General features: G+C 33.4%; 3 protein-coding genes across 19 annotated transcripts; 2 read left to right on the top strand and 1 right to left on the bottom strand.

The window, feature by feature from the left end:
* Positions 1-31,598: 31,598 nt before the first annotated feature.
* LOC143224699 (double-stranded RNA-specific editase 1-like) lies at positions 31,599-42,941 on the bottom strand. Its single transcript, XM_076452910.1, has 2 exons — positions 42,639-42,941; positions 31,599-33,514 (listed from the first exon to the last, which is right to left on the bottom strand). Exons 1-2 carry the CDS (start codon positions 42,676-42,678, stop codon positions 32,673-32,675), a joined length of 882 nt encoding a protein of 293 aa, XP_076309025.1. The 5' UTR covers positions 42,679-42,941; the 3' UTR covers positions 31,599-32,672.
* Positions 42,942-45,639: 2,698 nt separating this feature from the next.
* LOC143224698 (mothers against decapentaplegic homolog 4-like) lies at positions 45,640-80,929 on the top strand. Of its 15 annotated transcripts, none has more exons than XM_076452896.1 (13): positions 45,640-45,979; positions 46,849-47,181; positions 49,935-50,109; positions 58,543-58,584; positions 60,667-60,867; positions 67,487-67,630; positions 71,710-71,800; positions 72,398-72,489; positions 73,124-73,186; positions 73,621-73,804; positions 77,002-77,170; positions 77,482-77,620; positions 79,726-80,929. In XM_076452896.1, exons 2-13 carry the CDS (start codon positions 46,945-46,947, stop codon positions 79,947-79,949), a joined length of 1,761 nt encoding a protein of 586 aa, XP_076309011.1. In that variant the 5' UTR covers positions 45,640-45,979; positions 46,849-46,944; the 3' UTR covers positions 79,950-80,929. The 15 variants fall into 15 exon arrangements, with proteins under 15 accessions (XP_076309011.1, XP_076309024.1, XP_076309019.1 ...); XM_076452909.1 differs by having other exon boundaries at positions 45,641-45,979; positions 60,691-60,867; positions 67,490-67,630; XM_076452904.1 differs by having other exon boundaries at positions 45,641-45,979; positions 60,691-60,867.
* A 27,444-nt stretch (positions 80,930-108,373) lies between these two features.
* LOC143224696 (mothers against decapentaplegic homolog 6-like) lies at positions 108,374-138,502 on the top strand. Of its 3 annotated transcripts, XM_076452891.1 has the most exons (5): positions 108,374-108,494; positions 108,663-109,133; positions 116,995-117,048; positions 117,439-117,516; positions 134,538-135,222. In XM_076452891.1, exons 2-5 carry the CDS (start codon positions 108,731-108,733, stop codon positions 135,074-135,076), a joined length of 1,074 nt encoding a protein of 357 aa, XP_076309006.1. In that variant the 5' UTR covers positions 108,374-108,494; positions 108,663-108,730; the 3' UTR covers positions 135,077-135,222. The 3 variants fall into 3 exon arrangements, with proteins under 3 accessions (XP_076309006.1, XP_076309005.1, XP_076309007.1); XM_076452890.1 differs by having other exon boundaries at positions 108,398-109,133; positions 134,538-138,502; XM_076452892.1 differs by having other exon boundaries at positions 108,398-109,137; positions 134,538-138,502.
* Positions 138,503-142,086: the final 3,584 nt, after the last annotated feature.

The following is a 142,086-nucleotide window of genomic DNA, read 5'->3' as shown; positions in this document are numbered from 1 at the left end:
TAAGTTGGAGTATTAAGTAGTGTGAATCAGTAATGAAGTTAAAGTATTAAGTAGTGTGAATCAGTAATGAAGTTGGATTATTAACTAGTGTGAATCAGTAATAAAGTTGGAGTATTACGTAGTGTGAATCAAAATGAAGTTGGGGGTATTAAGTAGTGTGAATCAGTAATGAAGTTAAAGTATTAAGTAGTGTGAATCAGTAATGAAGTTGGATTATTAACTAGTGTGAATCAGTAATAAAGTTGGAGTATTAAGTAGTGTGAATCAAAATGAAGTTGGGGGTATTAAGTAGTGTGAATCAGTAATGAAGTTAAAGTATTAAGTAGTGTGAATCAGTAATAAAGTTGGGGGTATAAATTAGTGTGAATCAGTAATGAAGTGTGAATCAGTAATGAAGTTGGAGTATTAAGTAGTGTGAATCAGTAATGAAGTTGTGGTATTAAGTAGTGTGAATCAGTAATAAAGTTGAGGTATTAAGTAGTGTGAATCAGTAATAAAGTTGGAGTATTAAGTAGTGTGAATCAGTAATGAAGTTGGGGTATTAAGTAGTGTGAATAAGTAAGAAGTTTCAGTAGATGATTAAAGGGTAATAAAGTAGTGTGAATCAGTAATAAAGTTGGGGTAGTAGTATGAATCAGTAATAAAGTTGTGGAAGTAGTGTGTAATAAAGTTGGAGTATTAAAAAAGTTGAAGTTGGGGGTATTAAGTAGTGTGAATCAGTAGTGTGAAGTTGGGGGTATTAAGTAGTGTGAATCAGTAATATTAAGTTGTGGTAATAAAGTTGGGGTATTAAGTAGTGTGAATCAGTAATAAAGTTGGGAGTATTAAGTAGTGTGAATCAGTAATGAAGTTGGGGTATTAAGTAGTGAATCAGAAATAAAGTTGGGGTATTAAGTAGTGTGAATCAGTAATAAAGTTGGAGTATTAAGTAGTGTGAATCAGTAATGTAGAGTAGGGAGTAAAGTATTAAGTAGTGTGAATCAGTAATGAAGTTGGGGTATTAAGTAGTGTGAATCAGTAATAAAGTTGGAGGTATTAAGTAGTGTGATCAGTAATAAAGTTAAAGTATTAAGTAGTGTGAATCAATGAAGTTAAAGTATTAAAGTGTGAATCAGTATGAAGTTGGATTATTTAGTTAATCAGTAATAGTTGTGAATTAGTAATAAAAGTTGGAGTATTAAGTAGTGTGAATCAGTAATGAAGTTGGAGTATTAAGTAGTGTGAATCAGTAATGAAGTTAAAGTATTAAGTAGTGTGAATCAGTAATAAAGTTGGGGGTATAAAGTAGTGTGAATCAGTAATGAAGTTGGATTATTAACTAGTGTGAATCAGTAATAAAGTTGGAGTATTAAGTAGTGTGAATCAAAATGAAGTTGGGGGTATTAAGTAGGGTAAATCAGTAATAAAGTTGTGGTATAAAGTACTATGTGAATACAACTCAGTGTTGTGTCAGTGTGTAGTTGGGAGTTACAAATCAAGTGATAGATCAGTAATAAAGTGTATTAAGTAGTGTGAATCAATAATAAAGTTGGGAGTATAAGTAGTGTGAATCAGTAATAGTTGGGGTATTAAAGTGTGAATCAGTAACGAAGTTTGTATTAAGTAGTGTGAATCAGTAATAAAGTTGGAGTATTAAGTAATGTGAATCAGTAATGAAGTTGGAGTATTAAGTAGTGTGAATCAGTAATGAAGTTAGAGGTATTAAGTAGTGTGAATCAGTAATGAAGTTGGGGTATTAAGTAGTGTGAATCAGTAATGAAGTTGGGAGTATTAAGTAGTGTGAATCAGTAATGAAGTTGGGGGTATTAAGTAGTGTGAATCAGTAATAAAGTTGGGGTATTAAGTAGTGTGAATGAGGGTATTAAGTAATAAAGTTGTATCATTAAAGTTGAATCAGGAGAGTAATTGAGGTATTAAGTAGTGTGAATCAGTAATGAAGTTGGGGGTATTAAGTAGTGTGAATCAGTAATAAAGTATTAAGTAGTGTGAATCAGTATTAAGTAGAATCAGTAATGAAAGTGTGATCAGTAATAAGTAGAATCAGTAATGTTAGGAGTATTAAGTAGTGTGAATCAGTAATGAAGTTGGGGGTATTAAGTAGTGTGAATCAGTAATGAAGTATTAAGTAGGGAAGTAATAAGTAGTGTAGTGTGAATCAGTAATGAAGTATTTGGAATCAGTATTAAGTATTAAGTAGTGTGAATCAGTAATGAAGTTGGGTATTAAGTAGTGTGAATCAGTAATAAAGTTAAAAGGTATTAAGTAGTGTGAATCAGTAATAAAGTTATGGTGAGTATTAAGTAGTGTGAATCAGTAATGAAGTTGGAGTAGTAATAGTGTGAGTCAGTAATAAAGTTCAGTAGTATGAATCAGTAATGAAGTTAGGAGTATTAAGTAGTGTGAATCAGTAATGAAGTTGGAGTATTAAGTAGTGTGAATCAGTAATGAAGTTAGGAGTATTAAGTAGTGTGAATCAGTAATAAAGTTGGAAGTATTAAGTAGTGTGAATCAGTAATGAAGTTGGAGTATTAAGTAGTGTGAATCAGTAATGAAGTTGGGAGTATTAAGTAGTGTGAATCAGTAATGAAGTTGGGGTATTAAGTAGTGTGAATCAGTAATGAAAGTTGGAGTATTAAGTAGTGTGAATCAGTAATGAAGTTGGAGTATTAAGTAGTATGAATCAGTAATGAAATGTGTATTAAGTAGTGTGAATCAGTAATAAAGTTGGGAGTATTAAGTAGTGTGAATCAGTAATATGAAGTTGGGGGTATTAAGTAGTGTGAATCAGTAATAAATTTGGAATATTAAGTAGTGTGAATCAGTAATGAAGTTGGGAGTATTAAGTAGTGTGAATCAGTAATGAAGTTGGGGGTATTAAGTAGTGTGAATCAGTAATGAAGTTGGGAGTATTAAGTAGTGTGAATCAGTAATAAAGTTAGAGGTATTAAGTAGTGTGAATCAGTAATAAAGTTGGGAGTATTAAGTAGTGTGAATCAGTAATGAAGTTGGGGGTATTAAGTAGTGTGAATCAGTAATGAAGTTGGAGTATTAAGTAGTGTGAATCAGTAATGAAGTTGGAGTATTAAGTAGTGTGAATCAGTAATGAAGTTGGGAGTATTAAGTAGTGTGAATCAGTAATGAAGTTGGAGGTATTAAGTAGTGTGAATCAGTAATGAAGTTGGGAGTATTAAGTAGTGTGAATCAGTAATGAAGTTGGAAGTATTAAGTAGTGTGAATCAGTAATGAAGTTGGGAGTATTAAGTAGTGTGAATCAGTAATAAAGTTAGAGGTATTAAGTAGTGTGAATCAGTAATGAAAGTATTAAGTAGTGTGAATCAGTAATAAGTTGGGGGTATTAAGTAGTGTGAATCAGTAATGAAGTTGGGGTATTAAGTAATGTGAATCAGTAATGAAGTTGGGGGTATTAAGTAGTGTGAATCAGTAATGAAGTTAGGAGTATTAAGTAGTGTGAATCAGTAATGAAGTTGGGAGTATTAAGTAGTGTGAATCAGTAATGAAGTTGGGGTATTAAGTAGTGTGAATCAGTAATGAAGTTGGGGTATTAAGTAGTGTGAATCAGTAATAAAGTTGGGGATATTAAGTAGTGTGAATCAGTAATGAAGTTGGGAGTATTAAGTAGTGAATGAATCAGTAATAAAGTTGCAAGTATTAAGTAGTGTGAATCAGTAATAAAGTTGGGGTATTAAGTAGTGTGAATCAGTAATGAAGTTGGGGTATTAAGTAGTGTGAATCAGTAATGAAGTTAGGGAGTATTAAGTAGTGTGAATCAGTAATAAGTTGGGGGAATCAGTGTGAATCAGTAATAAAGTTGGGAGTATTAAGTAGTGTGAATCAGTAATTATTAAGTTAGTAATGAAGTTGGAGTATAAAGTAGTGTGAATCAGTAATAAAGTTGGGTATTAAGTAGTGTGAATCAGTAATGAAGTTGGAGTATTAAGTAGTGTGAATCAGTAATGAAGTTAGGAGTATTAAGTAGTGTGAATCAGTAATGAAGTTGGGGTATTAAGTAGTGTGAATCAGTAATGAAGTTGGAGTATTAAGTAGTGTGAATCAGTAATAAAGTTGGAGTATTAAGTAGTGTGAATCAGTAATGAAGTTGGGGTATTAAGTAGTGTGAATCAGTAATAAAGTTTGGAGTATTAAGTAGTGTGAATCAGTAATAAAGTTGGGAGTATTAAGTAGTGTGAATCAGTAATGAAGTTGGAGTATTAAGTAGTGTGAATCAGTAATAAAGTTGGAGTATTAAGTAGTGTGAATCAGTAATGAAGTTGGGGTATTAAGTAGTGTGAATCAGTAATGAAGTTGATGGGTATTAAGTTGTGTGTAGTGAATAATTTGGGGTATTAAGTAGTGTGAATCAGTAATGAAGTCAGTATTTAGAGGTATTAAGTAGTAGTGTGAATCAGTAATGAAGTTGGGAGTATTAAGTAGTGTGAATCAGTAATGAAGTTGGGGTATTAAGTAGTGTGAATCAGTAATAAGTTGGGGTTGGAGTATTAAGTAGTGTGGATAATAAAGTGAAGGAGGTATTAAGTAGTGTGAATCAGTAATGAAGTTGGAGTATTAAGTAGTGTGAATCAGTAATGAAGTTGGGAGTATTAAGTAGTGTGAATCAGTAATAAAGTTGGAGTATTAAGTAGTGTGAATCAGTAATGAAGTTGGGGTATTAAGTAGTGTGAATCAGTAATGAAGTTGGGGTATTAAGTAGTGTGAATCAGTAATAAAGTTGGGGTATTAAGTAGTGTGAATCAGTAATGAAGTTGGAGTATTAAGTAGTGTGAATCAGTAATAAAGTTGGGAGTATTAAGTAGTGTGAATCAGTAATGAAAGTTTGGAGTATTAAGTAGTGTGAATCAGTAATGAAGTTGGAGTATTAAGTAGTGTGAATCAGTAATGAAAGTTGGGGTATTAAGTAGTGTGAATCAGTAATAAAGTTGGGGGTATTAAGTAGTGTGAATCAGTAATAAAGTTGGTAATGAAGTTGGTATATTAAGTAGTGTGAATCAGTAATAAAGTTGGGAGTATTAAGTAGTGTGAATCAAGTAATGAAGTTGGGAGTATTAAGTAGTGTGAATCAGTAATGAAGTTGGGGTATTAAGTAGTGTGAATCAGTAATGAAGTTGGGGTATTAAGTAGTGTGAATCAGTAATGAAGTTGGGGTATAAAGTAGTGTGAATCAGTAATAAAGTTGGGGTATTAAGAAGTGTGAATCAGTAATGAAGTTGGGAGTATTAAGTAGTGTGAATCAGTAATGAATTTGGAATGTTAAGTAGTGTGAATCAGTAATAAAGTTGGGGTATTAAGTAGTGTGAATCAGTAATGAAGTTGGGAGTATTAAGAAGTGTGAATCAGTAATGAAGTTGGGAGTATTAAGTAGTGTGAATCAGTAATGAAGTTGGGGTATTAAGTAGTGTGAATCAGTAATGTTGAATAAGTAGTGTAATAGAAGTTGGAGTATTAAGTAGTGTGAATCAGTAATGAAGTTGGGGGTATTAAGTAGTGTGAATCAGTAATGAAAGTAATAAGTAGTGTGAATCAGTAATAAAGTTATATTAAGTAGTGTGAATCAGTAATAAAGTTGGGGGTATTAAGTAGTGTGAATCAGTAATGAAGTTGGGGGTATTAAGTAGTGTGAATCAGTAATAAAGTTGGAGGTATTAAGTAGTGTGAATCAGTAATGAAGTTGGGAGTATTAAGTAGTGTGAATCAGTAATGAAGTTGGGAGTATTAAGTAGTGTGAATCAGTAATGAAGTTGAGGTATTAAGTAGTGTGAATCAGTAATAAAGTTGAGAGGTATTAAGTAATGTGAATCAGTAATAAAGTTGGGGTTATTAAAGTGTGAATCAGTAATGAAGTTGGAGTATTAAGTAGTGTGAATCAGTAATGAAGTTGGGGTATTAAGTAGTGTGAATCAGTAATGAAGTTGGGAGGTATTAAGTAGTGTGAATCAGTAATGAAGTTAGGAGTATTAAGTAGTGTGAATCAGTAATAAAGTTGGAGTATTAAGTAGTGTGAATCAGTAATGAAGTTGGGGTATTAAATATTGTGAATGAATCAGTAATAGTGAAATTAATTGGAGTATTAAGTAGTGTGAATCAGTAATAAAGTTGGGGGTATTAAGTAGTGTGAATCAGTAATAAGTTGGGAGTATTAAGTAGTGTGAATCAGTAATGAAGTTGGGGTATTAAGTAGTGTGAATCAGTAATGAAGTTGGAAGTATTAAGTAGTGTGAATCAGTAATGAAGTTAGGGTATTAAGTAGTGTGAATCAGTAATGAAGTTGGGGTATTAAGTAGTGTGAATCAGTAATGAAGTTGGAGTATTAAGTAGTGTGAATCAGTAATGAAGTTAGAGTATTAAGTAGTGTGAATCAGTAATAAAGTTGGGGTATTAAGTAGTGTGAATCAGTAATAAAGTTGGGGTATTAAGTAGTGTGAATCAGTAATGAAGTTGGAGTATTAAGTAGTGTGAATCAGTAATGAAGTTGGAAGTATTAAGTAGTGTGAATCAGTAATGAAGTTGGAGTATTAAGTAGTGTGAATCAGTAATAAAGTTGGGAGTATTAAGTAGTGTGAATCAGTAATGAAGTTGGGGTATTAAGTAGTGTGAATCAGTAATGAAGTTGGGGTATTAAGTAGTGTGAATCAGTAATGAAGTTGGGGTATTAAGTAGTGTGAATCAGTAATGAAGTTAAAAGTATTAAGTAGTGTGAATCAGTAATAAAGTTGGGGTATTAAGTAGTGTGAATCAGTAATGAAGTTGGGGTATTAAGTAGTGTGAATCAGTAATGAAGTTGGAGTATTAAGTAGTGTGAATCAGTAATGAAGTTGGGGTATTAAGTAGTGTGAATCAGTAATGAAGTTGGAGTATTAAGTAGTGTGAATCAGTAATGAAGTCAGTAATGAAGGTATTAAGTAGTGTGAATCAGTAATGAAGTTAAAGGGTATTAAGTAGTGTGAATCAGTAATAAGTTGGGAGTATTAAGTAGTGTGAATCAGTAATAAAGTTGGGTATTAATGTGAATCAGTAAAGAAGTTGGGAGTATTAAGTAGTGTGAATCAGTAATGAAGTTAGAGGTATTAAGTAGTGTGAATCAGTAATAAAGTTAGGGGGTATTAAGTAAGTGAATCAGTAATGAAGTTGGGGTATTAAGTATGTGAATCAGTAATAAATTTGAGGGTATTAAGTAGTGTGAATCAGTAATAAAGTTTAGGTTGTATCATAATAGAAGTGAGTAATAAAGTGTGAATCAGTAATGAAGTTGGGTATTATTAAGTAGTGTGAATCAGTAATGAAGTTGGGAGTATTAAGTAGTGTGAATCAGTAATGAAGTAAGGAGTATTAAGAAGTGTGTGAATCAGTAATGAAGTTGGGGTATTAAGTAGTGTGAATCAGTAATAAAGTTGGGGTATTAAGTAGTGTGAATCAGTAATAAAGTTGGAGTATTAAGTAGTGTGAATCAGTAATAAAGTTGGGAGTATTAAGTAGTGTGAATCAGTAATAAAGTTAGAGAGTATTAAGTAGTGTGAATCAATGTAAGTAGTGTGAAAGTTGGGAGTATTAAGTAGTGTGAATCAGTAATGAAGTTGGAAGTATTAAGTAGTGTGAATCAGTAATAAAGTTGGGGTATTAAGTAGTGTGAATCAGTAATGAAGTTGGAGTATTAAGTAGTGTGAATCAGTAATGAAGTTGGAGTATTAAGTAGTGTGAATCAGTAATGAAGTTGGAGTATTAAGTAGTGTGAATCAGTAATGAAGTTGGGGTATTAAGTAGTGTGAATCAGTAATGAAGTTGGGGTATTAAGTAGTGTGAATCAGTAATGAAGTTGGGGTATTAAGTAGTGTGAATCAGTAATGAAGTTGGAGTATTAAGTAGTGTGAATCAGTAATGAAGTTGGGGTATTAAGTAGTGTGAATCAGTAATGTGAGTATAAGTAGTGTGAATCAGTAATAAAGTTGGAGTATTAAGTAGTGTGAATCAGTAATGAAGTTGGAGTATTAAGTAGTGTGAATCAATAATGAAGTTGGGAGTATTAAGTAGTGAGAATCAGTAATAATGTTGGAGTATTAAGTAGTGTGAATCAGTAATGATGCTGGAGTATTAAGTAGTGTGAATCATTAATGAAGTTGGGAGTATTAAGTAGTGTGAATCAGTAATAAAGTTGGATTATTAACTAGTGTGTATTAAGTAGTGTGAATCAGTAATGAAGTTGGGAGTGTATTAAGTAGTGTGAATCAGTAATGAAGTTGGGAGTATTAAGTAGTGTGAATCAGTAATGAAGTTGGAGTATTAAGTAGTGTGAATCAGTAATGAAGTTGGGAGTATTAAGTAGTGTGAATCAGTAATGAAGTTGGGGTATTAAGTAGTGTGAATCAGTAATGAAGTTGGGGTATTAAGTAGTGTGAATCAGTAATAAAGTTGGGAGTATTAAGTAGTGTGAATCAGTAATAAAGTTGGGGAGTATTAAGTAGTGTGAATCAGTAATGAAGTTGGGGTATTAAGTAGTGTGAATCAGTAATGAAGTTGAGGAATATTAAGTAGTGTGAATCAGTAATGAAGTTAAGGAAGTTAGTATTAAGTAGTGTGAATCAGTAATGAAGTTAGAGTATTAAGTAGTGTGAATCAATAATAAAGTTAGGAGTATTAAGTAGTGTGAATCAGTAATGAAGTTGGAGTATTAAGTAGTGTGAATCAGTAATAAAGTTGGGGTATTAAGTAGTGTGAATCAGTAATGAAGTTTAGGGGTATTAAGTAGTGTGAATCAGTAATAAAGTTGGGGAGTATTAAGTAGTGTGAATCAGTAATAAGTTAAGTAGGTATTAAGTAGTGTGAATCAGTGAAAGTAATAAGTTGGGAGTATTAAGTAGTGTGAATCATAAATGAAGTTCAGTATTAAGTAGTATGAATCAGTAATAAAGTTGTGAATCAGTAGTGTGAATCAGTAATAAAGTTGAGGGTATTAAGTAGTGTGAATCAGTAATGAAGTTGGGGTATTAAGTAGTGTGAATCAGTAATGAAGTTGGAGTATTAAGTAGTGTGAATCAGTAATGAAGTTGGGGTATTAAGTAGTGTGAATCAGTAATAAAGTTGGGAGTATTAAGTAGTGTGAATCAGTAATGAAAGTTGGAGTATTAAGTAGTGTGAATCAGTAATGAAGTTGGGGGTATTAAGTAGTGTGAATCAGTAATGAAGTTGGGGGTATTAAGTAGTGTGAATCAGTAATGAAGTTAGGGTATTAAGTAGTGTGAATCAGTAATGAAGTTAGGAGTATTAAGTAGTGTGAATCAGTAATGAAGTTGGAGGTATTAAGTAGTGTGAATCAGTAATGAAGATAAACTGGAGTATAAGTAGTGTGAATCAGTAATGAAGTTGGGGTATTAAGTAGTGTGAATCAGTAATGAAGTTGGGGTATTAAGTAGTGTGAATCAGTAATGAAGTTGGGGGTATTAAGTAGTGTGAATCAGTAATGAAGTTGGGGTATTAAGTAGTGTGAATCAGTAATAAAGTTGGAGTATTAAGTAGTGTGAATCAGTAATGAAAGTTGGGGTATTAAGTAGTGTGAATCAGTAATGAAGTTGGAGTATTAAGTAGTGTGAATCAGTAATGAAGTTGGAGTATTAAGTAGTGTGAATCAGTAATGAAGTTTGGGGTATTAAGTAGTGTGAATCAGTAATGAAGTTGGGGTATTAAGTAGTGTGAATCAGTAATGAAGTTAGGAGTATTAAGTAGTGTGAATCAGTAATAAAGTTGGGAGTATTAAGTAGTGTGAATCAGTAATGAAGTTGGGAGTATTAAGTAGTGTGAATCAGTAATAAGTTGGGAGTATTAAGTAGTGTGAATCAGTAATGAAGTTGGGGTATTAAGTAGTGTGAATCAGTAATGAAGTTGGTATTAAGTATTAAGTAGTGTGAATCAGTGTAATAAGTTGGAGTATTAAGTAGTGTGAATGAATAATGAAGTTTGGAGTATTAAGTAGTGTGAATCAGTAATGAAGTTGGGAGTATTAAGTAATGTGAATCAGTAATGAATTTGGAGAATTAAGTATTGTGAATCAGTAAATGAGTAGTGTGAATAAGTTGGGAGTATTAAGTAGTGTGAATCAGTAATGAAGTTGGAGTATTAAGTAGTGTGAATCAGTAATGAAGTTGGGGGTATTAAGTAGTGTGAATCAGTAATGAAGTTGGGAGTATTAAGTAGTGTGAATCAGTAATGAAGTTGGGGAGTATTAAGTAGTGTGAATCAGTAATAAAGTTGGTGGTATTAAGTAGTGTGAATCAGTAATAAAGTTGGGAGTATTAAGTAGTGTGAATCAGTAATAAAGTTGGGGTATTAAGTAGTGTGAATCAGTAATGAAGTTGGAGTATTAAGTAGTGTGAATCAGTAATAAATTGGGAGTATTAAGTAGTGTGAATCAGTAATGAAAGTTGGGGTATTAAGTAGTGTGAATCAGTAATGAAGTTAAAGTATTAAGTAGTGTGAATCAGTAATAAAGTTGAAGTATTAAGTAGTGAATCAGTAATGAAGTTGGGAGTATTAATAGTGTGAATCAGTAATAAAGTTGGAGTATTAAGTAGGTGAGTATTAAGTAGTGTGAATCAATAATAAAGTTGGGGTATTAAGTAGTGTGAATCAGTAATAAAGTGAGGAAATATTAGTAAGTAGTGTGAATCAGTAATGAAGTTAGGGAGTATTAAGTAGTGTGAATCAGTAAGTAATAAGTAGTAGGGGTATTAAAGTAGTGTGAATCAATGTAATGAAGTTGAGGGTAGTAGTGTGAATCAGTAATAAAGTTAGGAGTATTAAGTAGTGTGAATCAGTAATAAAAGTTAGGGGGTATTAAGTAGTGTGAATCAGTAATAAAGTTGGGGTATTAAGTAGTGTGAATCAGTAATGAAGTTGGAGGTATTAAGTGTTAAGTGTGAATCAGTAATGAAGTTGGAGGTATTAAGTAGTGTGAATCAGTAATGAAGTTGGGAGTATTAAGTAGTGTGAATCAGTAATAAAAGTTGGGAGTATTAAGTAGTGTGAATCAGTAATGAAGTTGGGAGTATTAAGTAGTGTGAATCAGTAATGAAGTTAGGAGTATTAAGTAGTGTGAATCAGTAATAAAGTTGGGGTATTAAGTAGTGTGAATCAGTAATGAAGTTGGGGGTATTAAGTAGTGTGAATCAGTAATGAAGTTAGGGGTATTAAGTAGTGTGAATCAGTAATGAAGTTGGAGTATTAAGTAGTGTGAATCAGTAATGAAGTTGGGAGTATTAAGTAGTGTGAATCAGTAATGAAGTTGGAGTATTAAGTAGTGTGAATCAGTAATGAAGTTGGAGTATTAAGTAGTGTGAATCAGTAATGAAGTTGGGTATTAAGTAGTGTGAATCAGTAATGAAGTTGGAGGTATTAAGTAGTGTGAATCAGTAATGAAGTTGGAGTATTAAGTAGTGTGAATCGGTAATAAGTATTAAGTAGTGTGAGTATAAAGTAGTAGTGTGAATCAGTAATGAAGTTGAGAGGTATTAAGTAGTGTGAATCAGTAATGAAGTTGAGGTATTAAGTAGTGTGAATCAGTAATAAAGTTGAGGTATTAAAGTGTGAATCAGTGAATGTAAAGTTAGAGGTATTAAGTAGTGTGAATCAGTAATGAAGTTAGAGGTATTAAGTAGTGTGAATCAGTAATAAAGTTGGGAGTATTAAGTAGTGTGAATCAGTAATGAAGTTGGGGGTATTAAGTAGTGTGAATCAGTAATAAAGTTGGGGTATTAAGTAGTGTGAATCAGTAATAAAGTTGGAGTATTAAGTAGTGTGAATCAGTAATGAAGTTAGAGTATTAAGTAGTGTGAATCAGTAATGAAGTTGGGAGTATTAAGTAGTGTGAATCAGTAATGAAGTTGGAGTATTAAGTAGTGTGAATCAGTAATGAAGTTGGAAGTATTAAGTAGTGTGAATCAGTAATGAAGTTGTATTAAGTAGTGTGAATCAATAATGAAGAGGTATTAAGTAGTATTAAGTAGTGTGAATAAGTCAATGAATCAGTAATAAGTTGGGGTATTAAGTAGTGTGAATCAATGTAGAGTTGGGGGTATTAAGTAGTGTGAATCAGTAATAAAGTTGGAGTATTAAGTAGTGTGAATCAGTAATGAAGTTGTGGTAGTATTAAGTAGTGTGAATCAGTAATGAAGTTGGAGAGTATTAAGTAGTGTGAATCAGTAATGAAGTTGGAGTATTAAGTAGTGTGAATCAGTAATAAAGTTTGGGGTATTAAGTAGTGTGAATCAGTAATAAAGTTAGGGGTATTAAGTAGTGTGAATCAGTAATAAGTTGTTAGAGTATTAAGTAGTGTGAATCAGTAATAAAGTTGGGGTATTAAGTAGTGTGAATCAGTAATAAGTTGATAGGGTATTAAGTAGTGTGAATCAGTAATAAAGTTGAGAGTATTAAGTAGTGTGAATCAGTAATGAAGTTGGGAGGTATTAAGTAGTGTGAATCAATAATAAAGTTGGAAGGTATTAAGTAGTGTGAATCAGTAATAAAGTTGAGGGTATTAAAGTAGTGTGAATCAGTAATGAAGTTAGGGGTATTAAGTAGTGTGAATCAGTAATGAAGTTGGAGTATTAAGTAGTGTGAATCAGTAATGAAGTTGGAAGTATTAAGTAGTGTGAATCAATAATGAAGTTGGAGTATTAAGTAGTGTGAATCAGTAATGAAGTTGGAGTATTAAGTAGTGTGAATCAGTAATGAAGTTAAGAGTATTAAGTAGTGTGAATCAGTAATAAGATTTAGGTATTAAGTAGTGTGAATCAGTAATAAAGTTGGGAGTATTAAGTAGTGTGAATCAGTAATGATGCTGGAGTATTAAGTAGTGTGAATCATTAATGAAGTTGGGGTATAAAGAACTGTGAATCCGAAATAAAGTTGGGGTACTAAAAGTATGAATCAGTAATAGAAATTGGGAGTATTAAGTAGTGTGAATCAGTAATGAAGTTGGGATTATTAAGTAGTGTGAATCAGTAATGAATTTGGGAGTATTAAGAAGTGTGAATCAGTAATGAAGTTGGAGTATTAAGTAGTGTGAATCAGTAATAAAGTTGGGGTATTAAGTAGTGTGAATCAGTAATGAAGTTGGGGTATTAAGTAGTGTGAATCAGTAATGAAGTAGGAGTATTAAGTAGTGTGAATCAGTAATGAAGTTGGGGTATTAAGTAGTGTGAATCAGTAATGAAGTTAGGGTATTAAGTAGTGTGAATCAGTAATGAAGTTAAGGTATTAAGTAGTGTGAATCAGTAATGAATTTGGGGTATTAAGTAGTGTGAATCAGTAATGAAAGTATTAAGAGTAATAAGTAGTGTGAATGAGGTATTAAGTAGTGTGAATCAGTAATAAAGTTGGGGGTATTAAGTAGTGTGAATCAGTAATGAAGTTGGAGGTATTAAGTAGTGTGAATCAGTAATAAAGTTGGGAGGGTATTAAGTAGTGAATCAATAATAAAGTTAATATTAAGTAGTAATAAAGGAGTATTAAGTAGTGTGAATCAGTAATGAAGTTGGAAGTATTAAGTAGTGTGAATCAGTAATGAAGTTAGGGGTATTAAGTAGTGTGAATCAGTAATGAGAAGAGGAGTATTAAGTAGTGTGAATCAATGTAATGAAGTTGGGGGTATTAAGTAGTGTGAATCAGTAATAAAGTTGGAGGTATTAAGTAGTGTGAATCAGTAATAAGTTGGAGTATTAAGTAGTGTGAATCAATGTAAGAAGTTGGTAGTGTAGAATCAAGTAATCAGTAATAAGAATTGAAGTAGTATTAAGTAGTGTGTATTAAGTAGTGTGAATCAGTAATAAAGTTGAAGGAATTAAATATGTTGAGTTATTAAGTAGTGTGAATCAGTAATAAAGTTAGAGAATATTAAGTAGTGTGAATCAGTAATAAGTTGAGAGTATTAAGTAGTGTGAATCAGTAATTAAGTTGGGGTATTAAGTAGTGTGAATCAGTAATGAAGTTGGAGTATTAAGTAGTGTGAATCAGTAATAAAATTTGGAATTAAGTAGTGTTCAGTAATGAAGGTATTAAGTAGTGTGAATCAGTAATGAAGTTGGAGGTATTAAGTAGTGTGAATCAGTAATGAAGTTGGGGTATTAAGTAGTGTGAATCCAGTAATGAAGTTGGAGGTATTAAGTAGTGTGAATCAGTAATGAAGTTGGAGTATTAAGTAGTGTGAATCAGTAATGAAGTTGGAGTATTAAGTAGTGTGAATCAGTAATGATGAGGTTGGAGGTATTAAGTAGTGTGAATCAGTAATAAAGTTAGGGGTATTAAGTAGTGTGAATCAGTATGAAAGTTGGGGTATTAAGTAGTGTGAATCAATAATAAAGTTAGGGGGTATTAAGTAGTGTGAATCAGTAATGAAGTTGGGGTATTAAGTAGTGTGAATCAGTAATAAAGTTGAGGGGTATTAAGTAGTGTGAATCAGTAATGAAGTTGGGAGTATTAAGTAGTGTGAATCAGAATGAAGTTTTGAATTAAGTAGTGTATTAAATAAAGTATTAAGTGTGAATCAGTAATGAAGTTAAGTATTAAGTAGTGTGAATGAGTTATGACGTTGGAGTGTTAAGTTGTGTGAATCAGTAATCAAATTGGGGTTTAAAGTAGTGTGAATCAGTAATAAAGTTGGGGTATTAAGTAGTGTGAATCAGTAATGAAGTTGGAAGTATTAAGTAGTGTGAATCAGTAATGACGTTAAGAGTATTAAGTAGTGTGAATCAGTAATGATGATGTTGGGGTATTAAGTAGTGTGAATCAGTAATGATGCTGGAGTATTAAGTAGTGTGTATCACTAATGAAGTTGGGGTATAAAGAACTGTGTATCCGAAATAAAGTTGGGGTACTAAAAATGTGAATCAGTAGTGAAGTTGGGGTGTTAAGTAGTGTGAGTCAGTAATGAAGTTGGGGTTATTAAGTGGTGTGAATCAGTAATGAATTTGGGAGTATTAAGTAGTGTGAATCAGTAATGAATTTGAGAGTATTAAGTTGTGTGAATAAGCAATGAAGTTGGGGTATTAAGAAATGTGACTCAGTAATGAAGTTGGGGTATTAAGAAGTGTGAATCAGTAATGAAGTTGGGGTGTTAAGTAGTGTGAATAAGTAATGAAGTTGGGGTGTTAAGTAGTGTGAATCAGTAATGAAGTTGGGGTATTAAGTTGTGTGAATCAGTAATGAAGTTGGGGTATTACGTAGCGTAAATCAGTAATTATGAGATTGGGGGCATTAAGTAGTGTGAATGAGTAATAAGGTTGAGGGTATCAAGTTCTGTGAATCAGTGATAAAGATAAGGGTATTAAGTAGTGTGAATCAGTAATGAAGTTGGAGTATTAAGTAGTGTGAATCAGTAATGAAGTTGGGAGTATTTAGTAGTGTCAAACAGTAATGAAGTTAGGAGTATTAAGTGTGTGAATCAGTAATGAATTTGGGAGTATTAAGTAGTGTGAATCAGTAATGACGTTGGAGTGTTAAGTAGTGTGAATCAGTAATAAAGTTGGAGTATTAAGTAGTGTGAATCAGTAATAAAGTTGGGGGTATTATGTAGTGTGAATGAATCAGTAAGAAGTTGGAGGTATTAAGTGAAGTAGTGTGAATCAGTAATGAAGTTGGAGTATCAAGTTGTGTGAATCAGTAATGAAGTTGGAGTATTAAGTAGTGTAGGTAAATAGTAATGATGTTAGGGGTATTAAGTAGTGTGAATCAGTTAATGAAGTTAGGGGTATTAAGTAATGTGAATCAATGTAATGAATTAAGAGGGTATTAAGTGGTGTGAATCAGTAGTGAAGTTGGAGTATTAAAGTAGTGTGAATCAGTAGTAGAATTTTAGGAGTATTAAGTAGTGTGAATCAGTAATGAAGTAGGGGTATTAAGTAGTGTGAATCAGTAATGAAGTGAGGGGGATTAAGTAGTTTGAATCAGTTATGAAATTGAGGTATTAAGTAATGTGAATCAGTAATGAAGTTAGGAGTATTAAGTAGTGTGAATCAGTAATGATGAGGTTGGGGGTATTGAGTAGTGTGAATCAGTAATAAAGTTGAGGGTATTACGTAGTGTGAATCAGTAATAAAGTTGAGGGTATTAAGTAGTGTGAATCAGTAATGACGTTGGGGTATTAAGTAGTGCGAATCAGTAATTAAGTTGAGGTATTATGTAGTGTGAATCAGTAATAAAGTTGAGGGTATTAAGTAGTGTGAATCAGTAATAAAGTTGAGGGTATTAAGTAGTGTGAATCAGTAATGAACTTGGGGGTATTAAGTAGTGTGAATCAGTAATGAAGTTGGAGTATTAAGTGGTGTGAATCAGTAGTGAAGTTGGAGTATTAAGTAGTGTGAATCAGTAATGAAGTTGGAGTATTAAGTAGTGTGAATCAGTAATGAAGTTGGGGGTATTAAGTAGTGTGAATCAGTAATGAAGTTGGAGCATTAAGTTGTGTGAATCAGTAATGAAGTTGGAGTATTAAGTAGTGTGAATCAGTAGTGAAGTTGGAGTATTAAGTAGTGTGAATCAGTAATGACGTTGGGGTATTAAGTAGTGTGAATCAGTAGTGAAGTTGGGAGTATTAAGTAGTGTGAATCAGTAATGAAGTTGGAGTATTAAGTAGTGTGAATCAGTAATAAAGTTTGGAGTATTAGTAGTGTGAATCAGTATGTAAAAGTTTAGGTATTAAGTAGTGTGAATCAGTTATGAAGTTGGAGTATTAAAGTAGTGTGAATCAGTAATAAGTTGGAGTATTAAGTAGTGTGAATCAGTAATGAAGTTAGGGAGTATTAAGTAGTGTGAATCAGTAATGACGTTAGGAGTATTAAGTAGTGTGAATCAGTAATGATGATGTTGGGGTATTAAGTAGTGTGAATCAGTAATGATGATGTTGGGGTATTAAGTAGTGTGAATCAGTAATAAAGTTGAGGTATTAAGTAGTGTGAATCAGTAATGATGATGTTGGGGTATAAAGTAGTGTGAATCAGTAATAAAGTTGAGGGTATTAAGTAGTGTGAATCAGTAATGAACTTGGGGTATTAAGTAGTGTGAATCAGTAATGAAGTTGGAGTATTAAGTAGTGTGAATCAGTAGTGAAGTTAGAAGTAGTATTAAGTAGTGTGAATCAATAATAAAGTTGGAGTATTAAGTAGTGTGAATCAGTAATGAACGTTAGAGGTATTAAGTAGTGTGAATCAGTAATGAAGTTAGGGGTATTAAGTAGTGTGAATCAGTAATAAAGTTGAGGGTATTAAGTAGTGTGAATCAGTAATAAAGTTAGGGGTATTAAGTAGTGTGAATCAGTAATGAAGTTGGAGTATTAAGTAGTGTGAATCAGTAATGAAGTTGGAGTATTAAGTAGTGTGAATCAGTAATTAAGTTGGAGTATTAAGTAGTGTGAATCAATGTGAAGTTGGGGTATTAAGTAGTGTGAATCAATAATGAAGTTGGGTATTAAGTAGTGTGAATCAGTAGTGAAGTTGGAGTATTAAGTAGTGTGAATCAGTAATGAAGTTGGAGTATTAAGTAGTGTGAATCAGTAATGAAGTTGGGGTATTAAGTAGTGTGAATCAGTAATGAAGTTGGAGTATTAAGTAGTGTGAATCAGTAATGAGTGAAGTTGGGAGTATTAAGTAGTGTGAATCAGTAATGAAGTTAGGAAGTATTAAGTAGTGTGAATCAATGTAATGTTGGGAGGTATTAAGTAGTGTGAATCAAGTATGAAATGATGTTAGGAGTATTAAGTAGTGTGAATCAGTAATAAAGTTGAGGGTATTAAGTAGTGTGAATCAATGTATGAAGTTAGGGGTATTAAGGAGTGTGAATCAGTAATGAAGTTGGAGTATTAAGTAGTGTGAATCAGTAGTGAAGTTGGAGTGTTAAGTAGTGTGAATCAGTAATGAAGTTGGAGTATTAAGTAGTGTGAATCAGTAATAAAGTTGGGGGTATTATGTAGTGTGAATCAGTAATGAAGTTGGGAGTATTAAGTAGTGTGAATCAGTAATGAAGTTGGAGTATTAAGTTGTGTGAATCAGTAATGAAGTTGGAGTATTAAGTAGTGTGAATTAGTAATGATGTTGGGGTATTAAGTGGTGTGAATCAGTTATGAAGTTAGGGGTATTAAGTAATGTGAATCAGTAATGAATTAAGGGGTATTAAGTGGTGTGAATCAGTAGTGAAGTTGGAGTATTAAGTAGTGTGAATCAGTAATGAAGTTGGGGTATTAAGTAGTGTGAATCAGTAATGAAGTAGGGGTATTAAGTAGTGTGAATCAGTAATGAAGTGAGGGGGATTAAGTTGTTTGAATCAGTTATGAAATTGAGGTATTAAGTAATGTGAATCAGTAATGAAGTTAGGAGTATTAAGTAGTGTGAATCAGTAATGATGAGGTTGGGGGTATTGAGTAGTGTGAATCAGTAATAAAGTTGAGGGTATTACGTAGTGTGAATCAGTAATAAAGTCGAAAGTATTAAGTAGTGTGAATCAGTAATGACGTTGGGGTATTAAGTAGTGCGAATCAGTAATTAAGTTGAGGTATTATGTAGTGTGAATCAGTAATGAACTTGGGGGTATTAAGTAGTGTGAATCAGTAATGAAGTTGGAGTATTAAGTAGTGTGAATCAGTAATGAAGTTGGAGTATTAAGTAGTGTGAATCAGTAGTGAAGTTGGGAGTATTAAGTAGTGTGAATCAGTAATGAAGTTGGAGTATTAAGTAGTGTGAATCAGTAATAAAGTTTGGGTATTGAGTAGTGTGAATCAGTTATGAAGTTGGAGTATTAAGTAGTGTGAATCAGTAATGACGTTGGGGTATTAAGTAGTGTGAATCAGTAATGAAGTTGGGGGTATTAAGTAGTGTGAATCAGTAATAAAGTTGAGGGTATTAAATAGTGTGAATCAGTAATAAAGTTAGGGGTATTAAGTAGTGTGAATCAGTAATGAAGTTGGGGTATTAAGTAGTGTGAATCAGTAATAAAGTTAGGGGTATTAAGTAGTGTGAATCAGTAATGAAGTTGAGGGTATTAAGTAGTGTGAATTAGTAATAAAGTTGAGGGTATTAAGTAGTGTGAATCAGTAATAAAGTTAGGGGTATTAAGTAGTGTGAATCAGTAATGAAGTTAGGTGTATTAAGTAGTGTGAATCAGTAATGAAGTTGAGGGTATTAAGTAGTGTGAATCAATAATGAAGTTAGGGGTATTAAGTAGTGTGAATCAGTAGTGTTGAAGTTAAGTGAACTAAATAGATATAAGGTAAATAAAATGAGAGGAAAAATGCACTTTGATAGAAACATGTCAAATATACCTGAAACTATTGTTGTATTAGGATACAAAGACCGTATTACTTCAAGCATTGTACAGTGGAGACAAGAAGTGGCATCTGTCAGATAAAACAAGATTTATCTGAAGTACTCACAATGACCTGAACACCTGAAATATGAATTACTGAAGTACTCACAACGACCTGTACACCTGAAGTATGGATTACTGAAGTACTCACAATGACCTGTACACCTGAAGTATGGATTACTGAAGTACTCACAATGACCCGTACACCTGAAGTATGGATTACTGAAGTACTCATAATGACCTGTACACCTGAAATATGAATTACTGAAGTAATCACAATGACCTGTACACCTGAAATATGGATTACCGAAGTACTCACAATGACCTGTACACCTGAAATATGGATTACTGAAGTACTCACAATGACCTGTACACCTGAAATATGGATTACTGAAGTACTCACAATGACCTGTACACCTGAAGTATGGATTACTGAAGTTTAACTAAATGAGGACTCAAAGTGTCCAGATTTATTAACCTAGAATGAGGAGGTCTAGGAAAGTATTGAGGGAGGAACAAATACACAATACTATTAAGGTACACAGTGTCTGTCAGTCAGGAAGATTTGGGGAACATTATAACCTCATATTGAGAGAATTTGGGAACTCCTGTATCAGAAGACTAGAGCTATTTCCAAAATTTTCTGCTCTTTGTTAAATGTTCACCAAATGGATACCAGAGCCACAGAAAACACTCCATGATAAACCAAAAACTATCTTTTGGCAAAACATACAAGTACTAATACAAACACTTGTATAAACATGCTCTAACTACAAATACTATCAGATGGTTCCTACAACAACAAACATCATTCCTAATCAAAGGAAAACAAAGTTTGACAATAACAAGAATGACATTTAGACAAACAGCATTTATAAGAAACACACAAATCCTATCAGACTACCAACCACAACCAAACTCATTATGTACTCTTCTCTTCCACACATTGGTAAAGAAAACTTAACCTAATGAAAGTGTAATTTGTTACAACACCCAGCATCACGCGTGCAGGACTTCTTCTGTACTAAAGATTTTCTCCCAGTTTCTTTGTTCATGACTAGTATGTACTTACACATGTGGGAGACCACAAGGCCTCCTATACTGGCAAAACCAAAAATTAATGGTTGGAGTCATGAATATATGGGAACTTGCATGAAAACATAAAAACAGATAATCACCATGTTTCCTTCAGATATTAAGAGTAAAGAAACAAGTCAGGACATTAATTTACAAAATTTAAATATCCTTTGCAAGGCCAACACTGATCTGGAATTATTGAGGATAGAATCAACCAGAATTCCTCAACCCTCAATCACATTCTTCACTTTAAACATGTTTAACACATTACCCCTCATTAATGTAGCTATATATCTTAGTTATTTACTTAAAAATGGTTCAATTCTTTAGATACCAAAGATGGCAACAGAAGAATCCTGAACTGTTTACCTATGTCCCTTTCTGTTATAAATAAACAAGACTGTTTATCTTATCTTTGACCTTTCTATTGTTAAATATCATTCTCAGTTAAAACCAATAAATCAAGTTTTGTGAACACTTCCTACTTTTATATAAGTAACTAATCTCAGCATTTCTTGGATAACAGTGATAGATTCTATAATAAGACTGGTTTTTAGTGATTGTCTAAGTAATTAAATAGTCTCATAGAAACATACAACACATAACAAATTCCTTTGAACAAAATCAGCCTGTGTTGAGAACTCTTTTTTTTTAACCTGGTAGGACAAGATTATAATTAATTGTACTTGTTATTAGACATTATTATCAGCATACTTTATTCCCTTAGGGATTCAGCATACTTTATCTATTCCCTTAGGGATTTTCAAGAATTAGAGGAATGTAAAACAGCAGCATCCCAACCATACAATGTTCTAAATCCACTGTCGATACCATAAGACCAGCTGAGACACAAAATATAGTTATGGTTAGAACACTATTTATAGAAGCCATTTGTTACAACATTTCATATATGAAATGTTTTATTTCAAATGTAACCATAAAAAAAGGTTTTGACCATTTGTACAAAGTACGTTTTCTAATTTTCACAATTTTTATTTTTACCAAAAACATGATTTATGCTGTCAATTTCAAAACCACATTTTTGGTTTTGTTTTTTACAGAGAAGTCATGTTGAGCTATCTGCCATTTTCACCAGGGTGAACCTTATCCAGGTGTTAATGTTACAAGTCTGTAAACTTCAGAACTGAACATTCCATTCATAATTATAGCCAAGTGTAAAACTAACATAATCCTACAGTTCTATGATTGAAATTCCAGTTACCATTATGCAATGTCCCAAATATTCATGATAAAAACAATTAAGTTAGCATATATTTGAATGAGTGAATATTCCTTTCAAACAAGTTAATTGGTTTTTAAACCAACCATCCTCACTAATATTCAGATGTAGATCATTTTATGAAGTCATAAGATTTACCAAAATCCCACAAATGTCAAACTTCTTGAAGAAGTGTAACATTCATTTAAGACCCAAGTTTATTACACACACACAACATAAGAAGTTTTCACATCTTGAGTTAAACACTGTTATACATGTCTGTTTTTATTTGACAGTTAAAATACATCTGATGACAAACTGAACAACACAGTAGTAGAATAAAAATACAGATCTGGTTGTAAAATGCGTTTTGAAACACCTCTGATTGTTTTGTCTTTGTCAAACATAACAAAAACCATAAGTCCTGAAGTATGTGTGTGTAATGTGAAATAACAGTTGAAAACATTGGTTAATATTTCTTGAACTCTTCTAAAATCTGACCCTTTTTAACACAGTTTACAGTTACACATTAAAATCTGACCCTTCCTTCTCAACACAGTTTACAGTTACACATTAGAATCTGACCCTTCTTTCTCAACACAGTTTAGTTACACATTAGAATCTGACCCTTCTTTCTCAACACAGTTTAGTTACACATTAAAATCTGACCCTTCTTTCTCAACACAGTTTAGTTACACATTAAAATCTGACCCTTCCTTCTCAACACAGTTTAATTACACATTAAAATTTGACCCTTCTTTCTCAACACAGTTTAGTTACACATTAAAATCTGACCCTTCTTTCTCAACACAGTTTACAGTTACACATTAAAATCTGACCCTTCCTTCTCAACACAGTTTACAGTTACACATTAAAATCTGACCCTTTTCTAAACACAGTTTAGTTACACATTAAAATCTGACCCTTTTCTAAACAGTTTAGTTACACATTAAAATCTGACCCTTCCTTCTCAACAGTTTAGTTACACATTAAAATCTGACCCTTCCTTCTCAACACAGTTTAGTTACACATTAAAATCTGACCCTTCTTTCTCAACACAGTTTAGTTACACATTAGAATCTGCCCCTTCTTTCTCAACACAGTTTAGTTACACATTAAAATCTGACACTTCTTTCTCAACACAGTTTAGTTACACATTAAAATCTGACCCTTCCTTCTCAACACAGTTTAGTTACACATTAAAATCTGACCCTTCCCTCTCAACACAGTTTAGTTACACATTAGAATCTGACCCTTCTTTCTCAACACAGTTTAGTTACACATTAAAATCTGACCCTTCCCTCTCAACACAGTTTACAGTTACACATTAGAATCTGACCCTTCTTTCTCAACACAGTTTAGTTACACATTAGAATCTGACCCTTCTTTCTCAACACAATTTAGTTACACATTAGAATCTACCCCTTCTTTCTCAACACAGTTTAGTTACACATTAAAATCTGACCCTTCTTTCTCAACACAGTTTAGTTACACATTAAAATCTGACCCTTCCTTCTCAACACAGTTTAGTTACACATTAAAATCTGACCCTTCTTTCTCAACACAGTTTACAGTTACACATTAAAATCTGACCCTTTTCTAAACACAGTTTAGTTACACATTAAAATCTGACCCTTTTCTAAACACAGTTTAGTTACACATTAAAATCTGACCCTGCCTTCTCAACACAGTTTAGTTACACATTAAAATCTGACCCTTCCCTCTCAACACAGCTTACAGTTACACATTAGAATCTGACCCTTCTTTCTCAACACAGTTTAGTTACACATTAGAATCTGCCCCTTCTTTCTCAACACAGTTTAGTTATACATTAAAATCTGACACTTCTTTCTCAACACAGTTTAGTTACACATTAAAATCTGACCCTTCCTTCTCAACACAGTTTAGTTACACATTAAAATCTGACCCTTCCCTCTCAACACAGCTTACAGTTACACATTAGAATCTGACCCTTCTTTCTCAACACAGTTTAGTTACACATTAGAATCTGCCCCTTCTTTCTCAACACAGTTTAGTTACACATTAAAATCTGACCCTTCTTTCTCAACACAGTTTAGTTACACATTAAAATCTGACCCTTCCTTCTCAACACAGTTTAGTTACACATTAAAATCTGACCCTTCCTTCTCAACAGTTTAGTTACACATTAAAATCTGACCCTTCCTTCTCAACACAGTTTAGTTACACATTAAAATCTGACCCTTCCCTCTCAACACAGCTTACAGTTACACATTAGAATCTGACCCTTCTTTCTCAACACAGTTTAGTTACACATTAGAATCTGTCCCTTCTTTCTCAACACAGTTTAGTTACACATTAAAATCTGACCCTTCTTTTTCAACACAGTTTAGTTACACATTAAAATCTGACCCTTCTTTCTCAACACAGTTTAGTTACACATTAAAATCTGACCCTTCCTTCTCAACACAGTTTCAGTTACACATTAAAATCTGAACACAGTTTAGTTACACATTAAAATCTGACCCTTCCTTCTCAACACAGTTTAGTTACACATTAAAATCTGACCCTTCCTTCTCAACACAGTTTAGTTACACATTAAAATCTGACCCTTCCCTCTCAACACACCTTACAGTTACACATTAGAATCTGACCCTTCTTTCTCAACACAGTTTAGTTACACATTAAAATCTGCCCCTTCTTTCTCAACAGTTTAGTTACACATTAAAATCTGACCCTTCCTTCTCAACAGTTTAGTTACACATTAAAATCTGACCCTTCTTTCTCAACACACTTTACAGTTACACATTAAAATCTGACCCTTCCTTCTCAACACAGTTTACAGTTACACATTAAAATGTGACCCTTCTTTCTAAACACAGTTACACATTAAAATCTGACCCTTCTTTCTAAACACAGTTTAGTTACACATTAAAATCTGACCCTTCCTTCTCAACACAGTTTACAGTTACACATTAAAATCTGACCCTTCTTTCTAAACACAGCTTACAGTTACACATTAGAATCTGACCCTTCCTTCTCAACACAGTTTAGTTACACATTAAAATCTGACCCTTCCTTCTCAACACAGTTTAGTTACACATTAGAATCTGACCCTTCCCTCTCAACACAGCTTACAGTTACACATTAGAATCTGCCCCTTCTTTCTCAACACAGTTTAGTTACACATTAAAATCTGACCCTTCTTTCTCAACACAGTTTACAGTTACACATTAAAATCTGACCCTTCCTTCTCAACACAGTTTACAGTTACACATTAAAATGTGACCCTTCTTTCTAAACACAGTTTAGTTACACATTAAAATCTGACCCTTCCCTCTCAACACAGCTTACAGTTACACATTAGAATCTGACCCTTCTTTCTCAACACAGTTTAGTTACACATTAGAATCTGCCCCTTCTTTCTCAACACAGTTTAGTTACACATCAAAATCTGACCCTTCTTTCTCAACACAGTTTACAGTTACACATTAGAATCTGACCCTTCTCTCTCAACACAGTTTAGTTACACATTAAAATCTGACCCTTCTTTCTCAACACAGTTTAGTTACACATTAAAATCTGACCCTTCTTTCTCAACACAGTTTAGTTACACATTAAAATCTGACCCTTCCTTCTCAACACAGTTTAGTTACACATTAAAATCTGACCCTTCTTTCTCAACACAGTTTAGTTACACATTAAAATCTGACCCTTCCTTCTCAACACAGTTTAGTTACACATTAAAATCTGACCCTTCTTTCTCAACACAGTTTAGTTACACATTAAAATCTGACCCTTCTCAACACAGTTTAGTTACACATTAAAATCTGACCCTTCCCAACACAGTTTAGTTACACATTAAAATCTGACCCTTCCCTCTCAACACAGCTTACAGTTACACATTAGAATCTGACCCTTCTTTCTCAACACAGTTTAGTTACACATTAGAATCTGCCCCTTGTTTCTCAACACAGTTTAGTTACACATTAAAATCTGCCCCTTCTTTCTCAACACAGTTTAGTTACACATTAAAATCTGACCCTTCTTTCTCAACACAGTTTAGTTACACATTAAAATCTGACCCTTCCTTCTCAACACAGTTGAGTTACACATTAAAATCTGACCCTTCCTTCTCAACACAGTTTACAGTTACACATTAAAATCTGACCCTTCTTTCTAAACACAGTTTAGTTACACATTAAAATCTGACCCTTCCTTCTCAACACAGTTTAGTTACACATTAAAATCTGACCCTTCCCTCTCAACACAGCTTACAGTTACACATTAGAATCTGACCCTTCCCTCTCAACACAGCTTACAGTTACACATTAGAATCTGACCCTTCTTTCTCAACACAGTTTAGTTACACATTAGAATCTGCCCCTTCTTTCTCAACACAGTTTAGTTACACATTAAAATCTGACCCTTCTTTCTCAACACAGTTTAGTTACACATTAAAATCTGACCCTTCTTTCTCAACACAGTTTAGTTACACATTAAAATCTGACCCTTCTTTCTCAACACAGTTTAGTTACACATTAAAATCTGCCCCTTCCTTCTCAACAGTTTAGTTACACATTAAAATCTGACCCTTCCCTCTCAACACAGCTTACAGTTACACATTAGAATCTGACCCTTCTTTCTCAACACAGTTTAGTTACACATTAGAATCTGCCCCTTCTTTCTCAACACAGTTTAGTTACACATCAAAATCTGACCCTTCTTTCTCAACACAGTTTACAGTTACACATTAAAATCTGACCCTTCTTTCTCAACACAGTTTAGTTACACATTAAAATCTGACCCTTCCTTCTCAACACAGTTTAGTTACACATTAAAATCTGACCCTTCCCTCTCAACACAGTTTAGTTACACATTAAAATCTGACCCTTCCCTCTCAACACAGCTTACAGTTACACATTAAAATCTGACCCTTCTTAATGAAGTTTCCAGACTTGATAGGTACCAGATGTTTCTAAATGTCTAATATATATATTCTAGTTAAACTACAAATTCAAGAGATTTATGCCTTGTTTTGCTATTTAAAGAAACATTAAAAAAATTTCTTCAGTTGAAGATGGTTTCCTAAACTCCACTGTGGAAAATTTAATCAAAGATTTGTAAAAACATTCAATCACATGATAAACATTCTTTATGCATTCAGTATGGATTTTAACATTACATATGTGATGGTTATTAATACCACTGCCTGGAAATCCACTGTACTTCTTTCAACAGGTAACTACAGTATCCACATCACTGCAGCAATATACACATGACTAACTTGACATCCTTTTGACATTAATGTCAGATATGACAAAGAAGTTGAAAACAGAATATCTGTGACGGTGTAAGAGTGAAACCAAACACTGAGATATTCAGTAAAACCTTCAATAAATATTAATTACTGAAGGTATAGAACTTTATAACATTTTAAAAGTTTATCTAAAGAAAAAATTAAAATAGAAATTCTGTAGATGGTTAAATCAAATAGATTAAGATAAATTAGTTCAATCTAATTAAACTATGGCATCACTCACAACCAGAAACCAACAATCTCAAGAGAACTTTACAAAACGTTTCTAGATGTATACTACTCCAAAATAAGTGTATTGTAAGACATGTAAACATACAATACTGTGAAACAGTTGTGTAATTAAACTGATCTTTCTCTTCTTAAATGAACTTTGTTTAGGTTTTCTTTAAGTAATGAAATCCTCCAGAGATTTTCAAATACTTCTGTTCAAATATAAACACACATTCTCAAACTTAGGAATTAGTTTTGAAATTGCAAGCTTATTGTTTAAAAAACAAACAAACTTACCCCTAAGTCTGTCATTTCCTCATTTCACACTTTATTTAATGAAGTTTCTATACTGAGTTCTTCAATGGAACAAATATAAAATAATCTAATTGGGTTAGCAGGTTACTGTATAAACTCGTAAAACTGTCTGTTCCTATACTGTGTTTTCTTTTCATAACCTAACAACCACATGAAACTTTCTACAGAAATCATGTTTAGACTAGCAAACTTTATATTACAGTACTCTATAACTTTTTTCTGAAGGTATTGTATGTCTTATGCCAGCAAAATGTTTGAGGTATACAAAATAACCATTTGTTCATTATGCATAAGATTTATATGCAACAAAGATTCCTTATTTACAGAATTTCTTATTCAAATAACTTTCACATTCCTTTTGAGTTTTGTTAAATACTGACTACAAGTAGTTACAATCTATAATTTACATTTCCCAAGTAGTGTTTGACACATCTGTATCATGTTAAATACTGACTACATGTGGTTACAATCTATAATTTACATTTCCCAAGTCATGTTTGACACATCTGTATCATGCAAGTCACAAGCTAACCTTCTTGATTTATTTAACATTTGAACAGAATGAAGTTTGAAATACATTTTGTTTTAAACATTAAATTCCTCAACCATTTATGCAAATGAAGCTTAATAAAATGAACACATGGTTGATTTAGTGTAGTCGACACTTGTAACTAATAACACAAACCACTTCATTCAGAACACAACAGTCACTTTACAACTTGTGCATTGTAAGTACGTGTAGCTTAAGAACACATTGTTCTGATACAGATACAAGTCAGATAAAAACAAAGAACAATATACAATTACCACAGCATGAGAAGGATGTCCAATGTGTAAACTGTTTTTAATGTCTTTCTGACACCAACAAAATCATGTGTATTGTTTCTACACCTTTTCATGACTTTATGAGAACAGGACTATAAATGTGGGATCTTTTCATAACTTTATGACAACAGGACTATAATGTGGGATGTTTTCATGACTTTATGACAACAGGACTATAATGTCAGATGTTTTTATGACTTTATGACAACAGGACTATAATGTGAGATGTTTTCATGACTTTATGACAACAGGACTATAATGTCAGATGTTTTTATGACTTTATGACAACAGGACTATAATGTGAGATGTTTTCATGACTTTATTAAAACAAAAGTATAATGTGGGATGTTTTCATAACTATGGCAACAGGACTATAATGTGAGATGTTTTCATGACTTTATGACAACAGGACTATAATGTGGGATGTTTCCATGATTTTATGAGAACAGAACTATAATTTGGCATGTTTTCATTACAAGGCTGTCCTAAGTAAATTTTAATGTAACATCAAGTCATAAACTGAAAAGCTATGAAGGGAGAAGAAAATAGTAAAGAAACAAACACTAAATGATGTACATAACAATAACCTGAGAGAAAGACAAATCTGCTTACAACAATACTCAAGAGATATCACAGAAAATAATAAACATTAACATTTTAATTTCTAACAACTACAAAGAGTAAAGTAGCAAACTCATACATAGCAGTTGATGAAAATCACCATAAATATAACTATCACTAGTCTTCATATTGGACAAACTAGCTATGATGTGTGTTCAGTTAGAGTCTTCCAAGAGTAAGTGGTGTCAAACCAGTTTCTTCAATTGACTCCTTTGTTTTCACTAACAGCTACTAACTCTTACTTGTAAATAACACACTTATAATATGTTTATGTTCATCTGACTACACAGATTTATATTCGCTAATAAATTATCATCCTTTGAAAGTCTAACTACCAATGTTTTCATTCTTTCCAAACCATGTATGACATCTCAGCAGGTTTGATGACTGCTAAAAAAACACAGTTCCATGTGTAGTTTAATTAACAGTGTAAATCAATGTTTATTAAATAATCAAAGGCTTCGTGAGACAGTTACAGTAGATTAGACTAAACAAATTTTATGGGAAATTTAGATGATTTATGAATAAACCACAAATCTAAGAATTCTTTCATATTTTCTGGGGACAATGTTTTTCATTTCTGAAAATATTTTCAGGATTTATTTATATCTCAAAGTTAAAAATATTCCATTCTGTGTCAAAACTTTACTGGGTTAGCGAATACAGTAATGAGATGACTCCAATTCTATGAAACACAACTATTTTTTTATGTGATAAACTATATTATTAGATGCAAGTCTATCTTTACCATCATTAGAAGAATACAGTTACTTAGCTTGAGAAAGTTAATGAAACCAACTGGTAAAGTTGACTGATGAATCTTATAAGTATTTGCTGCATTGTTTACAAGTCATTTTTCCAATTACAATTATTATCACTTCAAGGGCTAACACTAATTACTGAAAGCTGCAAAATAAAGCATCCAAATAGGTATGTTATTAAACATCACTGAAACTGATTGTACACAAAAAACCTGCCAAGATCTTAGTAGCATTGTTTGCCTCAAGTCCAGTGATGGACCACAAATGGAATGTAAAAGTAACAGAGATAAGACCATCACCAACTGGTGGTTCCATCAAATTTGGACTTTCAGCAAGGCCCAACTGATTAAAAACTAGCCTAATGCTTCTTAGGCAATGCCTTTCCTCAACAAAACTACATATTAATCTGACTTAAATAACCATATCTTTTGATCCATGTGGAATGATAAGTCTGGATCGCTTATGAGAAACCATTTGTAGAGTTAAGAACCACAGGGGTTGGGCTTCCTTGACCTTAAAAAATTGACAGACTCCTTAGATTATTTATAAAGACATTCTAGTCAGACAATCTGTCTCTAATTTCCTTTGCTGCACTCCAGGAATCAAAGTTAAACATTTCACAAACAGTACATGGAAGTTATTCTTCTAAGACCTGTTGTATTACATAATATCTATAGTGCAAATACTGGAAACAGTTAGGAAATGATCAACAGCTTCCACAAGAAGTGAACTTTATAGCCAATTCAAGGTACTGAACATTCCCAAAGTTCAGGACCAACATCTGCACATAAACTGGAGTAAAGACTGCATACACATATTGTCTTCACAAGACATGACCCAACCAGAGTTGGAGGGCTGCTCATTATGCGGTGGCCTTGAAGATTTAAACTGACCATACTGAACACTTGCCCCTTCTGTATGTGTCTCAAGACAGTGGACCACACACCTTCCATAGGTGCTCCCAATTAAAAAGGTATATAAACATTATTGTTACCATTTACTTCTTTGTTCCTCGTTATGTTTAACAACTCATACCTAACAGTAAAGATACACCATTCTCTCTCTTTGTAGTAAATACATTTAAGAATAAAATATCGTCATCTGGATGTAAGGCAGTATATGACTCTCATATAGTGTCATTGTACTTACTCATAAAAATAGCTCAGGCCTCAATGTACACTCGATTCCACGTTGACAGGTTTCGTTTAATTGTAATAGTCTTTGATTAACAGTGGTACCTGAAGGCATCACTTCACTTCTAATTATTTGGAAACTATGTTAAAATTAAGTTTTGAAATTTAAATTAACTTAATTAATTAATTAATCAAAATAATGACTGTAAACCTAATTCAATCTTTAATTTTGAAGTGTAACTTTCTTTTTGTATGTTTTAAATAGCATTTCTAACAAAAATTCATTATTTCTCTTACAGGTTTTTTGCTACTGCCACAATTCTCACTTGTAGCTTTTGTTAAACTTTCAAGTACATATTTACATTGACAATTTCCTCAGTACTTTCCTTGTTAATATTTTAAACTCAACAGTATCCCTTGTGTTTTAAGTTGTTCAACTAAATCAAAAAAATCCAATATATAAAGTTTAACACATCTCATTAGGTACTCAAACAAGAGTACTTTCACCATGCAAAAAATCTGTGACAAAGTTAACAGTTAGTAGCTGACACATGTGAGTCTGTAATTACACAGTAACTAACTACTTACTGTCTCAGTTTCTTTTTTGCCACAAAAACATGGAAAAGGTTAATAGAATAAATGTGACAGAAATGTAAATGATATCCCTCCAGTCTGGAAAAGGCCAAAAAGAATCAGTTCAGGTGATCCAAGTGTCAATTGGAGTAAAACAAGTCACAGCTAGCAATGGTATCATAAGTGATGGGTTTTGGTTTTCTTTTTTTTCACAAAATTATAAAAATCCATTTTTTTCCATTTTATTATTATTATTTTTTTAAATCCTACACATCATATGCAGTTGATATTAAACAAAATGTACTTAGGACAGTCTAATAATAACAAATGTTTCATCATCGTTTCATGTTTGTATGATAATAGGAACATGTAAACACATGAATACAAACAGGTGAACACTTCATAATGTTATTTTTATGATAACAGGACCATACAAACAGAGATGAAATCTTTACTGTTATTTTTATCATGTTTATAAGATAACACGACCATACAAACATGGGTGAAAATTTCACAATGTTATTTTTATGATAACAGGACCATACAAACATAGGTGAAAACATCAAAACTGTATTCTCTGTGATCAGCATAAAACAAATACTGTTTAGTCCAGTATCCAAAGAAATCTAAGTTTATAATGTTTGTAGATTACCCTATGGTCAAGAAGATTTTGAAGTTCAAGGATATTGTTAAAACATGCTTTAAGACTAGTAAAGTAATAACAAGTTGAAAAAATAACGTGCCAATTACATCTGAACATAGCTTGAAGAATCTGTCAACAATACTGTTTTTAAACACATTATATAGTGGAGTAACGTGCCTTTCACGATACATAATGATGACATCACGACGTTGTCAATAGATTAATACCATTCCAAAGTTAAACATTTTTTAAAATATATTGATTACATTACAGTAGTTTTTTATATTTTTGTCATCAAGAATAATACAAGAAAGTATTAAAAAATAAGTGAAACTTTGTTTTAGGTTTAGAACTAGACCCTCTCTTTTCTTCAAAATTGTTTTATATTTTTATTATAGCAGCTAATTTGAACTGCCTTTAAAACCTACTGAAATGTCTGAACAATAAATTCTATAAATCATTATTTTAATATTACTCCATTGCTGTTGACACATTGTATCTCATCTGTGGTCACTGTAAATTTGTTACAACATCCTATTCTTATCTAAAAGAAAAACATAAACTTAAATCAAATGAGCTATACATTTTCCGCTGTCAACATTCAATTTTCACGTAAATGAAAAAAAACTTAGCTCAAATGAGCTACACTTTCTCCACTGTTCACAGTTTCAAGACAAGGTAATCCATAATCAATTCCATATAGAGAACTGAGAGCTATTCTGGCTACAGTGGCTTTGGCTTGTTTTTTATTTGGTCCTGAACCTTCAAATGTTTTATTTTCTAGTGAAAGGCCCATCGTAAATCTCTTAGCTGGATTTGACGGAGTTTCTCTCACCACAGTAAACACGACCCCAGGGTGTAGCTCATGTAACAGCATCACTGGATTTTTTTTCTCAGCCTCTGAGAAAGCCTTGGAAATTTTTATTTTGACAGAATCAAGTGGTACACCTTTCTGTGGACCTATCATGGTCTCTTCCATTTTGGAGGTGCATTCAACATCAAGTTCTTCATTGTCAAACCTGCTGAAAATAATTTCATCATCAACCACATCCGTTGTAAAATCTACACATGTTACGGGTCGATTTAACACTTGCATTGCTTTAGGAGTATCTTTAAACTGAACAAATGAACCAAGAGCAGCTTGTGCAGCTGCTTGTTTGACCAACTGTTTTGATTTCCCCTTTCCAATAAACTTCTGTTTGTTTACTTCCACAGAAACCACATGGCAAAGGTTACGAGAATCTCCTTCCAAAGATTCAACAATGTATTTCAAACCAGGTTTTAGCTCATTCAGTTGCATCAGAGCATTCTTTGGCTGAGTTGGACCATGAAAAGATTTTTTACGCTTTACCTGAGGAGTTGTCCCTTCATGTTTTCTCTTCTGCACTTTCTGATCACCCACAGTTTTGTCAGTTTTGATACTGTCACCATTGGTGATCTGTTCCAAATCTCCAACAGCAGATGAAGCTCCTAGGAAAAAAAACACTTTAAAGTAATTAAGTAGATCGTATATCAGAATATAATCCACAAAAATGTGTAGTTTTAACATCAATAAATACAACAGAGAACTTTCACATACATCAATTAAACAGTCAACAGGAATGTGGTCACAATGTATTCAACTTCAGCAAGATGTTATAAAAACAGAAAAGTGAGATGTTTAAAGTTATGAAACTTCTGTGCAAATAAGTTATAAAAATTAATGACTTAACTATGAAGCTGATGAATCACAATAACACATAACACTGCACTGGTTTCAATGCCAAAAGCTTGTGTTTCTTAGTTCTACAAGTACAAGATGGATGGAACCCACCCAGCTTGTTACAATGAAAGTATCCAAGACATTAACTACATAACAATTTTTTTATAATGCGAGTGAATCTTTACAAAATTTTCCAGTTATTGTTAAGCATTAAAATACTTTGATATACAAAATATCATAGTTTTAATTGATAATTAATATATTTTAATTAAAGGTTTCTTTGTGAATTTGTTTCTTTCAATTTGTTGACTATCCATCATACAAAATAATGTTGATTTCAAGATTAAAAATACTTTTCTTTATCAGAGATTCAAGTTTCACTTACATAAGCTCAGTATACTTCTGTGCAATCAAAGTTGTTTTGGATAAAACTTTATATTTAATTACCTATCAATATTAATTCTATATAGTGTTGATCAGTTTGACTAAACTCATTACCATAAAACAAATTTAAACTACCTTTCTCTTCTTCTAGAATAGCTGAAAATTGTAAAAGCAAACAAAATCTTTATTCTGAATACCTTAAAGCTCAAAACAGTGTCCATCTATTTATATATTTTATATATATTGGCCTTTGAAAACTGTCCAACTTAAAATACCCTCAACATAATTTGTGAATCATGCAGCCAACATGACGTATTGAATAGCATAACACACAAGCTGATGGTTCAGGTACCATGACAATTTGTATTCTTTCTGCTTCATTATCTCATCTCAGAAGTATCTATTATCATCATTTTAGTTACTTTCATAATAATAAACAAGAAAAACAAATGATCAACAAATAATCTTATAATTAAGTATCAAACACTCTTTTCATTAAAACTTTATCTTCTAACGTCATACTTGGTTTTTCCAGACTGTATAATAAAAATACTGGTTCCAAAATAAGGTTTACAGTATATTTGGTATTGATTACAAAATTTCAGTTTATAATTCTCATCATCTATGTATCCAAGATGGCTGGTATTGGTATTAAAACTTTTATAAAAATAAAGTAGAGAACAACATTTGAACCTTCTTAGGTCATCTTCAGGTCAACAAAGACAGTTTGCAACTCTTTTCACATTTATTTTCTGTACTAATTTTATTGTTGAAAGATGACTCAGAAACAAAACAACAACAAATTGAATAGCACTGTCTGTCATTTCTCAGTTCAGGTCACCAAGTTACAAAATAAAATGGTATCCCTAATTTAGCAGTGAAAAGCTAGAGGGAAGGCAGCCAGCTCGCCATTACCATGAGTGCTTGGGCTATTTTATTTTTACCAATTAATATATATTACTATTAACAAATAATTATTTAAATTTCAATTATGTTTCTAAAAACATACATATTCATAAAATATTAGTTCAATAGCATTCTGAATGTAAGTCTCCAAACATGATGACATGCCCTCTAACCCCTAGCTACCTGTAATGATTAGGTTAGTCAATTCATATAACAAAGTTTTTCTAAGTGTAATTTTATACTTTTCTACAGAAAACAAATGAATGAAACACTCTACTCAAAATTTTTTTCTAAAATATATTCACTTAGAAAAAATAGAAGACAATGACTGTCCTAAAACTTAGTTTTTCTTATTTCTGAAACTATAATAAGAACATTTCAAAATGTAAAGTGAATAATTATACTCATAAGATCTGTGAAAAAAATCATAATATTAAAACGTGGGTTTCAGTAGCTGCTGTGAGTTGAACATTCATTCTGTAGCTTTGTCTAACAGCAAGCATAACAATACCACTTGAGTTACTTGGACTGACAGTAATAACTTTAAATACCAGTTCTAATTTATTATTTTACTTAGATTCTTTACTCAATCACTTACTTTACATGATACCGATTCTCATAGGTACACAATTACACCAATTAATCACCAAACCCTAGACAAAATCCCATTCAATACATTAAAACATCAATAAAACAAAACTAAACTAGAACTGAATGATTACTGGAATTTATTAATCAATAAATTATTCTCATATAACACTTAGACAGGAGAAACAAAATTATATATATTAGAAACATAGACAGGAGAAGAAAAACTGTAATAACTAAAAACACTAATATATCAAGCTAACAGCCTCTAGCTAATACAAAAATATGAGATAATATAATTGTAATATTTCAACAACTGGAATAGTTGGAATAACTAGAAACACTAATATATCAAGCTAACAGCCTCTAGCTAATACAAAAATATGAGATAATATATTGTAATATTTCAACAACTGGAATAGTTGTATAACTAGAAACACTAATATATCAAGCTAACAGCCTCTATCTAATACAAAAATATGAGATAATATATTGTAATATTTCAACAACTGGAATAGTTGGAATAACTGAAAACACTAATTATGATTAGATACTTTCACATCAGTAACTGATTTAAGTATATTGTAGAGAAACCAATTTGATGTTATCAACACATGTTGGTAAACTGTACTGATTAACCCTCACACCCTTCTCTAAACAACAGTAATCAACACATGAACAGTGTGTTCTGGGCTATGTTTTATGAAACCTATGCAAACAAAGTAAGAACATCTTACATAGAGTACTACACACCCATTACATCTTACGTGCAGTACAACACACACGTTACATCTTACGTGCAGTACAACACACACGTTACATCTTACGTGCAGTACTACACACACATTACATCTTACGTGCAGTACTACAAACACATTACATCTTACGTGCAGTACTACAAACACATTACATCTTACGTGCAGTACTACAAACACATTACATCTTACGTTGCGGTACTACAAACACATTACATCTTTCGTTGCGGTACTACAAACACATTACATCTTCGTTGCAGTACTACAAACACATTACCTCTTCGTTGCGGTACTACAAACGCGTTACATCTTTCGTTGCGGTACAACACACGCGTTACATCTTTGCGTTGCGGTACTACAAACACATTACCTCTTACGTTGCAGTACTACAAACACATTACCTCTTCGTTGCGGTACTACAAACACATTACCTCTTCGTTGCGGTACAACACACACATTACATCTTCGTTGCGTTACAACACACACATTACATCTTACGTTGCGTTACAACACACACATTACATCTTCGTTGCGTTACAACACACACATTACATCTTCGTTGCGGTACTACAAACACATTACCTCTTCGTTGCGGTACTACAAACACATTACATCTTCGTTGCGTTACAACACACACATTACATCTTCGTTGCGTTACAACACACACATTACATCTTACGTTGCATTACAACACACACATTACATCTTCGCGTTGCGGTACAACACACACATTACGTCTTCGTTGCAGTACAACACACACATTACATCTTACGTTGCGGTACTACAAACACATTACCTCTTACGTTGCAGTCATGACACACACATTACATCTTACGTTGCGGTACGCACACCCATTACATCTTACGTTGCGGTACAACACACACATTACATCTTACGTGCAGTACTACAAACACATTACCTCTTACGTGCAGTACGACACACCCATTACATCTTACGTGCAGTACGACACACCCATTACATCTTACGTGCAGTGCAACACACACATTACATCTTACGTTGCGGTGCAACAAACACATTACCTCTTACGTGCAGTACTACAAACACATTACCTCTTCGTTGCGGTACAACACACACATTACATCTTCGTTGCGGTACTACAAACACATTACCTCTCTTTGCGGTACGACACACACATTACATCTACGTGCGGTACGACACACCCATTACATCTTGCGTTGCGGTCGACACACCCATTACATCTTCGCGTTGCGGTACGACACACCCATTACATCTTACGTTGCGGTACGACACACCCATTACATCTTCGCGTTGCGGTCACGACACACCCATTACATCTTACGTTGCGGTCACGACACACCCATTACATCTTCGTTGCGGTGCGACGACACACCCATTACATCTTCGCGTTGCGGTCACGACACACCCATTACATCTTCGTTGCGGTGCGACACACACCCATTACATCTTACGTTGCGGTACGACACACCCATTACATCTTACGTTGCGGTCACGACACACCCACTACATCTTACGTTGCACACACCCGACGACACCCACTACATCTTGCGTTGCGGTCACGACACACCCATTACATCTTACGTGCAGTACGACACACCCATTACATCTTACGTGCAGTACGACACACCCATTACATCTTACGTGCAGTACGACACACCCATTACATCTTACGTGCAGTACGACACACCCATTACATCTTACGTGCAGTACTACACACACGTTACATCTTACATACAATATTACACATTACATCTTACATACAGTATTCTTCAGATTATAAGGTCAAAGTTCATGACTAACAAGTCTTTTAATGCATGTTAATTTTGTTTGCTGTTATTTCACTTGTACATTTTAAGTAAGGTATCCAATTTTCTGGCCCTGTACTTTGTACCACACTTTTGTTTACCTCTTTAATTAAAATCATCAACACAGATGACTTAAGAATTTAACAACAGAAAACTCAGATATTAATTAATAAATAACATGTTGATTTAGCTGTACAAATGCAGTAGGGTCATCAAATTTTTCAAGACCTGTAACATATTAACTGTAAAAGCAGTTTTCAATTAGGACTAAATAGTAGTGAAGGTCAGAATAGAGCTAATTATTCAAAAGTGCTTGAGTTTTTATATTTTTTAAAAATTATTTGGAGTACTGTGTTCATTATTGATCTCCTTACTTTAGAAAGGTCATTGAACTGTTGAAAAGAGTTCGAAAAAGGGCTAGCATGGCAGTACTTAAGATGGAAAGGTTGCCATAAAAGGACAGTTAAAGTTTTCCAAATTAGATCTCATTGAGGTGTTTAAAATTAAGACAATTTATATGTTTGTTCCTGCATGTGTTTTCCTCTATTTCTATATTCAGTATTTATATGTTTGTTCCTGCATACGTTTTCCTCTATTTCTATATTCACTATTTATGTTTGTTCCTGCATATGTTTTCCTCTATTTCTGTATTCACTATTTATCTGTTTGTTCCTGAGTATATTTTCCTCTATTTCTATATTCAATATTTATGTTTGTTTCTTAGTATCTTTTCCTCTATTTCTTTGTTCAACATTTATATGTTTGTTCCTCAGTATCTTTTCCTTTATTTCTTTGTTCAACATTTATATGTTTGTTTCTTAGTATCTTTTCCTCTATTTCTGAATTCAATATTTATGTTTGTTCCTCAGTATCTTTTCCTCTGTTTCTTTGTTCAACATTTATATGTTTGTTTCTTAGTATCTTTTCCTCTATTTCTGTATTCAATATTTATGTTTGTTCCTCAGTATCTTTTCCTCTATTTCTTTGTTCAACATTTATATGTTTGTTCCTGAGTATCTTTTCCTCTATTTCTGTATTCAATATTTATGTTTGTTCCTCAGTATCTTTTCCTCTATTTCTTTGTTCAACATTTATATGTTTGTTTCTTAGTATCTTTTCCTCTATTTCTGTATTCAATATTTATGTTTGTTCCTCAGTATCTTTTCCTCTATTTCTTTGTTCAACATTTATATGTTTGTTTCTTAGTATCTTTTCCTCTATTTCTGTATTCAATATTTATGTTTGTTCCTCAGTATCTTTTCCTCTATTTCTTTGTTCAACATTTATATGTTTGTTTCTTAGTATCTTTTCCTCTATTTCTGTATTCAATATTTATGTTTGTTCCTCAGTATCTTTTCCTCTATTTCTTTGTTCAACATTTATATGTTTGTTCCTGAGTATCATTTCCTCTATTTCTATATTCAGTATTTATGTTTGTTCCTCAGTATGTTTTCCTCTATTTCTACATTAACTACTACTATGTTCATTTCTAATTATGTTTTCCTCTATTTCCATGTTAGAGGCTTTTTTTTTTCATATTTAATATTTCCTTACTATATTTTTAAGTTTTACAGCTTTTCATTGTTTAGAAATATTATCTGATTCTGGACTTTGTTTCAAAAATATATTTTTGAACGTTTTTCTTTGTAATTCACCTAAGTTACACTTAAAGTATTCTGTTATAATAATGTATTTTTAAAGGATTACTTTGTGTATTAAGTTGTAATTCATTGTTAAATGGTTGTGTCATTCATGTAGCATACACCTGTTCTTAGAAATGTTATGTTGTGAGAGTAACAATAACTGGTATTAAACTTTTCTGGTCTTGAAATAGTTTTCTTAGTCCATCAAATACAACCAATCTACTTACTTCTCAGGGTGCTTGAAACATAATCCAACTATATACTATTTATTAAACACTAATGGTACAGACTCAAAGAGAAGAATCATTCCCTGCCAAAAAAGTGTCCAAGTAAAAAATTTTCAGTTGCAATGACAAATTTCCCATAATCAAAATACTAAATTATTGACACCAAACAACAAATGAAAAAGATCTACACTACTAATACATGCCAAGATTGGGCTGTTCATTTCAAGGTATCTATACTCTTGCTAGTTGTAACTCAGAGGTAAGAAGATTGACATGATAACAAAATATCCCTCCATCTTTTAACAGCAACCGATGGGCAAATTTAAAAGGGGGACATCAATGAGTGGACGCTTGGCCAATCCAAGTCAGTGATATATCAAAAGATGGCTCTCTTTATGCTATTTATTGTCCTGGATAGTTCCTATAGCATTCAGAAACATTTTGTACTTGAAAACAAACAACCAAAACCTTAAAACCATTAACAAATACCTGCTGGTCATTTAACTTGATAAAGCCATAAAACAACTTAGTTATCTTTATTTGTAAGTTGATAAACATTTATAATTGTGAATGAACTAGAACTGTGAGTAGATCATTCATTTACTTGACAAGGGTTTGTTGTAAATCATAACTAGCACACGTCTGCCAGTGTGAATATGCACAACAGGCACACGTCTGTCAGTGTGAATATGCACAACAGGCACACGTCTGTCAGTGTGAATATGCACAACAGGCACACGTCTGCCAGTGTGAATATGCACAACAGGCACACGTCTGCCAGTGTGAATATGCACAACAGGCACAAGTCTGTCAGTGTGAATATGCACAACAGGCACACGTCTGTCAGTGTGAATATGCACAACAGGCACACGTCTGCCAGTGTGAATATGCACAACAGGCACAACTCTGTCAGTGTGAATATGCACAACAGGCACACGTCTGTCAGTGTGAATATGCACAACAGGCACACGTCTGCCAGTGTGAATATGCACAACAGGCACATGTCTGTCAGTGTGAATATAGAGAATCTCTCCTTCACTTTAAATGGTAAATACTTAAGTTAGTACTTTGCATTTTTTTCTTTATGAATATACACAAGGAAGTTAAACTGAAGTATACGTTATACCTACGTTGTCACAAATTGCATGCAATGTCTCACATTACCAAGTAAAACAATCTTATTTTATATTCTCTCAATTTGACTATTGCATGGTGCAGAAGGGCTGTCTTACAGGTATGATTATTAATTGTTTTTCATTAAATATTAAAGAAATAATTCAAATTGCAATGTAAAATTATTAATTTTTAACGAGGAAACCAATGGTGTATAATGTTTTTTTGTTATTTTCAAAATTTAAAATTAAATGAAACCCCTATTAACAGCAATAGCAGATTTCTCTACAAGTGTCAAAACAGGCAAAACTGGTTTTACTTTAAAATACTACAATGAAAAGTATTTGAATATTAATGTAAACAGAAATCAACATTCTAGAGGTTGGTGTGATGTTTCAGTCATGTGGTTTTTACCTGGTAATACCATCACCATCTTGACAAAGGAACAAACAGGGAAGTGGGTACATTTGCATGTCTGTATATTACATAGATACGCATTACTGCTGAAGGCATGTGTAATTCTTATCAACATGTAGAGAAGTTGTTGGCCAAGGCATTAACAAAATACTGAGTAAAGTTATAATTCACTGGGTTTGATTCTTGTCCTTACCTGCTTGGATAAACAACCTAACATAATGGCCCAGCATGCAGTACTCAAAACATTTGCAATTAATCTGCATTAAAAAAAGAGCAAAATATGACATTTATATGACATCAAAGGAGCTGAATAAATACAATTATGGTCAACTCTGGCTCCCACAGCTGTTCTCTTGTTTTCTCTGTTCTACAGTTGATAGTTTTCAGTCACTTGACTGGCTACAAATCAGAAGGAAAGTTTGTGTCTTTTCAACTTGTCAGTGCAACAGAACACACAATAATTCTTTGCCACATCGTAGGTTTAGTACAGCAATATCATCATAAACACAGAAAGTTATTGCAAGTCTAAACAGTGGATAACGGTAAAGAATGAATCAAATATCCTATATGTCATGCTGTTTGTTTGCCACTTTGCCTCAGTTGCTATGTATACTTTGCACTGTGATAGGAAAAGTTTGCAGATGTCCGACTTCAAGAATAAACAAATGTAAAGTAGAATATAATTAAAATATGAACAAATGTTTTGAAAAGTGAAGTTAATTTGTGTTTACATTTGGAATACATCGTTTCTTTTTATTTAGAATCAAGAAAACCATTAGCTATAGCATGGATTTCAAATATTCACAGTTCATGATACCCTTTGGTCAGTATTATTACAACTAATAGTTGTACTGACAGCAGTATTACCACAATTACCTAATTATCAACTTTGTTACTTTTTCAGTTGACGTTTTAGAGAATGGAAAAATTATTATCAATAGAAGCCAATTTGATCATTATTACTTTCCAAAGATGAAAAATTGTTTGTTCTCGTGAATTAAACTTTTTATTATTATATGTAACGTACCTAGTCTAAACCTATCGCAAACCTTACCTTTCTCCTTTACATCAACTTGTTCTATTTCAATTTCCATCCTATTTTCCTTAGGCTTAGCGCTTAACTTTTAACTTAGTACAAGTTAGATTCCAAACAACAGCGTTCAACTTCAAAAATAAATAATGTTGGTATAATAGCAATTTACTTTAACGCTTCCTGTAAGTTCTACGAAAGTAAACTTAAACAGAAAATTAAAATTGTCAAAATACCACTTCTACACGTTATTATCAGATGTGTAACCGAAGACCTTACAATTACCGATCTCAACGACAAACGAAACGCTTCAAATGCCCGATCACAAAAACTATAAAAAATAAAAAAATGAATATATTAGATAATATATGTGTATGTGTGTATACAATTTACAAATATTTAAGTTTATTGCTACAAGTGTATGAAGAAAATTTAATTACAAGTGTAACAAAAACCACCACAATTAACTTGTTCGTATGACAATAAATTACTATTGAATAACTGATGTTACCATATCTGTTGTACCATATATTTTTGTTTGATTTGATTTGTTTTGAATTTCGCACAAAGCTACAAGAGAGCTACCTGCGCTAGCCGTCCCTAATTTAACATTGTAAGACTAGATGGCAGGAAGTTTGTTAGTTTTTGTCTCTGCTACTTTAGTTTCTTAAATACCGAGTTAGTGTTTCATCAAAGTACTAGAGATAAGAATAGTACTATACAAGGCCCGATATAGCAAGGTGGCTAGGGCGCTCGATTCGTACTCTGAGGGTCGAGGTTTCGAATCCCTGTAACCCCAAACATGCTAGCCTTTTCAGCCATGGGACATTATAATGTTACAGTCAATCCCACTATTCGTTGGTAAAAGAGTAGCACAAGAATTGGCGGTGGGTGGTGATGACTAGTTGCCTTCCCTCTGGTCTTACACTGCGAAGTTAGGGACTGATAGTGCAGATAACCCTCGTGTAGCTTTGCACGAAATTCTAACATTAAGTGACTTTCTAATGTCGTTATAAAGTTCGGGATATCGTTAGTTTCCGAAACCGTACTAACTAAGCTATAAAATCAAAACATATGTTGAAAGAAATACAACTAGATTTTGCATTCTTTTTCTCTTTTTTTATCGAACAATCTTAAGCAACCCAAAGACAACAAAAGTTGTTACAATAGTGTTGTCAGTAGTGAAATTGTTTTGGGAAAATACAGATTCAAATTCAAAATGAGGGATATATTAACAAAGTTATATACAAAAGTTGCTGGAAACGATATGCAAAAACAATGAAGAATAAAGAGAAAGAAGGGTCAAGAAGGAGAGACAGTAACGTAAGAGAGAAATTACATGAACAAGGCATAATATTTGCAGACGAGTTATAAGAAAAATCACTTTCATCAATAAATGTATAAGATATTTACTGAAGCATTATTATAATAAAATGGAAGGACATTACTCTCCTTCCAACACATAGCTGAAACAACTTTCTGTCTTATCTAAAATGGGAAATGTCACAACCAAAGGAAAATTTTAAAACAAAATTTAGGAACCTATTAAGAAAGAAAGGCAAGACTTTGGTTGAACGTGCAGAAGATATGGAAGGACTTGCTCAGCTATCCAATCAACATGAAACAATGGATTCGTTGATATATTGAATCAGTTTTCAAAGATGCCATAGTGGATGATAATATGTGTAAGTGTAACCGTTTAAAGGAAGCTATCCAGCTTATGACAGAACTTCAATCAGTTAAAGTTACAGATAACAACTAAATACTTTCTAGGGATAATGGGACCATTAGATTAAGTAGTGTGGAAACATCACGTCCTTTCAATAAAAGTTTAGAAGTGATATGTATGATTTGAATTAAGTACAAAGCTATACAATGGGGCTACCTGTGTTCTGCCCACCATGAGTATCGAAACTCGGTTTTTAGCGCTATGTATCCGCATACATGCCGCTCTGCCACTGGGGTGCAAGCTTAGAAGAAGTCAAAGTCTTGATTTAACAGTTGGTTACACAGGATGTCAGAATTACATCACATCACAGAAGGTGTTTCAACTGTAGCTTAAAAAACCATGTTGCCAAGAGCTATGGTTGAAAGCCTTTAAGAACTAGGAACTTCTCGCAAAAGCTGATAAAAAAGAAATAAAGTACAGCTGTAAGTGCAGTGACCATAGGCATTACATCTTAGATTGTAATGAATCAACAGTTAAGAGTAAACAAAGAAGATGATACCTGCAGAAGTTTGGAATACTAAATCTGCTTCCAAATGAGCTACGTTGCGCATTCTTTAAAGAAAATCATGTGTCAGTAGCTTCATTAAAAGTTGTTTAAGAGTGCATAAAAGATGGAATAAATCAATAGGGCCCGGCATGGCTAGGTGATTAAGGCATTCGACTCGTAATCTGAGGGTCGCGAGTTCGAATCACCGTCACACCAAACATGCTCACCCTTTCAGCCGTGGGGATATAATAATGTGACGGTAAATACCACTGTTCGTTGGTAAAAGAGTAGCCCAAGAGTTGGCGGTGGGTGGTAATGACTAACTGCCTTCCTTCTAGTCTTACACTGCAAAATTAGGGACAACTAGCGCTGATAGCTCTCGTGTGGCTTTGCGCGAAATTCAAAACAAACATAAATCAATAGATGACATAGCAAATGATAGTAATTAGTAAAATAATTAAACATTCCGGGAGGGGGACACTAACAGAGTTTTGTAAAATACCCCAACAACTGACAAAACGAACCATATTTCGTTATTTTATGTTTAATAGAATTAATTTATGGCGACATTTAGGTTTATCTTGCAGAAATAACTTACACTGTAAAAATATTTTATTGTCTTAATTTAACAAAGTTATCAAATGAATTTTGAACGATCTTCACAGTTTCAGGTCATAAACAAGAAATATGCTATACGCATTATACTGATTAATAAATAGTACACACAACATAATTCTTGATAATGATGCATTTGCGTATATTTTGATTGAAGATGGAAGTTATAGCTTCCTTGGTTTAAGGGCCCGGCATGGCCTAGCGCGTAAGGCGTGCGACTCGTAATCCGAGGATCGCGGGTTCGCGCCCGCGTCGCGCTAAACATGCTCGCCCTCCCAGCGGTGGGGGCGTTATAATGTGACGGTCAATCCCACTATTCGTTGGTAAAATAGTTGGCGGTGGGTAGTGATGACTAGCTGCCTTCCCTCTAGTCTTACACTGCTAAATTAGGGACGGCTAGCGCAGATAGCCCTCGAGTAGCTTTGTGTGAAATTCCAAAACAAATCCTTGGTTTAATTAACCAAGTATTTAAATGGTTAATAGCACATCATCGTGTAATGATATATTGTTCATATGCTAACGCTACCACTAGAGGTAACAGTATTAATAATTGTAGTTTTAACAAAATTGTAAAATATGGTTCTAAAAATTTGGAGTTTCGTCATTTCACAAAATCAAACGTACGAAAATAACGTATATTATGTCACTAGATATTATATGGGAATTTTTTATTAAATGGATTTTATAAAAGTAGTACTGATCCTAGTACAATCTTAACTCCAGTTATTTGCGTTTAATTCTTGCAATTTAACTGAGTTATAGAGGATATTTAGGCTTAGTATGTTTCTGAAACATTGAGAGCTGTACGTATATATTTCAGTAAAATTGAAACTTCAAGTTAGGCTTAATATTTACCGTACTTGACAGTGGCACTACTTATAGTACTGTTAATATTACTCCATAATCTAATATTTCAGTAATTTAAGAGACGACGGTTGTCAAATTGATGACAATATTTAGATTGTTAGAGGTGACATTGAGATCTGACAGTGATTCGGCCACTAGTATCTTCAGGTATTGTTTTTGGCTTCATTTGCAGCATTACACTACAGTTTAATCCAACAATGTAACCACAGGAATTATCACACGTGATAATTACTTGTAGCCAAAACACTAGTTCAACAATATAATCACAGTTACAGAGACATTGCATAACATGTGATATTGCTTGTACTTGTATCCAATCGCTAATCCGACGATATAATCATACTTATAGAAATTGTATGACATGTGACTATAGTTAGTGTACAAAATGACTTGAGGTTCTGTTTGTAAATATTAAATGTTGTTATGGTTAGAGTTTAAAATGACTTCAAGTTCTGCTTGAAAATATTTAATATTGAAATAGCTTCATATAATTTTATGTTAATTTTAAGATTTTTTTTATTCCCTTTTGGAAACAGGAAAAGGGAAAATTTACTTACTGAAACTATAGATTCTACTACAATTGTACATTTTAATGACATCAAATATAATGGAGTGTTTTTAGAAGAAGAATAATGACATCGAACTCTCCGACTTCTGCTGATGCCTGCCTCAGTATAGTTCACAGTTTGATGTGTCACAGACAAGGAGGAGAATCGGAAAGTTTTTCAAAAAGAGCAATTGAAAGTTTGGTGAAAAAACTGAAAGAGAAGCGTGATGAACTTGACAGTTTAATTACTGCTATCACGACAAACGGAGCCCACCCCAGCAAGTGTGTTACCATACAGAGGACACTGGATGGTAGATTACAGGTAAAGTTTTAAAGTTTAAAGCATATATTACCATACAGTGGACACTCGATGGTAGATTACAAGTAATGTTTTAATGTTGAAGGCATACAAGCACTTAGTGTAATTTGATCATAATGCCTATAGTCTTGAGTTCTATTTTTATTTTAGTACATGGGACAATCTAAATATACTAGTAGGTCCATAGTTTTTTTTAAACATGTGTGCTCCATAAATTAATTCTTAATAAGTCTGAAATGATAGAATAATAATTATTAATAGTGTTCTGTGACATTACAGACTTTTAATATGAAACTAGTATGAAATAGTTATACAGCTTTCATAACCTCACAGTTTCTTCAAGTATTTGTACAAGTTCAGTTTGTGCACTGTCCATAATGCTCCTAGCCTAGTGATGCAGCAAACTGATAACACATCTACAGATTTTTCGGGTTTTTATATTATTAGTTTGTACTCTGGCATGTTCAAACATCAATACAAAAAAAAAACCTTTGAAATCAATGTAATACTTGTAAAGGGTTCTTAGGTGTTTATACTGACTAGTTTTAAAATTCCAGTCACCTTATTACACTGTGATGAAGTTTTAATTCACGTCCACTGCTGTGCAACTCGCCATGCACACGAGAAGTCTTGGACAAATCTTTCACTTCTACGTATTAACTTATTGTAACCATCATAAGACTGTAGTCTTTCATCAGTAGGAAGACAACACATCTTCTGTCATCATAAGTTCATTCTTTTTCTGCCACTGCTTGTCTTCAGGGAAGTGGTTTATAATAATTTTATTATTCATCTTCTAGTCTTTGTTTTCTTACATTTCTTGACTCTATGAATTAACTGAACTAAATGTTTATCTTGTCAGTCATAACTTTCATTTGAGTTATCTAGAAAGTGATATCCTTTCAAGTGACTTTCAATACATTTTGTTCTCCTATTTAATGAGGTTTTATCCAGTACTCTTCAAGGTCATCCATAGCCTCGCGTATAACTGACTTATTTTCTGTCAAACAAGAATGAAACAAATTCCATCATATACATGAAATGAATCACCACAACATTAGTTTTATGGAGTAATTAGATTACACATTTAGATTTCTGTGTTTGATTTAATCTGAGGTGTGTAACGCTCCATGACTTAGTGATACAATAAATTATTTGAAGTTAATGTAAAAGGTGTACAGGATTTTCAGCTAATTTCACTAACATGCTAGCCTTTTTAGGCATGGAGACATTATAATGTGATGGTCGATCACCCCACTATTTGCTGGTAAAAGAGTAACCCAAGAGTTAGTGGTGGGTAGTGATGACTAGCTGCCTTCCCTATAGTCTTACACTACTAAATTAGGGACAGCTAGTGCAGATAGCTTTGTGTAGGTTTGCACAAAATTGAAGAACAAACAAACAGTACTATCGTTGACAAGGGTATTTTTGTTTTTATTTTAAACTAATCATTATTACAATTAGAAATAGTTAAGCAGCCAATTAGTCCATTTATTTACGTGCATTGTTTGTATAGCATAAATGTGAAAGTGATATTCAACAAAAGTTTGAGTCACCAGAAGCTACCATACTCACTACTAGCAAACTTGTCTGATATGGTGACAACTTTCTCATTTAGTGGATGAATAAAACATGCTTGTAAACATTGGAATCTAAAAAATGAGTGTAGGACTTATGTTAGAATGTAAAAAACACTAATTTCAAACAAAGACCCAAACATCGACAAGCTACCATTATTAAACCTCAAATAATTTAGGTCATGTGACTTCTTTTTTACGTATTGTGTGTATATATAGCAAAATTAAATTATTTATGTATAAATGTAGTTAAATGAATAAACAAAATCATGAGGAAGGACTGCATTATAAACAACAAATCCCAACTTGTGATTAATTATATTATAACCATAAAATATTCAAGCCATAAACTAAAACACATGACATGATTTTTTTTTTTAAAACTACACTGCAGATTTTTTAAAAATGGGATCCTTACAAGCTACAATGTGGGATTATGAAATGTACCCTAGGTTTTGAAGGTGACTGCAGTAGTAGGACCTACATTGCAGTGGGGATATATTTATCAGTCTTAACCTCCAATTCACTAGTCTCACATAAAAAATTTAGGATTTATAATAATCTGTATGTATATGTATATTCCTCTATCTAGTTAAATTTCCAGGAAAACTTTGTTACCAATCTAACCCATTTCTAAACCTTATAAGGTTGTGTACTTTACTTCAAGTTATGCGATATCATCTCGTTCAAGACCATTTCAAAGGGAATGTTTGAAAAAGAAATAAACCATTATATTTATTTTAGTATCATGTGACAATTTAATTCTTTTTCTGTCCAATCACAATTACACTTTCTCTATGACTGTTTTATTTACAACTGATTAAAGCACTTAATAAGTCATAATGATGTTTCTCCTCAGATCTGTACAAAAACTAAAGAGAACACTTGCAAATCAGCTATGGAACTATATTTATGTTCTATTGTAAAACATTATCTTCCTAGAACTGTGTATGGATATGTTTCTTCTAAAAATATGTACATAGAACTGTGTATGGCAGTGTTTAATTATTTTGTAACTATGCTGTGTGGACATGTTTCTTTAATTATTTTATTAGAACTGTGCATAGACATGTTTCTTTAATTAGGTTTGTTAGAAATGTATAGTAACATATTCTTTATGCATAAGGTGTTGATTTATAAGTATTTAAAACATACGAATGTGTTATTGCTTCTTTCCAGGTTGCTGGTAGAAAAGGGTTTCCTCATGTTATATATGCCAGAATCTGGAGATGGCCTGACCTTCATAAGAATGAATTAAAACATGTGAAATATTGTCAGTTTGCCTTTGACCTAAAGTGTGACAGTGTCTGTGTTAATCCTTATCATTATGAAAGGGTGGTTTCACCAGGAATAGGTAGGTGATAACAATGTAATAATGTTGTATCTCCTGGCTTACTCCACCAGGAATAGGTAGGTGATAACAATGTAATAAAGTTGTACCTCCTGGCTTACTTCACCAGGAATAGGTAGGTGATAACAATGTAATAAAGTTGTACCTCCTGGCTTACTTCACCAGGAATAGGTAGGTGATAACAATGTAATAAAGTTGTACCTCCTGGCTTACTCCACCAGGAATAGGTAGGTGATAACAATGTAATAAAGTTGTACCTCCTGGCTTACTCCACCAGGAATAGGTAGGTGATAACAATGTAATAAAGTTGTACCTCTTGGCTTACTTCACCAGGAATAGGTAGGTGATAACAATGTAATAAAGTTGTACCTCCTGGCTTACTCCACCAGGAATAGGTAGGTGAAAACAATGTAATAAAGTTGTACCTCCTGGCTTTCTCCACCAGGAATAGGTAGGTGATAACAATGTAATAAAGTTGTACCTCTTGGCTTACTCCACCTTCCCCTTCAGTGTGGATTCCTGTACGTGGTGAGGGGACCTCCCAGGGAAGGTTCTGTTCTTTCACTTTACCTCCTCTGGGATCTAAACATCCACCCACGTGTTTGTCGTGATTGGCTACCCATGAAGGGGAGGAGAGGATCCTGGTGGTTTGGGGTTCCAACTCTAACACACCACTTTGGCCTTGAATTCCTGTAGATGGGCAGCCTTGGGTCAATCAGCTGGTCCACTCGGGCTAGGGTCAACCAAGTACCAGTGTTAGATGTTCTCAACAGGTATAGTGGACTTTATATCTGATGCTGGTGTTTGGATATAGTGCTTAAGAAACCCTGGCATTGCTGCAGTGTCCTTGTTTGACATTGTAGTGCATCCCCTCTTAGGGCTCCATGGTTGGTGGGGTCAGTGGGCACCAAAATTTCCCTTTCTTTATTATGGATACTCCAATTAAAAATTTTAATAAAATAGTGAAAAAACAGTCTATAATAAAACGACCACATCTTGAAGATTCTGAGCAGCAATCCTCACCATCCATACCACTTGTTGTACCTGATTTTCTTGTATTGCACTCACTTTCAGACAAATTTTTAGGACAATTGTCTCCCTTTTTCATTCAGAAAGGACTAGAGGGTCTTGCTGACATACTGGTGGACACATCCACATCTCAACACAGTGAACTCCTCTTACATTGACAGGCAATTGGGGCTATACCTATTGAAGTTACACATCATGTTACTTTGAATTACACTTGTAGGGGGAACAAGAGAACACTATGTTATTAATTGATCCCCATACAAGTATAATAACATAGTGTTCTCTTTATCCCCATACAAGTGTAATAACATAGTGTTCTCTTGATCCCCATACAAGTGTAATAATATCACAAGGAGTTATTGTTGAAAGGGATTTGAAGAACATTCCTGAGTTGGAGATTCTCACTGGTTTCTCCATCCAAGGAGTTTCTGCAGTGAGGCGTATGTATCTCTACTTGCAAAGATGGAATTATGATATCGACCATTGTCCTCATTCTGACATTTACACCTCTACATCCACCTGCCACCATCAATGCAGGTTATTTTAAATACAAGGTGTGGCCATACATTCCAAACCCTCTCATGTGTTTCCAGTGTCAGCGTTTCGGTCACTCAAGGACATCATGTCGTGGTTCCTTGATGTGTGCTCGTTGCAGTGGCAAGGACCACAATGCTTATGAGTGTGAAACGGACCTTCATTGCATCAATTGCAGTGACTCTCCCCTGTCCTACTTTCATTCTTGCCCTAAATGGTTGGAAGAAAATGAGGTGCAGCATTTGAAAATGATTCATAACATTACTTACTCTGAGGCTCAAAAGTTGCTGTCCACCATTTTACCTCAGATGTATGGTGCTGCACTTCCTTCCACTACTACAGTAAGAGTGCAGATGGATCTCTCTATGCCTCCAAAAGAATTGTTCTCAAACTAAATGAAAAGTCTTTTGACCTCCATGGTTAAAAAATTTGAAGAATCAACTTCAACACACATCTCTGTTCCTAATGTACGTTACAGCAAATCCCAAAATCCACTTTCTTTGGTTCGGTACAGGCATTTTCTCGGATATATCTTCTCCCACCCCAAGATGCAAAATTATCATTTGTTCACATTCTCAGTTGCTGGAATCCTCTCCCAACAGCAAAGACCTGCCCAATTGACCCAGGGCAGGTTCCATGGAGGTCGATAGACCTTCCTCGAATAAAGACAGTAAAGAATAAAAACGTGGTCGTAAACAAAGGGGTTTTCCACCCAATTTGCCTACACATAAGTAAAAATGGCTACCTTGATATATTGAAACTGTTGAGGTTTACGTTCTAATCTAGATGACATAAAAACGCTGATTGCTTTGTACCATTCTGTATGTTTTTCCATACAGGAAACATTTCTGAAACCTGCCAATACAGTCACCTTTTGGCAGTTTTCTTTGTATAGAAATGACATGTTGTGTGATGGACGAGTGCATGGAGGGTTGGCACTATTGGTTGATCAACATGTGCCCACCCTGTTTTTTCCACTCAACACACCCTTGGAGGTCATAGCCATCTGTATTTCCTTGGGTCATACCATCACTGTTTGTTCTCTCAACCTGTCGCCTGGAGAGACATATGATCAGTTAGACCTTGATGCTCTCATTGGACAGTTGCCATCTCCCATTTTAATCCTGGGGGACTTAATTAGAAACCATCCCCTCTGGGGAAGTGCTGATATTGGTAGGAGGAGTCTGTCTGTAGAGCGTATGCTTTCTGATCACAACCTTTCCCTTTTCAATACTGAATCTTCTACTTATTTTCATGCACCTAGTTAGTCCTTTACTACTATTGATATCTAAATTTGCTCCCCTTCACTATTTTACCATTTTTCATGGAGGGTTCACAATAATCCATGAGGCAATGATCATTTTTCTATAATTTTGAGAGAGACTAGCAGTGGTCGATACCACCTGGCCCACGTCCCCTGGTGGAAGCTGGATAGTGCAAACTGGCACTCCTTCACTACTCTAGCAGAATTTGATCCTGTCATTCTCTATAAGCCATAAATAGATGACTGTGTGGCAGCAGTAACTGACTGTATTATACAAGCAGCTGCTCAGTGTATTCCTAAAACCTTGACATGTTTTCCACGATATACTCGTCTGTGGTGAAATCCTGCCTGCCACATGGCACTGAAGGCTCAAAAACAGGCTTGGGATACTTTCCATAGATATCCCACACTCTCGAATTGCATTGCTTTCAAGCAGGCTCATGCACAAGCCCAAAGGGTAAGATGTCAAAGCCAGAAGGTATCTTGGATTAAGTTCACAACCAGCATATTTTGTACCACCAGTTCCAAAGTCATATGGGACAAGATTTGAAAGGTCAGTGGGCAGTACATTTCTGTCCCCCTATCAATCTTGCTCTCTGATGGCCAGGAGTAGCTGATACCTGGAGCATCTCTTATACTCTAGGTGAAAGCTTTTGCCAGGTATCTAGCACTTCTGCTTCTTCCTCCACCTTCTTAGCAATCAAGACTTGGGTAGAGCGATCACCTCTTTCCTTTCGAGCTGATTGTTTCTATGACTATAATTGTCCCTTTACACTGGTGGAACTCAAAACTGGTTTTTCATCAGTTTGGCAGTACATCAGTTGGATCTGATGATGTACACTATGAAATTCTGTACCATCTATTTCCTGCTTCTCTTGCTATTCTTCTGATTGTTTTTAATCAGATCTGGCAGGAGAATGTTTTTCCTGATGCCAAGGGGCTAGGCTATTGTCCTACCTTTTTCTGAGCCTAGGAAGGATCCCAAGATTCCTTCAAACTACTGCCCAATTGCTTTGACAAGCTCTCTCTGTAAGATCTTAGAGAGGATGGTTAATGTTTGTCTTTTTTGGCTCCTCAAATCAAACAACCTCTTCTCGTCCACCCAGTGTGGGTTCTGGTGACAGCACTCCACTGTGGACTACCTGATTCTACTTGAAACATCAATCAGAGAAGCCTTTCTCAAACGACAACATCTTGTATCAATATTCTTTGACATTGAGAAGGCTTATGATACAACATGGAGGTATGAAATTTTGCGAGAACTCCATATCTATGGGTTATGTGGCCATTTGCCCATTTTTATTAGAAATTTTTTAATGGACAGGAGATTCCAAGTTTGTGTGGGTTTGACACTTTCCTGTTCTTTTCTACAGGAACTTGGAGTTCCTCAGGGATGTGTTGAGTGTCGCATGTTTCAGTATAAAGATTAATGCCATCATTGAATAACTCACTCTCACTATTGCAAACGAGCTATATGTTGACGACTTTCACATCTCATGTCAGTTGTCGAGCATGAGGTATATTGAGCAGCAGCTACAGACTGCCCTCAATCGTTTACTGAAGTGAACCACAGCAAACGACTTTAACTTCTCTCTCTCTTTTACTTTCTTGCCGTCATTACAACTCTCAATGACAGCACAGTTTTAAACATGTTCTGTCCCAAGGTTTGTCATAACGTTAGACAGTGTTATTGGTGATGGTGACACTGTCCACCTTGGTAATGTGTTTCTAGTGATGGTGACACTGTCCGCCTTGGTAATGTGTTACTGGTGATGGTGACACTGTCCACCTTGGTGATGTGTTACTGGTGATGGAAACACAGTTCACCTTGGTGATGTGTTACTGGTGATGGAAACACAGTTCACCTTGGTGATGTGTTACTGGTGATGGAAACACAGTTCACCTTGGTGATGTGTTACTGGTGATGGAAACACAGTTCACCTTGGTGATGTGTTACTGGTGATGGCTGGTGATGGAAACACAGTTCACCTTGGTGATGTGTTACTGGTGATGGTAACACAGTTCATCTTGGTAACGTGTTATTGGTGATGGTAACACAGTCTACCTTGGTAATGTGTTCTGGTGATGGTAACACTTTCCACATTGGTAATGTGTCACTGATGATGGTGACACTGTCCACTTTGGTAATGTGTTACTGGTGATGGTAACACAGTTCACATTGGTAATGAGTTACTGGTGATGGTAACACAGTCCACCTTGGTAATGTGTTACTGGTGATGGTGACACTGTCAACCTTGGTAATGTGTTACTGGTGATGGTGACACAGTCCACCTTGGTAATGTGTTCTGGTGATGGTAACACTTTCCACATTGGTAATGTTTTTAGTATTTTAAAGGCCTTTTATCTTTTTAATGCCACTTAAGTTTTTTAATTTATACATTAAACCTTTTTTAATGTGATTCCCTTTTAAGAATCACAGTCCATATCATTTGATTTGTAATAAGAAATTGGCCGTAACATCAAATAACTCAAAACCAGGACTGGAAAGGCCAACTTCAGATGAGTAACGCTGCTGTTAGAATTACCCATTTGAACTACCCGTTAGTCATCGTGGTGAGTTATTTTCAAAATTTTGCAACAAGTCTTTTAAAACTTTTATTATTTTACTTTTTGAAAATGGCCATAACGTCAAATAACTCGGAACCAGAAGTGGAAAGGCCAACTTCAGGTGACTGATGGTGGTTTTTGTACTTACCTGTCAGTCTTCCTGGTGAGTTATGATAATTATAGTTACGCTACATAAAGTCCTTTACATCTTGTATAACTGTAGTTTTTCTCTTTACGTTGTACACTAGATATGAACACTGGTTTGATGCTGTTTGTTTGTTTAAACTTTGTTTTGTTTTACTTTAATTTCCTTTTATGAATTTTACTAAATTTACTTTTAACTTTTTACTGGATGTTTGGCACAGTTAGCCTAACTGTTTTGTACTGTAAAACACCAAATCAACCAACCAACCTTATTGTTGATAAATCCATTTCTTTGTTAGCAACAAGTAAAAGTAAAATATATTGCAGCTAATACCATTAATTGCTGCTGATGTCCTTAATGTATCTTACATAGAAAACAAAAGTATAATTTTTTTCTACTCTCATTTGGTAAGTACTTCACATCATGTGTAATTATGGACAAAAATATAACAATTATATTCTCAAGACAGCCGGTATGAGTATTAACACGTTAATTAAAATAATGTACAGAACTATGTTTCAACCTTCTTAGGTCATCTTCAGGTTAACAAAGAGTTTGCAACTCACCTTTGCTGAGCTCACGTCTTAGGGATGAGAGTATAACGGATACGAAATTGTAGGGGGCGTAGCAGTTAGATGTTAGGTTATTAATTAGTATAGGTATAAAGGCGTTCCTTTACATTGGTTTAATTTTGGTTTTAGTTGCTGTATAAGTAGGGCTTCTTTGATTTTGCATTTATTTATATTTGTTTCCCTACTTAGTATCTGGGTGTTTTCTACAGTTATTTTTGATTTGATTTGCAATATTCAAAAACGCGTGAAGGTGTTTTTTGTGTTCTTTGAATCTAGTTTCCATTTTTTCTACTTGTTTCTCCAATATAGAAGTCGTGGCAGTTATCACATTGTATTTTATAAATAATGTTGGTGTGGTGTTTGTCAGTGTAGTTTTTACATAGTGTGGACTTCAGTTTTGTACCTGGTTTTTGAATAAATTTGGTGTTTACTGGAATGTTGTGCTTTGTTAATTTTTTTCCAAATGTTGGTTATTTTTTGCTGTTGTCAAGAACATATGGTATACAGCAGTATCAGATTTTGTAGTTTGTTGTATCTTGGAATTTATTGTTGCCTGTTGTTGGTGTAGGTGTGTTTATAATTGTTTCAACAGTTTTTTGAGGAAATCTGCTGATGTTGATGAAGTGCTGTTTTATTTTGCTGATTTCATCGTTATTTTGATGGGGTGAGCTTAGTTTTGTGGCTGTTTTCATTTGGTGTCTTAATATTTTGAGTTTTTGTTTCATATGCTGAGTTTCAGGGAATGAATAGTCCAGTATGGGTGATTCTTCTATGGATTTCTGTTTTGAATTGTATATCAGTTTTTTGTGATGTTAAGGTTGAGAAATGCTATTTGGTTAGTTTTTTCCTGTTCACGGGTGAATTTATTACTGGGGTGTATCAAGTTAATGTGGTTGAAAAACTTTGTGTGTGTTCTATAGATATGAATCCAGCAATTGTATCATCAACTTATCTATACCTGTAGAGTGGTGGGTGTAAGGCTAAAGTGATTGCTTGAGATTCGATCTGTGTTATAAAAATGTTGGCTAGAACTGGTAACACGGTATTCCCAATACTTAGGCCATTTATTTGAAGGTAGTTTTTGTCATTGAACATAAAGTTAGTATTGGATGTAGTGAATTCTAAAAGGGTTGCTAATTGGTTGCTAAGGATGTGTATCAATGAGGTGGGATCATAGATATAAAGTTCTAAAGCTATCTTGCAGGCTTCAGTGGTTGGGACTTCTGTGAAGAGGAAGATTACATCAAAACTGGCCATTAAGGCTTTATGATTTAGTTGGTCAAGAATAGATTTAAAGTGAAGAGTCTTTGAAAAAAACTGATGTTTCATATTTAGAAAATACCCATGCTATATATTTGCCGAGGTTGTAGTTAAATGATTCATAGGTTGACATTATGGGTCATAGTGGACAATTGGGTTTGTGAGGCTGGGAGGTGTCATATAGTTCTGGTGTGCACAAGTCAGTCCTGTGTAGGTAAGAATAAAGATTTTCTGAGATTGTGTTGTTGTTTTTTTCATTTGTAGTAGTATTTTGTTTAATTGGTTTTCATGTGTTTTTGTTGGATTTGTGTTTATTATTATAAATTTGTTCCTATCTGATAAGATGTTATACATTTTTTGAATGTATTCATTATAACTATAGCATTGCTTTTAACTGTTTTTAGAATTTTTACGTTGTTGTATTGTTGTAGGTTGTTTATAGAATTTATATGTTTTTGTGTGAGGTTGGTTTGTAGTTTTTGGTGAAATTATGTTGATGGTTTTGAATGAAAATTCTTTGAAATAGTTGTTTAAGATATTGTTTTGAAGTGTTTTGGGGATATAGATGTTTCCAATTCTACCTGGAAAGGTGGGTATTAACTAGGTGTTACTGCAAAGTTGAGTCCTTTGTTGAGTAGATTTATCTCTTCACTGCTTAACTGTCAGTTGGATCTGTTAATTATGAGATTTGTTATGTTGGCATCTATTTCAAGTGTTTCTCATCATCAGGAATTATTAAAAATCATGTGATACATAAACCCTGACCCCAGTAGTATAAAAACAGGTCAGTAAGTGTGAGTTAATCGTTGTTTCTTAAGAATGGTATTAAAGGTGTTGTCTGTTCACCCCTTGTTCCTGTTTCTGTAAAGGTCCTCAGTTTAGACTGCAGAATATTTTTTGTAATGGGCATACTGTAATTTTTATCCTGTTTATGTTTAAAAGTTTTGGATAAATAAATGTTAAAAAGAATAATTTCTTTTCTTTGTTGTAATTATTCAACTTACTTACTTATTGTAATTATTAGAAAGCAACTGGCTACTGCAAATGTTTTGTTTTTCATATAGATTTGTCTGGGTTGACCTTACAGCACTCAGGTGAAACATCAGGTAAGATAGTGATGTATTGATCAATATATTTTATAAGATTTAATTAATTCATGTTTGTTACAAAAACAAGAGTTTGACATAAAACTCTTGACATGTGATTTCATGTTATGATTAAAAACTGTTCTTCATCTCAAAAACCTTAAATCTTATGTTATCTCAAAACCTCCTAAATAAGTTCAAATATTTGTTTTCAGTAAGAGTTTATATTTTGTCATTTTCTATACTCTGTGTAGGGTCTATCACTTAATGAATCTTGTAACCATAAATATAAATTATGCTTTATTGTACTAGAATGACTACATATTATAACACAAATACAAATGTTCAGTGTAAGTAGTTTAAGTCTTGTAACTCTGTATATTTACATATATATTTTTTATTTTTTATTATACTGACCTTCCACTCATGGCTACCTAACATTACATAACTTGTATTGATGCTGTACATGTGGGCTTGTGTTATGTATCCAATGATATAAAACTGACCTTTAGTGTTCCCTGTCTTGGCTGTGTTTTAATGGACTAATAGTTTGTAATGTAGTCACATTTAAAATATTATAGATTATATTTATGTGAATAGATTATTATTATTTAGAAATAAATTATTAAACTTCTTTTTCTTAAAATATAGAACAATAAATTGAAATGTAAACCAAACAATTATCTCTTCTCGCTATGACTTTTGAACTTTGAACTCGGTTGCTGTTGGACACAGGTTGCTAAGCCTGATAAAGTTTCACACATGGAGGATATCAAATCAAATTTATTTTAAGTTTTATATATGTACAGTTGAATAACCAAAAAAATCATAAATAACTACACTGATATCAGAATTCTACTATAATTTATTAAACTTAGTAACTGATATGAATTTAGATTTAAAATATGAAATTTCAAGCAGACTAAAGACACAACCTGCCTTTATGACATCTCAGTTTTCAAATATTAAAATATCTGAGATAACCACAAAGGGGACATTCTAAGCTGCTGACTGATTATTCACCTCATATACTAAAGTAAGTGTATATAAAGGACTGTTTGAAAAAATTAAAAGAACTGAATAGGAACACCATGTTTTTAATTTAGTACATAAGTCATAAAAAGATGTGTTATTTTATATTCTCACTTGATAACATTAGGAATTTGTGTTCTTAATTTGTATACAACTATAGACTTAGTATTTATACATCTAATTTTATACATTGTTACATTCAACATAGTATTTGATTCACTGTAATTGATATTTAAATGTTATTTTAATACGTACTTTTAAATTAATAAATTAACTCATAAGTAACATTAATGTTTGAATTATAATCTATAATTTAAATCTATAATCTATAAAATAGTAGTTCAATAAAGTTTTGAATGCAAATCGACAGACGTGATGATGTGACCTAGGACCTGTGACCTGTTATGAAAGGATTTAACAATTATCAAATGGTATTTAATTTTACAAGCAAGTTGTTTGTATTTCTTTGTTGCTAGAAAAGAAAGTGTGCGTGGCCTTCTTGTGCATGAAGGGTTTTCTGATATTTAGGTACACATGAAGACAGTAATAATAAATGTATCTAAATGATGTAAATATTAAAATTACAAATAAGAAGTGGAATATAAGATTTATCATTCTTGTTAGGTCAGTGTTGGTGCTGATATTGTTTAATTAAACAGAAGAAAGTTTTAATCAGAAGTAAGTATTAGCTGAATATATAAGTTTAGTAATTACTAATGTGTTAGGATTAGAAAAGTATCATAGAGATATTAATCTTATTACTAATGTGTTAGGATTAGAAAAGTATGAGATCCCCAAACATCATAGAGATATTAATCTTGATGTATGACATCAGGTGTCGTACAGATAGATACTTTATATTTCCACAAGCTGATAGGTTGAGAATGTTAAATTACAAGTTTTTAAATTTAAATGTTTATTGTTTTGGTTTTATGTATAAATATATTTAATTTTAAGACTTCACTTTGCAGATAAAAGTTAATTTCCTAAAATTCTTTGTTAGTTTTAAATTTTATATTAGTCTTTGAAAGATATTGTTCTAGTGTAACAAAGTTTTGGTATGATGAAAAGAATCCTGTGTGATCCCACATCAAGGCCAACAGCCTACAGTGTCTGTGTTTGGAGGGGCAGAAAATCGGCTAGTCAAAAATGAGTATGGAAAGCTGGAAGGTGGAGTACAAACCCTTCAGCAAGTGGGACCGCAGACCGTACAACACCATCCCACCCCATCCCTTGATGCTTTTACCCGAACTGCTGTTCATCAGCCAGCGGGCAAGTATATTTATTTTTACTTTTAATCATGGATTTGTTTGTACAGTGTTCTGTCTTGTTGAGTTTTTAAAAGCCTAAAATGACATTGCATTTAATAATTGGATATTAGCTAGACTTGCAGGAAGTAGTGAAACTATTAGGTTTTTTTATACACTAGATGTCTCTTTCTGTCTGTAAGCATTCTACTGAAGTGTAGAATGTTTTTATTTACTTGAATAAAAAAAAGAAAAGTAAGATTGTTTTATGGAGTTAATCACTTACAGAAGAGATTTCACCATAGCAGGTCCCATACATCTCTACCACTGTCCCATACATCTCTTCCACCATCCCATACATCTCTACCACTGTCCCATACATCTCTTCCACCATCCCATACATCTCTACCACCGTCCCATACATCTCTTCCACCATCCCATACATCTCTACCACCGTCCCTGTCTAACATGCTAAGTTAAGATTGTTTTATGGAGTTAATAAATTTCCACTTACAGAAGAGATTTCACCATAGCAGGTCCCATACATCTCTACCACTGTCCCATACATCTCTACCACTGTCCCATACATCTCTACCACCGTCCCATACATCTCTACCACTGTCCCATACATCTCTTCCACCGTCCCTGTCTACGTAATCATGCTAAGTTAAGATTGTTTTATGAAGTTAATAAATTTCCACTTACAGAAGAGATTTCACCATAGCAGGTCCCATACATCTCTACCACTGTCCCATACATCTCTACCATCGATCCATACATCTCTACCACTGTCCCATACATCTCTACCACTGTCCCATACATCTCTTCCACCGTCCCATACATCTCTACCATCGATCCATACATCTCTACCACTGTCCCATACATCTCTTCCACCGTCCCTGTCTACGTAATCATGTTAAGTTAAGATTGTTTTATGGAGTTAATAAATTTCCACTTACAGAAGAGATTTCACCATAGCAGGTCCCATACATCTCTACCATCGTCCCATACATCTCAACCACCGTCCCATACATCTCAACCACTGTCCCATACATCTCTACCATCGTCCCATACATCTCTACCATCGTCCCATACATCTCTACCATCGCCCCATACATCTCAACCACCGTCCCATACATCTCAACCACCGTCCCATACATCTCAACCACCGTCCCATACATCTCTACCACTGTCCCATACATCTCGACCTCTGTCCCTGTCTACGTAATCATGCTAAGTTAACATTGTTTTTTTTTCTGGATGGATAGAATTAGTCAGTGACATTACCACTTAACAAACACAGTTATTTAGTAAAATGTTTTATGTTAAAATAACTCACAATTGCATCTGTTTGTATTATTTATGAGAAGAAACCCACTTGAAGTAAAAATATATCTCAGAATGGCTGGTATGGATATTAACACTTTTACTAATAAAGCTTTATTACTTTATTAGTAAAAGTGTTAATACCCATATCAGCTGTCCTGAGATACATTTGTATTTGTATGTATTTTAGTATTTTTTTACTTGATTTGAAATTGAAATCCAAAATCATATCTGTCTTTTTCAGGCGTTTGGTAACTGGTCTTACCTCAGTAACACATAAGAGTGCAGTTTTCCAATACATACATACCTCTTCTTACACTTAATGTTATCACCTGACTACCAAGGTCATTACCTGACTACCAAGGTTATTATCTGACTACCAAGGTTTCTCTCTTTGCCCATTTAAATATTGACCTGATTTTTTCTTGTTTGTTCTCCAGTCCTTCATACCCCACTCAATTGCTCTATACCCTGTTACTGTATAATAGCACCTTATTCACATATTTTAATCACTTTTCTTCAACAAAGCATCTTTAATTAATGAGTTTCTGACTATTAAAATCATTTGTAGATACTTACAACATTATCAGTGTTGTATAGTTGATTTTGATAATAAATATATTTTAAAAAATTGTTTTTTTATTTTGACTTGCAAACAAAGTTATGGCATGAATTCTTGGATTATTATTTCCATTACTGAGGCAAATCAGGTCTTTCCTATCCCACGTCTGATATCTAGTGTGACACAACAATTAGAGAGGAGCAGTCACACTCGGTTGAGATTGTTGATGGTCTTGTACATTGTGAGACAGACACATAAATTGGGTTCTGTGGTGTACTACCTTAGGGCTCTGAAGCTGAAATTTAGGACAATCCTTGAGATTCTGGAGAAAATTCGCATTGTTTTTCTGAGCCTTTTTTTTTAGTCTGTTGTCTTCACAGTCTTTCCCCCCCCCCCACTCAGTAGAACAGTGGTGAGTTTGTAGAATTGGGATTAGATTCCCTTGTGTTCATGCTGTGGTTGGCTCGACATTACTTTGCTTTAATAAAACGAAAATAAATGAAGAAAGAAAACAAAAAAGGGCCACTTAGGGATAATAATTTGCCTTTGATTTGTTTTCTTCTGTTTGTTCTTTGACAGTGTGATGTTTTGGGTCTTTTCCCAGTTGCTTTTGATCCTGCTGCTTTCTTGATGATTGAAAGGTCTGGGAGAAAATATTTAGGACTTCTATCCATCTACAGATACAGTGGTTCATGGTTTACTTTTATGACTTTCAAATAATATTTCTTCTACTTGAACGTCATAGTTCTAAGGAGGAGTGTGTAGTTAACCTGAGCAAATCATGCTCGTTTTTCAATATATATCTATAACTTGTGTTTCTAGTTGGTTGAATAATTAATAGTAGAATAAAATGTTACACAACCTGAGAAGCTACAACTGAGAGTTTAAGTGTTTATTTTTGAATTCAAAGTTTGAAAGCTTAGTTTTGATGTTATGGATATACATTGATAATAAAATAGTTTAAGTTTTGAATAACTGTAGAAAGAAATTAGCCACATTGACCTTTTGACCAACTTATATCCAAAAAGTTAATTTGTATACTTGAATCATGTCTTTTGTTGTTTTTTATAATAGCTTTTTTCTGTGTTGTTACAGTGTTAACTGAAGCATTCTTAACATTTCTTTGTATCAATGATTTTGTAGTAGTTACATTTCTACAAAGTCCATAAAACAGTATTGATTAGAACTACACATTAAAGAGAATTAAACTTGCAGTTTGAAAGCACCAGCCCTGGACATTTACATATGACACACATGACCTTCAAACTTCTGATGAAACAGTATAATCTTGAAAAAAGTAGTTAGGAAAAGGAACTAAAGCTTACCTTTGTTAACCATCACCAAATCTACTTATTAATAAGCATTTTCAAACTTTGATAAATTATGATTTTAACACTTCTATGTTCTTATGTTTTAAACAATGTTCATTTGTAACTCCATGTGTTGTGATGTATATATAGGCTTAGGAACTATTATTTCTCTTTTTGTACATGTATTTTTGTTTGCTACCAGATGATGAGATTATAACTTGATAAGAGAAGAGTACTTGTACTTGATCAAGTTGGCGAGCTTATTTTAAACATATTTACATGTGACAACCAACTGACTCGCAAGACTATAGCTATCGTTACAAGGACCCCTGTATTAACCAGTGCCAGTCACACTGAGAGTGGCATTCAGATTAATATATTAATGTGATATGATTTGGAATTATTCATAAATAAGTCCCTCGGTGTGGATTCTTGTGCGCGGTGAGGGGACCTCCCACAGAAGGTTCTGTTCTTTCAGTGTACCTCCTCTGGGATCTGCACATCCACCCACGTGTTTGCTGTGTGTGGCAACCCGTGAAGGGGAGGAGAGAATCATGGTGGTTGAGGGGTTCATCCCTAACACACCACTTTGGCCTTGAAATTTTGCAGACAGGGAGCCTTCAGGTGGCCCCCCTTGGGTCAATTGGTTGGTCCATTTGGGCTAGGGCCAACCAAGTACAATTATTGGATGTTCTCAACAGGTGTTGTGGACATTATATCTGATGCTGGTGTTTGGATATAGTGCTCACAAAACCCTGGCGTTGTTGCAGTGCCCTTATTTGACATTGTAGTGCATCTCCTAGTAGGGCTCCATGGTGGGTGGGGTAAGTGGGTACCGAAATTTTCCTTTTTTCACTATGGATACTCCAATTAAAAATCTTAATAAAATAGTGAAAAAAATAGTTTATAGAAAAGCAACCATGTCTTGAAGATTCTGAGCAGCAATCCTCACCATCTGTACCACCTATTGTATCTCATTTTCATATATTGCATTCACTTTCAGACAAATCTTTAGGGCATACGTCTCCCTTTTTCATTCAGAAGGGACTAGAGGGACGTACTGACTCTCCAAAGTCAATAAAGAAACTTCGATTTGGTGACATATTGGTGGAAACATCCACATCTCAACACAGTGAACTCCTCTTGCATTCAAAGGCAATTGGGGATGTATCTATTGAGTTACACCTCATGCTACTTTGAATTCATCATTTGTTCAGAGGGATTTGAAGAACATCCCAGTTGGAGATTCTTGCTGCTTTTTCCACCTAAAGAGTTTCTGCAGTGAGGCGTATGTATCTCTACTTGCAAAGATGGAATTATGATATCGACCATTGTCCTCATTTTCACATTTACCTTACCACGTCCTCCTGCCACCATCAAGGCAGGTTATCTTAATTGCAGAGTACGGCCATATATTCCAAACACTCTCCGATGTTTTCAGTGTCAGAATTTCAGTCACTCAAAGACGTCATGTTGTGGTTCCTTAATGTGTGTTCATTGTGGTGGCAAGGACCATGATGCGTATGAGTGTGACATGGACCCTCATTGCATCAATTGCAACGGCTCCCACCCATCCTACTTTTGTTCTTGCCCTAAATGGTTGGAAGAAACAGAGGTGCAACATTTGAAAACGATTTATAACATTACTGATTCTGAGGCTCAAAAGTTGCTGTCCACCATTTTACCTCAGATGTATGGTGCTGCAATTCCTTCCACTACTACAGTAAGAGTGCAGATGGATCTCTCTATGCCTCCAAAAGAATTGTTCTCAAACTAAATGAAAAGTCTTTTGACCTCCATGGTTAAAAAATTTGAAGAATCAACTTCAACACACATCTCTGTTCCTAACGTACATTACAGCAACTCCCAAAATCCACTTTCTTTGGTTCCGGGTACAGGCATTTTCTCGGATATATCTTCTCCCACCCCAAGATGCAAAATTATCATTTGTTCACATTCTCAGTCGCTGGAATTCTCTCCCAACAGCAAAGACCTGCCCAATTGACCCAGGGCAAGTTCCATGGAGGTCGATAGACCTTCCTCGAATAAAGACAGTAAAGAATAAAAGCGTGGTCGTAAATTTATACATTAAACCTTTTTAATGAGATTCCCTGTTAAGAATCACAGTCCATCTAGTTCGATTTGAAATTAGAAAATGGCCGTAAAATCAAATGACTCGAAACCAGGACTGGAAAGGCCAACTTCAGGTGACTAACGCTGCTGTTCGAACTACCTGTTAGTCATCCTGGAAAGGTATTATTAAAAGTTTTCTATAAGTCTTTTAAAATTTTTATTACTTTTTGAAAATGGCCATAACATCAAATAACTTGGAACCAGGACTAGAAAGGTCAACTTCAGGTGAATGATAGTGGTTTTTGTACTTACCTGTTAGTCTTTCTGGTGAGTTATGATAATTACAGTTATGCTACAGAAAGTCCTCTACAACTTGTATCACTGTAGTTTTTCTCTTACTTCTGTAGACTAGATGTTAACATTGGTTTTATGTTGTTTTTTTCAACTTTGTTTTATTTTGCCTTAATTTTCTTGCATAAATTTCCTAATTTTACTTTAATTTTAACTTTTTACTGGATGTTTGGCACAGAGAGTCTAGCTGCTTTGTGCCATAAAACACCAAATCAACCAACCAACTTATTCATATACAAGTATGAGAGACAGTTAAAAAACAGTACATAAAATGTGCACATTATGATGATAAATACAAACTGAAGGGTTAAGTGGGTCCATTATCCCCAACTACTTCTGTAGCTAGCTACCCAGAGAAGGGTCTTTTCTTTAAAAGAAATGTTAGTACACCTGCCAATACAACTTGATCATGTGTGCCAAGTGTTACTATGTTAGCTAGTGAGTGGGAATATGGACACAGCTTCAAATATGGCAACTCCGGAATAAAGAAGAGAACCAGGAACACAAAACCTCATGATTCAGGCTCTGTGGAAACTTGCTCCTTATCCCTGGCTAATCTGCCATGGGTATTTATTCAAGTCCAAAGCCATAGTGTATGGATTAGGATAAGTCCAAAGCCACAGTGTGTGGATTAGGATAAGTCCAAAGCCACAGTGTGTGGATTAGGATAACTTTTTAGTCACTCCTAATTTGCTACTACTAGCTCTGGAGATTTAGCTAAACATACATCCATACAAGCTGAATTAATGTAGGATGAAAAACAACCACTTGTCAGGTGATAGAGAATTATTATTAGTGGTTCAGCCACAGAATGACACACAAGGAGGTATTATACTTAGCTTTCTGTGTGACGTAATACTTCTGTTCATTTTAGAATATTCAGTATGTTATGTCTAGTAATTAGTTGTTACAAGTTAAAAGATGTTAACATATTTTAGGCTGTGAATCCTTAGACCAAACTGTATACCTTAAACTTTTAAGCTCTGGAGTTTGTTCAATTGAGTGTTTATTTGTTCATCCAGCAGGGGCTGTCTCCCCAAACAGTTCTATACAGCATCCTCCACCTACTTCCCAACAGCAGCTCAGTGCACCATCGACACCTGGTGGACCAGTTGGTACGCAGCCTCAGGACATTTTCTCTCAGAACCAGGAAACCCAATCAACTTGTATGTGTTAAAAAAAATAAAACTTATGATTTACAGATATGTCTGTCACTCATATATAAGATATATTTCTTGGTTTTTTACAAAATGTTTCTTCTATTTGTCATAAACATCTAAAGTTGGCAAGTATTTTTGAAGAAATAAGTAATTTCGAAATAATGAATATTCATGGTGAGCAGTGGATATTTGAACAAAGTTGTTGATAGCTCAGGAAATAAAAGTGGGAGGTTCTTAGTTTAAAAATGTGGTTTGTCACTGTTTATAGTGGATGATTTTAATTGGTGGATATTCTGAAATCCATATAATGGAAGAACTCGGAGCAGAAAAAATACCCATGTGACACACAAAACAGAAGATAGAGAATTTATCCCCAAAATTTCTTTTTAACTGAAGAAATCAGGACTTGTATAATACTAAAATTGAATTACGAACTATGTTTTGATGCTCATGGATAATAGTTGTTTAATCATATTGCTACAGGTATCTTTTACTCTATGTAACACAAGATTTTAGTGTCTTTCATTCAAAAGTTTATTAAACTACTGTTTGTTTATGTTATACCAATTCATATAGTGTAAAATCTTAGCTAATCTATATTTTAAGAGTATATAATTTTAAAGTTTTTAATTCTATAAAGCTATAATTTAAAAAATCCTGTATTTCACCTGGTGTGGCACATGACACATTTTCTTCAGGCATGTTCTCTTCTGTATTTTATCTACCATTTCTCCAGTAGCTTTGAAATTAATCTTAAATTATGAACTACAAAAACTTCCAGTGAGAAACTTAATCATTCACTTCGACAAATTTGTAACAGCTCTTTTCACATAGTTAAGAAATCAGAAAAATTGTGAGAGGTTAGGGAAATTGTCCACTTTTTGTATTTCATTAGTTTACATTCTTTGGTGTATTATTTAATGTATTATTACCATTAGTATTTAAAAAGTAGGCTTAACTTCCATCAGCAGTCAACACCAAGAAAAGACAAGATTGGGTAAGTACTTTATTTTTCTGATGTTTATTCTTTATTATAAAAATAGATAAAATGTAAAAATAGGGATCTTTTTTCAGGTTAGTTAAGGTTAAATTAGTTAAATAATAAAAATCTTTCTCAAGCCAAGCATGGGAGCAGTTCATAGTAGCTCATGGGTAATGTAATTCAATAGCTTAACATGACCTGCACATAGCTCAAGTGATCTACAACTTATAATGGCAATACAGTTGTTGAATACAGTTTAAAGGACAATAAACGTTAATTATAAATAGATGTATACTTTACAACTTGAAGTTATTTTAGAAAGAGAAAAGGATAATTTAGATTTATTACAATTTTCATTTTTGATGGTTACAAAGTCAAATTGACCAATGCTGTTTTGAGACAGAGAAAATAAGAGATAAAATAACTAGTTTTAATGAACAAAAAAGCTTGAAATGCATTTTGTAGGTGTTAGAGATTACACAATTGTAGGTGTTAGAGATTACACAAAAGTAATTTAAAATTGTTGAGGCGAATAAAAGTATTTATAATCTTTAAACAAGTACAAACAGGTCTCTCACCCACGTTGAGAGAATTAGTTAAATTTTGAATATGTTGCTTGCTTGCTTTGACATCTGCATGTTGACATAGCATTAAACACAAACTGTGAAGAGTGTGTGACAGGCATGAAATGTTTGTTACATTAAACACAAACTGTGAAGAGTGTGTGACAGGCATGAAATGTTTGTTACATTAAACACAAACTGTGAAGAGTGTGTGACAGGCATGAAATGTTTGTTACATTAAACACAAACTGTGAAGAGTGTGTGACAGGCATGAAATGTTTGTTACATTAAACACAAACTGTGAAGAGTGTGTGACAGGCATGAAATGTTTATTACATTAAACACAAACTGTGAAGAGTGTGTGACAGGCATGAAATGTTTATTACATTAAACACAAACTGTGAAGAGTGTGTGACAGGCATGAAATGTTTATTACATTAAACACAAACTGTGAAGAGTGTGTTACAGGCATGAAATGTTTATTACATTAAACACAAACTGTGAAGAGTGTGTGACAGGCATGAAATGTTTGTTACATTAAACACAAACTGTGAAGAGTGTGTGACAGGCATGAAATGTTTATTACATTAAACACAAACTGTGAAGAGTGTGTGACAGGCATGAAATGTTTGTTACATTAAACACAAACTGTGAAGAGTGTGTGACAGGCATGAAATGTTTGTTACATTAAACACAAACTGTGAAGAGTGTGTGACAGGCATGAAATGTTTATTACATTAAACACAAACTATGAAGAGTGTGTGACAGGCATGAAATGTTTATTACATTAAACACAAACTGTGAAGAGTGTGTGTTACAGGCATGAAATGTTTATTACATTAAACACAAACTGTGAAGAGTGTGTGACAGGCATGAAATGTTTATTACATTAAACACAAACTGTGAAGAGTGTGTGACAGGCATGAAATGTTTGTTACATTAAACACAAACTGTGAAGAGTGTGTGACAGGCATGAAATGTTTGTTACATTAAACACAAACTGTGAAGAGTGTGTGACAGGCATGAAATGTTTGTTACATTAAACACAAACTGTGAAGAGTGTGTGACAGGCATGAAATGTTTGTTACATTAAACACAAACTGTGAAGAGTGTGTGACAGGCATGAAATGTTTGTTACATTAAACACAAACTGTGAAGAGTGTGTGACAGGCATGAAATGTTTGTTACATTAAACACAAACTGTGAAGAGTGTGTGACAGGCATGAAATGTTTGTTACATTAAACACAAACTGTGAAGAGTGTGTGACAGGCATGAAATGTTTGTTACATTAAACACAAACTGTGAAGAGTGTGTGACAGGCATGAAATGTTTATTACATTAAACACAAACTGTGAAGAGTGTGTGACAGGCATGAAATGTTTATTACATTAAACACAAACTGTGAAGAGTGTGTGACAGGCATGAAATGTTTGTTACATTAAACACAAACTGTGAAGAGTGTGTGACAGGCATGAAATGTTTGTTACATTAAACACAAACTGTGAAGAGTGTGTGACAGGCATGAAATGTTTGTTACATTAAACACAAACTGTGAAGAGTGTGTGACAGGCATGAAATGTTTGTTACATTAAACACAAACTGTGAAGAGTGTGTGACAGGCATGAAATGTTTATTACATGAAACACAAACTGTGAAGAGTGTGTTACAGGCATGAAATGTTTATTACATTAAACACAAACAACAGGCTGAAATGTTTATTACATTAAACACAAACTGTGAAGTGTGTGTGACAGGCAGGAAATGTTTATTACATTAAACACAAACTGTGAAGTGTGTGTGACAGGCAGGAAATGTTTATTATAGAGCAGTAGAGAATAACGAGATTCACAGAATTTATCATAGAAAAACAAATATATTTGTTTTAACCAATATGAAATAAGTTAGTAATTCATGTATAATTGATGTCTTTGTGCAAACCTGTTGGAGAACAAGGGTTAAACACAGAACTCGTATCTTGGTTAATGTAGCTTACAATGTGATTGTATGGGCATGCCACAGAACTCTACCATACTGTGAAATAATGAACTGTTAGAGCTCTACGTTTTGTAGTGTATTTCTACACACAAGAGTAACTCCAGGCAAGAAGCAATCTTACTTCAGTATTTCTAACTTCATACATGATACTAATACTAAAGATCTTTGTAGTAAACCAAAATATCCTGAGAGTGGTTATATTAAACAAAAGGTGTTAGTTGTTTTGTATTATAAAGCACAAACCTGTTGAAACAGAAGTTGGTAAATAAACTGTTTTAATCGTCACATAAAAAATCCTGTAAAAAATAACGTTCACCAACTCTGGTTTGGTTTATCAAAGATCAGTAACAATATGTGTCAGTTTAGTAGCTGGTCTAGATCGGTGTACCACTCCAAATTTTTTTGTCATAGGAAACCACTGAACGAAGAAGTACAACATTTACAAAGTAATAGTTGAACATACTAACTTTTGTAACATACTATGTGTAACCATTAATAGAGAAAGAAAGACTGAATTATCCAAGATGAAATATTTTATTCACAGTGGATGTCACCACCTCAGTAGCTCCTTTGTCTCCTCATCTGCAACATGATATCTCTCAGACTCAACCACAGACTTTCACTGTTAATAGTAGGTACTCACTATGTGTAGTTTTTGTGTTGTTAGAACAGTTGATTTATTCTAGTAATTAATTTAGAGAGGGAGAGACTATAACAAGGTATTCAGGGTAAGTTTGTAGTAATTTGGTGGTGTTTTATTGTAACACGTAGTAATTAATTCTTGTACTATGCAGATTTAGTGATGTTTTACTGTGACATGTAATTAGTACTTGTGTATATCTTGTGGTGTTTTATTGTAACATGTAGTAATTCTTCTATTGTGTAGATTTAGTGGTATTTTAACATGACTGACATGTAGTAATTCTTGTATGGTATAGATTTTGTGATGTTTTAGAATGTCAAGTAGTAATTCTTGTACGGTATAGATTTTGCGATGTTTAAGAATGACGAGTAGTAATTCTTGTATGGTATCGATTTTGCGATGTTTTAGAATGATGTGTAGTAATTCTTGTATGGTATCGATTTTGCGATGTTTTTAGAATGATGCATAGTAATTCCTATACTATTTTATATATCATATAAACATATCGGTGTTTTACCATGCAATATATTAATTCTTGTATTTTTGCCATTATTACATATCTTTTGCTATGTTTTATCATCACAGGTAGTAATTCATGGAGTGGAACAGGAAACACCCTGACATACACACAAACTATGGTTCCTCCAAGTCTACCAGAAAGAACACAACATCCTGGATTTTGTAAGACTAATAAAATTTATTTATAGGTCATATTTATGAACATTTTTTTGTTTTACTAGATATATGCATGATTCAATAATAAAGTTTGTATTTCTCTGTTCACACGAAGATGAGTAACAGCTAAGGTAAATGAATGAAACTTACAGCAGCAGAGGTTTCTAACATGTACAGGATGTCCCAAAATTGAGTTACCTTTTTTGAATGTGAATTAAAGAATAACTGAAAGTCATACAAATGTACAGTATCAAACATCTTGTTAACCCAATTTAAATAGCTTTTATTCACAAGTAAGTAACTTTGATGTATTTAGTGTTAGTGGCTCTCACATGTCTTACCTGTATTCACTCCCACTCCATGTTAACTGCAATGATTCTTCGGTGACATTGTGGATAATGTTGGTTATTCTGGGATATAAATTCATGATGGAAAGAAGGAAACAGTTTTTATTTTAAAACATGGGTTCATAAGATAGTGCAGTTTCTATTTTATATATTTATTGCTTATTTTGTTAAATTTACATTTGGAATATTTCAAGTAGAAATTGTTTTATGTGTGGTTATATTAAAATAAGAATCAGTAATATGTAAATGCTGGTAACTTGATTGGCAATTGTTTTCACAATTTGTCTGTACAGGGCCTCACCAGACGCAGTTGCAGCATCACGTGACCTTACAAGGAACTCTTTCAAGTCAACCAGGTCCGTTGGCTTTGTTGTCAGTCAGAGTAGACTTTAAAAATCAAGGTTACGTTTAAACCATCAGCTACAGATAATTGTAACAAGAGGACAATATTTGTATTGTTACTGAACATTATGTAACAGTTAAGATAATAATGAAACAATGAAAATTGTTCACTTATTTGTTCAATAAAACATTAATAGATCACTGATTTTTTATTATACACTTTCATTAAGATAAGTATTGTTGCACTATATTATTCCTGAAAAAATATCTTGATGAAAAGGAAATTATTATTTAATAAATAAACTCATCTTTTTGTAAGAGGCCATAATAGAAGATTAAACTGTTATAATTAAATCTTTTTAATCATTAAATGCAACACCATTTACATTCCATTTATATTGGATTTTCTATCCTTCATCTGTTATCACATGTTTTATTTTGTCACCAGCACCTGAATACTGGTGTTCCATAGCTTACTTTGAGTTGGATCAGCAGGTTGGAGAGACCTTCAAAGTATCCTCTACATATAGCAGTGTCATCATTGATGGTTATGTGGATCCTTCTGGAGGAAATCGTTATTGTTTGGGAGCTCTTTCAAATGTACATAGAACAGAACAAAGTGAACGTGCACGGTAATAAGTGTGAAGCTGGTGTTACTACTTCCTAGAAACACTGTGTAGCTCTTTTTCAGTATCTGTTCTCAGTATGATTATGATTATGGTGTTAATACACTAGTGTAGAGTACGATCATGGTGTTATTACACTAGTGTAGAGTACGATCATGGTGTTATTACACTAGTGTAGAGTGATCCTGGCGTTGATCCACTAGTGTAGAGTACGATCATGGTGTTAATACACTAGTGTAGAGTACCATCCTGGCGTTGATCCACTAGTGTAGAGTACCATCCTGGCGTTGATCCACTAGTGTAGAGTACGATCATGGCGTTAATACACTAGTGTAGAGTACGATCCTGGCGTTGATCCACTAGTGTAGAGTACGATCCTGGCGTTGATCCACTAGTGTAGAGTACGATCATGGTGTTAATACACTAGTGTAGAGTGATCCTGGCGTTGATCCACTAGTGTAGAGATCCTGGTGTTGATCCACTAGTGTAGAGTATGATCATGGTGTTATTACACTAGTGTAGAGTATGATCATGGTGTTATTACACTAGTATAGAATACGATCATGATGTTAATACACTAGTGTAGAGTACGATCATGGTGTTAATACACTAGTGTAGAGTACGATCATGGTGTTAATACACTAGTGTAGAGTACGATCCTGGCGTTGATCCACTAGTGTAGAGTACGATCCTGGCGTTGATCCACTAGTGTAGAGTACGATCCTGGCGTTGATCCACTAGTGTAGAGTACGATCATGGTGTTGATCCACTAGTGTAGAGTACGATCATGGTGTTAATACACTAGTGTAGAGTGATCCTGGCGTTGATCCACTAGTGTAGAGTATGACCATGGTGTTATTACACTAGTATAGAATACGATCATGATGTTAATACACTAGTGTAGAGTACGATCATGGTGTTAATACACTAGTGTAGAGTACGATCATGGTGTTATTACACTAGTGTAGAGTACGATCCTGGCGTTGATCCGCTAGTGTAGAGTACGATCCTGGCGTTGATCCGCTAGTGTAGAGTACGATCCTGGCGTTGATCCACTAGTGTAGAGTACGATCATGGTGTTAATACACTAGTGTAGAGTACGATCATGGTGTTAATACACTAGTGTAGAGTACGATCATGGTGTTATTACACTAGTGTAGAGTGATCCTGGCGTTGATCCACTAGTGTAGAGTACGATCTTGGCATTTATGATATATATAGGTGTCTAATGTGTTAATGCTGGTATTTCTTAAGTATGTAGTGTGTTGTCCTATCTTATTTGCTTTTTCTTTCTTACTTATCTACCTTAGAATGTTTGTTAGAATCTCAGTATTTTTAACTTGATGTGTTTAGTTTGATTTAATCGAAGCTAGTTAATTAGATGAATGTTATTGACATACTTATACGTGTGTGTTAGGATTTTGTACAGTTATTTAAAGATAGGTGTGTTTTAATTCTTCATCACAGAATATTTAATTCACTACAATCTCAGTCACCTTATCATCAGATGATCAGTAAACATTAGAAACATTTAGTTCTCAAATTTTCATATATTTTGTTAAGTTTTAAGAATTTTCAAACAATGTTTTTCTCATGCTTTTATTTCCTCCTTACTTGTTCACTATTCATCACGTGAAGTAACTGTGGTTTGAAGATTGAAGATACTTTTATGTATCACAAACTTTTCACATGAAATATTTATAACTTCAAGATAATTATCAAAATATTTTAATAAAAAATAAATTATATTTCATCTGTTTATTTCACCGTTGTATCTATGTATGGCTTTAATAAATGTAATTGACCTCATAACCACAAAAAAAAACAAAAAAAAACACAGATTGTTTTTTTTGTTCTAGAATTACTGCAAATTGTAACACAAAAACAAAAATATGTTTAGTTTAAATACGTTAAATCTTATAATAATATACAGTTGTGTGCATACGTACACCCATGCATGTGCATCCGCACGCATGCACACTATTTTTATTATATTGACCTTTCAGCCATTGCTTGCTTACATCGCAGAAGTTACAATGAACCGGTGCACACGCACTCACGTTACCATGTCCGAGAATATAAATTTTACAGGAGGATCCATAGTATCACATAATTACTATACAAGTATCACATAATTCCACTATAATTTATCAGACTTGGTAACTGTTGTACATTACTCTAAAAATGACTTTTTCAGCTCACTGATGTACTATCTTACTGTTTGGAATCTAGCATGAAAAGCAAGTTTTCCTGCACAAATACTTTACAGTGTCTGACAAAGCCACTAGGGGGCAGTCTGAGTGTTTGGTTGGTTGTATACATATTGTTCAGTGAAATAGCTGTATATAAGAAAGTATATTAAACAAATGCAAGATATTGGTGTGGTCACATAGGTTGATTTATTAAACATTATCTCAGAAATTAAAGATAGGAGGTTTTTATCTTAGATTCTACCTTGTCAATATTTGTAAGTAGAGTCTCTAACTCATAGCAAACTAAAGGCTTCGTATTTTGACATTGTAAACATCTAATTTGAACCAGTGCTGCATTCAACATATGTGACACACAGAAATCGATGTTCAGGTCTTTTAATATTTACTTTCTAGTTAAGAAATTATATAATGTGAAAATGTGAATAATAGTGTGCAGTTTGATACTGAACGTGTTCACATGCATTCATAAAATAATACTTCAGTAAAACTGAATGTGAGTCTAGGAATGACCTTTGACCTGTAATGGTCAGGATAATTTGTTACCACCTTGACTTCATTAAATGATATAGATTTTTGTTGTCATCATGCTAATGAATGCCTGGTGTTCTGTAAGACGTGACATTGAAACTGAGATAAATTGAAATATCTCAATAACTTTCGTAATTTATATTTCAGACAGTTTCTGGTTTTCTTACATTAAAATTAACCTCAGAAAGCATAATGTCGTCTGTATTGGCTGTTGGAGAGCAAGTGCCCAAAACTTTGCATAAAATATAACTTGCATAGTTTTCATATAAATGTGTCATTTATCTGAATAATGTGCAATAAAACTTAATGTGTATCACATAAGTGTAAGTTTAAAGTTTATTAATATGAACTAAACCTGTTTTTAATGATTTACTGTTTTTTTAATGTTGTTTACCCTACCTAAACGTGTGTTTTTGAAACACTTGAGGATTAGGTTGTGAAGAATATTTATACGATTAACAGATTGCACATTGGAAGAGGGGTTCAGCTTGACCTGAGGGGTGAAGGTGATGTGTGGCTGAGGTGCTTGAGTGACCACAGTGTTTTTGTTCAAAGCTATTATCTTGACAGAGAAGCCGGACGAGCCCCAGGGGATGCTGTGCACAAAATATACCCAAGTGCCTACATTAAGGTGAGGGTGTAGGATCAGGGTGAATGTATTTTGCTAAATAGAAAGTAATAATTACAACAAGAGGTAATTTTTCACAATAATTAAGTATAGTGAATTACATAAATTAAACGTACTTTCTTTTTAATTTCTTTTGTGGTCAAATATTCATTTTTGTGGATATTTTATTTCCTTTCTGAGGTTATGTAAATACTTGTTTCTGATTTTTTAACGTCACAAATGATGGAAGAGATTTCTTGTATTTTAAAGAAATATTAAAATATGTAATTTGTGAATACAATTATTTCCTCACTAAAAAGTACAATTCTTTGTAGGTGTTTGATTTACGACAATGCCACCGACAGATGCAACAACAGGCGGCTACAGCCCAGGCAGCAGCAGCAGCACAAGCAGCAGCAGTGGCGGGGCACATCCCAGGCCCAGCAGCAGTAGGAGGTATCGCTCCTGCAATTAGTGAGTTTCTTGGAGCTGCATGTAGTTTTCCTTACCTGTCTGACAACCACACCTACAAGTACACCTTGTATGGTTATAACTAGATAATACAAATATTAGTAACTGATAAAAAACAAAGATAAAAAACTTAAGTCTCCTCTGATATTAATGTATCTCTAGTATTAACTGCAACATGAGCTTCAGAACTGAGATTTAAAACTTCCAGTGTATAGTTCTCATGTGTGTAGTTATATATTGTATTAGTACTGTGGCTCATACTGTTTACCTGTAGGTATTCCCTCTGGATAACAGTTCTTAAAGATATATGGTTAAGGAGACATGGTTATGTCTGATACTGTTGACTTTTGGGTCTTCCATGTGGTTAAGAGTTCTTAGAAAGAGATGGTTTTGTCTGATACTGTTGACTTTTGGGTCTTCCATGTGGTTAAGAGTTCTTAAAGAGTGATGGTTATATCTTATACTGCTGACTTTTGGGTCTTCCATGTGGTTAAGAGTTCTTAAGGAGACATGGTTATGTCTGATACTGTTGACTTTTGGGTCTTCCATGTGGTTAAGAGTTCTTAAAGAGTGATGGTTATGTCTGATACTGTTGACTTTTGGGTCTTCCATGTGGTTAAGAGTTCTTAAAGAGTGATGGTTATGTCTGATACTGTTGACTTTTGGATCTTCCATGTGGTCAAGAGTTCTTAAAGAGAGATGGTTATGTCTGATACTGTTGACTTTTGGGTCTTCCATGTGGTTAAGAGTTCTTAAGGAGACATGGTTATGTCTGATACTGTTGACTTTTGGGTCTTCCATGTGGTTAAGATTTCTTAAGGAGACATGGTTATATCTTATACTGCTGACTTTTGGATCTTCCATGTGGTTAAGATTTCTTAAGGAGACATGGTTATGTCTGATACTGTTAACTTTTGGGTCTTCCATGTGGTTAAGAGTTCTTAAAGAGTGATGGTTATGTCTGATACTGTTGACTTTTGGATCTTCCATGTGGTTAAGATTTCTTAAGGAGACATGGTTATGTCTGATACTGTTAACTTTTGGGTCTTCCATGTGGTTAAGAGTTCTTAAAGAGAGATGGTTATGTCTGATACTGTTGACTTTTGGGTCTTCCATGTGCTTAAGAGTTCTTAAGGAGACATGGTTATGTCTGATACTGTTGACTTTTGGGTCTTCCATGTGCTTAAGAGTTCTTAAGGAGACATGGTTATGTCTGATACTGTTGACTTTTGGATCTTCCATGTGGTTAAGAGTTCTTAAGGAGACATGGTTATATCTGATACTGTTGACTTTTGGGTCTTCCATGTGGTTAATAGTTTTTAAAGAGAGATGGTTATGTCTGATACTGTTGACTTTTGAATCTTCCATGTGGTTAACAGTTCTTAAGGAGACATGGTTATCCTTGGGTCTTTGTGACCTGATTCTGCAGTTTTTGAAGTTTAAAATATGAAACGGTGCCAGTATATCAATAACTAAATATAATAATAATTAGTTGTCTGTTTGAATTGTTCGTGCCAATAAAGGTTAAAGAAGGCAAAGTGAGAAGTGTGTTGGTTGGAACCTTTTTTAAAATAAATGTTACTGTTTCTCTGTGTTTCTTGTGATATCTGTTTAATTTTCTGATGTTTCTCTGTGTTTCTTGTGATATCTGTTTAATTTTCTGATGTTTCTCTGTGTTTCTTATGATATCTGTTTCATTTCTGATGTTTCTCTGTGTTTCTCATGATATCTGTCTAATTTTCTGATGTTTCTCTGTGTTTCTTATGATATCTGTTTAATTTTCTGATGTTTCTCTGTGTTTCTTATGATATATGTTTAATTTTCTGATGTTTCTCTGTGTTTCTTATGATATCATCTTGAAACAACTAATCGTATTGATTATCTAAAGTCTTTTAGGAACTTTGTTTGTGATGTTTCTTTAATGTCAGGAGTCGTGTTCTTCTACAATTAAAAGGAAGGAAGTTAAGATTCTTCTTATCTTTTATGAATGAGAATGAATGTTTTGTATGATTGAAACTTTGTGTTTCCCTAGTATTGTAAAGTTGTCTATATTTGTTTAATTCCATAGTTTCCAGTGGCAGGATTTATTGAATTACTTTAATTTTCAGGTCCTATGTTAGGATTATCAGCAGCTGCTAGTATAGGAGTTGACGACTTGCGTCGTCTCTGTATATTAAGATTGAGTTTTGTGAAAGGTTGGGGTCCAGATTATCCTCGTCAAAGTATCAAAGAGACACCTTGTTGGATTGAAATCCACCTCCACAGAGCCCTGCAACTTCTAGATGAGGTTCTTCACACTATGCCTATTCACGATGCTCGTCCTCATGACTGATGATGTTATAAACGATGCAGACTTTGACTTGATGCGGATTTACTTGGAGAGAATGACAGAGATGAAGTGTTGAGTTACTGATAGCATAGTGTCAATCTGTACTTATACAGTGCTCTTTTATATATTTCAATTTTTTTATTATTATAATACATAGCTTCACTGCTTTAGCACTCTGTAATATCATTATTCTGAATGTTGTACTTTCTCAATGCACAAGCACTAGGCAAAGAATGGTGAAGCTGGTTTGAATGGTGGTGACCTTAGTGTCTTGTTTGTTGAAACAAAGAACAATTATAAGAAGGTTTAAACAAAACATGAAGTTAAAAGTAATCCAAAAAAAACTCAAATAGAATCTGTAGTTAACATAAGCAGGAAAGACATTCTCTTTATAAATTGTGGAGGTTATGAGATGTAAATGTTTTAAGAAGTTTTTATATTTAAACCATTTGTGGCTTACAACATGGACCAAACCATTACTACAGTCATATTAAAAAAAAACCTATTGTGGAAGTTTAAAGACAGTATATACCAAGGAACCAGTGTATCGAACCCATACATGCTGTGGATTACTGGATGTTGTCACTGAATTTTCTTCTTTTTGATCACTTTTGTTAGTTATAACCTATAACAGCAAGAGTTACTATAAAATCATTATTTTATAAAGGTTTAAAAACCTTTCACGTTTTTAAAATATTTGTTGCTTTACATTTTGCGATATTCTTGTATGTTTACGTTGGTTTGTTACTGAAAAATCTCAGTTACTGTAATAGTTGTGTGCTTTATAATCACACCATTCTTTAAACTAATGTATGAATTTAAACCATATGGATGTGTATGTACCTCATCAAGTTTCTTTTATCATATTTACAAATATATTTTGATCATAGCAGTATTTATACAATTATTACAGATATCAGTGGTCTGTGTTTGTAATGCAATCTACTTCTGTTTTAAGGCTAATAAAAATATATAAACTGAAAGATCTGAAGTGAACAAACATAACTTATATATCAGATACTTGTTGGTGTGTGTGAAGGGGTTTGTCAGTATACATGTAACTTTGATGTGAAGTGAACAGACATAACTTATATATCAGATACTTGTTGGTGTGTGTGAAGGGGTTTGTCAGTATACATGTAACTTTGATGTGAAGTGAACAGACATAACTAATATATCAGATACTTGTTGATGTGTGTGAAGGGGTTTGTCAGTATACATGTAACTTTGATGTGAAGTGAACAGACATAACTTATATATCAGATACTTGTTGGTGTGTGTGAAGGGGTTTGTCAGTATACATGTAACTTTGATGTGAAGTGAACAAACATAACTTATATATGAGATACTTGTTGGTGTGTGTGAAGGGGTTTGTCAGTATACATGTAACTTTGATGTAAAGTGAATAGACATAACTTATATATGAGATACTTGTTGGTGTGTGTGAAGGGGTTTGTCAGTATACATGTAACTTTGATGTGAAGTGAACAGACATAACTTATATATCAGATACTTGTTGGTGTGTGTGAAGGGGTTTGTCTGTATACATGTAACTTTGATGTGAAGTGAACAGACATAACTTATATATGAGATACTTGTTGGTGTGTGTGAAGGGGTTTGTCAGTATACATGTAACTTTGATGTGAAGTGAACAGACATAACTTATATATGAGATACTTGTTGGTGTGTGTGAAGGGGTTTGTCTGTATACATGTAACTTTGATGTGAAGTGAAGAGACATAACTTATATATCAGATACTTGTTGGTGTGTGTGAAGAGGTTTGTCAGTATACATGTAACTTTGATGTGAAGTGAACAGACATAACTTGTATATCAGATACTTGTTGGTGTGTGTGAAGGGGTTTGTCTGTATACATGTAACTTTGATGTGAAGTGAACAGACATAACTTATATATGAGATACTTGTTGGTGTGTGTGAAGGGGTTTGTCAGTATACATGTAACTTTTATCTACAGTGAAAGTTTTGTTTTATTTATTTACCAAAATGGTAGTCAAGGTAACTGTGGAATGTACAGTCTCAAAAGAACAGTTCACAGTTGGATATGAAAGACTTACTGTATAAATTTAGATACATTTTAACACATCAGACTGTAGTTTTGACAGTGTATGTTTAAATAAGTTCCATTCACTGAACACTTTCGTAAACTGTTCAGTTTTATTGAGTACAAACACAAGTCTGTTCTCATTTGTTCAGTGTAACCATATGCTCTGTACTTCTAGTTCCAGGAGAACTACTTGAATAATTAACTTAACACTTAAGCACAGAAACATCAGGTTTACATCACTTGTACAGCCACATTAACACTGTAAAAGTATAAACTAACATTTTCGTCTTATGTTTGATTAGTTTATTATGTTATTGTTCCAGTTTTGTATTTGGTTGTTTTGTTTTGTTACTGTTCCAGTCTTGTGTTTGGTTATTTTGTGTTGTTACTGTTCCAGTCTTGTGTTTTCATTATTTTGTTTTGTTACTGTTCCAGTCTTGTGTTTTGATTATTTTGTTTTGTCACTGTTCCAGTCTTGTGTTTTGATTATTTTGTTTTGTCACTGTTCCAGTCTTGTGTTTTGATTATTTTGTTTTGTTACTGTTCCAGTCTTATGTTTGGTTGTTTTGTTTTGTTACTGTTCCAGTCTTGTGTTTTAATTATTTTGTTTTGTGACTGTTCCAGACTTGTGTTTGATTGTTGTGTTTTGATTATTTTGTTTTGTTACTGTTCCAGTTTTGTGTTTTCATTTTGTTTTGTTACTGTTCCAGACTTGTGTTTGGTTGTTTTGTTTTGTTACTGTTCCAGTCTTGTGTTTTAATTATTTTGTTTTGTTACTGTTCCAGTCTTGTGTTTTAATTATTTTGTTTTGTTAATGTTCCAGACTTGTGTTTGATTGTTGTGTTTTGATTATTTTGTTTTGTTACTGTTCCAGTCTTGTGTTTGGTTGTTGTGTTTTGATTATTTTGTTTTGTTACTGTTCCAGTCTTGTGTTTTCATTATTTTGTTTTGTTACTGTTCCAGACTTGTGTTTGGTTGTTTTGTTTTGTTTTGTTACTGTTCCAGTCTTGTGTTTTGATTGTTGTGTTTTGATTATTTTGTTTTGTTACTGTTCCAGTCTTGTGTTTGGTTGTTGTGTTTTGATTATTTTGTTTTGTTACTGTTCCAGTCTTGTGTTTGGTTGTTGTGTTTTGATTATTTTGTTTTGTTACTGTTCCAGACTTGTGTTTTGATTATTTTGTTTTGTTACTGTTCCAGTCTTATGTTTGGTTGTTTTGTTTTGTTACTGTTCCAGTCTTGTGTTTTAATTATTTTGTTTTGTTAATGTTCCAGTCTTGTGTTTGGTTGTTGTGTTTTGATTATTTTGTTACTGTTCCAGTCTTGTGTTTTGATTATTTTGTTTTGTTACTGTTCCAGACTTGTGTTTTGATTATTTTGTTTTGTTACTGTTCCAGTCTTATGTTTGGTTGTTTTGTTTTGTTACTGTTCTAGTCTTGTGTTTGGTTGTTTTGTTTTGTTACTGTTCCAGTGTTGTGTTTGGTTGTTTTGTTTTGTTACTGTTCCAGTGTTGTGTTTGGTTGTTTTGTTTTGTTACTGTTTCAGACTTATGTTTTGATTATTTTGTTTTGTTACTGTTCCAGACTTGTGTTTTGATTATTTTGTTTTGTTACTGTTCCAGTCTTGTGTTTGGTTGTTTTGTTTTGTTACTGTTCCAGTCTTGTGTTTTAATTATTTTGTTTTGTTAATGTTCCAGTCTTGTGTTTGGTTGTTGTGTTTTGATTATTTTGTTACTGTTCCAGTCTTGTGTTTTGATTATTTTGTTACTGTTCCAGTCTTGTGTTTTGATTATTTTGTTTTGTTACTGTTCCAGACTTGTGTTTTGATTATTTTGTTTTGTTACTGTTCCAGTCTTGTGTTTGGTTGTTTTGTTTTTTTACTGTTCTCGTCTTGTGTTTGGTTGTTGTGTTTTGATTATTTTGTTTTGTTACTGTTTCAGACTTGTGTTTTGATTATTTTGTTTTGTTACTGTTCCAGTCTTGTGTTTGGTTGTTTTCTTTTGTTACTGTTCCAGTCTTGTGTTTGATTATTTTGTTACTGTTCCAGACTTGTGTTTTGATTATTTTGTTTTGTTACTGTTCCAGTCTTATGTTTGGTTGTTTTTTGTTACTGTTCCAGTCTTGTGTTTTAATTATTTTGTTTTGTTAATGTTCCAGTCTTGTGTTTGGTTGTTGTGTTTTGATTATTTTGTTACTGTTCCAGTCTTGTGTTTTGATTATTTTGTTTTGTTACTGTTCCAGACTTGTGTTTTGATTATTTTGTTTTGTTACTGTTCCAGTCTTATGTTTGGTTGTTTTGTTTTGTTACTGTTCTAGTCTTGTGTTTGGTTGTTTTGTTTTGTTACTGTTCCAGTGTTGTGTTTGGTTGTTTTGTTTTGTTACTGTTCCAGTGTTGTGTTTGGTTGTTTTGTTTTGTTACTGTTTCAGACTTATGTTTTGATTATTTTGTTTTGTTACTGTTCCAGACTTGTGTTTTGATTATTTTGTTTTGTTACTGTTCCAGTCTTGTGTTTGGTTGTTTTTTGTTACTGTTCCAGTCTTGTGTTTTAATTATTTTGTTTTGTTAATGTTCCAGTCTTGTGTTTGGTTGTTGTGTTTTGATTATTTTGTTACTGTTCCAGTCTTGTGTTTTGATTATTTTGTTTTGTTACTGTTCCAGACTTGTGTTTTGATTATTTTGTTTTGTTACTGTTCCAGTCTTATGTTTGGTTGTTTTGTTTTGTTACTGTTCTAGTCTTGTGTTTGGTTGTTTTGTTTTGTTACTGTTCCAGTGTTGTGTTTGGTTGTTTTGTTTTGTTACTGTTCCAGTGTTGTGTTTGGTTGTTTTGTTTTGTTACTGTTTCAGACTTATGTTTTGATTATTTTGTTTTGTTACTGTTCCAGACTTGTGTTTTGATTATTTTGTTTTGTTACTGTTCCAGTCTTGTGTTTGGTTGTTTTGTTTTGTTACTGTTCCAGTCTTGTGTTTTAATTATTTTGTTTTGTTAATGTTCCAGTCTTGTGTTTGGTTGTTGTGTTTTGATTATTTTGTTACTGTTCCAGTCTTGTGTTTTGATTATTTTGTTACTGTTCCAGTCTTGTGTTTTGATTATTTTGTTTTGTTACTGTTCCAGACTTGTGTTTTGATTATTTTGTTTTGTTACTGTTCCAGTCTTGTGTTTGGTTGTTTTGTTTTTTACTGTTCTCGTCTTGTGTTTGGTTGTTGTGTTTTGATTATTTTGTTTTGTTACTGTTTCAGACTTGTGTTTTGATTATTTTGTTTTGTTACTGTTCCAGTCTTGTGTTTGGTTGTTTTCTTTTGTTACTGTTCCAGTCTTGTGTTTGATTATTTTGTTACTGTTCCAGACTAGTGTTTTGATTATTTTTTTTGTTACTGTTCCAGTCTTGTATTTTGATTATTTTATTATGTCATAGAATGTCTTCTGTGCGGTGCTTGACTGAGAACTTGTTCGTGATGTCTTATGTGTCACCTCTCAATGAAAACATGTTTAGGATATGTTCTGTATGTCATCTTTCAATGAAAACATGTTTAGGATGTGTTCTGTATAACTAACTTTCACAATTTGTTATTTGGTTTAAATCTTATTTGACTCAAATATTGAATTTAGTGTATATTTTTTATTGAGTGACATTTTTTATGTTTTTAATGTTTCAATCTGAATTTTGTTAAATAGAACATTTCTGCTTTGTCAAGCATTATGCATGTTGATAAACTGCTTTGACAGTAATAATTAATTGAATCAAGAGAAGTTAATTCTGTACTTATTGTAATTTAACATATAATGTAGATAACTGGCACATTTATGAGATAGTGCTGTTGTGTATATAAATTCACTTTTTCATGCTTGCATAATATCTTTATATTTGATGGTCTGAATATTTCAAAGAAGGAATATCTAATGTAATTACTAATTACACCATGTAACACTATGTTACACCATGTAACAATTTTTTTTACTTTTTCTTGTTCCTAGGCAGAAAGTGTTATTTCCCAATTGCTTATGCTTAAAGTAAATGGATAAAACCTATTTTTCTCTCCAAACTTTTCTTTTGTGACCTGGGTAATGAAATTTTCAAATTTACCCATTTTCCAGAACAATCCAGGTAGATTCAGTGGTGAGTAGCTGATAGATAATTTTCAAGAACTTTCCATAGTAAAACACACACACACACACATACAGGAGCTCACCACTCACCATTTCAGTTTAGTTCTAGCTGCCTTAGTGAACACAAAAACATATCTGATTTTATTAAAGATGGCATCAAGAAGCTGCAAGCATTCTCCAGACACATTTTGCTATGTATGTGACCAATTTATTAAGACAAGAAGGAAAAGTACTCTGTAACAGCATCTGTTAAAATGTGTGAAGCCTACAAGGCATATTTCAGCATGCCTGTTGGGATCAAGACAAACCCTGGGCACCTCATTTTACCTGCGAGCACTGCAAAAAAAACTCTAGAAGGAAAGATGGACAATTTTTGCTTGCTTGAATAGTAAGATTTTATATTATACACATTTTAGACCTTTTAAAATTTAAATATCTTTTAATTATTTATTTTTCAAATTTTCAATAGTATAGAAAAATATCAGAAAATAATTTGTATGAACCTCTTACACATTAGTTGTGGATGAAATAAATTTATTCTTCATAATAACAATTTTATTTTGCTTTTTTGCAGGATGGTACAGAGAGGAAAAGAGAGCCATGAAGTTCACTATTCCAAGAATTTGGCATGAACCCACTAACCACTTAACCTATTGCTATTTCTGCATGGTAGACCCTTCCAAACGTTGTGCTGGCAAGAATGCATCTGCCATCATGTATCTGGACCATCCATCATCTATCTTCCCAGTGCCACAGTACCCTGAGCTCCCTGTACCCATTTTGCCATAGACAAAGCAGCAAATCAGAAGAGGAGGTAAACGTTGAAGATCCAGATTACAATTTCATAGATGCAGCTGGTGAAAGAGACCCATACTACCCCAACCAAAGAGACTCCAGTAACTTGATCAGAGATCTTGGTCAAACAAAGTCAAATGCTGATCTTTTGACATCTAGGCTCAAGGAATAGGATTTGTTAGATGAAGATGTGCAAGTCACAAGTCAAAGGAAGTGTCACCAACATTTTTCAAGCTTCTTCACTCATCAAGATGGGCTCTGCTTCTACCACAATGTTTCCCGTCTGTGTGAGGCAATTGGAATTGCTTGTAACTCAAATGAGTGGAGCATCTTTATTGATAGTTCATCCAGAAACCTCAAAGCTGTGCTACTCCATAACAGGAATAAGTATCTGTCTCTTCCCCTGGTTCATTCGTGCACCTCAGAGAGGAATACAACAGCTTCAAGACCTTGCTAGAAGCCTTGAAGTATAATGAGTATGGCTGGGAGATTATCGGAGACTTCATAATGGTGGCATTCCTGATGGGTTTCCAAGGAGGCTTTACCAAGTTTCCCTATTACCTTTGCCTTTGGGACAGTAGGGACACTGCAGCACACTACAAGAGGAAGCACGACCACAACAGACCAGAGTTCTCTGTGGGGAGGCACAATGTCAAGTGTGAGCCACTAGTGGACCTCCAGAAGGTGTTGTTACTACCACTGCACATAAAATTTGGTCTTATGAAACAATTTGTCACAGCTCTTGATAAGGAATTTGCAGCCTTCAAGTACCTTTGAGACTTTTTCCCTAAGCTGTCTGAGGCAAAGGTCAAAGCTAGTGTCTTCGTTGGACCACAAATAAAGATCCTGGAGTGCACAAAATTGTCCAAGGAGCTCAGTAGAAAGAAAAAAAAAGCTTAGGGAAACTTTATCGCAGTGGTTCGGGACTTCTTGAGCAATCACAAGGCTGGAAAATATGTGGAACTGGTTGAGGCTCTGATGAAGAACTACAACAAAATGGACTGCAGGATGTCCCTGAAAGTCCACATTCTTGATGCTCATCTTGATAAATTCAAGGAGAACATCGAAGCTCACTCAGAGGAGCAAGGCGAGCGCTTACACCGAAATATACTGGACTTTGAACGCCACAACCAAAGACCGTGTAATGAAAACATGATGGGAGACTATATTTAGGGGCTGATACGTGAAAGTGATTTACATTACAGTCGCAAATCTCGAGAAACTACTCACTTCTAAACATTTTTGTTTATTTGTTTATAACTTGAGTATAAATACATGTAAATCTTGATTCATATGTTGTTTTATTCAGACTTTATGTAAATGAATGGGGGCCTGGCATGGCCTGGCGCGTTAAGGCGTGCGCTTCGTAATCTGAGGGTCGCGGGTTCGCGCCCGAGTCGCGCCAAACATGCTCGCCCTCCCAGCCGTGGGGGCGTTATAATGTTACGGTCAATCCCACTATTCGTTGGTAAAAGAGTAGCCCAAGAGTTGGCGGTGGGTGGTGATGACTAGCTGCCTTCCCTCTAGTCTTACACTGCTAAATTAGGGACGGCTAGCACAGATAGCCCTCGAGTTGCTTTGTGCGAAATTCCAAAACAAAAAAACAATGTAAATGAAAATGTGTAAATTTGCCCGTTTTTACATAGAAAATATGTTAATTTCTAAATTTCATTATCCAGGTCACAAAAGCAAAGTTTGAAGTAATAATGGTCATTTTCTGTACTTTTACAACATAAGCAATTGAGAAATAACACAAACTATCCAGGAACAAAATTTGTGTTACACAGTGTTATTTGTTTTGAAACTATATAAAAACCTTTGTTAGATATTAAACTAATAATAATGCTTTATTTAACTGTTATCTTATTACGTGCTTATTTTAAGCAAGGCACAACTATGTTTAACATCTGGATAGCGCTTTCTGTCGTCATAGCTGATATCAGCTATCATTGTCGGCGCTACATAAAACGTAGCTTAGTGCTAGAGGGCGTAACTGAGATTCGGATTAATGTGTTACGTACACGGTAATTTTTATAATAGATTAAATGCTTTGAAATAAAATACTTACAGTAATTCGTTGTTTTACACTGTGTAAGTCGTCCAAATCAACCTTTGTTTTTCAAATAGCAATCACTGTCATTTAGTCTTGTAAGTGGTGGATAAATGGCGACACGTATATTTGTTTTCAGAATGTTTCTTATAGTATTTTTTACTTGTTTTTTGTTGAGTTAAAGCTTGACTACATTAGACTAGCTGACGTGTCCACCGCAGGGAATAGAGTCTCAGGTTTTAGCGTTGTAAGTCTTCAAACTTACTGCTAATTAGCAGCTGAGGTTATCCAATTCGCACTTTCAGCTTTGGGTATCTTATAAGAGTGACAGTCAATCATGCAATTCTGTTAAGGCTGCGATTACTATCGAATGTTTTCTGGTGTGCAGTTTAAATTTACTAGTATGTTATTTATGATTATAGAAGCTTGTCCGTGTAATTCATGAGGTATCATTTGGCTAAACAATAAACCTCAGTAGTTGGGTTATATTTATATAAGAACAACAACTCAACCATACATAAATAACCTTTACAATTATTTCACTAATTCTAATTAATTAGTTGGGTTATATTTATATAAGAACAACTCAACCATACATAAATAACCTTTACAATTATTTCACTAATTCTCAGTAGTCGGGTTATATTTATATAAGAACAACAACTCAACCATACATAAATAACCTTTACAATTATTTCACTAATTCTCAGTAGTCGGGTTATATTTATATAAGAACAACAACTCAACCATACATAAATAACCTTTACAATTATTTCACTAATTCTAATTAATCACTTTAATTAAGTCATGGAATTTAATAACCGTGCTAAGAATCATTTTGTAATGAGAGTACATTTTACTTTTAAGGATGTAATTATTTGTTACCTATACACCTGAGAAACGTGGCTTTACTAAATCATTTATTTTGGTATTATATGTTCTAGTTTAGAATGTTCGGATTGCGCGTGATTAGAAATGATTTGTGATGCGTATGTTATGGTTCCTTGTCTCCAACAACATCTCGTCTTGGGAACAAGAACTTCCTTGTAGGTTGCTGTTCATTGGAACAACTAATTTTGTGTCACGATTGTTTCATTCCTGGTGGTGGTTTGTGACATTTCACGCATAGCTACGCAAAGGTTACCTGCACTGACCTCGCTAATTTTTAACATGGAGTCTTAAGGAAATGCAGCTAGTGGACACAATCAACCGTCTTGTGAAACCGAGTAGTAGGAATGGACAGCTTTTATAAGCTATGGCTCTAATGTTCGCATCTTAATTTCTTTTAACAGTAAAAACACGAACTTCGGATCTACAGCACTGCAAGCTGGTCACTTGACCCAAGTTCTGAAGCCCTTGTTATGATAGCTTGATGTGTAAAAACTGCATGATGGGAAAGTTGTGAACTCCACTGCAGGAAATGAAATCACACTTTATGTTAATAAATCTTCAAACCTGCTTATGAACCACTGGAGAGAAGATTTTGGAGACCCGAAGAAATCTTTACTATAAATGAGAAATACCTTATCTATAATAAACATAGTAGTGCCATCTATCTATCTTGCTGTAATACGAGATTACAATGCAAAAGGTGGAAATCGAGGTTTATGACGTGTTCCGCCATTTATTAAATGGTGCCACAAAAAACTATGCAGGAAATATTTTAAATTTTAGGTATTCAAAATTCAGACATTTGTACAAATAATTATGGTATGTGCAACATACCATTGTAAAGATAATTATGGTATGTGCAACATACTATTGTAAAAATAATTATGGTATGTGCAACATAACAGGGCCCGGCATAGCCAAGTGTGTTAAGGCGTTCGACTCGTAATCCGATGGTCGCGGGTTCGAATCCCGGTCGCACTAAATATGCTCGCCCTTTCAGCCGTAGGGGCGTTTAATGTGACGATCAATCCCACTATTCGTTGGTAAAAGAGTTGGCGGTGGGTGGTTATGACTAGCTGCCTTCCCTCTAGTCTTACACTGCTAAATTAGCGACGGCTAGCACAGATAGCCCTTGAGTAGCTTTGTGCGAAATTCAAAACAAACAAGCAACATAACATTGTAAAATAATTGTGGTATGTGCAGCATAACATTGTAAAAATAATTATGGTATGTGCAACATAACATTGTAAAAGGAAAAATTTATTCACATGAAAAACACAACTTTAACAGAATGTTTTACATTGAATCATTTTAATACTGTGTGTATGACCGAAACACAATCCAAACACTTATCTTGTGAATCCCAGGAAAGACATTCACTGAAATATGAATACTTCAATTAGTAATTATTGTAAGAAACACCCATCTGTAAGGCGAGGTTTCAGCTGGTACTATTATGTGGTTAACACAATTTTATTATCTTCATGAAGTAGATAATTATACTCTGTATTGAATAATTAATTTAATGGAATAGCAGGTATATTTGAGTTATCAGTTTGTTTTGTTTTTGCTGGACTTCATAGTATTAAAAACTGGACCATAAAAAGTCTTACAAGAATTGTCCAATTTTGGACGTGGAGTCCTAACATTTAAGTCCCTAACTTAAAGTTAGTGACAGCATGCAGAAAGGGATCGTTTAGATCCCTGATCACTAATCCTTAGGAGAGAGACATGGGATGTGGTGACAAAGTGAAGGTGAGTGTTTTAATGTGATAATATTTTTTCCACAATCTCTATTTATTATATTTAGCTATGATTAGGATAAATAGCTTTTCATTATCGCTTATTTTCAGTCGTCTGTAATTACCATTTTTCTGTAAATCACTCATCTTACTGAAGTGTAAAGAAATAATAAACCCGACACGTTCAACTCATCTTTATCACTTGACAAAACATTCAACATGCACACATTTCACTTCAATTAAACAAAACAAGTTTGGAAACAAAAACCCATAAAGAAAGCAAACCAACGACAAAAAAGTAAATTAATAAATCTGTTTATATAAATTTACTTATCTTTTGAGGTGTAAGAAAAGTCATAAAATGAAAACAAATCGGTTGAGGAAAGCTAAATGGAATGTTTATTGATCATTCTGGTAATATATGACGCAGGAAAGCTTGCGGTGACTCGAAGTTTAACGGTTTTATCAGAAGGATTATTTTCTACGTTTTCAACAGTTGCTGAAGAAAAAACAACAGTTAAACAGACAATCCTCCCTGACAGTTCAACAGAACCCAAATTAACAACAGGTAAGATTAATGTGGGGACTATTGAAGTATATTACCTTTACATCACTTAATAATTGTAATCCTGTAATTATCGATAACGGGTAAGTTGAAGCGAATAAATAAAAATAATTTATTTTTAAACTGCTGAACAAATCGATAGGTTTATAAACAATGAACATACTAACATTAAACGTACAGTGGATCACAGACAACTTCATAACCAATGAACATATTAACATTAAACGTACAGTGGATCACAGACAACTTCATAACCAATGAACATATTAATATTAAACGTACAGTGGATCACAGACAACTTCATAACCAATGAACATATTAATATTAAACGTACAGTGGATCACAGACAACTTCATAACCAATGAACATATTAATATTAAATACACAGTTGATTATGAATACATTTTTCCCTCATCATGTCTATTAATACGTTCTTCCTTCTTCAGAACTACGTTCATGAATACCTTCTTCAGGCCCATCATATACATGAATTTTTCTCTTTACGGCCATGCTCATTTTCTACTTCTATATTTGGTTATTATACATTCGTAAACAGTTCTATTGACCAATCGCTACTGATTACATTATTGAATGCATGTTTGACCCTCGGATTACGAATCGCACGCCTTAACACGCTTGGCCATGCCGGGCCAACAAATTGTTAGAACATGCAAATAATTATAATACAAAACAACTTGTTAAAATGTCACCAAATAATAATAATATATAACAAATTATTGAAAGTTGAACAGATAATAATGGTAAAAAATTTCTCGAACAACAAAATATAATAATATTAAACAAATTGGTAGAATGTTAACAAATAATAATAATATAAAACAAGTTGTTAGAACATTACCAAATAATAATAATGTATAACACATCATTGAAAAGTGAGCAAATAATAACAATAAACAAATAGTTGTGAAGTCAACAAATAATAATAATAATACAAAAAATAATTAAAATGTAAACATATAATAATAATAAACAAAATAGTTCAATGCCAACAAATAATATTACAAAGCAAATTATTTAAATGTGAACAGAGAATAATAATCAAATTTTTCGAGAGTCGACATATAATAATAATATAAAACAAATTGTTAGAACGAGAAAATAATTATAAAACAAATTGTTAGAACGTCCTCAAATAATAATAGTATATAACAAATTATTTAAAGTGAGCAGAAAATAATAAGCAATTTTTTCGAATGTCAACACAGAATAATAATATAAGAAAATGGTTGGAACACGAGCAAGTAATATAAAGCAAATTGTTAAAATATCAACAATAATCATAATATAAAACAAATTGTTAGAACATTTTCAAATAATAATATATAACAAATTATTGAAATGTAAACAGATAATAATAATAAATGTCTAGAATATTAACAAATAATAATAATAAAACAAATTGTTTGAACATGAAGATAATAATAATATAAAATAAATTGTTAGAATATAAATATAATAATGATATAAAACAAATAATAATAATATAAAACAAGTTTTTCATACTTGAAGAGATAATAATAATAAACAATTTTTTTCGAACATCAACACACAGTAATAATATAAAAAATGGTTAGAACGTGAACAAATAATATAACACAAACTGTTAGAACGTGAATATAACAATAATATCAAACAAACTGTTCGAACATCAACAAATACTAATAACGTTAAACAAATTGTAAGTACGTGAGCAAATAATAATATAAAGCAAATTATTCAAATGTGTACAAATAATAATAATAAAAAATCTCGAATATCAACATATAATAAAAACATAGAGCACATATCGTTAGAATGTGAATGTATTAATATTAGAAAACAAACTTCAAATGTCAACAATTAATAATAACATAAAAGAAATTATTCAGATATGAAAAGATAATAATAATAAATTTTTGAACATCAGTAAATAATAATAATATAAAATAAATTGTTAGAACATGAATATAATTATAATATAAAACAAATTGTTAAAATGTCAACAAATAAGCATAAAATAAATTATTCAAATGTGAACAGAAAATAATTATAAGCAAATTTTTGAATGTCAACATATAAAATAATATACAAGTAATTCTTAGAACGTCAACAAGTAATAATAATGTAAAACAAACTGTTAAAACATCAACAAAATAATAATGTAAAACACATTATTCAAATGTGAATAGACAATAATAATAAACACATTTTTCGAACATCAACATATAATAATAACATAAAAAATTGTTCGAACATGAACAAATAATAATGATATAACACTAATTGTTAGAACATGAACAAATAATAATAATATAAAACAAATTTTTCAAACATCAACAAATAATAATAACAAAAAAATTATTTAAAAGTGAGTAGAAAATAATAATAAGCAATATTTTTGAATGTCAACACAGAATAATAATATAAGAAAATGGTTAGAACGTGAGCAAGTAATATAAAGCAAATTGTTAGAATGTGAATATAATAATAATATCAAACAAACTGTTCGAGCATCAAATAAATAATAACATAAATAAAAAAATAAGACTAATAACATAAAACAAATTGGTTGAACGTCAAGAAATAATAATATTATAAAACAAATTATTGAAATGTGAATAGATAATAATAATAAACAAATATCTTGAACATCAACAAATAATAATAATAATATAAAGCGAATTATTCAAATATGAACAGATAATAATAATAAAATTTTTCTCGAAGATAACATATAACACATATTGTTAGAACGTGAACATAATAATAATATAAAGCAAATTGTTTGAATATCAAGAAATTATAATAATATAAAACAAACTTTTCAAATGCCACCAAGTAATAATAATATAGTTTTTTTTGTTTGGTTTGTTTGAAATTTCGCACAAAGCTACTCGAGGGCTATAGCCGTCCCTAATTTAGCAGTGTAAGACTAGAGGGAAGGCAGCTAGTCATCACCACCCACCGCCAACTCTTGGGCTACTCTTTACCAACGAATAGTGGGATTGACCGTCACATTATACACCCCCACGGCTGGGAATAATAATATAAAAGAAACTGTTCAAACGTCAACAAATAATATAAAACAAATTATTCAAATGTGAAGAGATAATAATAATAATAAAAAATTTCTTGAATATCAACATATAATAACAATATAAAAGAAACTGTTATAGCTTGAACAAATAATAATATAAATCAAGTTATTTTAAAGTAAAGAATAATAATCATATGAAACAAATTGTCATATCATCAACAAATAATGATAATCTAAAACAAATTATTCAAATGTGAATAGATAATAATATGAAAAACATTTTAAACATCAATACATAATAATAATATAAAGCATATTATTCAAATATCAAAAAATAATATTAAAAAAATTTGAACATCGATAAATAATAATAATATAAAGCAAATTATTCAAATGTGAAGAAATAATAATAATAAAAAAGTTTTTTCAACATCTATAAATAATAATAATATAAAGCAAATTATTCAAATATGGACAGATAATAATAATAAAAATTTCTCGAAGATCAACATATAATAATAATAATATAAAACAAATTGTTAGAGCATCACAAAATAATAATAATATTTAACAAATTATTGAAATGTGAACAGATAACAATAATAATAAAGAAATTGTTCTAAACGTAATAACTAAAAATGATATAAAACAAATTGTTAAAGTGTCAAAAATAATAATAAAGTGAAACAAATTGTTCAAATGTGAACAGATAACAATAACAGTAAAATGTCTAGAACATTAACATTTAATAATAAAAAAGAATTGATCAGAACATGAAGAGAGTAATAATATAAAGCAAATTGTTGTAATGTGAATATAATAATGATATAAAACAAATTATTCAGACGTGAATAAATAATTATAACAAAATTGAAATTATTTAAATGTGAAGAGATAATAATAATAAACAGATTCTCGAACGTCAACATATAATAATATAAAAAATTGTTAGCCTATATGAACAAATAATATGAAACAAATTGTTAAAACGTCAACAAGAATAATAATATACTCTTCAAAAAAAGAAACGCAAAAGGGATATGTTTTTATTTTAAATAGAAATATATGTAATAACGTTACAAGCTCAGAGTATGTGATGTTACATGTGTTAAGGCACTGATTGTCAGACCAAAATGACAATAAAAGTTGTGCACTTTGAAAACAGAGAAAAACATCAGATTTTTCGCCAAAACGCATTCGTGTCCAATAAATTTGTTTGAGAGATCTCCATGTTCTGCAAGTGCAACATGTGCAAAATTCCTATAAAAGTGACGGGTTCTCGGTTTCCATAGCTCAGTGTTAAGCCACCGACACGCAATACAGTTACGCCAAGACTGACTCAAGCACAACGCAACAACGCCATTGGTCGCTTAGAAGCAGGCGAATCTCGATCAGATGTTGCCAGAGCTCTGAATGTCCACCCAAGCACCATCACAAGGCTATGGAATCATCACCAACAACATGGATCAACTCGTGACCGTCCACGATCTGGCAGACCTTGTGTGACCACGCTCATACAAGATTGCTACATCCGGTTACGTCACCTTCGGTATAGGACCACCACTGCGACGTCTACTGCCTCAACCATACCAGGGATGCGTAGGATTTCCGATCAGACCGTACGCAACCGTCGACGAGATTCTTATTCCCCGTGTGCAATCTATCATGGTGAACGTCAACGACGTTTTTCAACATGACAACGCCCGTCCTCACACAGCCCGACTCATCACTGTCTTCTTGAGACACCACAACATCAACGTTCTTCCCTGGCCCTCCAGATCACCAGATTTAAACCCCATCGAACATCTTTGGGACGAGTTGGACTGACGTCTGCGACGGCGACAACCTCAACCGCAGACTCTACCTCAGCTTGCAGCAGCTTTGCAGGCTGAGTGGACAGCCATTCCACAGGATGTGATTCGTCATCTCATTGCTTCCAGGGCAGGAGATGCCAAGTAGTTATTGATGCTTACGGGGGGGCATACTCGTTATTGACGTTGAGTGAGGGACGTTAAACTTCAACTAGTGAGCGTGGACTTCGCCTTTGCAGACTTTGGATGTTCAGCAGTGAATGTGCAAAGTTTCACACATGTCATACAGAACTACCCGGAATAAGCTTGTTAACAATTTGTCTCAAATTTTGCCTTTTGCGTTTCTTTTTTTTGAAGAGTATACAAAACAAATTTTTTAAATGTTAACATATTATAATAATATAAAACAAATTGTTAGAACCTGAATATAACAATATTATAAGACAAATTGTTAGAATCTGAATATAATAATAATATGAAACAAATTGTTTAAAAGTCAAAAATTAATAATCATATAAAACAAATTGCCAGAACATAAACAAATAATGATAATACCAAACAAATTATTCAAATGTAAATAGATAATAATAATAAAGAAATTTTTGAACATCAATAAACAGTAATAATATAAAACAAATTGTTAGAATGTGAACAAAATAATAATAATAAATACTTTCTCGAATGCCATCATATAGTAATAATATAAAACAAATTGTTAGAACATAAATATAATTATAATATTAAACAAATTGTTAAAACTCCAACAAATGATATAAAACAAGTTATTCAAACGTGAAAAGATAATAATAGTAAGGAAAATTTTCGAACTCAACATTTAATAACAATATAAAATAAACTGTTCGAATGTCAAAAAAATAATAATGATATAAAACAAACTTATCAAAACATTAACTAATAATATAATATAAATTATTCAAATGTGAACAGATAATAATAAGCAATTTTTTCTAACATCAACATATAATAATATAAAACAAATTGTCAGAATGAGAACAAATAATAATAATATAAAAAATGATTCAAATGTAAACAGATAATAATTATAAACAAATTTTTGAATGTCAACATGTAATAATAGTAATATAAAATTAATTGTTAAAACGTGAACAAATAAAAATAACATAAAACAAATTATTTAAATGTGAACAGATAATCAAGATCAAAGATTTCTCGAACCGTCAACATGTAATTATAATATGAAACAACTTGTTAGAACATGAACATATAATAATAAAAAATTCTTAGTATGTTAAGATAATAATAGTATACAACAAATTGCTGGAACATGAATATAATAATATAAAACAAATTGCTAGAACATGAATATAATAATAATATGAAACAAATTGTTAGAACGTCTATAAATAGTAATAGTATAAAATAAATTATTCAAATGTGAATAGATAATAATAATAAACAAATAATAATATTATAAAACAAATTGTTGGAACGTCCCCAAATAATAATAATATATAACAAATTATTGAAATGTGAACAGATATTAACAATAAAAAATTTCTAGAATCTTAATATGTAATAATAATATAAAACAATCTGTTAGAATATCTAGAAATTATAATTATATAAAACAAACTATTCAAACATCAACAAATAATAATAATAAAATACAAATTATTCAAATGGGAAGAGATAATAATAATAAAAGTTCTCGAATATCAACATACAATAACAATATAAAACAAATTGTTAGAACATCACCAAATAATAATAATATATAACAGATTATTGAAATGTGAATAGATAATAATAATGAACAAATTTTTGTACATCAATAAATAATAATAACATAAAAAATTGTTACAACATCAACAAATAGTAATAATATAAAGAAAGTCATTGAAATGTGAAGAGGTAATAATAAAAAATTCTCGAACGTCAACATATTATAGTAATATAAAACAAATTGTTAGAATGTCAACAAACATTAACAATATATGACAAATTATTGAAACGTGAACAGATAATAATATTAATAAAGGAATTGTTTTAACGTCAACAAAAGTAATAATATAAAACAAATTATTTAAATGTGAATAGAGAACAATAATAAACAAATTTCTTGAACGAGAACAAATTATAATAATATATAAATTTGTTAAAATATACAGATGGAATACATATATACATATCCTCTTAAGATCATAACAAATATACATTTATGAAATATATATATCTATGTCCTCCCTAGATTGTAGTAAATATACGTTTATGAAATATCTATATCCATATCCTGCGAAGATAGTAACAAATAATTATACGTGGAATATATATCCATTTCCTCCCAAGATTGTAGTATGAAAACACATATGGAATATATAAATCCTCCCAACATCGTTTTAAATATAAATATATGGAATATATACCAATATATCTCAAAAGCATATTAAAATATTCTTAACTGGAATATGTAACCATATCCTCCCAATATCGTTGTAAATATATATTTATGGAATATATATATCCATATCCTCTTAAGATCATAGTAAATATAAATATATGGAATGTATATCCGTTACCTCAACAGATCATAGTAAATATACATATATCGAATATATATCCATATCTTCACATGAGCGTAGTAAATATGCGTATATGGAATATATATCAATATCTTCCCAATATCGAAGTATAGAAACGTTTTTTGGAATATATATCCATATTCTCCCAAGCCTGTAATAAATCCACATTTATGGAATATATTTTCGTATTCCCCCAACATTGTAGTAAATATACATTTATGGAATACACATCCTTATCCTCACAAGATCACAGTAAATATACATTTATGGAATACACATCCTTATCCTCACAAGATCACAGTAAATATACATTTATGGAATACGTGAGCATTTCCTTCCGAGATCGTAGTAAATATACATATATGGAATATATATCTTTATCTTCACAAGATTGCAGTAAATATACATTTATGGAAGATGTGTACAATTCCTCCTGATATCATAGTAACTATACATATGGAATATATACATATATCACTCTCCTCCAAAGAGCGTAATAATTATACATTTATGGAATATATATCCATATTTTCACAATATCGTAGTAAATACATTCATGGAATATATATATATATCCGTATCCTCCCAATATCGAAGTAAATATGTATATGCAATATACATCAATATCCTCCCAAAATTGTAGTAATTATAAATATATGGAATATATATATCCATATCCTCCCAATATCGTAGTAAATATACATTTATGGAATATATATATATTCATTCCCTCTCAAGAGTGTAGTAAATATACTTTTATGGAATATATACATCAATATCCTCACAAGATCATAGTGAATATTCATATATGGAATATATATTATATACACTCCATACACTCCCAATATCGCACTGAATATACATTTATGGAATATATATACGTATCATACCAAGATCGTAGTAAATATACATTTTTGGAATATATATATCAACAGCCTGCCATTTTTGTAGTGAATATATACATAGGAATATAGATCCATGTCCTCCAAGGATCGTAGCAAATAGTCATATATGGAATATATATATCCTGAAGATCCAGGAAAAATACATTTATGGAATATATATTCATATCCTCTCAAGATTGCAATAAATATACATTTATGTAAAATATATCCGTATCCTCCCAATATTGTAGTAAATATACATTTATGGAATATATATACTCATATGCTCGAAGATTGTAGTAAATATGCATATATCGAATATATATATATATATGTCCTCCCAAGATCGTTGTAAATATATGTTCATATCCTAACAAGGTCGTGACAAATAAACATTTATGGAATATATCTCCAAATTTTCACAAGACCGTAATTGATATATATTTACCCATATCCTCCCATTATCGAAGTAAATATATACATGCAATACACATCAAAACCCTCCCATGATATTAGCAATTATAAATATGGAATACATATATATATATCCTCCCATTATCGTAGTATAATATATATATATTTGTGGGTTATTTATTTATGTATCACAAGAGCAAAGTAGATATACATGTATAAAATATCTATTTCTATTCCTCTCAAGATGGTAGTAAATATATATATATATATATGGAACGTATATCCATATCCTCCCAAAATCGTAGTAAATATACATATATGGAACATATATCCATATTTTCACAAGATCGTAATAAATATATATTTATGGAACACACACACACACACATATATATATATATAAATCCATATCCTCCTAACATTGTAGTAAATATACATATATGGAACATATTTTTCCATATCCTCCCAAGATCGTCGTAAAGATACATTCATATCCTCCCAAGATTTTACTAAATATACTTATATGGAATATATATCCATATCCTCCCAAGATAGCAGTAAATATACATTTATGGAATATATATATCCATATCCTCTCAAGATCCTCTTAAAATAAAAGTATGGAAAATATATCCGTATCCTCCCAACATCGTAGTAAATAAACATATATGGAATATATATATATCCTGCAAAGATCGTAGTAAATATACATTGATGGAATATTTATCTGTATCTTCCCAAGTTCGTAGTAAATATAAATTTATGAAATATATATATCGATATTCTTCAATTTTGGTTCCAAAACTATCATATCAGCTGACAAGAAATATGAATTATCAACTTGAGTTTTTTGGGTGAGTAAACAAACAGTTAAAAAAGAAATACATTACAGTTTGGGTGTAATGTTAAATCTGCATATATTTAGCCTCGTATTAAGCCATCTTAATACAACTTTTTATATCATTAAGTCATACCGATGCAACTTCTTTATATCACTATGTCATCACCTCAACAGTCTTCGATATCATTAATATAATCCAACAATAGTTTATTTTACATCAATTAGCCATCATTTAAATTCATAATTTACTTCGATTTCGTAACTTAAGATTCTTATTGAATGTTAGTTTGCCATAGAGATAATTTGTTTTAATGTAAAAACAGGGAGAGATGTAATAAATCTAAGCCACAAACCCTTATTAATAAGAGACTCATAATCATTAAAAGAAATCAAGTTCTACCTTCGTTCTTTTGTTATTCCGATCGTCTTTATTCTATCATGTTTTATTTTAAGTTTCAGTAGCTTAAATCCTAGGGTAAACTAAACATTAGAGAGTTTAGTTTAATTATGTGAACAGTTTAAATATTAAAGATACTCTCATCGATTTTTAGGGTTATCAGAAAAGTTGGTGTTTATGGGTGTGAACGATCCTTGTGTGAAATAAATCAAGCTGTTGTTAGGGTTATTGGGAAAGGTGGTATTGGTGGGTTTTATCTTGACATGAATAAGTTGACTTTTTGTCACCAGGGTGACTGCAACTGAGATACTCACGAGATGTGTAGAAGTGGGACTATGTTTGTATAATTCTATTATTTTGTTATTCCAAAACATTTCTTTTGTATGAAAAGTTCCGAGTTTGTCCAGGCATGTATTAACGTGAAGCCGTCCATACTTCGCTCACCAACATATTAATTTCTCTCGGTTCACTTTGTTGCCGCTATCCCATGTGTTACCGGGACAGATAAGACTTGGCGCCGTCATCAAATGGCCCTGCCGCCGAATCAGATGCCGTTTGAGAATTTCGACGCTCTTGCATGGCGCGCTGCCAGCAGAACCCCTGGCGACCGCCTGATTACTGGCACGCTTGGTTAGGCTAGACCGAGCACTTCGGCGCCCCTAGTCACTGTGTGTATTTCTTTAGTTTCAGGAAGCCAGTCTGATGGTAAATTCTTCTAGTCATCAGTGTCAAAACTTTGCTTTTAGTAGCCAAGCTTCGGCATGGAGGAAAAATAAGAGAAACAGTCCCGCACGACTGCTCTCTTCGACCAAGAGGAGTAATTTAAAGATAGTCTCGCCACTGACACAGTCGCCAGCGAGGTCACGGTGGTCTTTTCTCTTTAGTAACCATTAACGTTATTGTTGCTTGAACCCACTCTCGGACCCACTATTATTATTAACCATTAGTATTGCGTAGATCTGTCAGAATCAATTATTTATTTCTTCTGTTTTAACTGTATTTAAATAAAACTGTTGGATGGATGCAGCGTTAAAAATCCGTTCTCAAGCAAAATACGATACTTTTCAACCGAGAACGTGTTATATTGTTTGATCTGTAAAACGTTTTTATTTTATTTTCAGGTGACAAAGTTTATTGATACTTGGCATACTGTTGCCACACAACACGTGCCTTTGGTTTTAGTTTTTTTTAGAGCAGTAAATACCCCACCATTAGTGACAGTTAACAAAAGAAACTAATTGTACTTTTGGACGTTAGGGGCTAATTAAAAAGATTTACTACGTCCTTCAAAAGGTTAAAAAATGTTGTTTATTCTGTGTGACAATATATAACAATTTTCGATGCTAAAGTGTAGAGAGTATATAGAAAATAATAAGCCAGGGTTTAATCAGTAGATTTGTATACGTTTCTTTTGGAATAAAATGGAAATCAAAAAAAGAAAAACAGGAATGAATGTAGTGTAACCGACTCTAACAGCTGAAATGACAGGGTAATAAGGAAAATTGTAGTTTTATCAACCAGCGTTTATTAGTTAATTGGTTATCAAACAAATTTCCATGCTTCAAGGTGGTAATGTATACCAATATTCAAAGCAAATCTTATTAAACTAGTTTTAAAGAAAATATTACAACTATATCAAGCGTGCTCTGAATGTAATGATTTAAATATTTGAACTTTTAAAATTAAATTGACTTATTTATATAAACATTTGTTGAATGCTTAATTTTATAACTGCTTTATTAATATTTGGTCAGTTCAAGTTATCGTGTGAACACCTTTACCAAGCTTAAAAAAAAAAAAAAAAACACCCACGCCATAACAGCTGTTGTTGTAGCAAACGGTTTGTATTAAAAATATTTTGACCTCTACTCAAATTCTTGTGTTTACTTAATCCAATGACCTTTGGATTGAGTAAAATGCGTCGTCGACAATGGTTTTGTTTGTTTTCGAATTTTACGCAAAGCTACTCGAGAGCTATCTGTGTTAGCCGTCCCTAATTTAGCTGCGATATACTAGAGGGAAGGCAGGTAGCTAACACCACCAAAAGCTAACTCTTTCAATATTATTTTAACCGCGAACAGTTGGATTGATCGTATCGTTACAACGCTCCTACGGCTAAAAAAGCGGCCAGCTCATCGGAAATAGGTAAATCCTTGAAAAATCCGTGAGATAATGGATAAAGAATGCAGTGTTGAAAATAATTATGTCTTATGATTAATTTAGTTTGCTGTTTAAACGAAATCGTGAACGTCTTTTTCTTTTTCTTTCTTATAATACTGTATACGGGAAGAAATTAAGCTACTACATACTTAAATTATTATGATAAGCTATATTTTTATATCCTAATTTGAATTCCAAGTAGAGGGCGCTTTAAGTTAAGTTCGATATTTAGCAATATTAATGAAGGATAGGCTTAATGAAATAGATAGAACAAGGAATAGATTATAGATACGGAGTTGGCGAAATATCAAAAGGTTATATACCGAAATGTTTGGAATCATAGATAAAGTGAATCTGTCAGTAAGATTTTATGGTGTCTGTAGATCTATGTTATACCCATATGCTGTAAAACCGAATTCATTATTTATGTTAGTATAGGTTAGCTTGTCATTTTTAAATGCTGCCTAAAATTATTCACAAACAAATAACAGCATTGCGTAAGGAAATAAATTAGTGTTACCGTTTATGCGGATCGAACTTCGAATTATTTACACTACATATATTAAAATAGCCCGTTAATGTTACGATAGTATACGGATATTTTCTGATAAGATTTATCTTCATGAATTTCTCTTTTCAAAAAGTAACCCTATATTTGTTTAATGTATATGTTGCAATGTGTATCCTGAAGACAGGAAATGATAAGAAATAGATTGATTTGATTGGTTGTTTGTAGTCATGCGCAAAACTACACAAAGGGTTAACTGTATTATGCCTACCACAGGTTTCGAAACCCAGTTTCTAACGTCGTAAGTCTTTAGACATGCCGCTCTGCTACTGGTGGACGATGTAGGTTGAAGAAACTCAGAATAATGAAATCCATACATCTCAGTGTATTTTTGGATTTGGCGATAAACTTTATTAAAACTTACCACCTCACTTTGATATCGTTTGGAATATTGTGAGATAATCAGTGTTAGTTGTGGAAAACTATAAATATCCTAATATACGTGTGACCTCTTATTAAAATACACATATAACTTTATTAAAATATATATGACTTTTTGAAAATGTATATGTGACCCCTTATTAAAATACACATGTAACTTTATGAGAATATACGTGTGACTGTATTAAAGTATGCATGTGAGTTTATTGGGTGTTTATTGTTCTTTGTGTTTGATTTGTAAAAATAATTTGGTGCACAGAAATACAGACTGGAACTGTAATATCACCGTTTATTTTCCAAAACCTATATATACATATAAATAGAGGGAGAGACGAAATGTGTCTGTTTGTGTACCCTAACTCCTCTGAAGTCTATCGGGCCAATCTCAACCAAAATATGTATGTAAACACTGAACTATGGGGAATTTCCTAATTTAACATAACCCTATTTCTACTTTGTAAGACATCTTGGTTAATTATACCTAGCCTATTAATTAAGTCGGTCTCAAATAACCTTGACAGGTTGACGCTTTAGACAATGTTGAATATTCTAAAAGGGTGAAAGGTCAAAATATGGAAGTTGCTGGACTGTCTAGGTTTTCTCGTGGTCGATGAGATGGAGGGTGTTGAAGAGTGGTGTCACCTTAAGATATTTATTTGTTGGTAGGTGGAAAGTAAACTGTAAATGTTGTTTAAGAAAAATGTTTGGTATAATTACAAAAGCAAGAGATAAAGTTTATGTTCAAGTTATAACTTTGAAATATATGGTTACTGTTAAAATTACGTTGTTTTAATGAAGTTTAAACATTTCGTGTCAGTTAGTACGTATTTCACCCTGTTATTTATAATACTTAATATATGTAACGTACTATGTAACCTCGTATACATAAAGCTCAAAATTGAATAAAATGTCTTTTTCTCAAAACTCGTAAACACCTAAAATTCTAACTCTGACAAAAAACAAATAGAGAATCTGTGACATACAATTACATAACAAATAAAAAAAACACAATATATATATATGATTAATATATTAAATATATGAACTGATACCTCCAAAGTGAAATTGAAGTTGTCTTCAATTAATTTAATCACTTGACGCACGAATGTTGTAGGCGTAAAATCTGGTAAAAGCTTGATTTCTATTTATACTTATTTATCTGTGAATGATTTCTTTTGTGGTCGAAAGATATAACTTCATTAAACTTGGTAAAAAGACATATTTCAAAGATTCTTAGGAAAACTGAAAAGTCACGACCTCTCGTAATAATTAAATAAATATTCAAAGTAAATCTCAGCGCACTAGAAGAGGTAAAGGCCTTCACAATCAGGCCTCATCTGTGTTGTTTTGTTGCTTCAATTTGTTTATTTTATAACAAGATTAAAGTTAGTCACCGAATATTAACTCACCAGTTTTAATACAAACTAAACACTGTCGTAATCGTAAAACTTTAAATAGAAACTATTCTTTTAAATTCTAATACCATTTTGCGAGTTTTACTTTGCACCAACATTGATTTCAAACCAGGTATTTTTCTTTTACGTGCTCTGCTAGTACAGCGGTACGTTTACGGACTTACAACGCTAAACTGAGGAGTTCGATTCCCAGCGGTGGACTCAGCAGATATCCCGAGGTGACTTTACTATATAAAAAAACAAACAAACCACACACTTTACTTTCATATCAACTGGATTTCCCCTTATAAGTCCCCTCGATTAAGCACCAGAAAGCAATATCAAATCATTTTGAAACTCTTAACGTATGTTCTGTGTCAGGATTTTAATTTTCTCTTTTTACAGCAAACATAAAAATTTATTTCCTGAAAGAAAGGCAAGCGTGTCGAACTATGAGTCTGACATTCGTGTCTCATTACCTGAAAAAAAGTCGTGCTCTGCACTTTGGGCTCGTTATAAAGGTGACAAACACTATTAGGTTAGACAAGAGCTTGCATTGGTTGATTTTGATTGGCTGCCTTCTCTGTCACGGATTATTATCCTTTGAGTAGCCTTGCGCAAGTATCCGCCAAGTGGGTAGGACGCTCTGCTTCTTTATCTCAATGTTGTGAGTTCGAATCCCCGTGACACCTAACATGTTTGCTCTTTCAGCCTTGGGGGCGTTATAATATGACGGTTAGTCCCACTATTTGTTGGTAAAAGAGTAGCCTAAAAGTTGGCAGTAGGTGGCAATGAATAACTGGGACCCCTCTAGCGTAGTTAGCCCTCGTGTAGCTTTGCGCAAAATTCAAAAACAAACAAAACATGGCTCACGCAAAGTGCTCCCTAATAACAAAGCGGTATGTCCGCAGATTTTGAACGCTAGAAACCGTGATTTGATACCCATCGTGGGCAGATCAGGAATAGCCCCTCATGCAATTTTGTGCTTAACCTCAAAACAAACAAACCCACTTAAAAATATTGAAGAGATTATCACTAAATTCTAATCACCCCACGAAAAACAAACAAACAAAACGCAAACGAGTAAAGATAATAACTTATATAATTTCAGAATTATTTAAAGAAACTTGTCATGTTATAATAAGTATATATTATTATAATATTAGCTAATTAGGTGTGTGTCCAGTTCAAACAGCTTTTAGTGGAGGGAAGTAACATATAGTTACTAATATGTTTGTAGTGACATTAAATCGTAATTTAATGAAAAGCCACGTAACTTCTGAATCGTAACAAAAAGGGTAAATTCAAAGGATTTCAACAAGTGTTTTATTCTTTCGGAAACTGTTTGAAAATGACTAGGCTGACATATATATAATTCTAAAGTTCTCAACATATTTGTACGAAATCTCAGAGAATAATTTGATCTATTATTTGCGTAACAATCGCATCTGTTCCTTGCCGCGCCAAAATGTCTAGACACGAATGTACGCGAATCTAGCCAATAGCAGCTAAGAATAGCTGGAGCTGCCCAATCACTTACATCATGGTTGATTCCATTATGAAATAGGTAATTTAAGTAAGAATTTTGGTATTTATGATAGATTCGTGTTCAAAGAAGTATAGTAATTTGTTAAAGAATTTCAACAGATTAAATTAATTAATTAAATTAAGTTTAAAAACGAAAATACTGAAACAAATAATCTGGTATTTAGAGTTACAAAGTATCTTTTGTTACATCTAGTAATACCAATACCCTCCTTCTGGGAAAGCCCACTGTGCTTAGTGGTATTTCAGGCTTGTGGAAGCGACGATGTAGATACGACGTGAGGTTCTAAACGTGTTCGAATGTAAAATGTGAAATCTGTTTAGACTCGTTTGTTTGTGACATGGTGAGTGTTGACACAGTTTTGATTTGAGTGGCCAGTGTTTTGGAGTGAAGTGTTAACTCCTTGTCATGGTTTTGAATATTTAAGTATTCTTTAAAATATTCAGCTAATATTTATCTTAATACTAGGGTAAACGTTATTTTTCAGTGTATGATTTAAGCATTATTTCAGACAACACGGGTGTGAATGCCACCACAGGCAGAAAGGCAGAGAACTCTCACGAATTATGCTGCACGTTCATGTTTCGGTCTAGGCGGAACGCTTTAGTGAAACGGTTGTGGAAACAGCGGATAGTACTGACCGTTGCCGATGATGAAGCCGTGTGTAAAATGGAAAATCATCAGGAAATGAAATCAGTTGTGCATTCTGTGTTAAAAAGACTTAAAGAGGTCCAACTGGAGGCTCTTGTACAAGCTGTCGAGAGCCATGGGGCTGAGCCGTCGGGGTGCGTGCTTGTTCCACGCGGAGATTTGCGTCTCGGGCGACGGACTAGTCAGCCACATGTTATCTGCTGCCAGTTGTGGAGGTGGCCCGACGTTTGGCAACCTTTCGAGTTGAAGAGTCTTCATTGGTGTGAATCTGCGAATGAACTTACTTCCATTTGTTGTAACCCGTTCCATTGGAGTAGGCTGTATAAACCTGGTTGGTATGACTTCATTTCTCATGTCAGATGGATTCTTATTGTCCATTTGTGACTTCATACGTTTTTAAAGCTTATTGAATTTTCAAGATAATGAGCAATTAGTAATAATCAGTGTACTGAATAAGTAAGAATAAGTCTGTGGTTTATAAGTTAGTTGTACGAATTATTTAACTTACGTAGTTACCAAGGTTAACATAATGTTTCTAAAATACGTGCATTAGAATTTATGTTACTACTCTTCCAGTGAACGAACCGAATACTTCTACAATTTAAGTTATGAGTAGTGGTGACCATGGATTTCTCTACCACCCACAGGAGGTATACACCCTCTGCACACCACTCATCCAGTTTTTATTGCAATGTCATACAGTCTAACTTTCCCTTCGCAAGTATCACTCCTCATATAAGGTTCCATATTACTTGTAATATATATGGGCTGACAAGAACTGTAATTCGTAACTGGAAAAACAAAAGTAATATTTATTTATTTAAAGCGAAGATTTGGAAAAGTTCTGATATGAACAATTGCTTATTGTTATTAGAAAACGAAATAACCTAATTCCTCCCTCACTTTTTACATTAACGTTTTAGAAGCTGTGTAATCTTTTATCTTAAAAAAAAACACTTTATTCTTTTTAAATATACATACATTTACACGATTCCCTTTGGTGGATACAGAAGATTTGTTAATATGTCTTTGCTATGAGAAAACACCCATATGTGAACACCGAGGACGAATTTAATATGGAAACAAATCTATGAACATATTAAATGTTCTGTATATTTTCAATTACAAATATTACTTTAAATCCACAATGGCGTATTATTGTACGAATTAGAATTATCATTGTCAGTAAAAAAACAAAGGACATAAACACATAATATTGTCTGAAGTTATTTGGCTGTAATTTCTTTTTATCAATGTCTAGTTTAGACAAATAATGACTGGCGTGAATTGGAAACAAAATATAAACTTCTTATAATTCTGTTTCCAGTTTTTCTTCCAATCTGTAGAACATTCAAGTCCTCTTTGTTGGACAAATCTGACTTATTACTTCTGGTTTTTTGTTGGTGGTGAAGTAGAAAGGAGTATCACATTAGAATAGTGATTGTTCGAGGCCGAGTAGGCTAGAGTGAATACTTGGTCGCTCTTATCGTAACGTTAGTGTTAACAAACAAAACTAATTGTATCATATTATAATGAAATATGTTGAAAATTAGTTTTTAGTCAACGTTTTTCTTTTAAAAACGATAATTTGCATATAATACAAGTTTCTCATTAACCTTATTATTATTTTAAGTAACAGAAAATAAGAACCATTTTAATATCTACAAAAGTTTGAAATCTGTGATATTCATTAATTTTTTACATACATGTTAACTACTGTAATTACACATGCCACTGTTACGCAGTATTTATGTTGTACTCACGAAAATGTGTAAAACATCCGATTGGTGAGGGCTAACGGCAGAAAAACAATAGCCCACCGACACAACTTCGTGAAACAACAGTATAAATTAAGTTTCGTTAGAGTGAGAAACGTTTATAGGCTTAGTTTCAAGGTTACTTATTACGTTTCCCAAGTTTCAATGATTCCTAAATATGTATAAAACACAATCACAGTTACCAACACAAGAAATATCTACTGATTCTAAACTAGGATACGTATTGCAAACATGTTTATACACACAGCCTGTTCGTGATTCTGTTCGTCAGCGTGATTGGTGTGAATTAATATGTGTAGATGGTGATAGTCTAGGAGACGCCACACCATTGATTTGTTCTGTCACTACGTGTTTGGCACAGGTGAGGCGTTACTTCTACATTGTTATGTCGAAAGTAACCCGCCTATCGAAGGTTCTCGTCCTTGTCGGTGGAAGTAAAGAAAAACAACACTGATGTTGACGTAAACGAAATAAAACACGAAAGGATATTAGAGTGTTCTGGGTGTTTTCATTTACACAAAGCTTTCACGTATCTGAAAATAGAAGATAAATAGCTAAACCCACAGTTTTATCACATTATTCTATTGTTCGTTGCTAGTTGTACTAAAGTTCGTATGTTTTTATAGTATTTCTTCTACTTGTATAGAACGCAAGTGTAGGATTTACTTATTTGTAACATTTGACCTTTCTTTATAAAACTAGAAAGTTTTAACGAAAGCCTTCTTATTTTTGGTGAAACAAGTTTATTACTGAATAAAGTATTGAGGTAATTAATTTCTCGAGTTTTAAAATTTATGTGGACACAGTTTAAATTTATTTGCCTTGCTCGTTCTGATTGTACTTCGAACAAATTGGACTGTGTTTTAGGTAAGACAGGTCGCTTGATGAAATAGTGTGTTCTCGAGCCCCAGCGGGTAACACGAGCGACGGTGTGGCGCGCTGATTAGCGTAGGCAGTACTTTCTGTAGAACTGGATGTATGTTCAACTTCTAATTTAACTTTTAACTTAAAATATATATATATATACATAATTAGTTGCCGAAATTATAATCAATGTAAAGAGACAATTATTTTTCAACTCTAAATAAAGTTGGCTGAATAACATTGATATTATGGAACATAAAGTTTAACTCGTTGTAAGCAGGTTTAATTTGTTGAACTGTGCAGGAACAAAACAAATCCTAAAAAAACTGCTAGCTTTGACTGAAAAAATTGCTAAAACTAAACAAGTAACAAAAGTAAAGCAGCAAACCCCATTATAACCTCGATTATTATTGGTGACCAGTTGGGAACTTCCCGTGGTAGGAGTTGGAGGAATGGGGACTAACCTCTGACCTCACTACCTGCATGCATGTCCCACGTGAGTGGACAGACAGACGCCAAATGTTTGTACACCTTTATTGCACTGTCTATGAAGTGTAGCTTACTTAACGAGCGAACCACAATTAGGATGTGGCGCCGATGTCGGCTACATGTGTGTGGACAATTATCAACTCTCGCCAGTGTGGCTGCGAACTTCCACGTCGCCACGTTCCCAGACCGGAAGGAAACCGATCGTTACAATATTCAATAATAAGTTTGATTGTTAACAACCAGGTGAAGATGCAAATTAGATGAAACTAGAAAGAACAAAATAAAAATATAGATTAGACCCACCACGCTAATTATACAGTCCACGTGGTTTGTTTAAGATAACCTCTAAAATGTAACATTGAATAGATTGTTATTGTTAATGGTAGTTAGCAGGTGAAAGTAAGAGTATCCTATGGAAATCAAATACAGAACTGGTTACATTATATAGAACTGACTTACTTTACTCACCTTATTTATATAGAACTGGTTACATTATATAGAACTGACTTTAGTTACCTGTATTTATATAGAACTGGTTACATTATATACAACTGACTTATTTTAGTTACCTGCATTTATATAGAACTGGTTACATTATATAGAACTGAATTACTTTAGTTACCTGAATTTATATAGAACTGACTTTAGTTACCTGTATTTATATAGAACTGGTTACATTATATACAACTGACTTATTTTAGTTACCTGCATTTATATAGAACTGGTTACATTATATAGAACTGACTTACTTTAGTTACCTGTATTAATATAGAACTGGTTACATTATATAGAATTGACTTACTTTAGTTACCTTCATTTATATATAACTGGTTACATTATACAGTTGGAGACTGCCCTAGTTATCTATGTGTATATAGAACTGTTTATATTATACAGTAAGATATTCCTGTAGTTATCTATCTGTATATAGAACTGGTTAGATTATACAGTAAGATATTCCTGTTGTTATCTATGTGTATATAGAACTGTTTATATTATACAGTACGATATTCCTGTAGTTATCTATGTGTATATAGAACTGGTTAGATTATGCAGTAATATATTCCTGTAGTTAGCTGCGTCCGTATAGAACTGGTTATATTGTACAGCAATAGATTCCTGTAGTTATCTATGTGGATATAGAACTGGTTAGATTATACAGTAAGATATTCCTGTTATCTATGTGTATATAGAACTGTTTATATTATACAGTACGATATTCCTGTTGTTATATACGTTTATATAGAACTGGTTAGATTATGCAGTACGATATTCCTGTAGTTATCTACGTGTATATAGAACTGGTTAGATTATGGAGTACGATATTCCTGTAGTAATCTATGTGTATATAGAACTGGTTAGATTATACAGTAAGATATTCCTGTTGTTATCTACGTATATATTGAACTGTTTATATTATATAGTATGATATTCCTGTTGTTATCTACGTGTATATAGAACTAGTTAGATTATACAGTAAGATATTCTTGTTGTTATCTATGTGTATATAGAACTGATTAGATTATACAGTACATTATTCCTGTAGTTATCTATGTGTATATAGAACTGGTTAGATTATACAATACGATATTCCTGTAGTTATCTACGTGTATATAGAACTGGTTAGATTATACAATACGATATTCCTGTTGTTATCTATGTGTGTATAGAACTGGTTAGATTATACAGTAAGATATTCCTGTAGTTATCTATGTGTATATAGAACTGTTTAGATTATGCAGTAAGATATTCCTGTTGTTATCTATGTGTATATAGAACTGTTTATATTATACAGTACAATATTCCTGTAGTTATCTATGTGTATATAGAACTGGTTTGATTATGCAGTAATATATTCCTGTAGTTAGCTGCGTCCGTATAGAACTGGTTATATTGTACAGCAATAGATTCCTGTAGTTATCTAAGTGTATAAAGATCTGGTTACATTATGCAGTAGGATATTCCTATAGTTTGCTGCGTCCGTATAGAACTGGTTATATTATACAGTAAGATATTCCTGTAGTTAGCTGCGTGTATATAGAACTGTTTATATTATACAGTACGATATTCCTGTAGTTATCTACGTGTATATAGAACTGGTTAGATTATACAGTAAGATATTCCTGTAGTTATCTATGTGTATATAGATAACTCTATACATAGTTCTATATGTGTATATAGAACTGGTTAGATTATACAGTACGATATTCCTGTAGTTATCTAAGTGTATATAGAACTGGTTAGATTATACAGTAAGATATTCCTGTAGTTATCTATGTGTATATAGAACTGTTTAGATTATACAGTACGATATTCCTGTAGTTATCTATGTGTATATAGAACTGTTTAGATTATACAGTACGATATTCCTGTAGTTATCTATGTGTATATAGATAACTCTATACATAGTTCTATATGTGTATATAGAACTGGTTAGATTATACAGTACGATATTCGTGTAGTTATCTAAGTGTATATAGAACTGGTTAGATTATACAGTACGATATTCCTGTAGTTATCTAAGTGTATATAGAACTGGTTAGATTATTCAGTACGATATTCCTGTAGTTATCTAAGTGTATATAGAACTGGTTAGATTATACAGTACGATATTCCTGTAGTTATCTATGTGTATGTAAAACTGGTTACATTATGCAGTAGGATATTCTTGTAGTTAGCTGCGCCCGTATAGAACTGGTTACATTATGTAGTAGGATATTCCTGTAGTTAGCTGCGCCCGTATAGAACTGGTTATATTATTCAGCAACAGATTTGTGTAGTTATCTATGTGTTTATAGAACTGGTTACGTTATTTATTTGTATGATATCTAGAATTGTACTGATATATAATTGTTGATACATTTTTCCCGTATTTTGTTTTTAAATGTTTTTCTGGTACGGATAGCAGTAAGATTGTTTTATATAAGATTTTTGAGGGCGGTACCAATGTTTATTGTTAGTGTGGGTAACGTAATTTAAAGTACTAAAAATTTAAAATTTAATTGACATGTGATGTTTATATTGAAAGTATATATTACAAATATTGCTGAATATTACTGACTTGAAGGAATTGGGTGGATAATAGTCATAAAAAAATTTATTTTAGTACGTCTACAAAGGCTTAGCAGTGCAATAATACATACTAATTTAAATGTCATTTGGTTATACTAATAAATGTGTTTAGACATATAATAGTTAACTTTACCACATAAAAATATTCATCTTTCTCTATAAAAGTGAACCTGAGGACGACTTTCTGCTTCAAAGGGAGGGGGGTTCATCATTATAAACCAGTGTCAGCCTTTGTTCGCAGCATCGACCGTAACCATGGTGGCATGTGTTTTCTGGACAGAGATATTGGACTAGAATTCAACTGAAGTTCGTTATGGGTTGAAAAATGTTTTACTAGTAAAAATAATTTTGTTATTGAACTGTTTCACTGAATTAATATCTAGGTGTTTCTAAATATTAGGAAACCAGCACAGACGTATTCTGTTTGATGTAAGTACACAGAACATTCACTTGACAGGATGGCTTTTGTAACCATGGTGAGAGTTGTGTAACCGTGACAGCAGTGGCCTTTGTAGCCACTGCCAGAGTTGTGTAACCGTAACATGGTCATCATAAGAAAAATCCGAACTTCGAGCAGTGTAGGTCGCAGCAAGAACAAGTGAAAATTCCTGTATAAATTACCGATTTCAACAAAAGAAACCGTCGATAACCGATAACGTAATATTCCGGTGCTCATTTATCGGCCCACACCTGGTTTTAAAAGCGATTTTAAAGTATGGATTATTGTAATGTTTTTTGTCAGCTTTGAAGAAAATCGGGTTTATTGTTTTACTATAGTGTACAGAAAATGCCACGTTCGTGAGAAATTGGTTCAAAAATCAATGGTATGGCATGAACCACAGTATCCAGATGTGTCCTTATCTCGTTTAAATTCATCGATACAATATGTTTTCTAAGACAAACTAACTATTGTAAAAATCTAAATGTATACTGATGTTATACGTGATAAAACATGACTAATTTTATGATGTACTTGAGAAGTAATATGTATTAGTAAGTAAATGGTGAATAGTTCTTGGTTTTATTGAGCCTATGGACAAGTTAACAAAATTTCATACAGAATTCTTTTGTTAAATAGCATGTTAGTAGTTAAAATAAACATTGCTATTTCGTACAGAAGTCTTTATTAAGTAGCATGTTAGTAGTTAAAATAAACATTGCTGTTTCGTAAAGTTTATTAAATAGCATGTTAGTAGTTAAAATACACATTGCTGTTTCGTATAAAAGTCTTTATAAAGCAACTTGTTAGTAGTTAAAATACACATTGCTGTTTCGTATAAAAGTCTTTATAAAGCAGCATGTAAGTAGTTAAAATACACATTGCTGTTTCGTATAAAAGTCTTTATGAAGCAGCATGTAAGTAGTTAAAATAGACATTGCTGTTTCTTATAAAAGTCTTTATTAAGTAGCATGTTAGTAGTTAAAATAAACATTCGTGTTTTCTACAGAAGCCTTTATTAAATAGTATGCTAGTACTTAAAGTAAACATTTCTGTTTCATACAGTACCCTGTAATCTGTTACAACAGAGGGGCCAACAATACCTCATAACCTCTGACAACAGAATCTAACATTAATAGTGATGTATGTTCTCTAGTTTATGACTGTTTTGATGTGTTTTTACATTGTACTACTTTATTGACTGTTTCAGTGTAAGTTGTTTCACAGCTACACTTTATTTGTTTATAATCTGGTGTAACTGTTATTTTTGTAAACAGTATTTTAAGACTACATTTTGAAACTTTCCTAGTTTTTAAAAACTTGATATCAGATTTCTTAGGTTGTATATTTAAGTTTAATATTTGACAGGTTCTTAAAGGATGTGTATCAGTAACTGTAGAGATCTTCTTGTTGTTATATGAACTAATCTATGGTTTTTAGAAATAACGTTGTTAGTAAAACCATAACATATATCGAATCAGAAACACACCACATGTAGTGTCTGAACGTAACTTGAAATGTTTTATTTGTCTTTTGGTGTCCTCTTCCAGAGTCTCCCCCGCCACCTTACACTATTTATCCACAAGATCTTGTCAGTCCAAAAGGTGAGCACAATTTTTATACTTCTAGAAGTGTTACAAGTCAGTCGATGGTTTGTGGGAGGTGGACTTCAATTAATAAATAATAAATTAAGTAAACATTTCTTTTCCAAAAAAAAAGTAACAATTTGATGAACATTTAATGTTACCAAGCAACTCGAGACGTATGTTTTTTATAGTGTTATTAATTAATTTGTATCAGTAGAAGTGATTATATCATCAACAACGTACTTACACTGATTTAGTCCTAACGCATTAGTGTACAATATGTAACAGTAGGTGGTGCTAAAAGAGTATTTAAATATTTTTTGTGGTAAACTAATAATAGTTTGTTAATTAACGTGATTTTCTCACGAGATTCCTTTTGTTCTAAAACAAGCTCTTTTCTGAATTCAGATCGAGCGCCACGAGAGCCCGTTTCCATGGAAACCGGAGGCTCAAATCAGTACGGGTCTTATCGCAGCCATCCACCTGGTGAGTATAATTTCTTGATCGCTTCCATTAATATTAAATACCTGCCGTACACATTTAATTTGTTATTGCTGTTAAGCACAAAGCTGCATAAGGGCTTTCTGGGGTGTGATAGCGATGGGTGTTGTAACCCGGTTTCATACCACTGCTGAGTCACTGGGAAGCGACATGAAGTGACATTTCTAGTTCTTGTATTTCCACGTTTTGTTTTTTTAAAGTAATATATTATATTTTCTTTATGAAATTGTCCCTTATTAAGTAATATATATGTTAAAAAAACTTGTGATTGTAGTTCGTTGTAAACATAGATAGTTCGTTTGTATTGATGAAAGAGAAACTTTCCGTACCAAATTATCCATATTATTTAAATACACCAGGAAAGAAAAACACGACGAGATTTCTAACACTTATCATTTTTAGTTCACGAAACAATAACTACATTCTGATCATAGCTAGTAAAAAGTGGCAGAGAAATTGTATATAAATATTACATGACTAGAACTGAAATAGTCTCCGATTCTGTACATAGAAGGTAGGAAACGGTTTTAGTGAAACGTGAAGTGAGAAAATTAGAACCTGTATCGATAAATGAAATATAACTCGTGGAATTCACAAATGTTTAACTGAAATCACTCTGAAAGAAACGGCCAGTATTGTTAACCTAACTTCTCATGTTTACTATATGGAAATGACCAATATTGTTAACCTAACTTCTCATGTTTACTCTATGGAAAAGGACCAGTATTGTTAACCTAACTTCTCGTGTTTGCTATATGGAAAAGGACCAGTATTGTTAACCTAACTTCTCGTGTTTACTATATGGAAAAGGACCAGTATTGTTAACCTAACTTCTCATGTTTACTATATGGAAAAGGACCGGTATTGTTAACCTAACTTCTCATGTTTACTCTATGGAAAAGGACCAGTATTGTTAACCTAACTTCTCATGTTTACTCTATGGAAAAGGGCCAGTATTGTTAACCTAACTTCTCATGTTTACTCTATGGAAAAGGGCCAGTATTGTTAACCTAACTTCTCATGTTTACTCCATGGAAAAGGACCAGTATTGTTAACCTCTTTTCGTGTGGAGTGAAACTTTCATTCTTTATTTAGTTTTAACGTTTTCCAAATGACAAAAAAGGACTAGCGCCATACTGTAGAGAAAAAGGCTCTGATTGGTCATCTTATGTTTTTATATTTGTCTCTCGTAATATGACGTAAGCTACCAATAAGAGGGAGTCAAATCATTTGTGATCCAACTCTGTAATCGAAATGAGTCTGAGTGCAACGGACAGTGAAATATGAATTGTGCTACAGGGAATGTTTTTCATCTCTTAAAACTAGGAACTTTTGGTTCTACTTGTAGTTACGCAGGTACATTGGTGTGATGAAGGTCTGACTGCAATTCTGGGTGGTCTGTATTGTATCTGTCTCTCCATTTTTAAGTCCTTCTGTCTATCTGTACTTGCACTGTAACGTTTTCATGATTTATTTTTTTTTTTAAACTCAAAAATAGTGATTTTCTCAAATGTTTACAGTATATTTTAGCAACGGTAACAACTGTTGGTAGTGAAGTTTGTTCCAGAAGTTTTAGTTCGAGATTGAAATAGTCAAAGCCAAACTTCGTTTACGTGTTGGTCCATGACTTGACTGTTTTTTGTGCCCCTATGTTGTATGCAATTAAACAAAAATTTATAATAAAATATTGTGATTAATTACCAGGGTGTCCCACATTTATTGTGGAGAAAACGGGTGATTTCATCGAAGTATTTTCACATCGAGTGTTGTAGCAGGTACGATCTCAAAATTTCTCTGAGCTGCCATGTTTGAACAGTTGTTGATAAGATTAATTGAACTACAAAAAAGTATAGCTCGTTTCACATAAACAGGTTGTTGAAGACGTGTGGTTAAAGGGGCTGAACTCACTTCTGATCGAACTTTGTAGACTAAATGTGACTGAGTACAATAGACAATGAAGGACATATTCTTCGTGCTATAGAGATTTTTCTACAAGTTGTATTTTTATTTATTTGAAACTCGGTAATTTTCTAAAACGATGACTAAATATTTCGACAACAACTGTTGGTAGTGAAGTCTGCGATTGTACGAAAATTATGAATTGGTGTCTGAGATAGTTAAAGCCAAACTTAACTTCACATAAACAGGTTATTTTAAAAATCAAGACCCAAAACATGGTCTGTTAATCGTTATACACAATGTTGTTTTGGTTCAGGTTAACTAATTCGTTTAAGATTTTATCTGCTACTATAACCAAATAAATTAAATTTGCGCCCTCTACACAAACTTTAGAAAATTGTGAAAAATCACCCTTTGGCCGTCCAATTTATTTTGTAGATTTCAGGCGAGGGTTTAGCTTACACAGTGGATCACTTTGTGGATGGTCCCCAGCAGACGCCGCTCGCGAACTTAAAAGAATGTTTTGCGGTTGTTATGGCACCACACTAAGTAACTTTCCCCCTTACCTGGATGACCGACTGGTAGGAAGGAGATGATCATTAAATATGACCCTAGCAAGTGGCTCTTACTGGTTCCCACAAAAGGCCCCTTTCTTTGCTAAATAACTTAACAGTGCAACAAGGTCCGAGCACGAGACGTGGTACTTCTCAAACATGTATTGTGGGTTAACATTTCTTGACTTGATACGTGAACAAAACTGGATTATAAACATACAGTTCATCTGTTTTCTGACGCGCTAGAAAGATGTACTGACATAAGATATGTACTACCTCCCACCCCTACGTTCTTTGAACATTAACTACAAAGTTCCCGAGCGGTAATTATTGATTTCGATCACTGTAGGCATTAGTTTTATTCACTGTTTGTTAATGGAACTGTGGACTTCTAATCACTTTGTAATGTGGAATCAGCTTCATGATCTCGTGCATTAGGTTTTTAGTGCTCGAATTACGTTTGGTTCACAAGCGTGATGAATATTTTCGGAGAACAGTGCTGTCTTTTTACCACCTTGCAAAAAAAAAAAAAGAGTTAAAATTGAAATATTCTTCATATGACGTTCATTGTGACACACTGCAGTCTGAGTGTCGATGAAATTAATACGCTGTACAGTATGACGTAACTGAACGTCACACAGACCGACATTCCCGGCTTGCGCGTGGTATGTAGCAGAAAGATGTCGATGATATAGAAAGACAACCTCCAGTTATACAGTTTCATTAGAATTAGGGTTACGTGAGATTGTACACGACTAGTGTCTGGTGTGATTTTACGAGTACTTTTGACTTCATGTGTATATGGCTGTGGTTAATGTTCTAATTTAAATAAATAAATAAATCGTAGTTTCGTAATATATTTTTAATATCCTGACGTGAATTTCGAGTTTTAGAAGAAGTGAACAGAATGAAGTATATTAGTTTATCGATGACCACTGTACTAATTACACAGGCCTGCGATGGTTTATCTGGATATTTTTACTTGTTATCCTGTATGCTGAATCAAAAACTGATATCCATTCTCCACGATCACATATACATTTTCACAAAACGTCGTATGTACTTTCACATAAATTAAATATTTTCATTAAAATCACGTCACATTTCGTTTTGCTTAAAATGTTCATAACCACTGCATATAGATTTCTCTAGACCAATCGCGACTTGAGATTGTTATCGAAGGGTCTAGAAGCCAAACGTAAGAAACATAATAATAATAAATTTCATTGTGGTAAACGAAGTAATAATTCGGTCTAAGATAGAGTTTTTTTTCCTTCCCAATTTTTAAAAAAAACCATTACATGATAGAAAAAAAAATGAATTTCGAAATCTGCGTAGCCGAATTATGGAACATCTGTAATTAAAGACAAAACTTTTATAAAGTTTAAATTCACAGATCTGTGTTATTAATGTAACAGAGGCCTGGTAGTTAGGGCGTTCGATTCACAATTTCTTTGTCGCTGGTTCGAATTCAGTCACCAAATATCAGCCTGCGTTTGTACAATTTGATATCGTTTTAGTTTATTACTGTTAAATAAATTGTTGGTAGATCAACCAGCCAGACCTGGTTGTTAGTCAACCTTTGTATCAGAAACTGTGGGTAGATCAACCAGCCAGATCTGGTTGTTAGTCAACCTTGTATCAGAAACTGTGGGTAGATCGACCAGCCAGACCTGGTTGTTAGTCAACCTTGTATCAGAAACTGTGGGTAGATCAACCAGCCAGACCTGGTTGTTAGTCAACCTTTGTATCAGAAACTGTGGGTAGATCAACCAGCCAGACCTGGTTGTTAGTCAACCTTTGTATCAGAAACTGTGGGTAGATCAACCAGCCAGACCTGGTTGTTAGTCAACCTTTGTATCAGAAACTGTGGGTAGATCAACCAGCCAGACCTGGTTGTTAGTCAACCTTGTATCAGAAACTGTGGGTAGATCAACCAGCCAGACCTGGTTGTTAGTCAACCTTGTATCAGAAACTGTGGGTAGATCAACCAGCCAGACCTGGTTGTTAGTCAACCTTGTAACAGAAACTGTGGGTAGATCAACCAGGCAGATCTGGTTGTTAGTCAACCTTGTAGCAGAAACTGTGGGTAGATCGACCAGCCAGACCTGGTTGTTAGTCAACCTTGTATCAGAAACTGTGGGTAGATCAACCAGCCAGACCTGGTTGTTAGTCAACCTTGTATCAGAAACTGTGGGTAGATCAACCAGCCAGACCTGGTTGTTAGTCAACCTTTGTAACAGAAACTGTGGGTAGATCAACCAGCCAGACCTGGTTGTTAGTCAACCTTTGTACCAGAAACTGTGGGTAGATCAACCAGGCAGATCTGGTTGTTAGTCAACCTTTGTAGCAGAAACTGTGGGTAGATCGACCAGCCAGACCTGGTTGTTAGTCAACCTTTGTACCAGAAACTGTGGGTAGATCAACCAGGCAGATCTGGTTGTTAGTCAACCTTTGTACCAGAAACTGTGGGTAGATCAACCAGGCAGATCTGGTTGTGAGTCAACCTTTGTAGCAGAAACTGTGGGTAGATCAACCAGCTGGATTTGATATTTAACTGCTTCTTTGTAATATAAAGTTATTAATGTTTGATATGTTGTATTTGTGTGAGTTGTGTTTAATGTTTCACATGTGTTTGATATGTTTTATGTTTCACATGTGTTTGTGTAAGTTGTTTGATATGTTGTATTCGTGCAAGTTGTGCTTAATATGTTTTATGTTTGACATGTTGTGTTTGATATGTTTAATGTTTGACATGTTATGCTTGATATGTTTAATGTTTGACATGTGTTTGTGTAAGTTGTGTTTCATATGTTTAATGTTTGACATGTTGTGTTTGATGTTTTATGTTTGACATGTTGTGTTTGATATGTTTTATGTTTGACATGTTGCGTTTGATATGTTTTATGTTTGACATGTTGCGTTTGATATGTTTTATGTTTGACATGTTGTGTTTGATGTGTTTAATGTTTGACATGTTGTGTTTGATGTGTTTAATGTTTGACATGTTGTGTTTGATATGTTTTATGTTTGACATGTTGTGTTTGATATGTTTTATGTTTGACATGTTGTGCTTGATGTGTTTTATGTTTGACATGTTGTGCTTGATGTGTTTTATGTTTGACATGTTGTGTTTGATATGTTTAATGTTTGACATGTTGTGTTTGATATGTTTTATGTTTGACATGTTGTGTTTGATATGTTTTATGTTTGACATGTTGTGTTTGATATGTTTTATGTTTGACATGTTGTGTTTGATGTTTTATGTTTGACATGTTGTGTTTGATATGTTTAGTGTTTTATGTGTTTGTGTAAGTTGTGTTTTGATATGTTTGGTGTTTGATGTGTGTTTGTGTAAGTTGTGTTTGATATGTTTAGTGTTTGACATGTTGTGTATGTTTAGTGTTTATATGTTGTGTTTGATATGTTTAATGTTTGTGTACGTTCAAGTATTTTCGTTTTTTTATTTGATGGACTTTATTAAACAAACTTCAAAACTAAAATGTTTGTGAAATATTTTCCTCCCTAAACTAAGTATGTTCACAAAAAAACTGTAAGGTCTTTCTATCGTAATGTCTTCCCCAACTACTACTTTGGTTGATCCGTAAAGTAGCAGTGAGAGAACGGCACGAGAGTTTCGTTTGGCCCGCGGGCTGCTGTTTTCGGAATGCACCTTGCAGTGACATGGCGTCGGAAAAAGTTGGCCTTGAAGCTACATATATCAGTCATTTATAACAGAGCAACATCCGCGAGCAGGAACCATACCTACCCTGTAGATTAAATGGTGGAGGCCGAGATGTTGATGCGCGTCAGTAGCCCACGAAAAAAGTGCCTTGGTAGAGTAGCCCATAGGTTTCAGCCAGCCCTTACTTGGTAATGTGGCCCATAGGTTTCGACCAGCTCACTCTTGGGAGAACGTAGAGGAAAGTTAGTCATTCACAAAATATGACCTTTTCCATCACGGCCTTGGATGCCAAAGAAGATCGAGGAGCATATTCCTGAACTTAAAATGTATTTCCGTAGATGGCGCTCTCTTAATATGGCCTTCAGTTAAAAAACAAAATAAAAAAATTTGGCCTTAAGAAGGATATTTTTACAAAGGTAACTTTTCGATATGAGGACAGAAAATAAACACAGTAAGCGTAGACAACCTAGAGGTGTGTGAATTATTAGTTTTAGGCTAAAGACTTCCGAGCTAAACAACGAGTGGTTTATTCTGAGGTAAAATTACCAGGGAAAACAGTTGAAGGTAATGAGATGTGGACAGTTAGTGGTACAGAACATAACAATGAAAACACCGCTGGAAGTAACGAACAAGAAACTTAATGCCCGAGATGCTGACTATAAAATTGAATGTTTATTGATAAGAACATTAAACGCTTATGGTTTCATATTGTGCCGGTGATTTATACCTTGAGACACATATGTTACGAGTTTTATTTCTGTTTGCAAATGATCCCCGCCCAAGAACGCCCCCACAACTCCCTTCATTAGGAAAGACAACGGTCGCCTACCCTTACAGTATGTACAATAATTAAACAATCAAAATATAAAGCATCTCGTATAATTAAAGAAACCTGCTGGAAGAAACGGTTTTTACAAAATACGCCAACAATATTTTAGGCTTAACGTTTTCGTAGTATAGGTTATGTTGACAACAAAGACAAGTTACTTTAGCACATATTCCATCAAAAATAGATTCAGTTAAGAGGCATAGTAAGTATGTACTGTTTATGGTGCGTGTATTTATCTTTCAATTCCCACTTGTTGAACAGCGACATTTGAAATAATCTTAGATGTAGAACTTGGCGTGTGATGTTAACAGTGGAACAATATGGCTCGAAGAATGTTCAATATTGTTGAAAGCTGTAATATTTTGTATTAAAAAGTTTGTTTATGAAAGAAAATCACCACTGTCGTCATCAGCATTACTGTTACATTTGAAAAGTAATTAGAGGTTTTAATTTGGTTTTCTGAACGTATTGGTGAGAATAGTGAGACGGTCCCTTATGACCTGGTGAGATGCCCTCTGTTTTTGTGTACACTATATTATGTGTACCAGTAGAAAGTCAGCGATGTAGTCTCGTCAGCATAATATGGTTAAACATAAAGAGAGTTAATGTGGATTTACGTTAGATGGAAAGTCTGTTTTGTTGTAGATTGGGGGAGGTAAAATGACATAGAGGGTTGGGGAATTTGCTCCAATGCTGGTTGCTTTTCGTGAAGTTTTCTCACACGTTTTTCTTTCCCCGAAACAGTGGTCAAGCTATTGATACAATCATGTATATATATCCTTAATGACGAGAAACCCACTTGAAATAAAAATGTATCTCAGAACGACTGAAACGGGTGTTAACACTTTTACTGATAAAGAGAGAACAATGTTACGACTTTCCTATCTTCAGGTTAAGAAAGATGACCCAGGAAGGTCGAAACGTTGTTTTCTCTTGATCAATAAAAGTGTTAACACCCGTTTCAGTCGTTCTGAGATACATTCATATGTATGTATATATTAAATGAATGCCAAATATGGTTCAGTAGAATATAGTAAATATCATAGTCGTTTATTTCATGTGGTGAATAAATTTTTTGTTTTGACTTTAGCTATTGTTGTTAACTAATTTTGTAGTTTTTTACACCATTGGGCCAGTGGTAAGTTTACGAAAGTACAATCCTAAAATCCAAGGTTAGATCCTCAGTGGTGGACAGAACGCAGATAGCCCGTTATGTTTTGTGCTAAAGTATAATAGTAATATTACTTTTACCTAGTTATCTCCACATGGACTGCATGGATTTTCAGCCCATTCAGCAACATTTAACACATACAGTCTAAGCGACATATATTCTTCTAGATTGTGTAAATACCATATCATGTGGCTTCTCCAATCCTGAAAGTTAGGCCTGTCATAAATGTGACTGCAGCATCTTCTACAGACACACGAGTATGGATTATTAATTATAAATTTTTGGTACCCGTGTTAACCAAGTCCGAACTTATGAACACATTGCTGTAACTTTGCATTGATAATATTCAGGTTCAACGTCAGTGAGTTTGCTGGTGCCATCTAGTGAACAATATTCGTAATAAATAATAAATATTTAAAGTTTATACACCCAACGACTGAAAGTACTTGATTGTTGTTGAATGGACGTAACCGTTTTGTACCATATTTTATTTTCCATTGTAGTATTCCGTATCTATGTCCCTGAGATATGACGTTGCGTTCCATTTTCTGTCACGTATCTCTCCGTGAGTTGTGTTTTCACTTTCCATTTTCTGTCACGTATCTCTCCGTGAGTTGTGTTTTCACTTTCTATTCTCTGTCACGTATCTCTCCGTGAGTTGTGTTTTCACTTTCCATTCTCTGTTACGTATATCTCCGTGAGTTGTGTTTTCACTTTCCATTCTCTGTCACGTATCTCTCCGTGAGTTGTGTTTTCACTTTCTATTCTCAGTCACGTATCTCTCCGTGAGTTGTGTTTTCACTTTCTATTCTCAGTCACGTATCTCTCCGTGAGTTGTGTTTTCACGTTCTATTCTCTGTCACGTATCTCTCCGTGAGTTGTGTTTTCACGTTCTATTCTCTGTCACGTATATCTGTTCTTGAGATGTGTTTTCAATTTCCATTTTATCTCACGTGTACCTGTACCCGAAATGTTTTTACTTTCCGTTTTTTGTTTCGTATCTATCCGTGAGATGTGTTTTTACTTTCTGTTTTCCGTCACGTGACTCTGGTCTTGAGGATGTTTTTTTTTTTTAACTTTGTTTTCTGTCACGTGTCTCTTGTTCCTGAAAAGGTTCTTGTCCAGTATCTCTCCGTGAGATATGTTTTTCACTTTCTGTTTTCTGTCACGTGTCTCTTGTTCCTGAAAAGGTTCTTGTCCAGTATCTCTCCGTGAGATATGTTTTCACTTTCTGTTTTCTGTCAGGTGTCTTTGTTCTCTAGTTGTATGTTTTCACTTTGTTTTCTGTCAGGTGTCTTTGTTCTCTAGTTGTGTGTTTTCACTTTCTGTTTTCTGTCAGGTGTCTTTGTTCTCTAGTTGTGTGTTTTAACTTTCTGTTTTCTGTCAGGTGTCTTTGTTCTCTAGTTTTGTGTTTTCACTTTCTGTTTTCTGTCAGGTGTCTTTGTTCTCTAGTTGTCTGTTTTCACTTTCTGTTTTCTGTCAGGTGTCTTTGTTCTCTAGTTGTCTGTTTTCACTTTCTGTTTTCTGTCAGGTGTCTTTGTTCTCTAGTTGTGTGTTTTCTCTTTCTGTTTTCTGTCAGGTGTCTGTTCTCTAGTTGTATGTTTTCCTTTCTGTTTTCTGTCAGGTGTCTTTGTTCTCTAGTTGTGTGTTTTCACTTTCTGTTTTCTGTCAGGTGTTTTTGTTCTCTAGTTGTGTGTTTTCACTTTCTGTTTTCTGTCAGGTGTCTTTGTTCTCTAGTTGTATGTTTTCACTTTGTTTTCTGTCAGGTGTCTTTGTTCTCTAGTTGTGTGTTTTCACTTTCTGTCTTCTGTCAGGTGTTTTTGTTCTCTAGTTTTGTGTTTTCACTTTCTGTTTTCTGTCAGGTGTCTTTGTTCTCTAGTTGTGTGTTTTCACTTTCTGTTTTCTGTCAGGTGTCTTCGTTCTCTAGTTGTGTGTTTTCACTTTCTGTTTTCTGTCAGGTGTCTTTGTTCTCTAGTTGTGTGTTTTCACTTTCTGTTTTCTGTCACGTGTCTTTGTTCTCTGGTTGTGTGTTTTTCTTTCTGTTTGCTGTCACGTATCTGTTTGTGACATGTGTTATTTTTTTGTCTAAACTGTTTGCTGTCACGTATCTGTTTGTGACATGTGTTGTTATTTTTTTGTCTAAACTGTTTGCCATTTAATGACATTTTGTAGTAAGTAGATGTTGCATATTGTCATTGTGTTGTATTTCACGTGATCAAAGGTGGCGATCTTAATTTCTTTTTAAGCTGTCCGTGATTAATATGTTGTTGCTATTAATGTGCAAGTCTGTTATTTGTTTAAAAACAGGTGTAGTCTCTCCAGGAAAGGTTATTGTGTAATGATACTGGAACGTAATTTACGTCTTTCGAAGGACAGATTGTTTTGTTTGTAGTGCTTGCAGCGTATCTGTTCATTTATGTTATAAATTATAATATATATATATACAAGTGTTAGTTTTTAAACATACACTGTTTTGATAGCTTGCGTTCGGCCTTGCGTATTGGGTGATTTAAATATATTTACAGGACAGTATAACACTTTTATTGGTAGAGAGTAAGTTACAAGTTACCTGTTAAAATTTTGTGCTCGGTGGTTACGAGCCATACATTCCTCATGCAAAACCTTAGAACAGAAGTCTCGTCATTTTGTTGGTCCTCATGACTCAGTAGTGGATACAGTATTTTAAGTGTCTGATTAACATTGCCATCTACCGACAACGAAATAACTCGACTTTATTTATGTGAAACGCTGTGTTTAATTAATTGTCTTTAGTGGTATTTCAGGGAAAGAGTTCGGAATAAATAATAATAATAAAAACATACGTATTACGTCATAAATCGTAATAAAAAAACGATGCAACGTAAATTATATTATTGTTACGAGTTTAGTTAATCTTTAGGTTTACCTAAAATAAAGACGAAATGAAGTACAGCTTGAGAAACAATAATAAAAAATATTTAATATCAGAACTTGTAAAAGTGTGAGTAAATGAATACTTGTTAACCCTTACGTCATATTATACGTACTGTTGACCTTATCCGGTTATAATGAAAAAAGTGTTAATAATTGGTCTAGAAGTTTAAATCGTGTTACATAGCAGAATATAGGTTTAGACAGTATAGTTGAAGGGTAAGAATATACAGAGATTCTAATCAAAGCACGTTCTGTGTTAGAAGAAACAATGCAGAACGGGTTCTAGAACATTTCTGAAAATGGAACACAGATTTAGATTGATAGAAATTGGATTTTATAAATTGAAAGAACACAAAGTAATAAACATAATTTCTAACAATGATAAAATAGTAATTTGTTAACAATAATAATAATTAGGGTAGTATCTATATAAGTTATCAGAGGTGGTAAAGACTGAACCTGTGATTACTTGAAAGAAAAATGTTCATTGATGCTGTGTGGTCCAAGGTAATTCAGTTGAAACTGTCTAAGTCTTTTATTCTATGTAACACGGTTTGTTAATGCCTGACCAAGAGCCAGAAAAATTGCTTTTTGTTTGTTTGTTTTCTAATTTCGCACAAAGCTACACGAGGGCTATCTGTGCTATCCGTCCCTCATTTAGCAGTGTAAGACTAGAGGGAAGGCACCTAGTCATCACCACCCACCACCAACTCTTGGGCTACTCTTTTGCCAACGAATAGTGTGATTGACCGTTACATTATAACGCCCCCAAGGCTGGGAGGGCTAGCATGTTTGGCGTGACGGGGATGCGAACCCGCGACCCTCAGATTACGAGTCGCACGCCTTTACACGCTTGGCCATGCCGGGCCCAGAAACATTGCTAATAAACATAACGTTTGTACCATAGACGTTTGTTTTACTCGTATTTAGAACACATAGACGTTTGTTTTACTCGTATTTAGAACACATAGACGTTTGTTTTACTCGTATTTAGAACACTTTATTTTTCCACATTTTAAGGTCTTTCCTACTACTTTGTGCTTATTCTGTTTGTCTGACAAACGTTTGTTATACTTGTAGTCAGGGGCGTAGATTTTTTACATCCCATGGGGGGGATGATTTTTGTAACCACTTGTATGAACTGTTCAATTTACAAATTGGTAATCTGTGATTACTTGAGCCTGAAAGCTGTAAACATGCAGTCACAGAGTAATCGTGTTGCCACGATACTTCAAGGTTTCCATGTAGGTTTGTATAAGTGAACAGTTTTCAAAATGTTAATAGAATAAAGACAAATATGTCACAAATTAACTGCCACATGAATTTATTCCTGCACACTGCACAGTATAAAAGATGGCTATTAAACTTGACAATGTTACTAATAACTTTCATTGTATGAATTATGTTTTCAAATATTAATAAAATTAGTAATTACCCTTGATAACTTTATATATACTGAAAAACTGTTCATGTTGTTTGATAAAAATAATTAAAATATCTTTGGAACTCTTGAAAATTACACATCAATACAATGTAGCACATAATTATTCATACTTCTCATTGAAGTAAGATTCATTTAGTCCTCTAGTCTACATGTTCCCAAATGTAGACCTCCTTTGTAATGATCTGTTTATGAATTCTTTCATAAGCTCTTCTATATTCATCTTGTGGACCTCATCTTTGTGAGTGTGGCAAACTGCCACATGGTTGAGGCGGCACTGAGACGTAGTTGACCTTAACCACGTCTTCAACCGTCTTAATGCAGAAAAGCTGCGTTCACATTTGCAGCTGGATACTGGACATACAAGCAAAATTTTCATGAGAAGAAACATTCACTAAACATCTGCTGGCTTGTTTCATGCATTTTACAGTAAGCATCCTTCGCACCTTTCAGAAATACTGCTTTTGTTGTTTCTTTGAACATGGACAACTGAAATTCGAGTCGTTGTGCAGAGATTTCTGGATAGAAGTTTATAACCGAGTTGTCAATCTTGCCAGATGTGATCATGTTCGCAAGTGCCAGATATTGCCTCAAGTCATTGTTGTCTGCATTGAATCTAGTGGTCAGATGTTCTATGACTGTGTCCACAACTTCAAAATATTGGCTTCTGTAGTAATCTCTAGCTGTTTCAGAATGGTGTGCTGAGCCATCACCTGTGATCCTTCTGGGGGGTCTGTGAATACGTGGTAGTTCAATAGGCACCAGATCTAGGGAAGTTACCTTTTTCTCAGCTTCATCAAATATCTTGTTGTAATTTTCCTCTGTTCGCAATACCAGCAGTTTCTCAACTGTCATTGCAGATGCTTCAATCATGCCAGATACTGTCGCTGATTTTGCTTGGAATGCACGGTTTAGTTCCTCTAATGCAGCTAATGGATGCTGAGCCATCAACAATCCTAAAACTGTCTTTCCTTTGTCAAATCTGTCCAGCATTCCTCGTGCTTTCACTGCTACATCTGATTTTTCATTTGCTAATTCAGACAAAGAATCAACAATGTCACTGTAGTGATCATTAGCACATGTAATTGCAGATAGGCAGCACAACCAGCGTGTTGGACACAGTGGGCGGATGTATTTAACTGGACCGTTATGGCTGTCTGACGATACAATATTTTGAAAGATTGTCTTGTATATACCTGACCTCTGAAGCAAGACACCAAGTTCATGTACCCACTGGATAGAATCTCGAACACATTCACAAGCTTCAACTGCATGTTGCATTATTAATAATCAGTGATGTCGAGAAAGAAGAAGGTCGAAACGTTGTTCGCTCTTCTATGTAAAATATTTTCTCAACCCAAACGAGCCGTTTTTGCATATAAATTTCTCAACAAGTAGGTTTCTCGACATCACTGAATGCTGATGGTTGCTTCTCTTTTATTTTTACCTGACATCCACTGTACGTGCCACTCATGTTAGCGGCTCCATCATAAGTTTGTGCTCTTAATCCTGACAGTGGTAAGTTGTAGTTGTATTGGAAACAATGTACAAACCAAGAAATGTCTCATGGACGTCAAGGTTCTCATCTACGTATCGTACACTTATTGCTTCCTGTTCGGCACCTGTAACATCTTGAGTGCCATCAACCATTAATGCAAAGATTTTACTTTGCTGCACTTCGTGTGCTGTGTTCCTCAGTATTTGATGGCTGAACATCTCCATTATTTCATTCTAAGCCTGGGGTTATGTGAATGTGGTTTTCTTTGACAAGTAGGCCGTCAACTCAGGATCTTCCTCTTCCAGGGGCTTTATTAACTGCAGGAAGTTCCCCTCCGTATCAGTATGTCCACGTAATGCTAAACCTTGACACAGTAAGAAACGTAAACTTCTGAATATTTTGGCTAGACTTCTTTTGTATTCTTCCTTCTGCTTCTTTTTTCCATCATGTAGCTGGACAGTCACTGGAGTTACATCAAGTGAACCTTCTGGAGATATAGCGAATCTGTGCTGAGAGGAGGATTGATGTTCGTTGAATTTCTGTTTTGCCTTTTTCCAGTTGCAAAAACTGATATGAAGGTATACCCCACTGGCCTCTCCAATTTCCCTGTAAAAAGGCCTCTATTTTCAGCCTTGGCACAATGAAAGCAAATGACATTTTGAGTCTGATTGTCGAAGTGCAGCCATGGGAACTCTTAAAACCACTTGCCCCGGAAGTTGATATTTTGATAGTTTGCTTTCAGTCGTGTGTCTGGATGATATGGCTTTCCACACTGTATCTGTGGAGTGTCAGATTTTTCAATGCTGCACAAACTTGTTTCACAACTATCTGGTGGTTCATGATGTGCAATAGTTGCACAAGTATTTTCAGACTCGTCCTCTGATGAACATGGTATTTCCTCTGTATAACAAGTTTCTATTCCTTTGCTTGAGGTCGTTGGATTATTTACATCTGCATTGTCACTGGCTTGCAGAACTGTCTAATATCGGAAAGTTACAGACGCTTGCTTGTCATAATTGGAATTTGTTTCCCAGATGACTCAACATGTTAAAATAAGTCTTTATTGAAAAACTCTAACGTACAACGAACGAAGATAGAACAGAATGGAAGTAGGACTGAACTGTACAATGTATTTAAGTCGAACGCGTGAACCTCACAGTGACTAGCAAGCCGACTGACCGCCTGGGCATCGCTGGAACAATAATGTGTGCTAGTTACAACACAAGTAATTACAAGTTTCTTGAAAAATACTTAAACAATCACAAATATATTACATTCCTGTTAAAACTCATCAAACACGTTGTGATATAATATCTATAAGCCCGTCTATTAAATAAAAACACCTAAACAAAAACTAGCAACACAATTCGAGTAGAGGCTTCAGGCTACAAGAAAATACAATATTTTTACTATCTATGATAAGAGAATATATTGTTCTTTTACCATAAAGCACCAGCACTTTATTAGAGGGTGGTGATAATCTGAAATTTTATGGACTAATGAGGGCCACAAACACAGGTCTAATGAGCTCTGTTGTAAAATCGAGGCTCAGACTAAAGGGAGCGGAGGGGGGTAATGTAGGGCGTGTATGGATCCAAGCGGCCCGAACCTGTCGTTAACTGTACAATAAACGTACACTATGGGCAGCTGAGGAGAGTAAGGCGTTCGACAATAAAACCGGCTAAACAAGAACAAATGGTGTAGGAAAACCGCACAATATACACATAAGATTGATGCAGATACAAGCTACAAATGGCCTGCCAGATCTAGATCACAGGAGTTTACGCTTGGGAGTAATATTTTCAAATTTCATGCTCTGTTCAATCTGTTGTGATGAAAATTTTACTTAATCTTACACTACGTACAAGACGAAGGTAGATTCTGTGATAGTGCTTGCAAGCCTTGTATGTATACTTAGGCCTACTGACTGATACTTACGAACTGTCACTTAGATCGAAAAGCTTAGAAATACGCCTATATTAAAGATGTACATTTTGGCTACTGAAAAAGCCTACATCTAGGCCTAATTATGTAATTCGATTGGTAAGAACACGAGAATCACAAGAACAGACACGCAGTTTGTAGGCTTGTGATGCAATAAAACAATTCAACAGACCAAACTGTAGGGGGAGATGATTGTATGCACAATACCCCCACCTAAAATGAAGAGGGATATATCCCCCCCCCCAGGATCTACGCCCCTGGTTGTAGTGATTTGTTATTAACGTGAAATCGTTATAATTTTATAAAGTGTTAATAACATGTCATTTCATGGAGATATCTTGGAAACACATCAAAATGTATATTAATATACTTTAAATATTTACACAAGTTCCCTGAGTTTTAACCGGTTAATATACTTTTGGAAACATCTGATCAGAAACTGAAATTTTTTTAGCTTTTCAGTTCCATTTGCCAAATGCTGACTGTCACTGTTACGATTAAAGATCTATCATGAAAACTAAGAATCAGACACCAGAACAATTACAACTGTAGTTTTCATAATAAATTATTAGGCATATTACATTTTTCAACATTAAATTATTAGTCTAGGCCCTCAGTGATTTCGAGTTAAATCGGTGTTTAGTAATATTATTAAAGCTTCTTTTTATTTGTCATATCCTCTGCCGACGACATGATTAGCATAATATAGATTTCTTTGGGCAGTCTGGTCTACAACAGGTAACGCAGTGGTCAGAACGCTATTTGTCTTATAACGTTCAAGATGTGTTTTATTGTCGGATATACATGTAGGGTTACAACGTTTCACCAAGTTATCAACAACCATATTAAACAAGTTTTAAACCTTACATAAGCGGATACTTCCATTAATTAATTTGATACAACAATTGTTCTTGTGTGTACGTTTTGTATAATTTGCCTAGGAATAATTACAGTTATACATATCATAATATATTAGGTATTAGGCCTATTACTAATATAATAAGTAAGTATAAATTGATGATACTGTTGTGCATTGAAGAATTTACTGACATGTGAATTTCTTTAATTTCAGGAGACAGTAGTGGTCAATTTCCCCCGCAGCACCCCTGGTGTACACTGGCCTATTGGGAACTTCGTTCTCGAACCGGTCGCCTCTTCCCCGTCCACAAGAACGGCATCAACGTGTTTTATGATTTGCCACAAGGTAGTGGTTTGTGTCTGAGAACCCTCACTGGGGGAACAAGTAGAGAGGGTGTTATTCGGAGCAGACAGAATATTGGACTAGGAATAACCCTTTGGAAAGAGGGAGAAGGTGTGTGGATGTACAACCGGTCCCAGTATCCTGTGTTTGTTAACTCACCCACTTTAGACCTTCCCAACACCCGGCCACTAACTGTTTACAAAGTCTTACCAGGTTATTCTGTTAAAATATTTGATTTTGAAAAGTCCAAATGTTATCAGAATGTAGAGAATGCCAAACTTCCAGATGGACCTTTTGACCATAATGCTGTCCGCATAAGCTTTGCCAAGGGTTGGGGCCCCAATTATTCTCGCCAGTGTGTTACAGCGTGCCCTTGTTGGTTGGAAGTCATGTTTACAGTGGCCAGGTGACCATACTAGTCTACTGCTGCAGTGCCATCTGCTCACCAGATCAGGAAAGCTGGAAATTCATGACAGTTGGCATATGCAGTTTGGATAGGTTTTCCATCTTCATGCTAAAAGACAAAATCTAACTTTTGTCTCTGCTATTTTTACTAAAGAATCAAAGTACAAATTTCTGAAAGCAAGTGGTTTTCAGGTGTTAACATCTGGTGAGATGAAAGTGGCTCCATCTGTCCATTAATGAGATTATTTTCAGCTGTTTTTTGTTAAATATATAATTTGTACAGGTATGGCTGAATAGTTAACAGTTGTCTAAGCTCACTTTCAGATTTTGAAAGTTATATGTTAAAGTATTATGTGCAATAATTTAAGGAAATACTGTTGTATATACAGTCAGCACACCTTGTCCAGGAAGGGCTTATATAAACATATAACAAGTACTTTCAAATTTTTTTTTGTCATATCATAAGAATGTGCTACACTTAGCTGTGTAAGCTTATGTGAATGTAAGTTGTAGACTAGAATTCTAGAAGGAACCATTGCTAACAGTCACTTAGTCTGACCATACTGTGTTACCAGTCATTTGTTAGTCTCTTAGACCAGTGGTATCCAATAGGATTTTGATGCTTGCCAAATATGTGGGGATTGAGCAACCACATTCACCACGTGATACAAAATATATGCAATTTTAATAAAACAAATGGACAAACTTTTGAAACTAGCTTTGAGGTTTAAACTGTTCGAAATCAAGACAGATACACAACAAAATACAGTAATGTGGAGAGAAATATGTACATTTCAGGTATTAATGTAAGAATAGAAAAAAAAACAAAACCAGTGAAAGGCTTAACTTTATTACATGGTGAAGATATTGGACAACACTGCCCTAGTTCCATCATACCTTTTATGAGTCTTTTCAACTATAACATTTGTTTACTTTGTCATATGCTGGTTACCTCTTTTCTATCATTTGACAGTGGATTTCCTTTTCTGAAGCTTCAATAAGAGATTTGTTTTGACTCTTACAATGTAAATTCTAGATATTATTCAACAAAGAGAACAACTTGGGAACAAGCCATAATTGATGGTGAGGTTCTCATTTTGTTATAATATTCAGGTGCTTGTGGTTTCTGACAAGTGATGACTGATCTTGGTTAGCTTGCTGTGCTGTTTAAGTGCCTTTAATGTTGGGTTTAGGGTCTCTTCATTGTCTGATGGTACAGGTACAAACCATGACAGTTTTCAAGATCTGAATAACATAAACATTTCATATGTCTACAAGTTTCTTGTGTTTCTTATAGAAGACTTTTTGGTTTGTTGACCCAGACAGTACTGATAAGCCTTGAATAAGCAGAATTGCAGTTTGTGACAAGAGTGCAGCATCACAGAGTCTGTTCTTGATTTTAATTTTTGGGAGATAAAATAAATCAGTCATAATGTAATCAAACAGTTAGTATGCTGTATAAAATTTAATAATAAATTAGGCACAGTGCCATAATATTATTCATGCACCTAAATTGATTTAGGTATACAAAAGGAGTCAAAACACATTTCTTACATTAGAAAGTTGAAAGGTTTAGACTTACACACACAGTTATAAAACTGAATCTTATACAAAGTAATGGTCTTGTAAGAGCTTTAGTAAGCCAGTAACTGTGTTTTTGAGATTTATGTTTCTAGGACATGTTCATATGTTTCTCTACTATGCAGAAATTTATATTATCTAAATTATGAATCAGAAAACTACAAGTATGAATATTAAAACTGGTGGCAAAATTAGGAATTAATTTTGATTAGAATTTCACGTATCTGAGGTTTGTATGTCAGAAGCTAAATTTTTATTTCCAGCTTACAACTGCAGGTTTACAGGAACATTTAGTAATGTATGATCAGATGTTGGTAACAACTGTATTTGAAACTAGTATGAAGGTTTTCATTTATGATACTATAAAGAAATATAAAGATAAAACTAATTTGGGGACTAATTTTGGGGTAATTATTCAACTTTTGACACCAGTTTACGACCTAGAGGGGTGGGTGGAAACTAAATTATATACTCGGAAGCTCTTATAATCTTTATGGGTATCATAACATACCATATCATAACATAGAATAACCTTTATGAGAACTGTATTATCCTATAATTAAATTATAATATTCCAAAGATCACACATAATAATGAGCATCATGAATCTCACAGATAGAATTCCATCTTGATGTTACAGTCTGAAAATTTGACTGTAATATTGGTTGTTAATATTTTTAACCCTGGTTTGTTTTGAACTCAGTATTATCTATCATCAGGGAATTTTTCTCAGTATCATTCCTTGTAACTTCTTTAACACTGTTTTATAACAACTTTTCTAAAAGTTAATGTTTCACATTTGTTTAACCAGTCACTGATAAAATCAAATATTTTGAGAAAACAGTTCTAGTGTTTGTTTAATAATAGTTTCAGTACGTAGTGTGAAAACATCTCATTCTTTGAACTGTTTTCAGTATTTTATTCAATAGTAAAACATAAAATGTTAATAAATTAATTTATTTATGAACATTTTGTCACTATGACTCAGTAATTAAAGTTTCAAAACAGTAACTGAAATACTTCAATACGTAAGTGTTTGAGGACCTAAGTTTCATTACAGCATGCCTGGTTTCTCTGAATGCCTCATGTTTCGGAAAGTGCCTGACAGTACTTCTCAAAACTACTCTTCTCAAGGTTCATGTTGTATTTGTTAATATTTGAAGAGCTTACATCAAAGTGGTAAAACTGTAGATTAAAATTAAAAGTTAAAAAGAGCTTAAATTTAACAAGAAGAATGATGCACAACATATTTATGAGTCTCTAAGTTGCGTTACTGAGTGCTGCGAATAAATGTTTAGTAAAACTTGCCTCTCTGCCTTTGCCTTTTGAAGTTACTCATTTAAAGATATGATTTTAAATTGTACATTTTTTTAACAAAGTTTTACAAAATAAGGAAAAGCATTCTGAGTAGAGATTAATTTATATATTTAAAGAAATTGATTTTTAGAAATAAACATTTTTAACTTGTGTAAAAGAAAAATATAACTCTTTCGTTGTTAGACTTTGAAGCATATCTAACAATATGTATCTTGTATATGGTATTATTGGTAAGAATTCATTTATACAAAACCTGATGCAATTCTACCATTTGCTATGAAAATGTTTGTTTAGATTGAGTGGTCCTAAAGCACTTGTTATAGTGAGATATATTGGCAGCCATGTTGCTCAAAGCTCTGGCTTGTAGTTTGACACCCATATGTAGTATTTGTAAATATAAGACTTTATAATAACCTTACCTTTTGTCTCAACAATGTACAGAATAAACAGGTAAAGGTAAGCTGGTATTGTACAAATTTAGGGTAATAAAATTTACCCTACTTGAAAATATAAAAATAATTATATTAAGAACCAACAGTATCTGTCTCACTTTTTCTTTTTATAATTCTAACAATCTGTTATAACAGTACAGTAGCTTTATAAAAAACAACTACAGTATCTCACTGTCACATGATATAACAGTATAGATTTTTTACACCACCTGTCTGTCATCATAACATTACTGGTATTATTAGAAGAAACTACACCACCTGTCTGTTATCATAACATTACTGGTATTATTAGAAGAAACTACACCAGGTGTCTGTTATCATAACATTACTGGTGTTATTAGAAGAAACTACACCAGGTGTCTGTTATCATAACATTACTGGTGTTATCAGAAGAAACTACACCAGCTGTCTGTTATCATAACATTACTGGTGTTATTAGAAGAAACTACACCAGGTGTCTGTTATCATAACATTACTGGTATTATTAGAAGAAACTACACCATGTGACTGTTATCATAACATTACTGGTATTATTAGAAGAAACTACACCAGGTGTCTGTTATCATAACATTACTGGTATTATTAGAAGAAACTACACCATGTGACTGTTATCGTAACATTACTGGTATTATTAGAAGAAACTACACCAGGTGTCTGTTATCATAACATTACTGGTGTTATCAGAAGAAACTACACCAGGTGTCTGTTATCATAACATTACTGGTGTTATTAGAAGAAACTACACCATGCAACTGTTATAATAACATTACTGGTATTATTAGAAGAAACTACACGAGGTGTCTGTTGTCATAACATTACTGATATTATTAGAAGAAAATATACCATGTGACTGTTATCATAACATGACTGGTATTATTAGGAGAAACTACACCATGCGACTGTTATCATAACATTACTGGCGTTATCAGAAGAAACTACACCAGGTGTCTGTTATCATAACATTACTGGTATTATTAGAAGAAACTACACCATGCGATTGTTATCATAACATTACTGGCGTTATCAGAAGAAACTACACCAGGTGTCTGTTATCATAACATTACTGGTATTATTAGAAGAAACTACACCACCTGTCTGTTATCATAACATTACTGGTGTTATCAGAAGAAACTACACCAGGTGTCTGTTATCATAACATTACTGGTGTTATTAGAAGAAACTACACCAGGTGTCTGTTATCATAACATTACTGGTGTTATCAGAAGAAACTACACCATGCGACTGTTATCATAACATTACTGGTGTGATCAGAAGAAACTACACCAGGTGTCTGTTATCATAACATTACTGGTATTATTAGAAGAAACTACACCATGCGACTGTTATCATAACATTACTGGTGTTATTAGAAGAAACTACACCAGGTGTCTGTTATCATAACATTACTGGTATAATCAGAAGAAACTACACTAGGTGTCTGTTATCATAACATTACTGGTATTATTAGAAGAAACTACACCATGCGACTGTTATCATAACATTACTGGAGTTATCAGAAGAAACTACACCAGGTGTCTGTTATCATAACATTACTGGTATTATTAGAAGAAACTACACCAGGTGTCTGTTATCATAACATTACTGGTGTTATTAGAAGAAACTACACCAGGTGTCTGTTATCATAACATTACTGGTGTTATCAGAAGAAACTACACCAGCTGTCTGTTATCATAACATTACTGGTATTATTAGAAGAAACTACACCAGCTGTCTGTTATCATAACATTACTGGTGTTATCAGAAGAAACTACACCAGGTGTCTGTTATCATAACATTACTGGTATTATTAGAAGAAACTACACCACCTGTCTGTTATCATAACATTACTGGTATTATTAGAAGAAACTACACCAGGTGTCTGTTATCATAACATTACTGGTATTATTAGAAGAAACTACACCAGGTGTCTGTTATCATAACATTACTGGTATTATTAGAAGAAACTACACCATGTGTCTGTATCATAACATTACTGGTGTTATTAGAAGAAACTGCACCATGTGTCTGTTATCATAACATTACTGGTGTTATTAGAAGAAACTACACCAGGTGTCTGTTATCATAACATTACTGGTGTTATTAGAAGAAACTACACCACCTGTCTGTTATCATAACATTACTGGTGTTATCAGAAGGAACTACACCATGTGACTGTTATCATAACATTACTGGTATTATTAGAAGAAACTACACCATGTGACTGTTATCATAACATTACTGGTGTTATTAGAAGAAACTACACCACCTGTCTGTTATCTGGTGGTAACTTTGTAAACAGACAGTTGAAGCACATAGTTGTATCTGGTGGTAACTTTACACATAGTTGAAGCACAGAGCTGTTTCTGGTGGTAACTTTATAAAGTATCACAGACATAGCCAAGGAGTTGGAGGCTGAACCCCAATTTACTAAAATGTTTTAAAAAGCTAGTATCTACTTTCATTTTCCAAATTTTATTTAGCTAAGATAAGTCAATCAAATTCTATGTGGAGAAGAAAGCTTAATTTTTTGTATAAAAACACTTCACTTTGTACTACCTGAAAGTACAAACTAGTCTAATCAGACCAATCGTTTACCAGACCTGGTCTCTGTATTGGAGCATTCATTTTTTAGCCATCCAGTAGTCTTCCATACATGCTATTGGGTGAACCAACCATCATAAATCATAACCTCTTCAGACATCTACTGAGCAGGGAATAATATTATGTGGTCAAACATTTGATGAAAAGCCTGTTATCCCTACTCTGTTGTGCTATATGTCACCATCATATTTCATTCTGGTCAGTTCTGTTAATAAACTTCACATAGATCCACTTGATTGTATTAACTATTCTGTCAAACCAGAGAATTATAGGGTAAAGTATGTCTTCACCACTGATAATATTTCACACAACTCAGCAAACAGTTGACTGTTGGAATTAGCTAACTTATCCAAGTTCACGTGTTTGTAGCTGTGTTATTGAATTCTTTGTTAATTGCTTCACTTTAAATTAATGATAAAAACGAGTATTTATCTATGACCTCTCACAGTTTTTGGGAGTGGACCAGTGATATACATGGTTATTCCATGCAGAGAGGAACCACTAGTTCCATGCAAGAATTAGTGGTTCTGTCTAACTTGATTCTTCATCTGGATGGTACTGTACTATAAAAATCTCAACTAAAATGCACACATTGTGAAAACTTACCACAAAATGTCTATCATCTTGATGTCAAATAGTCTTTCTGTTATTAAAAGAGTATAGAATTTCTCACTGCGAAATCCTATTGACCACTAGCTCCAACACAGTTGTGGGATCACAACTTGGTGTTTTAAGAGATGGTAAAGTACACTTTCCTGCACTTGTAACTGACAATAATATGTTACATATTATGCAAATCCATGCTACACTTCTTTGTTAGTCAGAGCAGGTCTTCACCTCATTGCCTGGCAGAGAGTTCTTGCACTAGGATACTAGGTTGTAGCCCTTTAGTTATCTGAAGATCCTAATATGTTACTTTTGGCATCTATCCACCAGTGGCATCTTCTGCTTCATGTCTTGACTTTGATGTACCAGAAGTAGCTATGATTTAAATTCATTAATAGTGTTTAGGATCAGAATGTTCCATAAAGTGACAGTACTTTACTGTGCAATGAGATAACCTG

Source organism: Tachypleus tridentatus, chromosome 9 (assembly GCF_004210375.1).
Source record: "Tachypleus tridentatus isolate NWPU-2018 chromosome 9, ASM421037v1, whole genome shotgun sequence".
Taxonomy (NCBI): domain Eukaryota; kingdom Metazoa; phylum Arthropoda; class Merostomata; order Xiphosura; family Limulidae; genus Tachypleus; species Tachypleus tridentatus.
This window is presented reverse-complemented; position numbering and strand designations above follow the sequence as displayed.

Excerpts from the sequence above, each read along its gene's own strand:
- LOC143224699 (XM_076452910.1), bottom strand. The coding sequence starts at position 42,678 with ATGGAAATTGAAATAGAACAAGTTGATGTAAAGGAGAAAG. Across the intron at positions 33,515-42,638 it reads AGTTGATGTAAAGGAGAAAG|GAGCTTCATCTGCTGTTGGA; the intron begins GTAAGGTTTGCG and ends TTTTTTTCCTAG.
- LOC143224698 (XM_076452896.1), top strand. The coding sequence starts at position 46,945 with ATGACATCGAACTCTCCGACTTCTGCTGATGCCTGCCTCAGTATAGTT. Across the intron at positions 47,182-49,934 it reads CACTGGATGGTAGATTACAG|GTTGCTGGTAGAAAAGGGTT; the intron begins GTAAAGTTTTAA and ends GCTTCTTTCCAG. Across the intron at positions 50,110-58,542 it reads GGTGGTTTCACCAGGAATAG|ATTTGTCTGGGTTGACCTTA; the intron begins GTAGGTGATAAC and ends TTTTTCATATAG.
- LOC143224696 (XM_076452890.1), top strand. The coding sequence starts at position 108,731 with ATGTTTCGGTCTAGGCGGAACGCTTTAGTGAAACGGTTGTGGAAACAG. Across the intron at positions 109,134-116,994 it reads GAGTAGGCTGTATAAACCTG|AGTCTCCCCCGCCACCTTAC; the intron begins GTTGGTATGACT and ends GTCCTCTTCCAG. Across the intron at positions 117,049-117,438 it reads AGATCTTGTCAGTCCAAAAG|ATCGAGCGCCACGAGAGCCC; the intron begins GTGAGCACAATT and ends TTCTGAATTCAG.